The 144,179-nt window shown below is 38.0% G+C and overlaps 2 protein-coding genes and 1 pseudogene across 9 annotated transcripts; 2 read left to right on the forward strand and 1 right to left on the reverse strand.

Annotated features, from left to right (window-relative positions):
- Nucleotides 1-49,846: 49,846 nt before the first annotated feature.
- Nucleotides 49,847-50,427, forward strand: LOC113185083 (MICOS complex subunit MIC26 pseudogene; annotated as a pseudogene).
- Nucleotides 50,428-65,244: 14,817 nt separating this feature from the next.
- On the forward strand, nt 65,245-73,302 carry Hnrnpa3 (heterogeneous nuclear ribonucleoprotein A3). Of its 2 annotated transcripts, none has more exons than XM_077802914.1 (11): nt 65,245-65,382; nt 67,177-67,299; nt 67,390-67,536; nt 67,620-67,830; nt 68,149-68,238; nt 68,322-68,417; nt 68,511-68,591; nt 69,074-69,214; nt 69,973-70,095; nt 70,185-70,252; nt 73,022-73,302. In XM_077802914.1, exons 1-10 carry the CDS (start codon nt 65,311-65,313, stop codon nt 70,235-70,237), a joined length of 1,137 nt encoding a protein of 378 aa, XP_077659040.1. In that variant the 5' UTR covers nt 65,245-65,310; the 3' UTR covers nt 70,238-70,252; nt 73,022-73,302. The 2 variants fall into 2 exon arrangements, with proteins under 2 accessions (XP_077659040.1, XP_077659038.1); XM_077802912.1 differs by lacking the exon at nt 73,022-73,302 and adding an exon at nt 70,345-71,950.
- A 342-nt stretch (nt 73,303-73,644) lies between these two features.
- Nucleotides 73,645-109,528, reverse strand: Nfe2l2 (NFE2 like bZIP transcription factor 2). Of its 7 annotated transcripts, none has more exons than XM_026392044.2 (5): nt 108,446-109,528; nt 81,601-81,867; nt 80,838-80,927; nt 80,434-80,622; nt 73,645-79,932 (listed from the first exon to the last, which is right to left on the reverse strand). In XM_026392044.2, the coding sequence occupies exons 1-5, from the start codon at nt 108,488-108,490 to the stop codon at nt 78,709-78,711; spliced, it is 1,815 nt and encodes a 604-aa protein (XP_026247829.2). In that variant the 5' UTR covers nt 108,491-109,528; the 3' UTR covers nt 73,645-78,708. The 7 variants fall into 7 exon arrangements, with proteins under 7 accessions (XP_026247829.2, XP_077659027.1, XP_026247831.2 ...); XM_077802901.1 differs by lacking the exon at nt 108,446-109,528 and adding an exon at nt 107,837-107,954; XM_026392046.2 differs by lacking the exon at nt 108,446-109,528 and adding an exon at nt 107,284-107,386.
- Between the last annotated feature and the right edge of the window lie 34,651 nt (nt 109,529-144,179).

The raw sequence follows: 144,179 nt of genomic DNA on the forward strand, positions 1-144,179 counted from the left end.
TATGCCAAAATGTTATTTAACAGATAACTAGAAATAGAGGAAATGTCTCTTTAACAGATTCTTTTAAGAATACATCTACAAGAAGCATCCAGCATTCAAACAGTCATAAAAGCAAGAAGCAGTTGAACAGTGGCACCCAGAGGTGAAAAGTATATTACTTCTAGAGATTTATATTGTTAACTAATTTGTTTTTCAGCTATCCTTTCTGTCACTTCCAGATTTTTCTCTGGTAACATACCAGAAATCATTCTGTCTTAGTTGTGTATTTAAATACTATATTTTAATCAGTAAAAATAAATATTTTATTTTAGAAAAAGCACTTTATTTCTGTATTAAACTGCATGTCAATTCCTCTCCTCCAAAACAATAAACAGACAAAATACCTTCCAAAATTGGAATATTATTAGGAAAATAATAATATCAATATTATTAGGAAAACACATTTTTAAGAAATGATTCTGTGACTACTACACAAATTGCATACACGCCAAATTATGGGTTGTTGTTTGGTTTTGGGGGGGTTTTGGGTGGAGTTTTTTTCTGTTTAAGTCGAACTATAGCATATCCCTGAACCAAAATTGATAATACTGTGGAGGGAAAAAAAAATCTTTGTTTAAGTTTAACCCACAGAAAGTTAATGAAGCACTCCTTCCCCCACTCCAGGGGAAGAGGAAAAATTAAATATAATTCTGATTAATTCTGAAATAAAGTTGACTAATTTTTTGAGTCTAAAAAATAAGTTCCATATTGAATTCTCCCATTTGTACCATAGCTGGGGTTAGAAATAGGAATAAGAATGTTGAATAAGTGAGAGAAAAGGAAATAATATTTTTAATGCCATAGGAAGTTTAAAAATAACAATCTACTTTGATTTTTAATTAAAGAAGCTCCATACCCTTGAACCTGCAGGCAAGCAGTAGCATCAAGCATTTGGCTGGCTCTGAGTTCCTCAGCTACCCTGTAGAAAAACGCCTCCTCCTGGATCTAATCACCTTCAGGGAGCCACAAATAAACCCTTAGTCTCTGGGCCAGTGTAGGTCAGGTTTTTAAGAGGCTCAAAGAACAGGGTCTTATTTTTTCCCTAAGCTGAAATGCACACATGTACTTAGTAGAGAGGGTTTCCCAGGCAGCTTATGGCCAATCTATCCAGGATTTTCCATTACCTTTTGAGAGGTGTTCTCTTCAAGATCCTCGCTGCTTCTTCTTTTTAATCACCTAAGAAGCCACCTTAATGTGCCAAGCTTCAGAATAAGGCTCATCCTTTCTTATCTGCATCTTCAGCCTAATCATGAGAAATGGGCTTCCATAAACTTGCAAAAGGGAGGAAAATGCTGCCAAGTCATGAGATCTGTCCCTTTTTAGAAGAATAGTAATAAAGTATTAAATAATAGTACAAAGCCTTTAGCATTTCGTATAAAGGAAATTGTCCAGTGGTATTCAAAACAAAAACAAAATACCTTTATTTTCTGCTCTTTGAAATCTGTATCCGAATATATCCTTCATTTTGCATATCAAGCCCTCCCTGTTCAATTGTCTGTCAAAAATGAGAGAATTATTCCTGCATGAAAGTCAATTATCAAAATAACCTTTCTCTTTTTAATACCTTCCTCTTGTCTCTTTTAACTTTCCGGTAAGTAGCAGTGTCCTTGCCTAAGTCAATATTTTAACACTAAGCAGTAGCTTCTAGAGGACTTGTCAGTGGCCAGACTGCTACTCGCAGGCGGCACGGTTGGAAGCAGGTAGGCCTGCTCCTCTTAGTGTCAAACAGCAAAACTGCACGTTTTCTCATACTAAAACCACACCATCATTGTCCATATTTGAGGGTTCCATTACAGTAACAGTTTAAAGGAACCCCAAGCTTACAGCATTTGGGGACAGACGTTAGGGAAGGTACCTCCTACGTATCACACTGAGCTCTCCAGCCGCTCAGAAAATCCACAACTGTTCAAGACCCGCGCTCGTCGAAGGCCATAAGCCGCAGTAGACGTGGGCGCCACCTAGTGGATCCTGTTGACCCCGGGGGGTGCCTTCAGGACATCTGGGGTTTAGGTAAGATTCTGCAAGATTCTGCACACAATCCCCACAACTGATGTGTAAAAAACGATTTTCTTCATGTTGCGGTGGGGATGAGGCTTGTCTAAAAGATAAATTAGTAAATTAAAAAATAAAGAAGAAAATGACAGAACAAGCAAATGAGTAAAATAACTCTCACAAAAATTTCAAGATTGACACACACCTGCAATCCCAGTCGGTAGGGAGGCTGAAGCAGGAGGATCCTGATTTGGAGGGAAGCATGTGCAACCCCACCACCACCACCACCACCCCCTCCAAAAAAAATCCCAAGACTGTTTTTTTTAAAATATACATTTTAAGTATTTGCACTGTCAAAGTACTATATTATTTTTATCTTTATTAAGAAAAAGCTGACATGGTGGTACACACCTGTAATCCCACTAGCTGAGGAGGCTGAGGCAGGAAGATCACAAGTTCAAAGCCAGCCTCAGGAAGCGCAAGATGCTAAGCAACTCAGTGAGACCCTGTCTCTAAATAAAATATAAAAAAGGGCTGGGGATATGGAACAATGGAAGAGTGCCCCTAAGTTCAACCTTTGGTACCAAAAAATGAAAAGAAAATATATGGAAAGTTCAATTTGCTAAAATATTACTATTTTTCTATAATCTGACAAATTGAATATTGTATAGTTATGCCTTAATAGCTTATGATTCAGCAATCCAAATGGAATTGGATTCTTATTTTTTCTATCATCTTATAAATACATGAGTCTTAAAGATGCTGCTTATAAAATACTTCATCAATTATTTCTCCCTTCCTCACCCCAACAATTCCCATTCCTATCATGCCCCAGAAAAAGTTCTTACTCATTTCCAGCTCTATTCTTTGCACACATATATTTTCTGGAAGAAAGAACTTCAATTTTCTTCTCGACAAAGTTTTTTCTATCACTCAATTTAAGATCAAATTCAAAATACAACTCCTGGAAAGTTGTATCTCTGATCTGCAATCATTTCCTAACTTTATGTTTCCAAACATATTTAAGTTGCCACTTGTTTATGATTTCCTAATGGCCTCATCTCCACAAGTAGTACTTGTGTCTGATCCAAAGCCTCTACGTCAGGGAAAAAAAAAAACCTAAGATGTTGAATAAATAGCAGTGATATAAGTAAATGACTGTTTCTGTCAAGATCTGTTAATAAATTCTCCCATTATCCTGTCCTTTTAGTGAGGTAAATATATCAGTAATAATGAACATTTATTGAGCTTTATTAAAGCAGGGTCAATGTTAATCATTTATTGGGTGCTCACAACAGTCCTGTGAAACAAGGACAGTTGTGATACTGTCCTTATTTTGTAGTTAAAGAAAGCTGAACATGAAAGGTTAAGAAAATCATCAGCGATTCAGAGGCAGAGTCAAATATGAAGCCGATCTTTCTGACTCCAGAGCCTATATTCTGAATCACTGTATTACACTGTGTCTATTTTATATGTTGCAATTAAATATATAATACACTATATAATCTCATTATTGGTGGTATTATATTTCAATAATTCACTTTATAAAAATTAGTTGTAATTTTATCCCCTGGAAAAAATCAGTTATTTTAAATAGTTACTAAAATTATTCAAGTTGTTAATATTTTTGACCATGTTTGTTCTTCAAAGAATGAGCTTACTATAATCAAAAGATTTGTACAGAGGAAGGAAAAGAAATTACTTTACTGATCAAAGGACTGATGTAGGAAAATATGCAAGCTGACTGCATTTAGCTAAGATTGCAACAATGAAGTGGAAGAGCCAGGGGAAATGGGAGATCTGGTAATAACTGTTTCTTTGTTTTTTCAGTTCACCTGACCTCTTTAAACATTTTAATTTAGAAATGCTCCTCATACTCCTCAGGCTTGGCCTCATGAGTAAGCAAAGCAGCAACCCCACAGGAACCACCTGTGGGTTTCAATTCAAGGGGACTGCAAAGGACTCCCAGCCCCCTAAAAACATTTAAAGATATTTAAAATTGCATCCCTAGAGCTCCTTGAATCAAAAAAGGGACTTTTCAAAAACAGGGACAACATTGACATAATTGCTCAACCCTGGAAATAACCCGTAAATCCCTAAGCAATAAAATAGATAAGTAACATGATAAATTCATACAATGAAATACTATTTGCATTGAAAACGAATATACTAATGAGACACTCAATGTGCATAAATCTTGAGCTGGGGCTATAGCTCAGCAATAGAGTCTTTGCTTATAATGCATGAAGCCCTGGATAAAATCCTGGCCAAAAAAAGTAAAGAAAAAAAAAAAAACTCAACATAGATAAATCTCAAAATACAATCTGAGCAAAAGAAGCAAAACACAGAATACACAAAAATTCCTCTTACATATAGTGCTAAAAGTGGCAAAACTAATATCTTGTTTAGAAGTATATAACTCAGGAGTGAAATTGATTACATTATGTTATGTGCATATACAAATGTGGCATAATAGGTCCCACTGTTATGGATAATTCTAATGCACCAGTGAAGAAGAAGATGAAGAAGATGGAGGAGGAGGAGGAGGAGGAAGAGGAGGAGGAGGAGGAGGAGGAAACTTAGATGGGAAAACTACAGAGAAATGCAAAGAAATGATGCCACAAAAGTTGGTTGCCTCTGAGAGGCAGGACATCAAGGCAGGGAAGGAGATGGGTCACTTCTGGAAGTCTGGCCATGCTTCTTCCAATCCATCCCTCAGGCTGTGTTCACTTTCTGTTCTTATGTCATATTTCATAGTAAAAATGCAAAATAAGCACATCCAATGATTATTTCAAAAATGTATCAGGAAAAAATATATAATAGGCTTGTACCTGATTATGTTTGAGTGAGGATAAATTTTTGAGCTCCATGATTGCAGCCATAGAAGGAGAGGAAAAAAGAGTAAGCATGAAGACTCACTTCAAAAAGAGGATAGTGGCCAGATGGCCAGCTCTGGATCTGAACTAAAGTCTTGTTCCCTGCCAGCAGAGGGCCTCGGGCTGGTGTGTAACCTCTCTAATCTTCTGCTCTCCACCTATAAAACAAAAACCACAGTAGGTCGTACATCCCAGGACCATTTTGAGACTTATAGCACATACTGGTTTTCATTATTATCCAGTAAGGGTTGTTTTTTGGCCTGAGATTGGAAATGGAGGAGGAAATCACTACCAAGAGCAGAAAAAGAGAAAACTTCAGAGATTGTATTTAATGGATTTCCTTTCCATTTTTCCCTGGGTCGATGCTCAACCCCACTAGCTTCTTCCTGAACCACTCACCTGAGACTTCTCTACCAAGAGTCACCAGGGACCTTCTGGAACCTCTTTTCTCTACCTCTTTTGACACTGTTGATGGCTTCATCCTTAGAACTTTTCTCCCTTATTTTCTTTGATACCCTGAGTTGACCCTTCTTACCAAAACCTCACCACTGCCTGCAGTCAGGTTCTGGCCACTTCCCTCCACTCCTGCAACAGCTCCCTAATTGGTCTTCTCTGGGATGGCCTCTCTTCCATCCTGTCCCCCACAATGTAGCCACAGTCGCATCATTCCCAGATTGTTCACATGAACCTCTATTCTCTTTGGTGCTAGATGATCTGGTAGTAGTTTCTATAGCTACACCAACCCACCTGCATTCCATCTGGACCTTCTTGCCTTTCAACCATCTCCCCTCTTCATCTGGAAGATCCCACTCCTCGCCATATCACCTGCCTCCCTTGTAAAATGTTAAAACTCAGGACCAGTCCTCTTCTACCCACCACCCACCACCCAACCCTTTCTAATAACATACCTTTCTTTGTAATGGGTATCATCCTTAAACACCTGCACTAATTGTCCAAACTCCTTACAGATAGGCACCTTTCTTACAATTGTATACTACCAATCAAAACAGGACCAAGAAAAACCCAGTTAAGTGAATTAATGAACAAAGCAAATCATCAATGCATACTCCACAGTTTTACAAGACTGCCATTGCTATCTTCTCTACTGTATATAAATCCCTCACTCCTTCTATTGAAAGGAAAAGAATCATGTATCACATCCTTGTCTCTTAAACCCCGTCTTCTAACATTTTTTGGTTTTGTCATGATTATTGTATTTTCCCCATATTTAACAAATCAAAAACTGTAGAGGTAAATTAAATCTCTCTGACCTCATTCATATATGTTATGTGTAATTGGACAGCCATGGGTTCAAATTCTAACTACCACATACTAGCCTGATTAAATTATTCAACCCCAAGTTTTCTCACTTGTAAAATGAGAGTAAAAATACCTAACCCATGGCTTTCTTGTGAGGCTAAATCTACTAATATACATTAAGCACCTAGCAGATTTCCTAGCACAAATAAGTGTGCAACAAATACTATTGTTATTAATGCACAATTGGGACAGTTACTTTGCACTATATTGTTAATTATTCATTACAGTGCTCTGTCCTTTTCAAAACTGGGAGTCACCTTGGATTTAAAGTAAGGCCTGAATAACTCTATTTTTCCCCAAATTCTAAGGTATTTATTTGCATTATGTGGAAATATAGAGAGAAATAGATAGTGATCTAACTACCTTATTTCTGAACTGAAAAATTCTGAACAAGAGTAGATTAATTGAAAGTAGAGATTTAACTTAGTAACTGCTAGCAGTCTCACAGTGCAATCTACGTCTGTTATTAAAAGCATGTTAGTTATGTATGTTGTTTATTGGCAAAACATGCTTTAATACATAACATGAAAAATTTGACTTCACTAACTTAACTTTTGCTCTTCCTATTTCTTGAGCTTAATACTTCAACATAAATCTTGTTAAATTTAAAATGGTGGTTTTGAATAATGCAATGAGAAAAGTAGAAATGAAAGAAAACAGACTATATTAGCTGGAACTATATGAGGATATTCATATGGCCCTTGTAAATATGAGAACAGATCATTGGAATTTATATTATACATACAGATTACATTTCAATTTTTTAAAAAATTCACCATATTCTTCACAAATCTAAAAAAGAAGGGTCTGTTTATCTATAAAACTCACTTTCCCTCTTGCACTTGCTTCCCCAAAAAAAAGAAAAAAAAAAAACACTAGCTACTTTATTCAAAAAAGAGACTCTCATGACAATAGAATTATTATGACAAGCATTTTCCATACTTTATTCTTCATGCCCAGAATGACATTGGTAAGATAAGACATTCTAAAAGTCAGTAGCACTTATTTTGAAGTTTAAACTATCATGTTAAAAAAAAAGTCATTTCCTTAAACAGGAAATGTATTAATAATGACACAAAAGACAGTACAAGTCACTATAGAGTACAATATTTCCTTTCGAAAAGAAAATAATATCCTATCCTCAAAAGGTAGTATTCTTTAGCATGGTGGCTTTTTTATTTTTTTTTAATACAGGAGGTAAGAAAATCTTGGTACCTTTTGTCTAATATTCACATATATTTTACTTAATACAGATCACTTGAAAAATTAATATATTTCACTCAAGATTTAAGTTGAGACTATATGAAACTGTAAATCGCACCAGATAAGTTGTCTTTGATTTATATATACATTATTTATTTATTTTCACACCAGCTTTTGCAAAACTATCATATTTTTGCAATTGATTGATTCTGCAAAGCACTGTACTCCAGAAAGCTCTGCAGAGAATGACTTATGAAAATAATACATTTTTTCAGACTCTTAAAGATTTTAGATTTATTTATAAAACAGAGATCTACCATAGAAACATGTTTGTATTTTATTTTATTTGCAATGACTTTGGATTGGATGGTATTGTGGAGGCTGAGAAAATTTAAGAAAGGTAATTGTGCATGGATTCCAAGTTCTGAAAGGTTACCAACAGTATATTTTCATTTCCTATTAAAAATACAGAACCTGCTTCAATTCACTGCCTAACTCATCTCATGACTTTTCCATTTTTTACCTAAATAAAATATCCTCATTTGATAACAATGCAAAACTTTTACCTAAAAAGTTGAGGTATGTGTGTTTAAGTTCCTTTGTGCATTAGCCAGCTATTAGGTAAATAAATCAAAGCCATTATCGAATCCATCCTAAAGTACAATAAACTACATTTTGTTTGTCCACCTCATAAAATATATCAAAACACATGGAAATTAACAAGAGTTTTAGTCAAATATTCTAAACTCTTTTTCTAAAATAAATAGATTTCCTGAAGCAAATAATTGCTACTATGAATGACTGCCTGAATAGATTGATTTAATTCACTGTCATTGGTACACTTATAAGTGCATGGTTACATGAAGGTTTTGAACCCAATGGAAGCCCCTTATTTTCCAGGATCAGGATATAAAGAAGTCTCTAAAAAAAATGGCTCTTTACTTGCTAAAACTAACTTTCTAAGATGAGACTCCAAAGTCTCTAAAATGGTTGCTTTGCTATTTATTGAATCAGCATTCTCAGGATCTGAAATGTAGACTATTCCCTTAAAGATAATTTTTCACTAAAAATTGGTTTGAGAAGCACTTTAGAAATACTTATTCAAGTCTCATTTTTATGAGCAAAGAGGATTAGTTAGGGCTTGGTATCAGAAAGTGCAATGATGGAATTTTAATTTTTCATAAAGCTGGAGGTTGCTTAAATACATTAACATGAAAACGCACATCCTTTTATGTGAATTATCTGAAATTAACCAAAAGCTGAACATGGAAACAGCAAATCAATGATCTAGCAAATTTAGGCTCATGTGAGTCAGTGTGGGGACAATTACTCCACTAAGTTGATTTAACAAACATCCCAAAACTGACCCAGAGCTCAGCCTGGGTCTAAGGAAGACTCATCCTTCCACTATTTCTTGAACTGTTTTGTGGGCACAAGGGCATGTCACTTTGGTGTGATGGGGAGGTGTGGTAGGGACATAAGGAATGTAGAACTTCCTCATCCATTCAAAAGCAAACAGAAATTTTTTTTCTGTTCCCAAATATCTTCTTTACTAATAAGTGAATTTCATCATTCTATTAAAATAAATAAAAGAGCAAGTCTACATGTTCTAAAGGGACGGAAGCCATAACTGTCCCACAGTTCTACGCCAGCCTAGCACAAAGGCTGATCAATAAATATCTGTTGAATGAACACATTTCCTGACATTTTTATGCAGCGTGAGATTTTAAAATGTTGTTTGTTTTTTGTTTCTATCAAATCTCTTTCCAGTCCCTATATGTAAGAACTCAAATTAATGAAAAGCTAGGAAAGGGAGAACTTCGGGGTAAAGTGCACTTGTTCTTATGGAATAATGAAAATGACAGTAAATTTCTGATTTGTAACTATTTTTTTTTGGCCGGCCTGGCTACAGTCCAATAAATGAAGAGGAGAGAAATCTCTCCTAATACATGAATTTGGTTGCTGAATAATGGAGTACATTCTTTATTATCAAAATTTTGTTACCCAAAATTCAGTGGGTGGTAGTGTGTCCTTGTCTTTATAAGTTCCTGTAAATCCTAATTCTAACCTTATTTAGTTGAGCATTTGGAGTGGGAGTGGTGGATTAACTGACAAAAAATAATTCTAGCACATAGACTTTCACTGGCCCTATTACTGGAATTGAACATTCACACAATAAAAAAGGACAAATAACTGATGCTGGAGACATAATTTTAATCTTCATAAAAATTCTTACATAAATAAAGCTTCCCCCCACCCAGGAGACTGTGAGTCTATGTTAATTTGCATAGTTTGTAACCTAAAGTCTGAATAAGGCATTTTGGAACAAGTCAAATGGAGAACTGTGTACTACAGTATTACACCAACCATTAGATTACCTTTTAAAGAGGGGAAAAAAATATATGACAGGATTGTTTCATTGCAACATTTCAGAGAAAAGGCAATATAATTATGTTAAATTCAGGAAGGAAAATTGTTTAGTTGCATCTTTGTTAACAATTTGGAAGCATCCATTGTATTACTTCTGTAATGTTATTGAGCTAGTTTTATTAAGGCAAATTTATAGCAATGTTAGAAATTAATACCACTCTTATTTCCTCCACTGCCTGACTTTATTGAATGCCATGGGGCATATTAATCAGTAAAGCCAAGTAGTGCATGAAATAAAAGTATAAATTAACCTGTAACATGAATGTAAAAGGGGCTTAATAAAATAGAAATAAATAATACTTTAATGATAATCAACCTGCCCTGTCTGAGCCCAGCAAAAATTGTGATAATGCCAAACACAGAGTCTAAAGAGCACTATATATTTATATAAAGTTAGATGGGAGCATGCATTGACATGGAAGTCAAAGATGACAATTATGGCCACATAAGCCAGAAATGATGAGTTGCTTTAGTATCATAGCACTACTGGTTCATAGATAAACACAAGTACTGCTTTCAAAGAATTTTAACACTGAGCAGCTAACTGTTCTACTTTTTTGTCGAATAGTTTTTTTAAAAAATTATTGTCTTATTGGACTTCCTTCTCATCCCCAATATATTTTAAAAGCATAGTATAAGGCTTTTAAATGTATTGTAAACTCTATTTTCTTCAAATATTTTTAAAGTATCATAGTTTCCTAAAATTTTTTAAATCTCTCTTCTGTCTGAGATTAATTAGGACCCGCTTTTGTTTTTCTCATATCATTTCACCTTTTCTCTTTCTCTCTGGATCAAGCAGAATACTCTGTTAATATATCATGTCTGTAAATTGCAAATATCTTTACACAAAGGAAGACGTCACTGAACAATACTTATATACAACTGGATGCCACTCTATTTCCCCTCCAAAATGTGTTTTTCATATAACTGAATCAACTCTGAGTATATGAGTATAAAACTATGAGTATAAAACTGAATCAACTATGATATCAAGTGTAAGACCCCTACAAAATGAAATTCAATGCTTCTTCCAAATAAGTAGTAGAACTGGGAATGTAGCTCAGTGGTGGAGCACCTGCCTAGTATCTGTGAGGCCCTGCATTCAATCTCCAATACTGTAAAATAAATAAATAAAACAAGTAGCCACATAATGATAATCTCAGCTTCTCACAGAAACGCTGCAACAGCCACAAGCTTTTGACCTTATCTATAAATCTATTTTTACATATGTAATCAAAAGGAGATCATAGCTGGGGAGGGGATTATAATACCTTTATTTTAAGCATTTGTTAACCTTACCAGGCTAATGGAAGAACAAAACAAAATAATGTGTTAGCATTTAGAATAACAAAATAGGGCTGGGGATGTGGCTCAAGCGCTAGCACACTCACCTGGCATGCATGTGGCCCGGGTTCGGTCCTCAGCACCACATACAAACAGAGATGTTGTGTCCAACGAAAACTAAAAAATAAATACTAAAATTCTCTCTCTCTCCCTCTCTCTTTAAAAAAAAAATAGAATAACAAAATACATTCCCCAAATATAAAATGTTATTATTGACAGTCATGGAAAGAAAATAACCACACATAGCTCTATTCAGATTAGTTCTACTGGATTGTAGCATTGACTATAGTAATCAAGGGAGATGATATAAAAATACTTTACATCATACTCTAAAATTATGTGAACAGTGACTTTTAAATTATAACTTTTTATTTGGCTTTCTAATGCTGATGCTAAATCAATTTGATTAAATCTTCAAGGATCCTGTACCATGTCACCAAAACTATGTCCCTGGAGTAAAATTCCAATTATGCCTCTCTCTAAAACTCTCCCTAGTTCCCGTTGTTGTAACCAGAATAAAGTCCTAAATGTTCAGCGGCACATCAGATAGAGACAGTTCCTCTGCAAGCACCTAGTGCCTGTATCCTTGTGCAACTGGAGCCCTTTCCAATGTTGTTCTTTGCTTATAATCTCCTTTCTGCCTGAAGCATCTGCCCCTCTCAACACTACACACCCCACCCCAGCACTATCCCCATAAAGTTATTTTCAATCTTCAAGGCTTCCTCAAATATTTATCTCCCCAAAAGTTTCTGATTACATGAGGTTACATTTTTTTCTCAACATGAAAAGAACCAGAAATGTTGATCCACAAAATTGTTGATTCATCATAGAATTCTAAGGGTTACACTGTTCCGGGGTAAAAGAGAGAGAGATAATTACTCTTAATTTTTTGATTGTGTGTTTTGCACCAACATTTGATATTCTTGTCAGTGTAAAGTTGATGCTTAAACTCTTCCTAACATAGTCATGAATCACATTGTGAGATGACATTGCAGGCAAATTCTCCAATTTGGGCATGTGATTATCACTCTGGGGCAAAATAAGATGTGCCACAATATGTAAAATGTATGCCCATGGACATTATAAATGGTTTGGTGAGTGAAAAGTAATTCATATATTCTGAATTGTTTTACCATAGTAAAAAACTAGTAACCAGTGAACTTCCATCAAACATCAGAAAATAATAAAGGCTTCTCCATTTTGTTGACTTTAGAGTTAAAAACTAAATAGTGTGTGTCATATCAGAACACAGAGATTGCTGGAAGACCTGTCCTCACTATCACAATCTAAAAAATATATCAGTGTATTTTAATTTCTCTTTTATTTCAGTTGCAGGTGGATTTATAGCTAGAAGTGCCAGGAAATAAAATCAGCTGATTTCATTTTTCGAGAAATAACAAAATCTGAAACAAGATTTTTTTTTCCCTGGATTAAAAGACTGGGAAGAAAACTCTTACTGGCAAATCCTTGCCTATCAGTTACTCTTAGTGGTATTCCTGTAACTTCACATAATTAAAGAATAAAAATGGACCCTCTAATGACTTAAAATTGCAATAATCTAGCACATAGTGATTATGTTCTAAACATCTATGTTATACATGTACACAGATTGTAAACATCTATGTTACAAATGTAAAACAACAGCAACTATAATAATTATTATAATAGCAATCCAGCCAGAGAAATAGCAGACCGTAAAACAGTATGGGCTCCCCCTGCTGTTTCTACTGCTAAACTTAACTAACATTTCCGGTTGCCAGGGCTTGGTGCCCTGATTTTAAGGCTGATTCATAAACAAAGGGTAAACAAAACAAAATTAAAATACCATCGTCAATAAATCAACGGGTCAAGGGGAAAAGAGGGAACGAGAATGCCTACTCAGTTTTGCAGTCGGGGAGCATGAACGTGAGCTTGAAGGTGAGGACCGCCCTGCTGCACCCACCTACGCGCATGCGTTGGCAGGGAGCGGTCCGGCTGCCCTGCAGCTGCTTAGGGTTTAAGAAGTTTTGCAGGTCGGGCTAGCTGCAGAACTTTGTCAAGTCTGAAAATCGTCCGATGCCCTTTGGCAAATTAGGCACGATGCCACCATCTCTAATCTCTGAAAGTGCGACTAGGCCAGCCTGAGCACAACAGGGCACACTAAGGGGATTATTTTGGAGAAATGGTAATGACATTGAACAGGAGGCTAACTTAACATCTTGTCCAAGTGAAATCCCAAGCCCCCTTCGTGATGGCTGCATGGAGTTCCGTAGGCTAATGAGGGGAACCATCTGTAGTACTTTGCTGGCAGCTGTGTCCCCTCATCCTGTGCCAACGTCTCTTAATGGGAAGGTCTTCAGAGGGTTTCAGTATCACTGTGGGGGAAGACTGCGTAATTTCACAACCATGTAATGTAGAAGCCAAACAAATATTTAATTATTCCTATATATGCACCTTAGTATGCCTTGTCTTGTCAAATGTCAATGTTAGAATGAATGTGAGTGTATGTATTTATTTGTAAGTTTGTCTTTACGTTGTCACATTCGGGGACATCTACCCCCAAGAGTAAAAACTACAGCCTATGTTTGTTTCTTTTGTTTAAAAAAAAAAAAAATTAGACTACCTCGAATGAAAGAAAAATTTGCATTGAATGAGCTTCATTTACTGCTATCACTATTTCAAAGTCACAAAATAATCTCTAAAGAAAAAAATATGAATATGCTCAGATTTTTCTTCCTTCAGATGTGTGCATTTGAAATGTTGAGTTAATTTCTGATTTTATAATTTCAAAAAGTAAGAAGAAATTAAACTCAAATGTTAAATCTTAAAATCTTTATGAGTAAATTTCAAATTAAGACAAAATGACATTTTGAAGCATTTATTTGGCAGCATATGGGAAATTATATAAGGATTACAGCTGACATCAAAATTTTTTAAGGCAACCATTAAACAGTTTTAAAGATAGACCTAATGACAAACTCAACATTCAAAGTAAGTATTCACATTATACAAAGCTGTTTTAAAAGAGCATAGATTATTTTATTTTGCTGTAATTCTTAAAATTTTATGACAATTCAATCTATCATTCACTTTCATTTCACTTAATCCACTGTCATTGATAGAGCCTTATTAAAATAAATTATCTTTTAACAAAAACATTAAAAATAGTACTCTTTTTCAGGTTCTTATTTGAAATTTATTTCATTATATAAGTGCAGCTTCTATGTAAAGATTTAAAAGACACAGAAAAGAGCAGGTTAAATCTTGAAGATTTTAAGATTTTTTTAACTGGAGCCATATTAAACACCAAAAGTTACCAGTTGCTTATTAAAACCAAAGGACAATGGCAACATTTTGACCTGGTTGGTAATAAGGCTGGGTGAATTTTTTATATTAAATATGCAATGTTTAGCAAAGGTTTAAAATATAGTTTATGAATTTCACACAGCAACACCATGGCCAGCTATTTTACCACCTGATGTCTCAGGTAAATATTTTAAATATTATTTGTCCAATAGCACAGTAACATAAATTGGACTGTAAAGTAAGACTGGCAATTTTTCTTTCCTGAAACCTCCTCTTAAATTAGATATAGTTTCCAAAAATATCATAACAAGAAGTTTCAGTTTGGATGATCCTTGTTCTCTGTAACTGACACAGATATGGAAATATGTATGACATTTTAAAAGAAAAGTTCTTTACCACCTTCAGGTGTTTTCATAATAAATTCCACTTAGAATATTAGTACTAGTAATTGATTTTAGCAATAAGTAATAGAGTTATAAACAGCTCCTGCTATTTAATGAAAGAAATGTCTCTGCTTCAGGTTTTATTTATTAGCATTTGAAGTCCCTCCATAACCTTAGTAAGAGCCGTTATGGCTTAATTAAATGAGAGAAATGGCCTGCCAAAGATTCTTTGTTCTTAAAATAAATACTGTATATTTTTATTTTTTCCTGCAAACCATCATAACCTATTTCTATTTGAAATAGATTGGGCTCCAAGACTAAATTTGCTTCATATATCCCAAATAAAGTCTCTTTTGCCTGGATTTTTTTATATTTTTTCACAGTGTACCAGCTACAAAGAACATCTTAAGATGTTTCTACTTTATTAACCATTTGAGTTATTCATCTTAGAGTTGTTCCAGTGAGGAGGTAGTCCATGCACATTAAAAATCTTTGCTACTTAAGCATGAACACAAATTTGCACTTACAGCATGCCTCAGTGCTGTTTGTGGTGAAGTTCCATAGTTATACATGTCCTATTCATATATGCAAATATATCTACAGGTTAAAAACAAAAAGCTAAAAATTCACTGGCATAAATTGATCTCCATCAACATGACAGGAATATTTCAAATACATGATCTCAAATCCTTCAGAGAAACGACTGCATTTGTCTGGCCTTCCCTCTTTCTGCCCCCGCATACCGTTTTTTCTCTACTTTCATCTATAATCCCGTGTGTTCCTCTCTGGGCACACTGCAATGATTCCCCCATTCTGTTGATGGGAGAAAAAAATAAGGAGGATAAAAGGTAAAAGGAGGAGGCCCACTGACGCCTTCTCAGATTTGAGCCCAACAATGCAGCTCCCCTATGCTACCACTAGCTGGCGCCAGAACTCTAAAGATACAACGATATATTGCGTCATCGCTTGCTAATTAACAAAACTGTTTTCAAACTGATCACAGTTTTCCAAGAAAACACGAAATGATTTTAACTATGAACATGTAGCAGCAGCAGCAACAGCAAAAAGGCTGCCATTCCAATGAAAATAACCCCATTTACGCCTCCAAGCTTTTGTCTTCAAAGAAAAAAAAATAAAAGGAAATACATCCTTAAAAATGCATTGGGGTTTTTAATTTATTTTTTATCTTATCCAAATAATAAACCAAGGGGAAGTCATTTTTTCCTCCACAAACTATTCACTATACATATAAAACTGTAAAAAATTTTCTGGTTATATAATGCTCTGTTAACCTAAATAAAGCGCCTTTTTTATTATCCCTTTAGTCTAAGACAGAAATGTCCGACACACCAGGGTCACGCAGAGAAAGACTTTACTGCGTGAACTCCTAATTCACTCTCTAAGCTCCTTCCTCCTAACCAGTTTCACATGTATTCCAAGAGCCCAGCTTTGGTTTTCTCATCCTGCCCTCCCCTCTTCTTGTACAAGCAGAACACTTCCCTTCCAGACTCTTCCATGGCTGCAGAGAAGGAGCTAGTCAGCCATCGAAATGCAATGTTCATGATAGGGAAAGTCAGTTCCGGAACCGGGACCAAGGTTTAGGAAATAGTGGGTCTGATTCACAACGTTATCCCTGGACGAATAAGATGTTCTGAGTTTAGGAAAGATAGAACAAAATCTCATGAGAAAAATTCAAAGTGTATGCTGCCAAGGAAAATTTTTTATTTGTGAAAATGTCATTAGAAAAGGGACAGATACTGATTATTTTGACAAAAAGCAATGAATTCAGACAAAACTACAGTGAAGTACCATAATTTCAAAAAGAATTTGTAGTTTGACTTTTCTGGTTGAAATCTCTTTTATGAACCCTTTTAAATGACAACTGGGTGGCTTTGATGTAGTAAAGAACATTCAGAAAGTGAAAATGAAGTTTGAAGAAAGTGTCAAAATTCTGCATAGGAACACAATGCGGAAGCTCAATATGTCTGCCACATAGTGAAAGGTCGGAGCTAATCCTTTGCTATCAGTCGTAATTTTGCTGGGCCTTTTCAGGAGACATAATGACAGGGGAACTACATTAACCACAATTTGGAATGGTATTCATGCTAACTGCAGTTATCTTTTGTTACTTACTGGCCTTGACCTCTAGACGGACTGCATTAGGTGCTACTGAAACCAGCAGGTCCCTCTCCAAAGCCTAGTGCAGGCCTGAGTCATATGCAGTTTAATTCATATTCCACTCAACATAGCCCATTTTATTTCCAGTGGAAATTGCTCATTTAATTGCACTGTAAGTTTTATGGGGTATGCCCCAGGCTGCGTTCTTTATGCTAGGCATTTCAGTATTTATGGGCAGAGCTATACCCAAAACTTCAAACATAAAGTAAAACCAGCAAAATATGCTCTCCTCTGGTTCCATAAATACTTTTCACCAGTATCATTATTTTTTCCAATGAAATTAAATGAGTGTGTTAAACCTGTAGCATAGGCTATTGCTTGGTATCTTCAGAACTGCTTTTGTCCTTCATATTCAAGTCTGAATCAGCTTCTCTTTCCTGTTATTCTTAGAATGAGATTGCAGAAGGGCAAGCACAGTCCATGCTGTATATGCTCTGGCTCTCCAGTAACAATAAAGACTTTCTTGGTCAATAATCTATACGGTTTTTATCCATGAGACTAACCCTGTAAAAGGTTTTGAAGGTTTTGTTTTTTAATAAATGGTGCCTGCTTCTAGGTCACACCTACCTCCCATAAAAAAACACTCTGATTACAGAGCTAATGCATGTGTTGCAGAAGGTACCTGGTTTAAAGAAATAAATATGTTAGCCTTCTATTGCTGATGGTTTCTGTGTTTGGGGACAAGAGCAGACAGACATGATTTTACCTATTGCAAATCAGAATACATTCCTATAATACTCAAATGCCAAATAAAGTTCTACCTAGTTTTACTAAATCTATGACTGTTTTCTTTTTTATCTTCCATTGCTATCCTGCTATATAAACTATATGAAAGCATATTCCTAGGGAATTTCAGAGTTTCAACAAATGGTTCTTGATAAAGGACATGAATGGGTTTTTAGGCAATTTCATTGGAGAAGTAGGAACAGAAGCCTCATCATGGGGGTTTCAGAAAAGGAGAACGAGGGGGAAATAAAGACACTAGGTATGGAACAGCACATCTTTCTATGTATTTGGAAGATGCTATCAGGTCAAATGAGTACGTTTATTGAACTGAGCAAGGTAAGGCCATATTTAGAGCCACTAAGAAAAATGACAGATCTCAAGGACGAAAGTTTGAATGTGGGAGCAAAACTAAAGTTGTTTTTTCAAGAGAATAGGGAACATATCCAAGACTTAGAAGGAAGTAGAGGTAATAACATAAATTATAGGAAAGGGAATTCTTAGAGATTTATCTCCAATGTACTAGATCCCAGAAATTCAAAGATGAATGTAAAGGGGAAGGGGCTGGGAATATTTAAGAAAAATGTGGTTTCTTCCTTCCACAAAAGCACCTGGTAGAAGTGAGCCTGCAAATCCTGCAGAGGATAAGGCATATACACCCAGAAACAGCCTTCCTCATAAGTCTTGGTTTGAACCTACTTACCACAGCATTGATGTGACCATTCTTACAGTAATGGGATTCAGTGCAGGTGCAAGTGGCTAGAAAACAAAGTAACAGTGGCTTACACAAGATAGAAATTGTACTAGGTATTAGGACCATACACTTAATTGGTTCCCTCCCTTTGGAATACATAATTTGATTATACCCCTTCTAAAGTTAGGTCATGTGCCTTGCATGCATCAGCAAAGTAAGACGTGTCATTTTTGTATACTTTCTGGACCCATCTAACAGGGAATGTACAATTCACTACATTCCCTTTGCCTGTCTCAGCTATGGTGGAAGTTTGGTTAATTTGAAATGCTGTTAGCCTGGGTCTCTGAGTCCCCACAATGAGGAAAGTTCCCTGCTGACCAGCATTGGAAGTGTGATGTGACCAAGAAATAAACTTTTGTTATGTTAGGACACAGATTAAATTTCTTTCTCACATGAAAGTCTGGGTAGAGAGACCAGGACAGATCCATGGCGTTAGAAATCCAAGCTCCTCTGTCTTGGCCATTTAGCCATGCATGGCCACATGCTTCTGATCCGTAATTATAGCACTGATGCCCAAACTGGAGTGGATGTAGAAGCAGAGGGCTTGGTGTCTCTTAAGGAAGGCTCCCAGATGCTGTCTCCCTTCCACCTGGACACCTGTGACCAGAACTTAGGCTCATGGTTACACCTGGAATTGAAAGGGAGAAAGAGCTAATGAAGACTAGGCAAGGCCAGCCAAAAGTTTGGGGCTGTTTCACAACCTCAGAGGAGAAAAAGAAAAGGGGACCACCACTCTTATCTTTCAAGGACTGCTCCCACAAACATGGTAGGGATAGGACAGCACTTCCCCACCCCATTTTTCATAAAACTACAGAGGTACTTAGCATATTGACCAATATGGATAAGAAGAGATTGAGGTCAATTAACACATTTTGTTGTTAGGGAGGGACTCTTTTTCTTCCCCAATATCTCCATGACAATGTTACTGAACTAGGCCCACTTTGCCTATCATGTAATATGCCAATCACTGAAATGATTTTTTTTTTTTTTGGTACCAAGGATTGAACCCAGGGGTGCTTAACCACTGAGCCATGTCCCCAGCCCTTTTTTATGTTTTATTTAGAGACAGGGTCTCATTGAGTTGCTAAGTACCTCACTAATCTGCTGAGGCTGGCTTTGAACTCAATCCTCCTGCCTCAGCCTCCCCAGTTGCTGGGATTACAAGCGTGTGTCACTGCACCCAGCCCAATCACTGAAATGAAAAGACAGAATTTATTCACAAAGCAGTCAAGCCTATTAGAGATAGGAGAGCTGGTCTCAAATCCACATCCCCCAGGATAGAGACCAAGGGTATTTATCGAATAAAGAAGTAGGATGGTCTGAGGCCTTGGAAAGGTGAATGGAGATAAGGAAACTGAAGTAATCTGTGGTCTGTGCATGCAGAATCAGATTTCAAGGATTTTCATAGGACATGTGTTCAGAAAATGGAGGTATTTTCATGCCTTCAGGATGGAGTTTGGGCCCTCTGACATTCAAAAGGTCACCCTTGGACAGGCCCCAGTGAAGGGTCAGTGGTTTCAACTGGTGTAAGCTTCCTCCAAGTTCCTTGAAAACAACTTGGACAATCATTACCTTCATGACCCCTATGTCAAAGGTGTTATCTGTAGCAAAGCCAATGGGAAAGTATTGCTTAACTACGTGACCTCTAACATTGGTGAGAAAAACAAGTAACTAAAAGCAGGTGAAGCTAGAGAGTTTATCCAAGTTTTGCCTTGGTTTCAGTAAAAGATTATGAGACAACAGTCCTCAGTATAACCTTCAACATGATTTGAAATGGTACTCTGTATTCATTCCATGTACTTGTTTGTCTGGCTTCTTTTAAAGGAATGCCACAAAAGGACTGGGGCTGTAGCTCAAGAGCACAGTGTTTGTCTAGCATGTATGAGACCCTGGGATTGATTCCCAGCATGGAAATAAATAAATAAATAGACCACAAAAAATCGAATTTATATTATTTGCTACATCTCAATATAAGAGATAGGGATATAATATAAGAAATATAAGATATAGTGATAGAAAGATTGGCCTAATCTAGGGATTACATTCCAGTGAGTTTGGCTGTATACTCATTGTTTCTTGCAAAGACCAGAATTACAAATAGATCAATGTGATCAATTCCAACAGACCACACTTGATCTAGTACCCAGGACAGTCTTGAAGAGATGGGCTGAAACTGGTCACAGAACTCTTGTTTCTCTGCAGAAATTAATCTGTTCTTTTCATAGTTTACTTGGTTCAAAGCAGAGTGAAAAGCCCATCTAAATTCATTTTTGGTCACCATTCTTTATGTTTTGTGTGTGTGTGTGTGTGTGTGTGTGTGCGCGTGTGTGTGCGCGTGATTGCATAAAATGCCTTTAAGCTTTATTAGTGAGCACTATATTCAGACCAGGAAAGGAATAGAGTTTGACCCACAGAATACTGATAATTCAAGATGTAGAGAGAAGGAAGGCAATTTTTGAACCAAAATTAACCATCAAAATGAAAATCAAAGGGCTGGGGATGTGGCTCAAGCGGTAGCGCGCTCGCCTGGCATGCGTGCGGCCCGGGTTCAATCTTCAGCACCACATACAGACAAAGATGTTGTGTCCGCCAAATACTAAAAAAAAATAAACATTAAAATTCTCTCTCTCTCTCCCTCTCTCTCACTCTTTCTTTAAAAAAAAAAAAATGAAAATCAAAAAAGAGGATTCAAGAGAGGCAATGATATAGTAAGCCTCTGTCCTTTCACTCTTTTTTTTAACCTCTTCTTTTCCTGCTTCCTCCCTTTATTTAAATAGTTAGAAACTTGTTGTCCATTGCTGAGGTTGAAGCCTGCCTGGGCAGGTGTGTGGAACTGGTGGGGCAGGCTTTCGCAGAGCCCTGAGGGCCCCTGGCAATGGATTCAACTGGGTCTGCTATTTAAATTCAAACACATCCAGACAAGTCTGGAAAATTAGTAGAAAGTAGAACTGGAATATGTGTGACATGCGGAAAAGCCTCTCTACAGAGAAAACTTGCTCTCAAAAAAGGAGAGCCTTAGTTGCAGGAGTTAGAGACTGATTTAGTCTCTCCCCTCAAAATAATTCTTATGATGACTTTTTGGTCCTGGGAAATTGGGACCCAGTGTCAGAATCTGTGTACCTAATGAGATCATCACTGTTAGAGGCTCAGATAGGATTTGTTATCAGGTCAAAAAACAAGCCTGCAGTGTGCCTTTGTACACATTAAAGACTCCCTCCCTCCCTTCTGCTTTAACCCTTCTGAAGAAAGTAACCCAAGTAACATGATGCAATCTATTATTATTATTATTATTATTATTATTATTATTATTATTATTTTGTTCCCACACTGCCAAAAAAAATTGTCTGCCATGCCCAGGAGAATTTTGTTTTGTTTTTCTTTATTTCAATGTTAGGATTAAACATAGGGCCTCACACATGCTAGGCAAACACTCTACTACTGAGATGCAGCCCCAACCTACAAACCTAAAGATTTTCTAAATCTTTAGATTAGATATCCACTGATTTGTGAATTGCTAATAAAAGACAATTGCATCTTTATACTGAATTTGTTGTAACTTTGTCTTTTGACAGAAATAATTAGATTTAGATCAGGTCACTAGGGTGGGGCCTTGATACAATCAGTGCCCTTATGGAAGAGGCACAAGAGTTTTCTTCCTCTCACTCCCCATTACATTCAGGAAACAGTGAGAAGGTAGTTGAATGACTGCACAACAGGAAGACAGCCCTCACCACAGACCCAAATTGGCTGGCCCCAAGCCTAAAAAGGAGCAGAGAAGGGAACAGGGTGGAAACCTAAGAAGAGTGATCTAATGTTTAAACTGTTAATGCTGTATGACCAGATACTCGACTATATAGTTCTCCAAGTGTGATTATAAGGAGGTAAAAGGGCAAGCAATTAAATAAAAATATTGGGGGACAAAAATGCGGGATAAATCAATACATTATTCCAATACCATAACCCCAAAAAAAATGTTAACAAGAATTTAAATATTAACACTGCTTTCTGTTCCATAAAACATAGAGGAGTGGCATTTTTCTGGAACACATCCATTTCTGTGATGACTTAAGAGATTAATTCAATAAGCTAAATTTACTAAACTTCAAGCTGGCAACCAAGAATTTTTCCTTCTTTTGATATATCTAAAACATTTTAAAAGTACTTTAAACTGGCATTCAGTAGAGATGTGTTAGAAAGCTAATGGTATGTAATATTATAGTTTTAGTAAATAGATTGTTTCTAAAAACAAAGAGTGATATTAAGTGAGTTATTCTTAAATTATAATATTCACTATGTATTCTACTTGGAAAGGAAATATCTTATTGAAGCATTATTTTCACACTTCTTTGTAGTCATAAAGCCTTTCTCACAAATATTTCCTTTAAATACAAGGAAAGCAGATCTGCTCCAGAGGTGTGCTGGTAAATGCTTAGCAAGGAGCTCTCTGAAAGGAGTAGAGTTTGAGGTTTGCTGTTTCCCCAGCGTAAATGTTCCCACCATGGTCACCCTCACTGCAGTGTTGGGAAAAGAAGTGCACCATCTGATTTTGCAAGCTGCAGGCCTCTGAAACCACTTAGCCCAGACCCAGAACCCTTTCCTTCTTGCTCATATCCCTAGAGATATCGTTTGAAAATTTACAAGTATGATATCCTTGTACAGGGACACTCTTTGATGGTTATCTCTAAAATTGATAAATTGTTGTTTATCTAGAAATCCTATTTTCATAGGCTTATCTTAGGATTCAATGAGAAATTTTATAAAATATACAGGAGGAATTTAGTAACCAGCAGTAGACAATTTCTCCCACTCATTGAAATAAACTTTAATCTTCATCCCATAATCCCTAATATATATATTTCAGATATATTTTCTCCTCAAATTTAGTGTTATATGGAACTTTAAAGAGGTGTGCAAATTAATTCTTAAAAATTTACTCATAAAATTATAAATGAGACATTACCTTATTCCTTTCCCTACTTTTTTCTCTCTCCTTTTAAACTCTCTCAATCTCTCTTTTCCTCCCTCCCTCCCTTTCCTTCATTGTCTCCCTCCAAAAGTTACTATAAATTTGAAGATCACAAATTTAGCTTGATGAGGAATGTGTACAGAAGCTAAGGAATTGCAAGCCTTACCATCCCCAACATAGAATGGAAAGATGTGGGGCTTGTGATTTGAAGGAGTCTAGGGATAAGGTCAAAGCAAATTCCCTCCCTCTTGTGTTTCTGAGAAGACCCAGGAAGTCTAAGTGTCTGCTATAGGACAGCCAAATGCCAGTTAGAGCATTGCTGCCCACCAAAAACAAGGCAGGCTCTTATGGTAATGATCTTCAGAAAGATGAAGGACTGATGAGGCATCCAAGCTTTTGTCACTTCTTGGCACTTCTTGGCCTCAAGCTTTTGTAACTTTTTGGCCTCTTTTTATGTGTTTGTTTTCTTGTTAGTAAATAACCACTCCATTTCTTTCTTCCTTTCATGGCTCTCTGTAGCCACACACATATATCTAGATATAGATATAGATACAGATACAGATACACAAACGCAACACACACACATACATATATATACACACACTGTAGGTTATGTTTTCAGGGAACAATAAATAATAATTTTCTTACATATGCTAGGAATCAACAACAAAATATTTGCAGGTCTTTCCATGAGCAAATCAAAAGAAAAGAGTTGAGACCAGAGCCCCAGTTGGCTGTCTTTCCTAGAACTCCACCCAACTGAGACCTGCGCCAGTTACGACACACATGTATAGAGCACTGACTGTGTGCCAGGCACCATGGTCTAGAAATTAGTTCTTACATCCAAGAGCCCCAATTTACCCTCAATTTATTAAAATTTTTTGTTTGCTTTTGTGTGGCAGAGGGCTGGGTGGTCCATTTGTTACTGAACCAAGCATATTTTGCCCACTGTACAGTATAACCAATCACTGAAATGACCTGTTTCCCAAAAGAGAGTGATTTTATTCACAAGGCTGCCAAGTGTGTAGAGTGGAGGGAGCTAGCCTCAAATCCACCTCCCAAGGATAGAGTCTAGTGGCACTAACTGGATCAAGAAGAAGGGTGGTCTGAGGCCTGAGAAAAGTGATTACAGGTAAGGAAAATTGTTATTTGTTCTGTGAGTGCATAACTAGACTTCAAGTTTCTACATAAGACACATGTTCAGAAAATGGCAGTATTAGCTTCCTCTGAAGGTAGAGTTTGGGCCCTCTGACATTCAAAAGGTCACCCACTGGACACTTGCACAGGCCCCAGTGAAGGGTCAGTTGGTTTCAACTGGTTTGAGCTACCTTCAAGTTCCTAAAAAACAACTTGAGCAATCATTACCTTCATGACCCTATATCAGAAGTGTTATCTGTAGCAAAGCCAATTGTATTGCTTTGCTACGTGACCTCTAAAATTGGTGATAAAAGCCAGTGAAACTAGAGGTTTTATTTGTGTTTTTCCTTATTTCCATTCCAGGCAATATTGAAATACCTCTCATTCCTCACAAGGACTAATCTGAGACTCTCCTGCCTGGGAGAGGAAGGGGAAAACTACTCCTAGAAGGGCAGGCAGGGAATAGAGGAAGCAGAATGTGTCCTCTGGGTCAGGTGAGGCTTGCTGAGAACTCAGGGAGAGGGAATTGTGAAGGTCCAAAAAGACACTGAAGAGAAACCATAAGAGAGGATCTAAAATAGGATAGGCGAGAAAGGAGGAGTAAGGATAGGAAAAGACAGGAAGAAGTTCCAGCAGCTGGAGATCAGGATATGCTGGGGGGCGGAAAAGCTGTGTCAATACTGGAAGATAAATCTGGTGAACTAGAGCGAAGTCAGGGGAAAGCCTAGCTCTCCAGGAATTGTGTGGGAGACAATTCATCCTAAACCTAGGAATAGAAGGATGATGGAATAAGCAGGAAAGACAGGCTCAGGGAAGGAGCTAGAAGAGTTAACGTGCATGTTGTGTGCAAGACACTATCCTAAGTACTTTGTATGTTATCTCATTTAACCCTCAGCAATAGCTCCATGCAGTGGCTGATATTATTACAGTAGGAACACTGAGAAACAGAATGGTTGATTTATTTCTGTGAAGCTTGTGAGTAACATAGTCTGGATTCCAAAGCCAGGTAATATAATCTCAGAGGTCTTATCACCATGCTGTTGCATAACCCAAAGAACAGACAAAACTGGGATGAACAAGTTAATGTTTTCCAATGAGTAGCATAAGGTTGGAGTCTTACAAGTAGAATGTAAGTAGAATGTGTCCTGAAATATCACTGTAAAGATATTTGTTCACATGACATATTTTGAGCACATTATACAACAGACACCTAATTTCATTTGGCAAATATTTACTGATCACCTCCCAAATTGCAGGAACTGGGCTAGCTAATAGGAATTCCTGCTCTCGGGGAGTTTATAATCAAGTGGAAACTCAGTGGTCATGGATTATTACTAAAGCAGATGAAGAAAAACCCACAGGTTTAAAGACATACATATTAAAACTTTAAAGTTAAAAAATGTTAAACACTATCAATTACTGATTGTCCATGATATACCAAAAATTTCAAATGCCCCTACAATTGTGATAGTGAGGACAGATCTTCCAGCAATCCCTGTGTTCTAATATGACGTATATTACTTAGTTTTTAACTCTAAAGTCAACAAAATGGAGACTTTATTGTTTTCTACCTATTTTTGAATGAAGAAATTTAGTTATCAAAAAGTAAATAGATTATCCACTGTCACTGAGAAAAAAGTGGCAGAGATTTAAATCTATTTCCCTATGATATGCAAATCCAGGGTTCTGTGTTGAAATACAAGTCCTGTGAAAAGAATGAGTGTCAGTGATAGTTAACTAAAGCTCCATGGGCCTTCTAAATTGTAAGTATAATTTTTACAGCATGAATATGTGACTTTTCACAGATAAACCCACATGTATTGAACAAAGGCTGGATTTGGGAGCAGGGAAATACTGGATTCCCTGGTAGTTCTAAAGATGAGGTTTTAAAAGAAATGTGTTTAGCTTAATGATAAAAATATTTTGCCTTTAAATAGCTCTTTTTTTTTTTTTTAACTCAGGGCCTATACATGCTCTACTACTGAACTCTACCCCCAAAATAGCTCCTTCTCTGAGGAATTTTTTTAAAAGTGAAGATCTTCCCAGAGCAGCCTTAACCCATTATGTCCCATTGTCCTATATGCAGCACACTTATAAAAACCTATAAAATTTTATAGAATGCCTATAAAATTGTTCAATTTAAGTTTTTATAGATGCTCTATAATATAGAATGATGGCACATGATGAGTTAGGGTGTGTTAGAGGATCTTTAGCTAATTCTTCACCTAGTGTTGAGGGGTCTGGCATAAAGTCCACTTGGTAAAACCTTTGACCAACTGTGCATCTCTGTTTATTTTTTATGTATTTGGTTGTTTTTTGGTTTTTTTGTTTTTTGGGTTTTTTTTTTTTTTTTTTGTATCAGGGATTGAACTGAGAGGTGCTTAACCACTGAGCCACAAACTCAGCCCTTTTTATTTTTTTTTATTTTGAGACAAGTTCTCACCAAGTTACTTTGGACCTCACTAAGTTGCTGAGGCTGGCTTTGAAACTTCGATCCTGGTGAACTTGCCTCAGCCTCCCAAGCAGCCAGGATTACAGACATGTGCCATCACGCCTGACCTGTATCTCTGTTTAAAAGCTCACAACTGGAAAATTGATCCAAATAGACTCTTTTCTCAAGAGCTGATTTAAAAACCTGGATCACTTCAAGTTGAGAATTTCCTATTTCCATACCTGTTTTGGAAGAAATATGAAGTGATCCATGGTGTTTCTGAAGAAACAATCCTCAAAATGGATTGGTTCTCTCTCTCTCTCTCTCCCTCTCTCTCTCTCTCTCTCTCTCTCTCTCTCTCTCTCTCTCTCTCTCACACACACACACACACACACACACACACACACACACTGTGATCCAGTGACCATGTGTAAATATGCCCCAAGAATAATGAAAAGTAACAAATTCAGAACAAATTCAAACAAGAAAAGAGGAACTGAAATTCTATAATCAGCTCTTATAAGAATCCCCCATGATGACCTTATCTGAAATCCTCCAAGTGCCACTTTGTAATAAGGCTTTGGGCTGGGGATACAGCTCAGTTGGTAGAGTGCTTGCCTCACATGCACAAGGCCCTGGGTTCAATCCCCAGCACCACCAAAAAACAACAACAAAAAAAAAAATCTGTAATAAGACTTTATTTCTTCAATCACCAAAACATTCCCTAAGAAATTATAGCCTATAGGCTTAAAAAAGAAAGTTTAAGTTTCACAATCTGGCTCCAACACAGCTACCTGCAGCAAGATTCAAATGCAGGATTTCTCAACTTGGGCTGCTTTTTGAAATCACCTAGAGAGCTTTCAAAAACATTGATGTCAGGGTTCCATCCCCAAAGGTTCTGGTCTAAGTGGTCTGGGGTGCAGCCTGGACATTAGCACATTTAAAATCTACCTAGCTGTTCCAATGTATAGTCAAGGCTGAAAAGCATCATTAATGCTAGATACAAATGATGTGATTGCTTTTCTCTATTAAAAAAAAAAAAGGTAAGTTAGTTGTAACTGGACAGGCCCATCTCAGAATCCTTGACCACCTTGGTTAAGGGAGTGGACTGTCCCATTAATCCCATTAGAGGGCACCCTTCAGGCCATTTCTTCCAAACCAGCTGAGGCAAGAAGATACCTAGCCAGTGCACTTCTCTTGCCCTGCAGAGCCAAACCTGGAACTCATTGGAGGGCCATCCTCCTGGAAGGAAAGTCAAGCTTGCTCTGAAGTCTCCTGCACTCTAGTAAGAAAGGAGAGGCAGACTGCCTGAGGGTCTAAGAAAAGAAATTTGCCATAATAGCTTTCTGTTCCAAGGCTTGCTCCTTTCAAACATAGTTGTCACCTTACCCATACACTTTTGTATTGCATTCTAAAAACATTCCACACATTTTTCATCAAGAAAGGTTAATACCTTTTATTTTATTTTGGTCAATACATGTTAAGATGTTGGGGCTGGGGATGTGGCTCAAGCGGTAGCGCGCTCGCCTGGCAAGCGTGCGACCCGGGTTTGATCCTCAGCACCACATACAAAGACGTTGTGTCTGCCAAAAAATAAATAAATAAATATTTTTTTAAAAAAAAATACATGTTAAGATGTTTATACATTGTTCTAAGGATGAATGCAAAAACACATGGGATAATCTTCCATAAGTAATGTCCTCTTTATTTATGTACCTTCACCAGGAGCACTATACCTGTGGTGTTTCTCTGCACACTGATTTTATTACTGTCATACTGATTAACATATGGAAAATGAATTTGGTGTCAAGGAGACACAAATGAAAGGAGAGGAATATAAGACATGTATATTTTGAAAGCAAAAAAGTCAACAGGTTATATAATATCATAAATATTTATAGCATTGATCAATTTTAAAGGCTTCTAGTTATTTGACTTACACTGTTTGGTTATTGCCTATATAGTCATTATTGTAATTATCCCAAGATCATAAAAGTTTTTTAAGAGTGTTGGTATATTAATATGATCTGCTGTTTGAAAAATCATTTCCATTTATGACTCAAAATAGAACATAAAAGAACTCTACACCACCAATGCAGTACTGTGCAATTCAGGAAAGGGAAGTCAGTGAGATCATAAGATCCACAAAACAGGGCCCAAGTCTGTTTTACTCACAATTGTATGCCCAGAACTTAACACTGGTGACTAACACATAGTAAATAACCAATGAATAAACATTTGTTTAATGAGAACACATGGAAGGAGAATAAAAAGCAGGAAGGAGGGAGACTATATTATAGAAAGTGAATGGAAGAGTATGTTAAGATGTTTATACATTGTTCTAAGGATGAATGCAAAAACACATGGGAAAATCTTCCATAAGTAATGTCCTCTTTATTTATGTACCTTCACCAGGAGCACAGATTCTAGCATGGAAACTTTTTTAGTGTTTTCTGCCAAATTTCTCACCTTTGCTACAAATAAGGTATCTGCATAGAAACAAAATTATTTTAAAATGATGATTATTAAGACTATGCAATACTATGTATATTGTCAGTACTCTTAGTTGCAAGTGACAGAAACTCCACTCCTTTTTTTTAAGCAAATCAAGAAATTGGCTTTTGCTCACAAAACTATGTATGCAAAGTTCCAGTTCTGAGCTGGTTCTAGTATAGCTGCATTCAGATGTGCATACAGGGTCCTCAGACATACTTTCTCCTCCCACTCTCTTTCTCTTTTTCTCTCTCCTCCTCCTCCTCCTCCTCCTCCTCCTCCTCCTCCTTCTTCTTCTTCTTCTTCTTCCTCTCTCTCTCTCTCTCTCTCTCTCTCTCTCTCTCTCTATATATATATATATATATATATATATATATATATATATGAGGTGGGGGGGGTAACTGGAGATTGAACCCAGGGGCTTTTTTACCCCTAAGATACATTTCCAGTCCTTTTTATTTTTTTTTATTTTGAAACAGGGTGACAGGGTCACTAAGTTGCCCAGACTGACCTCAAACTTATGATCCTCCTGCTTCAGCCTCCCTAGAAGCTGGAATTTCAGGTATGTACCACCATGCCTAGCTCCCCTCCCTTTCTTACTTAGCTTTATTCTTAGGCAGATTTTTTTGCATTTCTGCATGTTTAGCCCCATGCTGTTCAGAGACCTCTTAGTGTCTCAAACATACATATTAATCTCTTAAAACTGGTTAGTCATTTAGGTCAAGAGTCTGTTCTTGACCAATCTCTATTTCCAGAGAACTGAGACACTGGGATTGCCCATCCATAATCACTTAGAGTAAAGGAAAGACAATTTTCAAAGTATAGGCTATGAAACAAACAAAACTAACAGACCTTGTATGGATTCAGGTTGACCTGACTGCAGCCAGCCAGAGTCTTGGCCATCATGATTGCCCGGAGTAACCCTGTTCAGTTCTCCCTGCATATGTTCCCAACAAACTATAAATAAACAAAATCATTAGAGTTTTGTTCAATAAACATTAAATAAACAAACCATGTGGACCTTTGTGGCCAGACCCTATGCCTAATTTTTTTTTATATTAGCTTAAGATAAACTAGTACAACCAGTTTAGATAAAATCATTTTTGTCATAACCACTTTGTAAGTTTTAGCCTTTCTGAACTAAATCTCAGTGGTCTACTTAGTCTTGCTGTCACCCAGGGCCATGTTTCTATTAGTAAGTTCCCCAGCAAATTAGGAATCCTGGGTCCTCTGGCCTCTTCCATTTCATAGCAACTGGGGCAGGTTTTCATTCACTAGAACCAGCTCAGTCCTGAACAACTGAAAAGTCTGCCAGGACACCAAGAAGTTGAGCAAGGGGAAGGAAGCAAATCCTGGGTTAGCCAGCTAACCTGGGAAAGAGGTGGGACTTATATTAAATAATTAGTGCCCACCACATGAGTCCAAGGATGCCCCCAAATCACCTCTTGGTTTGGAGCAGCTATGTGCTGAATGCTGCTTATCCCACTGTGGTAAGAAGAGAGGCATCTTGCCAAGAAAGTGGCATAGACATAGCTGTGGGCAGTTCAACTAGCCATCAGTGCACAGCTGACAGCAGATGGGAAGATAAAGAAGTTAGAAGAAGAGTTATAACTTGAAAGAGATGTTCCATCTCTCAACCTCTCAGCCTCTGACCTGGCAGAGGAAGTGAAAGACCAGGAAACGCTTACAGACCCTTGCTTGCTATTTTGTGCAGCTGAGAGTGAAAGAACTAAAAGAAGGAACAAGTGTGAGCTATCATCTCAAGATCAGATTGGGAGGCAAAGAATTCGATTCACCAGGAGGACAGGAATGAGGAAGAACCTGGTACTGAAATGAGAGAGGATGGGGATCCCCTGCCGATGAGCCTAGTTTTATTGCTCAACCATTAATGCAATATAAGACAAAAGTTCAGCATATGCAGATGCAAGAGGGGGACCCTCCCATTCAAGATGCAAAAGGGGAACCCTACCATGCACAAACTTTGACTGTTTGGGATTATACTGCTGTAGAATTGGTAGTTTGTTGCAAAAAGTTTTAAATAACTATCCCACAAGGGTCCGACTGCCTGGGTAGCAAGAATCTGGGACACAGATGGGATGGCATTTCTCTGGCAGGAATAAAGATGAGAAAATGAGTAATATTACTATTCATCTGGCCTTTGGGCAGTGTCTACTTAATGGCCCCCAAACCCAAGTAAATAATTCCCTTATATATTGGATAATCTTGGGCCTGAGAAGAGTTTGGCCAAATGAAAGGATCTGCCAAAATAGGTACCTCCATGGAAAAGTATAGGAAAAAAAAAAACACAGGGAATTCTGCAAGATTGAGCATGCAATAGGCCATTTACACTCAGGTGTTCCAAGGACTTGATAAAACCATTTTTAAGTTGGAATGAGAAATAAACTATTACAAAAGCCCCTTGAGAATGGATCAGCCCTTTTCTCTCCTTCCTTAGCCCAGTCATCAGATGTTTATGATGTGGGCAAAGCTATTACCAACTGGGGAGAGCCTGATGTGGTCAAGAAAGTGTGTCCCTTGTCACAAAACCTGACAAGAAAAAAGGATAAATAAAAACAGGAGAGAAGAAAACAGGGGTCTGAGTGAGATTAACAAGAAAGCAGATATGACACAACTTGCTTTGCACTGGCACCGCTGGAGAAAAGCTAGATAAACAATGCTGTGCAATTTTGGTAGCTTCAGGGGAGGAACTTAAGTCCCAACAATTTCTAAACTTTCCTCTGTTCTCCCCCTATAGGGGAAGAAGTGGAATTTCTCCACTCCTGCATGGCCAGTTATGCAGGATGGATTTCCTTTCCTCCTTGAGATGAGGAGTGGGGCCAAGGTCACCCCAGAATGAGAAGTATAGGGGGAACCAGAGGACTCACATGAAACTCACTATTCACTGGTCCTCCAAGAAAGAGGAGAGGATTATCACCTTGGTAGATATGGGTCTGAGTCTACACTAATCCACAGCAACCCAAAATATTTTCTGGGGGTCCTGCACAGTTATTGATAGGTATGGAGGTGAAACCATCAGGGTAAAACAGTTACTGTTATATCTAGGAATTGGGAGAGTGCCCCTTGCCACTCCTTATTTGGTACTAATTTCCACAATTCCTGAAAACATTTTAGGAATTAATATTTTTATATATTTATTTTTTAGTTGTAGATGAACACAATATCTTTATTTTATTTTATGTGGTGCTGAGAATCAAACCCAGGGCCTCACACATGCTAGGCAAGTGCTCTACCGCTGAGCCACAACTCCAGCCCCTTGATATTTTATTAGAAGAGGCAGTACAGACCTCTGTGGAAGAAATTTTTACTTACCTGGTAAGTGTGAGGATGGAAAGCACTGCAGGAGTCTGCTAGACTTTCCACCACTAGATGGGTGATAAATAGCAGGTAGTACAAGCTCCAGGTGGAGGTGCTGGAATTGGTGCAACCATAAAAGCACTAGAGCAGATTAGGATATTTTGATTTTCCCATAGAGCCTTCAGTAACCAGTCTGGCTGGTCAATAACCAGATACAACTTGGAGAATGCAGACTCTCAGAACAAGTTTGTCTTCACTTAGGATAGAAGGCCGTAGATAATCCCCACCAATATCATCTGGCTCTGTTATAGCAATGATATCATGCTAACTGGTGAAAATCATACTTTCTTACAGAACACAGTAAAGTGACTGTGCATTCATCTGTGCATGAGGAGATGGGGATGTCAACCCCAGCAAAATTCATGGCCTTGGACCATCCATGAGGTTCGTAGGTTTTGATGGGGTTCAGTAAGACCTTTTTGATTCTGCACTCAGTGCAAGACATATGTGCCCAGATATCCATCCCCATACAGCAAAGAATTTGATAGCCTATGTGCAGGCTCTGGGCACCTCCTTTCTAGGCATGTGATGCAGTTAGATTTCACCAGTACAGCACATGGCATGAGTTGGGCTCTCTGGCAAAAACAAGGACAAAAGGTACTTCTAGGTTTTTGGTCAAGGCACTGGAAGGGAGCAGAAACTAGATACACCCCTTTAGAACAAAAGTTTCTAGCAGCATACAATGTCCTGCTCCAGGTGGAATCACTGACCAAGAGTTTACTCATCACAGTGCAAATCGGCCAAACTATGAGGGATTGGTGAACGGCCTATTTCATTGACTTCAATTACTGTAGCACAGACCCCTACTCTAAGTAACTGACATGCTTATTTACAATAATGCAACGTCCTTTTCAATAACTTATTGACTCCCAAGCTGTGGATGGTGCTAGGCCCAGTTACCTATGAAACAGTGTCACCACGTTCTGTGTTTACCCCAGCGCCTCTCTCTCAGGGCAAGATTGGTGGTCCTAAATCTGAAAATGTTTAGTATCCAAATTTGCCCAGCAGGGGGAGCTCGAGTGTCTGGACAGCTGCTGCAGTACAATCCACCACAGATACAATCTGGTTTAAGGCGGAAAACCAAAGCTGCCTCCACCACTATCTCGTTTGAGGCAGAAAACCAGAGTGGCTGGAGGGCAGAATGACAGCGGTGTGGCTAGTAGGAGTTCAAGGCTGCTGGTTGTTTGTATTGACAATTGAGCAGCCTTCTGAGGATTTACTTTGTATTTGGCACAACGGCAAGAGAGATAATGGTCTGCTAGCATTACACAAGCCTTTCCTAGCAAGAAAGAGCTAATGAAACTCCCACCATGAAAGATCCTAAGAGGGGCTGGGGATGTGGCTCAAGCGGTAGCGCGCTCGCCTGGCATGCGTGCAGCCCGGGTTCGGTCCTCAGCACCACATACAAAACAAAGATGTTGTGTCCGCCGAAAACTAGAAAATAAATATTAAAAATTTAAAAAAAAAAAAAGATCCTAAGGAGTTAAGTGTGATGTATGGGTACCCATGCCAGATTAACACTGACCTGCACATTCACCCATTCCATAGTACACTCTTCTAGGATTGAGTCTAAGTACATATTTTATCATAGCATTCATCTGCCATGTAACCACCAGGTAGCAAGATTGGTGAGGAGAAAGCACCACTTATTATAGCAAAAGATGTGAGCCCTAAAGGCTCCACTGGGAGCTCAAGTGGCTCGTTCCCTCCCAATGGATTGGTTGTTCCTCACTACAATGTGAGAAATGAATGGAAAAATAAATGTTTAGTTGGGACTAAAATGTTTAATCCAGCCCTCCTAAATTGGCCCCTGTTGATCCTGCTGGACGCTGTACCAGTGGCCATGACTTAGGACCTGAGTGGGCTAAAGGAAACACCTCTAGGTGTTACAGGTAGCTTCTTGGTCTGGCATATCATAGCACCATTGGTTTTAGAATCACTCATGGATCCTGTCCTGTGTGATATGCTCCATGGCATCAGCCCCCAACTACTGTCATGTTGTCTAACAGGGATGATGCCACCAGTGTTGTTTAGCTGGATGATACAAATTTCCTTTATAAATCCCAACTTAAAAAAATAAATAAATAAAATAAAATTTTAAAAAATCCCAACTAAACATTTATTTTTCCATCCGTAGCTGCAGGATTTTTATTGTTCTTGTTTGCTATTTTTCCTAGAACCCATGCTGTTATCAAGACAAAATGTTATATGTACAACTCAGATGTCATATGTCTATGTCGCATATGAAAACCCAAATTAATGCTTTATCTGATCCTGTCTCTCCTATAGTGAACATAGTAGGCCATTGGTTAAACTTCTGGGTCTCCCGGTAACAAAGATTTTTATTATTTGCATAATTGTTCTGTCTTTTCCCATGCATGGGGCCTCTACTGCAGCTAAAGACTTTCTTACAGGTCCCACAAATGGTCTCACAGCTTGCCATGCTACAAAGTGCTAAAACCCTTCACAGGCTCAGGTCTTAGGGTAGTAGGGAGAGAGGTCCCTGAGATTTTTAAGAGCTGGTTAGCAGGAGTGAAATGTATGGATTCAGCTTGACGTGGCTGAAGCATCTTCAGTCATAACCACCATGACTGCCCCTAAGTAACCCTGGTCAGTTTTCCCTGTCTAGTTTCCCGGTAAACTATAAATAAACAAGACCATACTGTGGTATGTGGAGCTTTAGGACCTGACCCTGCGAATGACTGTTTCATATTAGCTCGAGATAAACCAGGTACAGTCCTACTTGGATGAAATAATTTTTTTCCTAACCACTTCACATTTATTTTCTTTCTATTTTTCTTTTTTCTTTGTTGCAGTGCTGGGGATCCAACATAGGATCTTGTGCACTCTAAGCAAGTGTACTGCCACTGAGCTATATCCCCAGCCTCTGTCCTGAATAGCTATATATGAAGTCAATGCAAAGGACTTAAAATATAATACTACATTATTTTCAAATATGCAAAATTACTTATTTGCTAGGATGACAGTATGCTTAAAAAAAGAAAAGTAAAAGGTGTACATTAAAAAAAATAGGGGTGTGGGTATAGCTTGGTGGTAGAACACTTGCTTATGCATGCAAAGTCTTGGTTTGATCATTTTATGTCCAAGACTGAAAAAAAAAAAGAACTGAATAAAATTACTCTGAAATATTAATAATGATTATGTTTGGGTGCTGAAATTCTTAATAATGTTTTTTCTTTTCTCTTGTTCACAATTTTCTTTATTGATCATGCATCATTTTTATTATGAAAAAATTAATAACATGGGACTGGAGATGTGGCTCAAGCGGTAGCTCGCTCGCCTGGCATGCGTGAGGCCCGGGTTCGATCCTCAGCACCACATACAAACAAAGATGTTGTGTCCGCCGATAACTAAAAAATAAATATTAAAATTCTCTCTCTCTCTCTCTCTCTCCCCCCCCTCACTCTCTCTTTAAAAAAAATTAATAACATGTAAAAAGAGGACATGTTTTGCATTATAGGTATCTGTGTAAATGTTTGATTTCACTTTCCAAATTGTGAAAGTAAAAACCAAAGTCTTTCACAACTTTCTTTCACAGCACCTGGTACACAGGATCTTGTACCTACCAGATGCTGAGAAAACATTTGTTAAATGAATGTCAAAACCTAGCTCCTTTACCATATGCTATCTTGTCTGAAATTCCTATACTTGATCTTTGAACTTCTTTGGATCAGGGCAACAAAGGCTCCTGATAAACCAACAATATGTTTTCTAAGAAATGTAATATTAATTGAGACGTTATTTTATCAAAATAGCAAGTCTGCCTTCTTATAAAATGCAGCCAAAATGGGACAAGGGGAAAAAAACCAAATTTTTCTGAGGGGACAGAATAGAAGTTAGTGATTGTCAAGAATAAAGAAAGTTAGTCTCCCAGTGGAGTGTCTCTTAGTTTGGGGACTACAGAAAGGAAGCCTTGGGGAGAGGTTTTGTTCAAACTGAGTTTGCCCCTGCTCTTCTGATATATGCTCCACCTACGGCGTGTTGAGGAGGCAATGGGGAACACACATAGGAGAGTCTACTTGTCAGATGTTGCATCTGAGTGAAGTACCATGGTAGACAACCTAGGGAAAAACATGGTATTTTATTGCCCTAAAGAATTTTATCTATTTTTGTATATATTGGTAATAGTTTTGTATCTATTTGATAATAGTTTTGTATCTATTCACAAACTCACTTTGGCATTCCTGATCTTTGTACAGGAATGTGTGTAAGTATTTATATGTGTATGTATATATACACACACACACTAGTCAATACAATCCTGATTTTTTTTTTTTTTTGGAGGGGGGCTGGTTACTGGGGATTGAACTCAGGGGCACTCAACCACTGAGCCACATCCACAGCCCTATTTTGTATTTTATTTAGAGACAGGGTCTCACTGAGTTGCTTAGAGCCTCTCTATTGCTGAGGTGGCAATCTTCCTGCCTCAGCCTCCTGAGCCGCTGGGATTACAAGTGTGGGCCACTGTACCCAGCTTGAACTGATCTTAATACCTTACTGAGTTCCTCATTACTGAGTTAGTAAATCTTTTACACATCTTCATTTTATGAAAAATTTTATTGCCTAAAAATTATGTCTTAACTTTTTCAAAATTATGTTAGTACCATAGATGTTTCTAGGAACATTTTTATTCATCAGAGAATTCCAAAATTAAAGTCTCAACTTTCCAAACAATATCATTCCACTTTCAAAATAATATCGGTTTTGTAATAAATCTAATTTTCCTAAATTAAAATAGGAAAAATGGACCAATAGATAACTTCCAAGGAGGTTTTGAAAAGAAGACATTGTCAATTGCTTTAAAAATCAGATCTTTAAATAAAAAGAAATTAAAAACAGACAGATCAGAAGAGCATGAAGAGAACAAAATTTAAAAATGATCAATGCCAAAGATCTATGATTTTAATACCAATCATGGGCAAAGGTCAACAGTTGCAATTAGTTATATAGATGATTTGTGAGCACTCACAAAAAAAAAAAAAGATTGATCATTAGCTTAGAGTTATTAGTGAGGCAAGAATTACTGTGGAGCCTGATCCATATAACCACCTTTTTAACATAGAGTAGGAATTCAATAAATACTTGTTTGGTTGACCCATATGCAAAAATGTTCTTTTATCCCCCAAATCATTTACATTGCTCCCTTAAAAGTTTATAGTCAAGGGCTGCGATTGTAGCTCAGTTGCAGAGCACTCACCTCGCATGTGGAAGGTACTGGGTCCAATCCTCAGCACCATATAAAAATAAAGTAAAGGTATTGTGTCCATCTACAACTAAAAGTAAATAAAGTAAATATATATATATATATATATATATATATATATATACACATATATATATATATATAAATTTTTAGTCAAGCATCCCAGTATCCTGTCTCTTAAAAAAAAAAAAAAAGATGCATCAAGTAGAATAAAATGTAATTTGATCCATACTGTATTTTGTTTCCTGAATATTTTATAATTAAAGTGTACAGTGACTTAAAAGTCAGTGGAATAAAGCAGATCTTAATTGGTACTATTATTTACACCACAAACAATGAGCATTTCAGAACCTATTCTAGATAAAATTCTAGGTAATATTTGTCTTTGCTGCCCCTTTTTTTGCCTTCAGCACTCCCTTGTGCCAAAGATCTCTTCCTGGGGCTTCTCCTGATGTGCAAGAATCTCCCTATCCAGGTTTGTCATTTCCACTTGATTTCCAATACTGTCATCTATAATCTTCCACCTTTGTCTTACTTACCATATTGTTTCCCTAGGTACAGAAATGTTGGGGTCTCTGCCTCTCTCCTACTTTCCCTTTTTGCTTGCACCCAACCCAGCCACCAAAGGAAAATAAATGTCAGCGATTGTTCTGAGCCCAAGTTAGGCCAAGTTTACTGTTGAGCAGAATCACTGTGTTGGTTAAAGTTCATAATCTTCCTTCAGTTTCCCATGGCACTACTCAGTCTAGATTAATCAGGAACCTAATTCAGGTTCCCAACCATCTCTCTCTATGGTCTTTCATGTAGCAAATCAGATGATAAGATCTCAAAGCAAGTTTGAGAACAGAATTGTCCACAAACCCAAAGAATCTAACCCCAGTTTTTATTGAACCCTTATTATGGTTTAGATATTAGGTGTCCCCCAAAAGCTCATGTGTGAGACAATGCAAGAACGTTCAGAGGTGAAATGATTGGGTTATGAGAGCCTTAACCCAATCAATGAATTAATCCCCTGATGGAGATTAACTATGTGGTAAGTGTGTAGGGTGTGGCTGAATGAGAGGGGATTGGGGGAGTGCCTTTGGGGTATATATTTTGTATATAGTGAGTCTCTCTCTGCTTCCTGATCATGTCCTGAGCCACTTCCGTCCACCACATTCCTCCACCATGATGTTCTGCCTCACCTAAAGCCCCACGGAATGGAGCCAGCTGTCTATGGACTGAGACCTCCAATAAACTGAGACCCTAAATAAACTATTCCTCCTCTAAAACTGTTCTTATCCATCTTTTAGGCAAAAGAGAGGAAAGAAAAAAAAAGCTGACTAAAATAACCCTTTTCACCAACAGTCTCAGGAGAAGACTTTTAAAGCTAAACAAATGCAAAAGTGGGGGTGGGGAACTGTCTTTATTTTTGGAGTGACCCCTTTAAGTAGCTTGTGGGAAACTGATAAAAACTTAAAACAGAAGGGAGCATGCTCATTTTATATCAAAGGCTACATCTCCATTGTTTGCCAATTGTTTTCTTTTTTTGTTATTATTTTTTAAATAAAGACTAATTTAAAAAACTATCAAAGGAAATTAATCTAAAAACTCAAATTTTATATTTTACTTAGTAATAACAAGTCAAATATTCACAAAAAACTTTCCTGCAAAGATACTTGGTTAGTGCTGGAAATTTGTCTGGGAATGGAGTGAAGAGGAAGCCATGATACATATATAGATACATAACAATAATCTACTGATATGTCTTTCTTTAACCTGTAAGCTGATAGACTGATGAACTGAAGGAAAATAAGAAGCACAAACAAATATTCTGTTACTGAAACAAAGTACAAGTAGGACGGGAAGGGCCGGAAGTGGTCTCCTTCAAGGACCTCCACTGATAATCACTAATTCATCAATACCCTACAAGGCCAGTTCTTTCATGAAAATGCTTTTATTGTTTTATAACTGCTGTGAAGATTTTTAAAAGATAAAAGGGATAAGATATGTAAATGTGGAGTTTTAAGTTAGACTTTGCCCATGTTTAACAATTAGACTTTAGTCAAATTACTCAACTGACAAAGAGGAGATTAATTTTGACTGATTTGGGAGGAAATGATAACAAACAGTTATGAAGCACTGTGTCACTAAATATCAGCACGGTCACGATTTAGTAGTTTTATTTTTGCTTTTATAATTAAATGTAAATGAAAGTTTACATTTCTTCTTTTGCTTTTTGAAAGACAATTTTTATTATTTTTATGAACAGAAAACTGAAGAGTGTATATTAACCAAGTTGAGTGGGTGAGATCTTTAGCCTCTTCTGGGAGCATTTAATTTCTTTTCTTTTTCTTTCTTCTTTTTTTGATACTGGGCCTTGAACGTTCTAAGCATGTACTCTATCACTGAGCTATATTCTCAGCTCTAGAAACATTAAATTTCTTACTTCTGAAAACATGACAGTGCTTTCTCAGCATGGTGATGCAAGCCAAGGCCTCCTGAGTCTTCCTAAGGTTGCCCACAAGAGACTGTGTGGACAAGCCCATTTAAAGGAAGGACACCTCTGAAAACATCAACATATGGTTCAGATCAAAAAGATTGTGACATTTTGGGCTAGGGTTGTAGCTCAGTGGTGGAGCACTTGCCTAGCATGTGTGAAACACTGGGTTCAATCCTCAGCACCACATTAAATAAACCAACAAACAAATAAATAAAAGATATTATGTACATCTACAACTAAAACAAAATTAAAAAAAAAAAAGATTGTGACCTTTTATCTCAACATAAACCATTTAAACATAGGCAGAATGAGCAGAATATCCTTCCAATGCCTTAAACTCAAACCAGTGCCTCAAAACATTCTAGCTCCTCATCCTCCTTGCCCCTCTTATTTCTGCACTCTTGTGAGTTAATGGTGTCATCATTCACTCAATTGCAGAAACCTCAACTTCTACCTCTATTCAGTCAGTTGCTGACTCCTGTAAACTCTCTCTTGAAACCTCTGTTTCTTATTTTCCTACATCCAACAACTTGGATATACAACCTATAATATCTGGATATATAAACTTATAATATTTTTTCAGTCTTTAGAAATTTTTCTTAATTTCTATTTTCCTTCCCTTCATACATTACTTTTAAATTTCATGATTTTATAGAATTCAATTATTTAAATTCAAGCAGAACTTTTTACACTGGATAGTGAGTTCTCAATAAACCATACTTGAATAAAACTAAACTCTTTAATTTTACTCCTAGATCAACAAAAATGTACAGGTTAGATATATGAATGTTAAATAAGGACCCAGATTATCTTTTGCCTGTGTGCTTAATTCACTTATTCCTAGGATATTTCAATTCAATATTACTCTAAAGTGAATTATCTCAGTTTTTTACTCTTGTGTAAATTATAGCATGACTTTCAATTTAATATGTGTCTATTTATTCACTCCTAGATTTTCATCTAGATTATCAAGAAGTCTTCTTTCCAGCACAAATGTTTACTTGTGTGTGTTTGTGTGTGTGTGTGTGGTGCTGGGGATTGAACCTAGAGATCCTCAACTACTGAATCATACCCCCAGCTCCTTTTATTCTATTTTGAGATAGGTCTAGCTAAACTGCTAAGGCTGGCCTCAAAATCGCAAGCCTCAAGATTTGTTGGAATTACAGGTGTGTACCACAACATCCAGCTCAAGGTGAAACTTATATCCAAGCATTATATTCAAAACCATATTGAAACAATTATTTATTATGCATTCCATTTGAAGATACTGGTATAAAAATAGGTCTTGATTAGTTACCTCTAAGACCTGATATACCCTCCAGACTTTATATTTTCTTGTTCATCTCAATGGGCTTTTTAGTCTAGTTTACTAAAAAACACAGTCCAAGGGAGATTGAGTGCTCTTGCTTTATATGGTAGGTGTAAACCCAGAACAGGGAGAATGAGAAAGAAAAAAAAAAAAAAAGAAGGAGTGGCAGAAAGGATAGGAAGCAATGCACAGGTAAGCCACAGGAGAAATCGCTATAGGGGCAACTAGTCAATGAGGAAGGAGGAAAGAGGGTGATTGACTTGCCACATTCCCTCTGACTCCAATTTCTACTAGTCAAAGTACAGCTCCAGTGTAGTTAACACCCCAGTCTTTTGCATTGCATCATCCAGATACTTTGGCAATCATTTGAGAAACTGGATACTGTGCTCTTTGGTATCGTGTTTCATCAAAGTCCCAAGGTGATAAGAGGAGCTAGGAACTCCAAGTGGGTGACTGGCACAGAAGCAGCAAAGAGGAACCAACATACCGAGCCAGGGCTGAAGAGCAGAGGAAATCTGAGGATGTATATAAGTCATCTCCATTATATATAAGTGCCTACCATAAGGTTCAGAAGACAGGATAAACATCTATCCCCCACTGTCTCTGGATTCTTTCTCAGAATTCTCAAAGGCAGCATGATATATTTGCTATAGCAATCAAATGAGGAGGCCTCCCCACTATTCGCCAGCTTTCGTTCTAGGATCATTTAACAAGAATCTTTATTCACCTAAATGGAATTGCATTATAGTATATCTGAGATAAAGAGGATGGGGATATAGCTCAGTTGGTAGAGTGCTTGCCTTGCATGCACAAGACATGCACAAGTCCCTGGGTTCAATCCCCAGCACCTAAAAAAAAAAAAAAAAAAAAAAAAAAAAAAAGGAATCCCTTCTGGCTGGCTATGCCTTATAGGGATGAGCAATGAAAACTAGCTTCTCTCTATCCCATGTAATCCATGATATATAAATAACCCAAGGCTTAAATAAATAACATATTCTGTGGCAATTACATACACTTATCAGATGATTAAATGTGCAGCTTCCACAAGTGGAATATTGGCAAATATCTCCTTAAAAGAACCATGACAACAATTCATTTCAGTTTCTCTGTTCAATGACAACTTTCACTGTAGGTCCCTTTGAGAATGGAATAAGCCAATTCTAATCTCATCCAGGGAAACAGGTAACATTTGCCAGACATGAAAGCATGAGTGAATTGGGGACCTGACTAAAGGCTGCCCCCAACCTTCTCTTTCCACCTTCTGCTCAGAGGGGCCTCTGGAATATTTGTGTGGACGCTCCAGCCCATTTACTTAAGGGATATACTACCAGGAGTGATACACTTTAGGGAGGACAGATATAGAGAAGGGATATGACAGGCTCTGATGTGTTTTCCAGGCTATTTGGGCAAAGCATTCAGGGATCACAGAAAACCAGAGTCCCATCTATAAGAAGAGTTGTCCTAAGAAAATCACAAAATTGTATATCTTGTTGTAAGTAGTTGAGAGCAATGGACTCAGCTCTGTTCCTTTTCATGAGTTTCTAGGAGTTATTTATTACTGCTTATCACCTGTAGAGGACATATGGGCATTTGGGAATAAATGGTTACATAGATTTCTTTTTTTCTTTTTTTTTGAGAGAGAGAGAGAATTTTTAATATTTTTTTTTTTAGTTTTCAGCGTACACAACATCTTTGTTTGTATGTGGTGCTGAGGATCGAACCCGGGCCGCATGCATGTCAGGCGAGCGCGCTACCACTTGAGCCACATCCCCAGCCCCGTTACATAGATTTCTTATGAGAGATCAAAGTCTTTGTTATATAGCATTTTGTTTTATTATTCTATTATGTAGCCAAGGAATTGATTATTGACATTCAATAGCTTAGATTGCAAAGCTTATTTTGAGCAAAGAAATGTCAAAGAGGAATGGGGTAAATATGTTGAGAATTATATGAGGCTAGATTACTAGGTGATAATTATAGCTTCACTTTATTTATTATTATTAGTAGTAGTAGCAGTAGTACCAAGGATTGAACCCAGGGGCAGGCACTTAACAACTGAGCCACATCCCCAGTCCTTTTTATTTTTTATTTGGGAAAGGGTCTTGCTAAGTTGCTTAGGGCCTCCCTAAATTGCTGGAGCTGTCCTTAAACTTCTGGTCCTCCTGCCTTAGCCTCCAAAGTCACTGGGATTATAGGTGTGTGCTACCACACCCAGCTATAGTTGTACTTTAAATTATGTATTGTGAAATACTTGCTTTGTTTTTCTGGTGGTGGTGGTGGAGGGGGTTGTCAGAAAGAGAAGATGTGAAAATTTAGCCAATCACCCAACTTAATTTCTCAGGGAAAGCCCTTAAAAATATTTCATTCTCCTGCCATAAAAATATATTATTTTGATTACAATCTATGTCATGTTGCTTTTTAATCTGAGAGATTTATTGTCTCTTGTGAGAAAGTAACCAGTGATATATTTTATACTCCTCAACTCACACATCTAATTAGATGAGCAAAACACAATTAACATCTAAATTTCACACTATTTTGGAAAGGAAAAAAAAAAATCTTTGCTGAAAGCCAGTCCTGCATTTTAAGAAACAAATTGCCGATAGTAGGAAGAACCAAATGGGGAAAGGTCTGAAACACAACTATAAACCTGTAAGGATTGTAAGGTCACCTGAGGAGAAAATGGCCCCTGTATAAGTGCCCGGCAATGCCCTGCCTCTGAAACTATAGCAACCCCATATGGAGAATTTCGTTATGAAACTGCTAATAAAAGAAAGAATTCAATATTACACCTTAAATTTTTTATGGCATTTTACTCAAAGGGCACTGGGCTAGTTATTGCCTTCATTTCAGAAAACTGTTGCCTTCATCTGCAGAGGCCCAGGGATGCCCTAAGCTGCTGCTATGGCGATTCAGGGTGGCAAGGCAGAGAAGAAAGACCTGGGCAAGTTGCTTACAGAGTGAGATTTTATCTCACACTATCTCTGTTTCTAGTGTTCTCTTCTTGTCTTTTATTAGCCATATTATCATAAGCAAATTACTTAGCTTCTCACACTCGGTGTCCTGGTCTCTTAGGTGGAGATACTAGACCTATCTATGGTAAATAAAAGGATTAACTGAAATACTGTATATAAACAACCAGTAGGCTCCTAATTTAAGTGTCTACCTTTTAAATATAAGTGGAAATGGGAAGCTACATCCTTCCTACCTTGTTGCTTTTTTTGCCTAGAAATTCAAACTCACAGGACAGGAAACAACCAAGAGTCTAATGTTGGAATTGACAGAGAGCCAGGAAGTGATGATGGCTGCTCTAATCTTCCCTGAGAATTACTTGCCTCCAGCAAAACAGGTTCTCAAGGGAATGAGCAGGAAATTTTGTTTTCAGTTTTAGATATCTATTTTTTTTTTTTTGTACCAGGGAATGAACTCAGGGTCACTCCATCACTGAGCCACATCCCCAGCCCTATTTTGTATTTTATTTAGAGACGGGGTCTCACTGAGTTGTTTACTTCCTTGTTTTTGCTGAGGCTGGCTTTTTTTTTTTTTAATATTTACTTTTTAGGTGTAGTTGGACACAATGTCTTTATTTTACTTTATGTGGTGCTGAGGATCAAACCCAGTGCTTCACGAATGCCAGGCAGCCGCTCTACCTCTAAGCCACAACCCCAGCCCGAGGCTGGCTTTTAACTTATGATCCTCTGTTCTCATTCTTGCCAGCTGCTGGGATTGCACCACCACACCCAGTTTAAACACCTTTTTTTAGAAACACTCTTTGCTCCACACATTAAAAAATACTTTAGAAGCCAGAGTTGTAACTCAGTGGTAGAGCTCTTGCCTAGCACTTGTGAGGCACTGGGTTCAATCCTCAGCACCACATAAAAATAAATGAAGTAAAGACATTGTGTCCATATACAACTAACGAGAGAGAGAGAGAGAGAGAGAGAGAGAGAGAGAGAGAGAGAGAGAGAGAGAACTGCTTTAATGACACCATGGGTCTTACACATGTAAAAAAAGTATTGGCTAGAATGTGATGTTCTTGGCAACTAAAAATAGAATGGTTTCTCTCCTTTACAGCACTATGCTGAAAAGCTTTTTTCAGTTCTCAAAGGTGTGTGGTCACTAAAATATGAACACTGAAGTGTTAGACACAAAACATTAGTTTGAGGATTTTATTTATTTATTTATTTATTTATTTATTTATTTTTAAAGAGAGAGTGAGAGGAGAGAGAGAGAGAGAGAGAGAGACAGAGACAGAGAGAATTTTTAATATTTATTTTTTAGTTCTCGGCAGACACAACATCTTTGTTGGTATGTGGTACTGAGGATCGAACCCGGGCCACACGCATGCCAGGCGAGCGCACTACCGCTTGAGCCACATCCCCAGCCCAGTTTGAGGATTTTAGAACACATATTCCTAATAACTGAGATATTTCCTTATTCAAGAGAGCACTGGAACTATTTAATGAATATATTATAAAAATAAAAAAATTATCAAATAAAATAGAGAAAGTACAAAACTAAGACTTTCTATGAAAGGAAAATCTCAGCATCAATGATATATTTAATGTCTATGTATAAGTATAGATGCTCTACTGAACCATGACTGTAGGAGTGTCATCTACAAGATGGTTTTGCTTGCTATGTCAGAAACCATAAACATGGTCACATTTACTTATTTTATATCTGTGAATATTATGATTCAGGTAGTGAAAATATTTCCTGCACAAATATTCAGGTAATTGCTGGGCACAGTGGCGCATGCCTGTAATCCCAGTGGCTAGGGAGGCTGAGGCAGGAAAATTGCAGGTTCAAAGCCAGCCTCAGCAAAACCAAGGCACAAAGCAATTCAGTGAGACCCTGTCTCTAAATAAAATACAAAATAGGGCTGGAATGTGGCTCAGTGGTCAAGTGCCCCTGAGTTCAATCCCCAGTGCCAAAAAAAAAAAAAAAAAAAATCAGGTAATAATTATAGTGTAAATGAATAAAGATTAATTGATGAAGATGAATTTCATTTCTTAGTTAGTCCCAGATTTTTCTTTTACTTCCTTTCTTTTTCTCTCTTTTTTTGTTTTTGTTTTTGTTTTTGCAACTTTGGTACTATGTTATATCAATAATTCAATGAATAAAATGTGGTATAAATTGTTACAGAGCTGGGGCCTTCTGAGAAACTGAAGCAACACAAAGACTCTCCTTCAAATCCAGATTCTTGCAACCAACTCAGAAAGATTTCAGACATGTCACTCAGAGTAACAGGAATGAGTTTATTGAAGGGTCAGCAAAGGGGAAAGGGGACATTCTTGAGGGAGAAAGTGGGTCCTTTCAGTGAAGAGAGGGACAATGTGCCTCTCCTGCACTCCAGATTTATTTGAAATCTCAGTTGACTAATAGCAAGATGGCATCAGACTTTCATTGTCATGGCAATTCTAGGTCACATTGGCCCATGCTGACCAGTTCTAATTGTATTTTTTTTTCTTTTTTGTACTAGGGATTGAACCCAGGGACACTTAAACAATGAGCTATATTCCCAGCCATAATTATATATATATATATATTTTAGAGAGAGGGTTTCACTGAATTATTGAGGGCCTCACTAAATTGCTGAAGCTGGCTTTGAACTCGTGATCCTCTGCCTCAGCTTTCAGAGCCACTGGGATTACAGGTGTGCACCACGGCTCCCAGCTCTAACTGGATTCTTAACCATACATTTTTACAGATTTTATGGTTACAGGAACTATCCTTATCTCCCAGACTTTCAGAATCAAGCCACAAAAGTCTCCGGGATTCCTCCCATCAACATTATCTCAAGCCTGCATTTCTACTGCAATTAACAGGTAGTTTGCTGAGCAGTGTGACCTATCCTGTTCACTTAGGCCATGCAGGGCTGCAGGCAAATTGCTTCTTGGAAAAGAAAGCATGTGGGAATCAGCACAATGGGCCCATTCATAGAATTATTCTCTTAACTTTGTTGTTCCCACCCATACTCATCTGTATGCCCCCTAAAATAAATTAATGAGGGAGTTGAGTTACATACTTTCTAAGGTTTCTTTCAGATCTAATATTTTATTTTTAAAGAGAGAGGTGAGAGAGAGAGAGAGAGAGAGAGAGAGAGAGAGAGAGAGAGAGAGAATTTTTTAATATTTATTTTTTAGTTCTCGGCGGACACAACATCTTTGTTTGTATGTGGTGCTGAGGATCGAACCCTGGCCACACGCATGCCAGGCAAGCGCACTACCGCTTGAGCCACATCCCCAGCCCTGAGATCTAATATTCTTAATTCAACTATAATTCAATTTCATATATAAAGGAGAAAAACACCATCATAGCAACAATGAATTAATTGAAACATTGATGGTATAGAATCCTTTCCAGTAATCCAAGAAGGTAATTCTTCTTGAATGGGTTTGAATTTACATAAAACTTCATTATTGTAAAAGGAGTTATAGTAACTCAAATTAACTGAGATTCCTAGAGAAAGTTAACAACACACTCAAGGTTGCAGGTTAATCTAATAAAGATTCGTAAAAATTGTCAAATATCAAGAAAGAAAACACTTTAAATAACCATACTGCATTTTATATATCCCTTCTGTTAAAGTGAGCTATTTGGTAAATGGTGTTCTTTAGAACTGTGTGAATTTACAAAACCAGTGATAGGAAGTGAAGTTGAGCTTCATCCCCAGTGAACTGGAAGAACTTTAATCACTTTATGACTTACTTGCCTTATCTGTGGTTCTATGTACTCTTTCATAGAAGGATGGAATTGAGGTAAATAGCCTAGAAAGCTCTAAAATACTCATATGATTCTTAATGAGTGTTTGGTTCTTTTGAAAAATTCTAAATATTTTCCTAAGTTTCGTAGTACACCTAATAAACAGTGTTGAAGATACTATCGTAGAATTTGAATTAAACAGAATTCATAGTTGACATTATAAGCTTGAAGTAAACAACAGCATATATTAGCATACTCTGAATAAAATACAAGTTGTAAACAAGACAAAAATGTATTATCATTCTAAATTCAACATGGTTAATCCTGCCAAGTGGAGATTGTTTGCCTGTATCTTTAAAAAAACAAGAGGAAAAAAAGAGAGAAAAAGACAGTGCTATTTACTTTGTCTCTAAAACCCCTTTGGGGTTTTGTTTGTTTAGTATTTATTTCTTCTTAGTTTTCAGTGACACAACATCTTTGTTTGTATGTGGTGATCAAACCCGGGCCACACACATGCCAGGTGAGCGCGCTACCGCTTGAGCCACATCCCCAGCTCTGTTTGTCTGTCTGTTTAGATACTGGGGTCTAAACCCAAGGGTGCTTCACTACATCCCCAGCCCTTTTAAACTTTTTCTTTTGATATATGGTCTTGCTAAATTTCCCAGGCTGGCCTTGATTTTGAGATCCTCATGCCTCAGCATCCCAAATAGCTGGGATCACAGTGTGCACCATACACAAGGCTGCCACAATCCTTTTTTTTTTTTTTTGTCTCTCTTATTATGTCAGATTTCTTACCAGTGATTCTATTTTGTTTTCTTATGTATACTTCCAATAACAATCTGAATTGCACTTTATGTTTTAGTTTGGTTTGGTTTGGTGTTTTGCCATGCTGGGAATCCAATCCAAAGCCTCAAGTGAGTTTTGAGATTGTCATAATTGCTACAAGAGACTAAAAACACAGATCAACAGAATAACATTGTTTGGATGTAATATTACTCGACTCACTCTGCCAGAGCCACCGGCAGAGACTTGTTCAAAAAGTTGAACAATAGATCGCAAAGAAGAAAAAAAAAATTTGCCCTGCAGCTCTGGACATAGTCTGAAAGCACAGGCTCAGGTAATTCCGAGGTCCTTGGGGCCAGCCAGCCTGAGCCTGCTCACCTTCAGAGTCTATGCAGCACCAAAAAGGACGCACCTCACAAAAATGCCATGAAAGTTGATGAGCTTTCATTCTATACAGCTCTGAAGAGTCCATGTATTTACATTATATGGAGGAGCCAAGGACTCAACTCAAGAAAGCATCTCACAGCTTCAACATCATTGTAAGCCATATAAAGTTGGTGTCAGGAAACATACTCCCAAACTAAGCCCAAATGTTAAGTTTGATTCAATGGGGGCTAGACAGCTATGAATATCTCCAAAATGTACCCCCTGGATTCTTTCCAAGACTTGGTGTTATTGGTTTTGCTGGCCTTGTTGGACTCCTTTTCAGTAGAGGTTCAAAAATAAAGAAGCTTATGTATGCACCTGGTTTCATGGGATTAGCTGCCTCTATCTATTACCCACAACAAGCCATTGCATTTGCCCAGGTCACTGGGGAGAAATTATGACTGGGGTTGATGAGGCTACATAGTCATAAAAGATTTGCAGAAGGAGAACTTTCAGAAGCTCTCACTTTTGCTTTATAAGCCAGGAAATGTGAAGAATTCACCTGGAAATAAGTAGAAAACTGCATATTCTGCCCATTTTAATCAGTTGCAGGTAAACAATGGAAACTCCAGATAGTACATCAGAATTTCTACAGAAAAATGGCAGAGAAGTCAGTATTGAATATAGTAAACTGGACTTTTCTTCAGGAAAATCTCTAGTAGGCCTTTTCATTATCTTAAGTGATATCATTTTACAAGTGGACTAAGCTAAAATCTTTTCATCTAAAGATATTGTAAAAGCCTTAGAACTCCTCGTTCTCATGTCACTATTTATATACATAATTAAAATCCAAATTCAAAAAAATAATAATATTACTTCACTCAGCCTCTTCCCCATTTGCATCTATCATTTCTGTAGATTTAGGATATTCCATTGCATGAACTGAAAACACAGCTAAAACTAGGCATATTTATTCATCCATGATCTTTTGGAAGAACTATAGGTTATCACCATTTACATCATGCTACATCCACATGGACAAAGAATCATTAAATTCCTATTTTCTGAGCCTAAGTAGACTCCACATGGTTCCATTTTCTCCATTTCATTCTGAATTAATAATAATAATAAAGCATGCCTAAATTTTTTTGAGATTTTACTGTGTCATGTTGTAAGTAACTTATTCCTTATAATGATCTTTTAAAAACTTAAAAAAAAAACAAGTACCAAATAAATAAATAACCCAAAATAGAACCAGTCAGTTGAAATCTGACAAATTAAGAGATACAATATACAGATCTGTAATCAAAAGCTCAGTCTTCATCCTTGACACCAATCCAATAACGAAGACAAGATCTTGAGAAAAAAGAAAAATAAAGTTTATTGCTTTGCTAGAAAAGGAGAAACACAGTCCCAAAGGCTGTGATTCTGCCCATCAGCAGAAATAGTTTTTTTTTTATAGAGGTGATTCAGAGAAAATGAGATTAGGGAGGAGAGATCAGGAAGAAGAAGTTTAGGGAAAAGAAACTCAGGGAGAAGTTTAGGGAAAGAAGATTGAGAAAAAGAAAAAAAATGTAAGTTTCAAAGCCACAAGGAATATAGTCAAAGCATCAAGTGAACTCCTGTTACAGATCTATAGGGACAAAGCAAATAGAATTATATATATAATTGTATGCATACACACACACACATACATAGATAGATATGTTGTTGTTGATGTAAGGCCCAGGCTAACAATGTCCATTTGGTAGGACAAGCCATGTTGAGCTTTACAATGTCTGGCCTTGCTTATAAATTTAGTCCAATGGCACAAGAAAGAAACTAATATTATTATCTTCTCTCAACTATTAGGAAGGGGTAGTGCAGGTTCAAAGTGCACTGTCTAGATGCTAAATCCTTACTGTTAACTACTCATTATATTATTATGTGGTGCCTGTACCTGTGTAACATAAATTGAAGGCCAGAGCAAAGCAGTCCTCTCTAAAACTGAGGACACAGTATCGGTAACAGAGCTTAAACAAGATAGAGTTTGTACATCCCAAAGTACACCCCCTTCAACTTGCTGCTCCTCACTAGAGGCAGATCCCTCAGAAGGACACAGGTCCAAGGCCCATATTAGAAGGTGTTGTTAAAGCCTTTCTTGACTCCCCTTAACCTTACATCTAACACTTTCAGGTCACATGATGACAAGAGATAACCATCAAGTTCCTTCCCTCTTAGGACTCATCTTATGAAGGAATAAGTCATTTTGCTCTTCCTCTTAAAGTCTCATTCTCTAAACTATCTATTTTTTTCCTGTGGCAAAAAGTGCCAGTTATTCTTCAATATCTGTATAGTCCCTTCTTCCATAATGATAGAGGTCCCATTTGCTGTCTCCCTGAAGTTAGTTATGGGCATGTGATCAAGTTTTTCCCAATGGCATATAAACACACTGATAGAGTTCAGCACACACTATCCCAAGTGATGTCATTCCTTTGGTATTTGAGAAAACTGCAGAAATGACAATACTCTCACCTTCTTTTCTAAAGCAGGCATAAGGTCCTCCTCATTTGAGAAGTACCCTTCCTATACTTGGAGGAAGGAAACATCAGCATCTCTGAAGAATCTGAACAAATGGGCCTTGCTAAATTCCCCACACTTTATTACCATTAGCTCATGTTCCTCTTGTCCAATCACACTTCTCCAGGAATATATAATTTTTCATCAAACATAAATTACATGAGTATACTTGTTTCTTTGGATGTTTATTTCCTTATGAGGTCTTATGTATTATGTAAAACTTAAGTTTGTATGCTTTTCTCTTTAATCTATCTTTTGTCTTAGGTGCATTGGCCATGAATCTAGCCATGGGTGAATAAAGAAATCTTTTTTTTTTTAGAATTTTAATATTTATTTATTTATTTTTTTTAGTTTTCGGCTGATACAACATCTTTGTATGTGGTGCTGAGGATCGAACCCGGTTCAGACGCATGCCAGGCGAGCGCGCTACCGCTTGAGCCACATCCCCAGCCCATAAAGAAATCTTTCCCCCTTACTATTTGCTTTATTTACTACATTTGTTTATTTATTTACTACATGTATTTATTTATTTACTACATTGCTTGCCCAGTTCACAGAAGTGTTCTTAAAGGAGGTGATATACTCTTCTCCCACATTCTCCCTTCTGCTGGCTGGAATGTAGATTTAATCTCTGGTATGAAGCACAGCAGACAGCAAGATAGAAATAGGAATGGCATGTCATTCCTAGAGTTGTACTGACAACTTCATGCACCAAAAAGATTTCTGGAGTATGAGAGGGAAACAAACTTCTACCTTGTTAAAGCTCTATTATCTGGAATAATTGTGTTACTGGTAGTCATACTGACCCTAACTACTCCCGCCTTTCATCTATTGACCAGCAGGACTTGTGGCTTTTCTAACATAGAAAGAAGAGCCTCCTCTTTATACCAGAGGACCTTATGGCCCCTCCTAATTGGGCCCATGATAAAATAGAAAATGAATTTGGAAAAATTCTTCCTTAGGTTAAAAACTCTGCTTACAAGGATACTCATGCATAATACGACTTTGCTCTCAGAAGCTGATAGCACATAGCCTTTTTTCTTTTATACTTTCAATCTAAAAACCAAATTTCCCACTTTTGCTAACATATCAACACCTCTATCAATGAGAGTAGATTGTGTTCTGTGAAAAGCAAAGGAGAATGTCACATAAATGTTTTCAAACCTTACTTTTTTTTTAAGAGAGAGAGAATTTTAATACTTTATTTTTTAAGTTATCAGCAGACACAACATCTTTATATGTGGTGCTGAGGATTGAATCTGGGCCGCATACATGCCAGGCCAACGTGCTACCGCTTGAGCCACATCCCCAGCCCCCAAACCTTACTTCTTTACAGCCATCTGAAGGATAAGAGCTGGGTCTCATTCCTTTGCATCCCTTAAGCTATTTCCCGGGCTGGGGATGTGGCTTGGGCTGGGGATATGGCTCAATAGGTAGCGTGCTTGCCTGGCATGCGTGCGGCCTGGGTTTGATCCTCAGCACCACATACAAAGATGTTGTGTCCGCAGATGACTAAAAAATAAATATTAAAAAAAAATTCTCTCTCTCTCTCTCTCTTAAAAAAAAAAAAAGCTATTTCCCATTCATTTAGCCACCTAAGTTCATTTTTTTTAAATGACAAATTCATAAAAATCAAAAGTAGATGAAAGGGCTAGGGACAAAGGCTCAGTTGGTAGAGTGCTTGCCTTGAATGCACAAGGCCCTGGGTTCAATTCCCAGCACCACACACATACACACAAAAAAAGTAGATTAGAGGGGCTGGGTTGGCGGCTCAGTGGTAGAGCACTTGCTTAGCATGCATGAGGCACTGAGTTCAATCCTCAGCACCACATAAAAATAAAATAAAGGTATTGTGTCCACCTACAACTGAAAAATATATCAAAAACATGACTTTTTAAAAAAATATATCAAAAACGTGACTTTTTTTTTAAAAAAAAAAGGAGATTAGAGGCTACCAGTGCTGGGAGGAAGAGAGATGGGGCAATACTGTTTATTGGGTACAGAGGTTTTGTTCATGCTGATAGAAAAAAATTTTAGTAACAGATAGCAGTGATTATTACATAATATTATTGTTGTAGGGACAAACGAGGCAAGGCACTGAAGATAGCAGGAAACAGTTTTATTTGGCTGCAGCCAGGCTCAGAGGGTACAGCCTTTGCTGTAATCAATCAATCTCCCTGAACCCCGAGTTCAGGGAGTTTCAGAGTTTTATACCCAGCATGTAAGGGGAGGGCTCAGAAGTTCACAGTGTGCAGAAATTCACATAAAAGCAGCTTTTTCTTTAACTGTTCTGGGCATGTTAACTCTTCAAGGACAACACCTGAGAAGGGGAGAGCCTCTTCTCTTCTTAGTATCTACCAGCTGTTACCATGGAGCCCATTTGTAACTTATCTTAAAAATGTAAACATCTCTGTGAAGCCCAGCTCAAGGCCAGAGGCCTTGTTTGTACATTTCTTCAAAGTACTATACTGGATTCGTTTGTGAAAAATTAGTAAGGGGGTGTCCAGCATCTGGAGTGCTGGTATCTTCTCAGCCAGTGGCCAAGTAAACAGGGTGACACGAAAATAGGAAGTTTATCTACAATGGACTCTTTTGCTGACAGTCCTAAAATCAGCCATGGTGAAGAGGGCTTTTCTGTGGAGAAAGGGGGTGCCACTTCATTATGAATGTAACTAATGACATTGAACTGTACATTTAGAAATGCTTAAAATTATATATTGTTTTATATATTATATTTTTTCACAAAATAATTTTTAAATAACAGAAAAAAGTCTAATAGTAGAATAGAGGGAATAATGCTTATCCTACAGCCTTTTAATAATCTATACCTATTTATTTTTATGTTATTTTCTAATTTCTTTTGTTATAAGAAAACAATTTATTTCACAGAGCAATTAAAAATAGTCAAGCATGTATTTTACCACATAATTTGTTTATCAATATCAAATACAATTTTCATAATTTGTTTCTATTTGTTTTCTTGATAAATTCTTCATTTTTTCCTCCCACAATGTTGCATGCCACATGGTTGAAGCAAGGATGTATTTTTAAATACCACAGCCAAAGAACTGGAGCACTCATTGACAGCTACCATGGTACTATGCTACATGTCAAATGTGTTCTTAGCAATTTTCTTCAGTCATCTTCTATGACAAGTTTTTGAAAAGCATTTATTCCAACGAACTTCATTCATCTTCAAAACCCACTGGATGTTGCACCTTGAAGAACCCAGCAATCGGGGCTGGGGATGTGGCTCAAGCGGTAGCGTGCTCGCCTGGCATGTGTGCAGCCCAGGTTTGATCCTCAGCACCACATACAAACAAAGATGTTGTGTCCGCCGAAAACTAAAAAATAAATATTAAAAAATAAATAAATAAAATAATAAAAAGAAACCAGCAATGGGCCCACAAGCCCTACCACCACCCAGCCACCATGGCAAAAGGACACCTATCATTCTCCACGGCTGTGCGGAAAAATTATTTTCTAATTCTTATATAAGCTTTTAAGATTAGAAGATGTTTCTAATATATGTTGCAATAGAAACCAGCATATTTTGTTTGTTCAACTGAATAATTAAAAACAAAACCACTTTATTGGGTACATGGCATCTTCCATCTATATTTAATGATGTGAGGGCAAGAAGTAAGGTTTTTGTAGCTCATATTAAAAGTGTTTTTATAGTGAGAACTGTTTTTTGTTTGTTGGTTTGCCAGGAACTGAACCTATGCCTCATGCGTACTAGGCAAATGCTATACAATTGGACTACAACTCCAGCCTGACGCTGTTACGTGAATAGGGCTCTGAAATAAAAAGAAACTTCAAATGGGGAAAGATTCCATGTATCCAACGGAAGACCTGAGCCACATATAAACCTGTTAAGCCTAAATCCCTGATTCGTTTACAAGGTATTTGCCTTCTCATATTGTATATAACATTATATAGAGCCTAGGGTTAGCTGTGTCCCTTCATACTTTTGTCTACAGGAAAGGCTGAATTAAAAAAAAAAAGAAACCCCAAAACTCCTTGTTTAGGGAAAATTAAGTACTAAAAAGAAAGTTATTGATGGGAGGTAAAGTAATACCATATCCAGGAAATTAATTAAGGCAATGATAGCAATAGGACCAGATGAATCAGCAGAAAGGAAAATACAAAAAAAAAAAAAAAAAAAGATCAGGAAATAAAGAAAAAATATTGTGAAATCTAAGTAGGGATCTAAGTAAATAGAATGAAAAGGGATTGAAAAGTTATTGAAAAGACTGGCAATCTTAAATATCTTTTCCATTCTTTAAGCCTTCACAGTGTGCTATTTAAACAAACACATTTTGAATATTACCATACAATAGTCACAGCAATATGAAAGCATTTGTCCTTGCTTCTACATGAAAGGGGATTTCATAACTGCCACTCAGTGTAACTTAATTTCTACCTTCCAATCATTCACAGCTATAGAGCTGTTAGTTTGCAGCAGGGCCAGAAATCTGTCTATAGCAGAATAGGAAGTAGCTATGATGGGGTGATTTGTTGAAAACTTCTGTCCAAAATCAAATTACTCTACTGACTTGTCTTGACCCAAATTCCTACCATTTTAAACTGTTTGCTTTGAGTTAACGTGTTATTGTCACAATAAATTTTCCTTAGGTAGATGTCCCTGTGCTTAGATAACCCACAGTTCTGGGATGCATTTGTCAATGGGAAATCAGAAGAACTTGAGTGAACAAAACATAGGACAACTTTTCTTGTGTAGAGGGGGGGGGTATGCTCTTGAGGGGTATGTTCCCTCCTGCATCTCAGTCAGAAGTCTCATGTCATTATTGTCTATCTCTGTGTTTGTGTGTGTGTGTATGTGTATATACACCCCTTCCCCCCACACACATTTTGCTCATTTAATATCCCATGTTACTACTAGTGACTCTTTCCCTTTCATTAATTATATTTGGGTCATAGTTACCCTCACTCTTTTTACAGAGATACATAGACAGTTCTTAATCACAAACAAGTAAAATATTTAGTAATTTTGGTCCACTGCCAATACATTCTGAAGAACAACTAGAGTTTTGGTGCATCTGAGGCTCAAATGTAAAGGAAAAGAAGACTCCTCAGTCATCAGGGACCTAGACAATCTTCTTGGCAATCATAGTCTACCTATACAAACCCCTTTTTTATCTCCAAATCTCTTTCACTTATTGCCTAAAATCCCAGCATATAGTTTGTTTTGATTGATATTCAAATGTACCTGAGAATTCAAAGGGACATAGAAGTCAAATTTGGGACAATCTAAATATCAAAAGGAATATTGACTGCAATTAATTATAAAATACTGAATAAATAAAAATTCATAAATCTACAGTGGTTCAAAGAGAGAGAGAAGTTAATTTGCCATCATTAAGGTAACTGTTGCACTACTTATTACTATTAAAATTGATAAAGTATCCTGCCTTTTAGGGATTGTAGTTCATTCACAATTCATGAGGAAAAGTTTTTTTTGGTTTGTTTTTGGTTTTTTGTGTGTGGTGCTAGGGAATTGAACCTAGGGCCTTAGTGCATGGGAGGCAAGCACTCTACTAATTGAGCTATATCATAAGCCCAAGAAAAAGTTTTTTGACTTTTGATTTTTACAGACAAGTGTAGATTGTTAAATGTAGAAGATTGATAATTAGAAAAGTCACAGGGTGGGCATGTAGCTCAGCAGTAGAGCACTTGCCTAGCATGTGTGAGGCCCTGGGTTCAATCCCCAGCACTGTCCAAGAAAATTCACTATTCTACTAACCACAGTTAAATAATAGTTCACTCAAGGATGAACAGATAAAGGGAAAGATTGTTCCAGGGTCAAAATGACAGAAATCCATCTAAGGGAAATTCATGGAAGTAATTTATAAAGAACCTAATATAAAAATCAGCTTGCCAGGTGTGGTGGTGCATGCCTGTAATCCCAGCTGCTTGGGAGGCTGAGGCAGGAAGAAAGCAAGTTCAAAACCAGCCTCAGCAAAAGCGAGGTGCTAAGCAACTCAGTGAGTGCCCCTGTATCTAAATAAAATACAAAATAAGGCTGGGTATGTGGCTTAGTACTCAAGTGCCCCTGAGTTCAATCCCCAGAAATACCTCCCACCCCCGGCAAAAAAAGATTTTAGCCTTGTTATGCTCAAATTCGGGACCCCCCCAAAGACCACCAGAGACCCAAGATCTATGTAAGCAGCAAAGAGGTGTTTATTTCGAGCTAGCTCGGTCCTCCGCGCGCTCACACACACACACACAGCAACTGGTGACGCTGAGAGGCCCCGAACCCAGGGTTTGCAGCATTTTTATACATGCTTTGGAGAGGGCAGGGACTTCACATACATCATAGCATCCCTTAGGAAATCATCAGACACCGCGGGAAAATCAAATAACAACTCTAAAACATGATTAGCACATTCACTGGCGGGAACAAGTTGGGTAGGGGTGATTGGTCAGTACAAAAGGGGTATTCATTTGAACTGATTGGTTTAAGCCAAGAGGGGTGTACATGCTGAACTTCATGGTTTCCCAACACCATAAACTACTCGGAGGGTCATCTGGCATCCCAGGTATTTCTCTGTCTCATGCTGATTGGTGGCTGCTAGGGGGTTGCTATGGATCCCCACCTAGCCTGACTGAGTCAGGGACACCTGGCGCAGCAGATCTCTCCTGTTATTTGTAGATAAACAGTTTAGCAGGGTGGGAATATGCTTAGGAGTGCTCTGTGGGTCTTTCCAAGGACAAAGGCCATGTCCCTTCCTTGGACAGGTTTTGCTCTGAGATAGAGGCTGGTTTTTCAGCCTCATTAGACTTCAAAACTGGGATGAGGGGCTGGGGATGTGGCTCAAGCGGTAGCGCGCTCGCCTGGCATGCGTGCGGCCTGGGTTCGATCCTCAGCACCACATACAAAGATGTTGTGTCCGCCGAAAACTAAAAAATAAATAAAAAATTCTCTCTCTCTTTAAAAAAAAAAAAAAAAACTGGGATGAGTCTGAAAGAAAGTATAGCCATTATGGGTGTCTCATGAATAATACTAGCATGAAATTACCTCCTCATCCTCTCAATCATCAGCCTGTGTGTGTGTGTGTGTGTGTGTGTGTGTGTGTGTGTTAGATGGAAGCAATGCTCTATCGCATCATCTCCACACACTAATCACTACTTCATTCTCCTGGAAGGAATGGACACATTCCAGGAGGGTTTTCAGGTGTGGATATCACTATATACCTTCTCTCCCAGGGTAAATAGCCACCCCTGAGAGAACAATCCATGCATTTCACAATGTCTATTTTCATTATTACAAAATCTTAGGAAAACAGGGGAAAGAAAATCAAAGAGGGAAGGATCCAGAAGGAAGCAGACAGCACAGAAGGGGAGAATAATTTTTCTTAATAAAGGGAGGAAAACATCATAAAGGAGGAGTAATACTAATCCCTGAATTAGAAAGGATTAACGTTGAAAATAGGGAAATTTATGCCGCAGTCTGGCTGGGCACAAATAACCCGAGTCGCCAGGAGGCACTTGTAGATTCAAACAGGAACTACTTTATTGCCCGAACTCTCACCAGCACTCCACATCCTCTCCCCGGGAACTCTCTCTGCTCTCAACCTGACTCCGCAAGAACTCAACAGGGAATTCCTGGAGAACTCAAAAGTAGCGGGCACCCAAGGCAGCAGGAGCAGCCCTATTGCCGGACAGCAGGGATCCATATACAACTGAATACACAGCCTGCCCCAATCCAGCATCATCCAGTCACAGCAACTATATACAGCTTAACTTAATTATCATCATCCCAATGGCTCCCTGGCATCACCTCTCAACCACTCCCTCCAGCAAAATGCCAGGCGCCACCCCTACTGGCTGTGGCTCTCAACAAATTTATTTGACAATTAGATAATCATTTGTGACCTTGAAGAAAGAATTTCTGCAGCCTAGGGCAGAAACTAGATTATGAATACTTAAGAAATGAGTCTCTGATGAAGAAGTAGAGGTAAATCACCAAATGGTAAATGAATAAATTGCTCAAGAGACTAAGAGTCTGCTTTAGACAGGGCACTACAAAGGAAACTGCTGCTGGCTCCATGGGCTTGTGACCTTTGTAGACACACAGGGCCCTGACTTCAGGAAGGGTCCTGGTTTAGCTTAATCCTCTGATATCAGTCTTGAAATTCTTAATTTTGAACAGGGGTCTTGAATTTTCCTTTCGCACTATGCTTTACAAATTATGCAGTAGGTTCTCTAGGGCTCTGTAGGGGAACTGAAATTTTTCATTTAGCATTCATTCATTTTAAATGAGCTTCACAACATAATAATTGCCTATTATATAGCCAGGAACTGTAGACGTCTCTGGAAACAGGATTTTTTTTTTTTTAAAGTAGTAAGCAAGACAGAGGCATGACAGAAAGTCTTTTAAGGAAAGGTTGTGACCAACCCTCAAGAATATTAAAATGACATATTTTAATTCAGTGCCTTAGTCATAGGACCTTTATGACCTTTGTCAATTTACTCAACTTTCCTAAGCTCTAGTTTTCTTAGCTAAATAATAATAGGTCCTACTTGTTAAAGTTGTTAGGGGAATTAAATGAAATCAGGAACATAAGATGGTCAGCACAGTACAGGGCACATGGTAGTATTCAAAATGTGAGTGACTATCATGAATTTCCAGCACCTACCATCACTTAGGGTGGAGAAAGAAGGTAATTTTAGATGTAGATTTTTTCACTTTTGTAAAAATGAAACAAATGTGTTTCATACATACTTAACACATTGATTAGGCTGAAAATGTACTTCAGTTTTTGACAGAGGTCAAATCTTTGTAATAGGATGTAAGGGGGAGAGATCTTTATTTTGTGTGTTTTGTTTTTTTACTTTACATACTCCTTTTCAAAAACCAAGATTTTAGAAAATAAAGCAGTTGGCATATCTTGAATATAGAGGCAAAAAACAAAGTTTATGATTTATTACAATTCTTCCTTTCTAAGAATTACTTTCTTCCAGTCCAAAATAATTTCATTCAATTACCATTCTTTGTTCTGACTCTGCCATATCTTGGAAAAATCAACTCCTTCCTTTCTCCGCATAACAGATTCATCATTCATAAAATGAGTCACACAAGCCAGACAATGTTTCTCAACCAGCAGACCTTGGCATGCTTATGTCCTGAATGGATATGAGAAATTGACCCTTCCTGCAATGGGGCAGTCAAAGGAGGTCAGAAGCAACCAGGGCCCCTGGGGTCAGTACCTCTAGTCATGAACTGCCTTATTTAGGACTCCCCAGGGCATTTTATGCAGGGTGGTCTGGGGTGTGTGCCAAGTAAGCAATAGCCACCATGGTCAATAATCAGCACTTGCAGTTCTGATTGTCTGTGAGCAGTGTATGCCATGTGGGCAATTATATGCAGAGTATCCTACTGCCTATCATGGACCAGAAACTCTTATCCATGTATGAGTTTATAATCTAGTTGCCAAAGGTATATAACACACACAGCCCAGAGGGTAGTCTGTCAGGGCGTGAGAGAGGAGCTTGAGCAGAGAAAAGTTTCTGGTGGGTTCAGCTCTAGGTAATGCCTTTAATATTTGTCTTAACATACCATGGTCATTTCTATACCTTTGCAGGCAGTGTCCTTTTAATGGCATTCAAGCTAGCTGTTTTCTATGCATACATTTCTGCAAGCTAATGTTTCAATGTAGAAATCTTGATATAAAAATGTATTATTGGGTTTGAAATCCATTTGATTATCACATGAAATTACATTTGTCAATAAAAGAAGAGTTGCTACATCCTTTAAATATAATTATAATTGTAAATTTTGAATGGTTGTATAAAATGGTTTTAAATATTTTATTACGTACTTATGTGATCAGAGTCCCTCAATGATAATGACTATTCAGAATATGAGAAGTTCAGCATAAAAGTCTGGATCAAAAACTGCATAAAGCCATTTCAGCCATAAAACCTAATATCAAAATGTATTAACAGGAACAAGTTCAAATCCATCATTAAAAAACACGGAAATCCTTATTTTAAGGTATTATGCCAATTCCATATTTAATATCTCCCCTAATACTATGTATTTCATTTTTTATCAAAATTATAAACTTTAAAGAAAATGTTATAAATTTAACCATCATTTAGGTGGCTCCAAATCTCTTTCAGTTTACCCTAGTGTGCTGTAAAAAAATGATCATTTTCTGTGTCATATGAAAGAAGTTGAGAGGCCTTGATCTAGATTATAAGGCCCTCTGCCACCCATCCCACCCCAGGAACCTCATTCCCTGCTTTTGCTTACTCTGTCTCTCTCATTTAAACACAGCTAGGGATACAAGGGTACATAGCAGCCAAGGTTCAAGTTTGTATATTACAGCATCAAGAACTGGACCATGGATGGTTGTATGCCACATGATCTTAGAGCTAGAGGGCAAGCTTAAAGCATAAAAAATAGACAGTGCCTAAAAATCACCTACAGTTAATAATAATAATAAATCTGGCAGGGTGTGGTGGCGCAAGCCTGTAATCCCAGCAGTTAGGGAGGCTGAGGCAAGAGCCAAAAATTCAGAGCCAGCCTCAGCAAAAGTAAGGCGCTAAGCAACTCACTGAGACTCGTCTCTAAATAAAATACAAAATAGGGCTGGGGATGTTTTTCAGTGGTCGACTGCCCCTGAGTTCAATCCACTCCCCAAAAAGAATAGTAAATCAGGATGATTCCAAAGGGAAAAATTCACATTTATTAAAGGACAAACACCTGAATAAATGGACTAACATACACTATTCCCAGATGGAATGATTTAGTAATCCTGTTTCTCAAGTTAACACACAACATACAAGTTATTGATTAGAAATAACTTAGAATATACAGACACCCATGCCCTACAGCAAAGCCAGGTAAATATTCTCCTTTATCACCCTTGTAATGTCTCATAGAATTGCTCAGTGTGGATAACATCTTCCATCATTTTATAATATTTTTTTTTGTATTTTTTTTGTAGGTACTGGGGATTGAACCCAGAGGCACTCTACCGCTGAGTTACATCCCCAGCCCCTTTTTATTTCAAGAATGGTCTTGCCAAGTTGCCCAGGCTGGCCTGGAACTTGTGATCCTCCTACTTCAGCTTTCCAACTAGCTTTCCACTGTGCCATTTCTTATGGTCTTTTAACAGTGCATTTTTCTACATACCTGGAATTGATCAGGCTATCAAGATTATTTCATAGTAACGAAATTCACAAAATCTTGGAATTAACCAGACACTATAAATTTTTACAATGCATCAAGGCTGTTGTTGGCTACTGAAGTACCTGAGTACTTGTACTTAAACAAGTTTGCTTGTAATTCTGAAATCAGAGCAACAGGAGGAGGCCATTTGGGGTGTTATTTCATCCAAGTTACATTTAGGTCTGCTGACTGGTTTTTGCCCCACAACATAAACTTTGTTTCCCAAATACAAGGCATGTTCTCCTTTGGCAATGCTAAATATCAGTAAATTCTTCACTTTTCATGTATCTTTTCCACACTCCAAGCTGACCACTCCCCATTTAACACAAATTTTCTTTTCAAACAATTCACAATATAACTGATTAGACTTCTAATCTTTCAAGGGAGAGACAGATCAATTCTAAAGGAGTTGTTCATGTGGATTGCTGAATTAAAATATAAAGCATGTCCTAGCAGGGAAGGGAGGTTTGTCAATTGTAATTTTGTTTAAATATTATTATATTTAATTTATGGCTGTCATGGATGTTGGGAGATCACCCAATCCTATCCTTATTTTCAGTCAAAAAACTAAAGCTAAGATCAGGAGCTGGGGTTATGGCTCAGCAGTAGAGCGGAGGTCCCCTAGCATGTGTGAGGCCCTGGGTTTGATTCTCAGCACCACATAAAAATAAATAAATAAAGTTTTGTGTTCAAATACAACTAAAAAATAAGTATTAAAAAAAGGAAAACTAAAGCTAAGATCAAATGATTTAAAAATCCCTTGGCTAGGCAGAAAAAGGATTAGATCTCTGGTTTTCTCTCTAATTCATCTCATTCATTACACTGAATAACAGAACTGGTAACGTGACTACATGAAAGTAAAAAAATTACTCGCCAAGAGGTAGCACGTCTGGTGAATGTGCCCCTTTAGAAATTTTTAAGCCATTCACAAGCCCCTAAATTCTGTCCCTTAAAACACATGCTTCAGTTCTTTCCTGGATAACTAGAAAAACATTAAAAAATAGGCCTGACAATTCTTGAGATCAGTGAGCACCTAATGAACTGACCTCCATTAGTCCTGACTCAGGTCGTTAAGGATAAAAATTCAGTAAATCAGCCGCATTTTGAGGCCCGTCCAAGGTGCCCCATGATTCATGCATGTCAGTGTCGCATGGATTTTCAGTACAGGCCCTCTCATGTGGGCGTCGCCAGTCATATACATTGGTCCCTAGCATTTGGAAGCTGGAAAGATGATTCGAGGGGTCGAGCCTTTCTTGAAACCTTAAAATTGTAGGATAGAAACAAGTGGTTTTAGTTCAGGCACAGGACTGGAATGAATTCGGAAATGGAGACCGAGAAGCCTGCATGGGGGAGGGGAAAGAGGCGCAAGAAGAAAGGAAAGGCCTTTCTCTCCGGTGACGCGCGGTCACGAGGCATTCTCCCGACGTGGGCGCTCGCCATTGGCCCAGCCCGAGCTGACGTGCCGGCAATCGCCAGGGCGCGAACGGCGGCAAGGGCTGTGCTGCATTGGAAGTTAGCAAGGCGCGCGCGCTCCCGCGTTCCGCCGAGCCTCCGCCCCCCGCCCTCCTCCCGCCAACCCTCTGCTCCAGTCCCCCTTCTCTCCCGCTTGGCCCCGCCCCTTTCTTACGCCGCCCCTCCCCCACCAAGCCGGCGGCGCGCGGAAAGGGCGTCACGTGACGGCTGGCCCCGCCTCTTCCTCTCGGTCCCATATTGAACTCGAGTTGGAAGAGGCGAGTCCGGTCTCAAAATGGAGGTAAAACCGCCGCCCGGTCGCCCCCAGCCCGACTCCGGCCGTCGCCGCCGCCGCCGGGGGGAGGAGGTATTAGGGGGAGAGTGGGGGGTTGACGGGTAGTGGCCGGCATGGGGGGGGCCTGGCTCGATGGGAGCGGGGAGGCCGGGTGGACCAGGTTGGCCGTCCCGCGCTCTGCGTTGAGACGAGCGGTGGGAGGGGGAGGGGAGCGGGCCTGGGAGCCTCCTCGGGGCCCCTCGCCTGCCTCGCCCTCACTTGGCCGCACAAGTGGAGGTCCTCGGAGGCGAGGCGTGGCTGGGGGGACCTCGGTCGGGCGACCGGTCCGCCGGCTGCGCGGCCTCGGATTCGAGGCCGAGAGCGGCATGGCGGGCCTCAGCAGGAGCGGTTGGGAGGAGGCGGTGGGGGGAGGGGACGAGCCCGCACATCCGGGCGAGCGAGCAGGCGGGCGGCGGCCACATTGACATTGATCCGCTGCCGCGTTACGAAATGGCGCATTGGCCCGCAATGGCCGCCGCCTCGCTGCGCCGCTGAGAAGGAGCGCGGGATTGGAGGAGCAGTCAGGAGGCGGCCCGGTAGAAATGCCGCAGATGGCTTCGAGGTTCGGGGCGCAGTGCTTTCGCTGAAGTTCTGCCGGCAATTTTCTAGGCTTTTACAGGTCCTCTTCGGCGACGAGAGTTTATTAATTCTCTGGCCTGTTCTTCGCAGTATCAAATTGGAGATAACGAGATATCTGAAAAGTTCGCTGCTTTAAAATTCTTTTCAATCTGCTAATTTTGCTAAACAAAGTATAACTACTTAAATCGCCATGTGGATGCAGTACTTTGGAGGATTTGAGAGTAGATGTTAAATAGGAATTTACATTTTTTGATACCGTTTTTCTCTTTGGGTTGATTCTAGTTGTAGTTTTTCTGAGTTTTTGTTTTAGAGGACTGCAAGTGCAGTTAAGTTCATGTGTTTTCGGTTATTTGAGTTTTGATTTTTTTTTGTGGACTTAATATGTTATCAAATCAAATGTATTAAAGACTTGAGAAAATTGTCAGTAAATTAGTGCATTAGGCTATTAGTCACTTAACATTTTTTTTTTTTAGCATGTGACAACCTCTTCACTTTAAAATACCTTGTCTTCTAGAAAACATTAGGATGTGATTGTGAGTGCATGCGTTAAATGACATTTCGTGTAATTCCTTAAGTCTTTAAAACAAAGTCGGGCCACATCTTAATTTTTTTTTTTAACTCTCAGTATGTTTTGTGCTCCAGTTTATATACTTACCGTAACAGTTTGTTGTCACACTAAAGATGTTTTTTTTTTTTTTTTTAAATCATTTATTGTTGTGATGATGCAAATGCATAGTTTTTGCACTGTATAACAAACTGGTTGCAGAAAGATACGTGGTGGGTTTTTTTTCTAAGGTTTTGGGAGGTGCCTGTTTTAATACCGATTTTCATGAAACAGATGACTTTCTCTAAATTGCCGTTTGCAACTTTCAAAGTTGTATTACACAGTTTTGTGGTTAAAAATTAAATGCTGACTGAATATTTGAAATGGCATGGATTGGACAGTTTCTCCAACACTTCAGGTTTACAGAAAATGACTTCTCATTGGCAACTTCTAAATAACCTAACAGTTGTAGCTTAAAGTTAAGGAATTTTGGGTTCTGGATGTGTCGTCTTGGACTTCATGACTTAATTTAGTTGAAGTGATTTTGTATTTGAAAGGCTGATTTCCTTGCTATCATTTTAGTCAGACTTTTTAACTGAACCAAATATTACAGGTGTTTGTTTTTACTACTTTGTAGATTAAAGATTTGAACTTTTAAAAAATTAGCTTTTTGCAAGAAATAATTAAAATATTGACTTTCTCAGGGCCACGATCCAAAGGAACCAGAGCAATTGAGGAAGCTGTTTATTGGTGGTCTGAGCTTTGAAACTACAGATGATAGTTTAAGAGAACATTTTGAGAAATGGGGCACACTCACAGATTGTGTGGTAAGTTACTAGGGAAACAAAGGTTTAGGAAAGGGAGGGTAGAGGGCCTGTGAAGGTATATTTCAGTGTTTTCAAATTTTTATTTTGTAGGTAATGAGAGACCCCCAAACAAAACGTTCCAGGGGCTTTGGTTTTGTGACTTACTCTTGTGTTGAAGAGGTGGATGCAGCAATGTGTGCTCGGCCACACAAGGTTGATGGGCGAGTAGTGGAACCAAAGAGAGCTGTTTCTAGAGAGGTATTTTAATAATAACATGTTTTGTAATATGTGAAGTTGTGAAAGTTTGGTTTTTTTGACTAAACCTATTATTTTATTTGTAGGATTCTGTAAAGCCTGGTGCCCATCTAACAGTGAAGAAAATTTTTGTTGGTGGTATTAAAGAAGATACAGAAGAATATAATTTGAGAGATTATTTTGAAAAGTATGGCAAGATTGAAACCATAGAAGTTATGGAAGACAGGCAGAGTGGAAAAAAGAGAGGATTTGCTTTTGTAACTTTTGATGATCATGATACAGTTGACAAAATTGTTGGTAAGTAACAATTTATTGGAATTTGAGGAAACGAATGGTTTCTTCTGTGAACTAACTTTGCTAAATTGCTGTAATCTTGTGTTGAATAGCCTATGAGATGTACAGTTCACTTTTCATGAAGCACCTACACCTACATGCTTGTGTAACAAGCATGATAATCAAGAACTATTTTTACATCCCAGAATGCTCCCTCATCCCCACTCAGTCAACTACCTTCTTGGCAATGTTTTAATGAATTACAAAATGACACAGGATATCGTTTACATATGATTGCCAAACATAAAATAACTTTTTTTGTTTGTTTGATTAAAAAATTAGTTCAGAAATACCACACTATTAATGGGCATAATTGTGAAGTGAAAAAGGCCCTTTCTAAACAAGAGATGCAGTCTGCTGGATCACAGAGAGGTAAGTAGGATCATATATACATACTCAGTAAATGTGAGGGGTTTTTGTTAGGTTCTTAAAGAACTTCTTTGCCTGTGTTGAAGGTCGTGGAGGTGGATCTGGCAACTTTATGGGTCGTGGAGGAAACTTTGGAGGTGGTGGAGGTAACTTTGGCCGTGGTGGAAACTTTGGTGGAAGAGGTAAGGGTATACTTACTAACATTAATTACATGTGTATCTGAAATTTAATAGAAATTAAATACATAATTTAAGTCAAATCTTACATTTCCTCAGGAGGCTATGGTGGTGGAGGTGGTGGCAGCAGAGGTAGTTACGGAGGAGGTGATGGTGGATATAATGGATTTGGAGGTGATGGTAAGTTTTTATTTGTCTTTTAATGTCTAATATCTTGATTTTGTTTCTCTACCTTCTTTAAAATGTATTTAAAATGTTATACTGTGTAATTTTAGTCATGACTTAAATGGATTGATTATTAAATTGTATTTTTAGACTAGTGCCATAGAAAAACATTTTTTCTTGGACATTAAACATTATGTTCCTTTTGGCCAGTAAGATGTATTGTACATGACAGTTGAGATAGAATTTTAGTGAAACTTTTCCCTGAAATTTTTTTAAGTGAAATTTAAAAAAATGAAAACGCCTTCAAGAAGTAACTAAGTATTCATCTTAATTCTTACTAGCCCAGATTGTTGCTGCACTATTAACCAGGTATTGCCAGGTTTTAGTGTTTATTCATTGGTTTGTTGGCCAGTGACTTAACTGTAATGTAAAACCTGAATTCAATACCTTGACCATCAATTGTGATTATTTTGTGTGGCCTTATTTTATCTTTTTAGGTGGCAACTATGGTGGTGGTCCTGGTTATAGTAGTAGAGGAGGTTATGGTGGTGGTGGACCAGGATATGGAAACCAAGGTGGTGGATATGGTGGTGGAGGAGGATATGATGGTTACAATGAAGGAGGAAATTTTGGTGGTGGTAAGTTAACTTTTATGTAAATACTCATGTCAGTTACATAGTTTCATTACAGATGTTTCAAAAAAGTGATAAACACATTTGATTAACTGTAATATTGGAAAATAATCAATAGGTAGATAGTTTCCTTAACTTTGCTGGCTATTAGTATATTGGTAAAATGTATTCCATCCCATTTAACTCTCAGGCACTTTTGAATTGGTCAAATGGGATCTGCAAATTGAATACTCCCAGACTCAAGATGCCGTTTTGGGTATAGTTTAGCAAAAGTACTTTGAATCGTGATATGTTATAAATGTATAATGTAATAAGTTTGAATCATCATTCCATGGTACTATATAACTTTGTTAGAAATGCAGTGTTTTGGAATTTACTAGTGAAAGTGAGTTCTGATAGAAGGTATTTGTGTCATTTTAAAAGTTGTATACTTTATCAGAATCACAGTGAGTTTTGAACAATGAAATTTTTGATGGTGTTGAATATATGAATGAGAGAATATGTATAGAATCTAAGTAGATGTTCCTGTAATAGTCTGACATTTGGCAGTTTATTTAGAAACATGCCCTGCTATCTAGATCTGAGGGTTTGCTAGGAGACTAGTAGAGATAGTCTGGTAGCTCTATAAAATCTCTTTGGATGTAAGAGTTGGATGTGAGTTGCAGAGAGGGCTACCATGATTGTCAAGATAAGTTACATAAATTAAAATGGGAAAATAATTATTGTATAGGTAAGCCACCAATAAAAATCTTTTGTGATTTCAGGTAACTATGGTGGTGGTGGGAACTATAATGACTTTGGAAATTACAGTGGACAACAGCAATCAAATTATGGACCCATGAAGGGGGGCAGTTTTGGTGGAAGAAGCTCTGGCAGTCCCTATGGTGGTAAATATACTTTATATAAAAAGTCTTTTCAGAACTATTTTAATTTAAAATTTTACATATATTTGAAAACTCTACATGTGTATTTTCAGGTGGTTATGGATCTGGTGGTGGAAGTGGTGGATATGGTAGCAGAAGGTTTTAAAAACAGCAGAAAAGGGTAGGTATCTTTAAGTTTTTATCATGATGATAAAGAATATGTGGAACTGTTCACTGAGTGTAATAATTTTTTTATCCTGTATTATTCAACAGGCTACAGTTCTTAGCAGGAGAGAGAGCGAGGAGTTGTCAGGAAAGCTGCAGGTTACTTTGAGACAGTCGTCCCAAATGCATTAGAGGAACTGTAAAAATCTGCCACAGAAGGAGCGATGATCCATAGTCAGAAAAGTTACTGCAGCTTAAACAGGAAACCCTTCTTGTTCAGGACTGTCATAGCCACAGTTTGCAAAAAGTGCAGCTATTGATTAATGCAATGTAGTGTCAATTAGATGTACATTCCTGAGGTCTTTTATCTGTTGTAGCTTTGTCTTTTTCTTTTTCTTTTCATTACATCAGGTATATTGCCCTGTAAATTGTGGTAGTGGTACCAGGAATAAAAAATTAAGGAATTTTTAACTTTTCAATATTTGTGTAGTTCAGTTTTTCTACATTTTAGTACAGAAACTTTAACAAAATGCAGTTTTGAAGGTGTTTCCTTGTGAGTTAACAGTAAAGAAGATCATTGTTAATTACTATTTTGTATGAATTTTGCTAAAGTTAACTGTAAAGAAACACCTGCTGACTTGCAGTTTAAGGGGAATCTATTCTCCCCATTTCCAAACCATGATATGAATGGGCGCTGACATGTGGAGAGAATAGATATTTGTATGTTTGAAATGTGTGTTTTAGATAAATAGGATTGGGTATTTAAATTAGCGTATTTGTGAATTTAATAGCACTAAGATTATCTTCAAATGAAATATCTCAAAATTCCTATTTGGTTTTTGTGCATTTTCTTTCACAATGTAATCATGATTTTAGTGTGTTAGATTTGCCGAGTCCTAGCTGTGTTTAGAACATCTCCGTTCTACATTTACCTTGGTCACATTTAAACTGCTGCCATAGTTTTTGGGTGTAAAGGATGCCTGCTGCCCTCTATTTAAATTCTGAAAAAGGGTAGTGGATGTTCTCCCCCTCCCAGCTTAAAAAAACATTGTTAACTTTTTTAAGATAAGGTCCACTAAGCCTGCTACATTGGAGCAAATAAGTGGGTATCTGTTTTGTTTTCTTTTTAAAGCACATGAGGCCCATATATCTTGATTTATTTTCCTTGGTTTAATTTTCCCCCCCTTGATAAAGCTTTCATAGCAAGAGAATAAAAATCATGCTACTGAACCCTCAACTGGCTGGCATGCTTTCCTGATTTTGCCCTATACATTTTGCTGAATAAAACCAAGGGTAGTTTAGGTATAATTGTTGAAAATAACTCAATGCAGCAGAAATGTAGCACAGTTGCTTAGTACAAGCTTCTCACTTCCCAAAGACCTGAATTCCAAATTTGGATAGCCAGAGTTTTTTCTTAAATTCCCAAAGAACACGTTGTTATTCTTTATGTATATTTCAACCTAAATTATGTTGGTGTGAGTTATCAATTTGTTTGGAAGACCATGATTGAGAAGAGTTATAGATGATAACAAGGTCATATATACAAAAACCAATGTTTACTGTTTTGCGCCAGCTAGTGCTTAAAATTTCATTCAAGCCCTAAGTATGTGCCCTGCTGTTGTTCTTCTTTGGTAGTTGAACATTGAATTCAAGATTTTTACTTGGTTTTAAAAGTACTAAGCAAAACAAGCAATAAAAAGGGGAATGGGGCGTGCTAGTGTTTGAATATGCTCTCTTGTTGCTCTAATTCTGTGCCTCTGTGCATTATTAATATTTGGATGCATGCAATGCCAGCATGGAAATCGGTCTTCACAGATACTGCAGTTTTCCAGAAAACACTCACAAACCAATAAATGTAACAGACAACATTCCATTTGTTAATGGGCATATGTGAATAAGCAGTGTAGAAAATAGGCTAATATTAGAAAATGGTTAAGTCCTTAACTTCAAGTGTGGTTATATAAATGGACACTGTCAATGTTCATAACTTAAACCTTGGGTACCTGGTCAAACTAATGCTTGGGAAACATTTTATTAAAATTGAGCTAAATTGTCTCAAGTTTTTTTATTCACATAATAAAGGTTGAAAGAATGGGGGAGATTAACATTTTCTGTTTTTATGTTTGTGAAAAATTGTTTGACACAACCTTGACAGTATCCTTTAATGGCATATGAGGTTAATTGTACTGTTAATGAACTTTGTATGTTCTGGAACTAGTTCGATAGTGAATACATTTTCAGTAAGTCAATGTTTGCAACCTATAAGCAGGTGAAATCTGTGTATGTGACCTGTTTATAAGTTGTATTAGCTTAGTTTTTGTGAACAGTGTGGAAAAGTAAGCCATGAGGAGAGCGATTTAACCAGCTTTAAAGGACCTAAGATGTGCTTTTTAAGCACAGTGTGGATCAAAGGAAACTGACTAAGACAGGACTTCAGCAGCCTTTTGAGTATGGACAAGTCAGCATAAATAAAGAATGACAAGGCAGCAGCAAGAGCTTCAACTACTGAGAAGTGAAGGCATAAGATACTATGATGATAGTAAGCAACTTTCCAAAAGCTAGTTAAATCTGCTTATTACAACTGAAATATCGAAGAAAGTAGCAGGAAGGAGCTCTTCGCCTTTTGGAACATCAATGAGAGATAGTTGCCACAGTCACTAGGTCTAGCATTTAGACCTGCAAGGAAGGGCAATAAGGATTAGGTAAGGCTTGAATTTGAATTTTTTCACTAATTAAAGAGTAATTTTTTGTAAAGCAAGGTAAGAGTAATCTTTTTGATTTGCAGGTTGAATGAGAACCCTACTTGCCTAAATGAGGAATGTCTTTCCTACCATCTTAAATACGAAGGTTTCTGGCTGGGTAAGGTTTGTAGCTCACAGTAAAAATTGATGACACCATTTATTTCCCTACAAATCTATATTACATATTTTGAGATTTCATCCCCTTTCTAGTAGGTACATTGGCAAAATTACAAAGCTGAAAACTTGGTACCACGTTCAACATGTGTTAAACCTAGGACAATTTTTAAAATTCTGAAATGGCCACAAGTGTTCATCTTCATGCAGATGTGGCCCCTTCATGTATACAATTCATTAATATCTTTAGGTTCAAGTCAGTTTTTGGTAAGGGAAAATACTTCTGTGGAAACAGTTTTTGTAACATACATGACTGATGCGTTAAGTTGTCAATCCTCACGCCAGGAAAAATACCTTCAAATGAATTTACAGCATTACCAGGTGGTATGGTTTTCTTCATTCAGGTGGCCTCATGTATAAGTTCTCTTGCATATAAATTCAGGGAATTATTTGAACAAATAGGATAAGCTTGGTTTTGTTCATTCTCGTTACTCTTAGCTAGACGCAGTGGAGGCCTAATTAAACAAATGAAATTACCTCTTTTCCCAAAGAATTATTTGGTTACTATTCAGATCAGTTGCTGATTGTACATAAGGGCTATTTTTTGCTGCCACAATAGGGCTTGTTAAAACTTGAGGTTTAATTTACTTTTTAATAGAATATCAGGGGGACAGTTGCTCAAAACACTAGTTTCTAAGATGTGAGTTGATTTCCTTCATGAATGGGAGTAGTGAGTTTACCATAAGGTTGAAGAAAAAAGGTTGGCTCTTATCGAAATTAGGACAGAATAATTCATAGAATTGAGTTAAAGGTAACAGCCTCTTAATGGTAAAATTCCTTCACAACATGGTTTAGTAGAACAAATTTAATAAGATAGGAAACATTTTAAAAGCATTCTTTCCAGTTCATTTATGAAATAAAAGGACTTTTTAAAAAATGTAGTTCCACTGTCATTTCTGAAATTCCATATTGTCTGTCTCTCCCTCTCTCTTTTTTTTTGGTGTTGCTGGGGTTGGAACCCAGGGCCTTTTTTTCTGCATGATAGGTAAGAGCTTTACCACTGAGCTACACCCCAGCCTCTCCATGTTGTCTTTAACTTGTAACACCAATAAACAAAGTAAGGAAATTGTTAAGTAAATGGGAAATGGTTGAGGCAAACTTCACACTGATATTAAACTTGCAGATTATTCCTTTCTTAAAAGCTGAGGTTACTTAAACTTGTCCTATGGGAAAAGATATTTGGTAAAATCCATTTGTTCAGGGACTAAATAGAAATAAATTTGGTTTTAAGAGTTCTGGTAAAAGTCACAATTAGGAATATTTTTAATTAATGACAATATCTCTTGCAGTTCTAGTAACTGATGTCACAAAGTGGTGAATAAGCATGCTAATGTGCAGGGGTAATGTAAGGATTGTTAGCTTATCACAATTACTTTTGAAGCTTCAATGTTTTCTGATTTTTAAGACTTCAGAGGTGGTCTGTAATGGATTCAACTGTTTAATTTGTAGTATAATGAAATGTTTACAGAAAGAAATTTTTCATTAAAATATTTTTAGAAATGTGTGTGTTTCGTCACTTCATGATGTTCATGTAACTTAAATGCTATAGGTGAATGTTATAACTTTAGTAATAAAACAGTAAACATGAAATGAGCCTTTTATATAAAGTTGTTTTAAAAAATGTGGGTTTTTTGTTGTTTGTGTGTGTGTGTGTGGTGCTGGGGATTGATCATAGGGCCTTGTGCATGCAACAAGGTAAGCACTGTACCAACTGAGCCATATCCCCAGCCCCTAAGATGTGTATTTTTATTAAATGGAATATAACTGGGAAGTAGATATATAAGAAAGTATTCTTAAAACGATAAAAATGTATTGCCACAATTCTTGCTGTTTCACTTAGGTCACAGAGTGAGATACTTAAGTTGATGTGAGAAATCTGAACCTGGGGGGAGAACAAAGGATTAATTAAGGAAGTAAATCAGTGAACAAACAAACTGGGAGAAAAGGGGGTTGGGTGCAGCAGAAATATTCCCAGATGTTAAAGTGTCTTTCTTGAAGTTGGTAAGTTGAATATATCTGGTGAGGGCAAGTTGGGGAAAGAACCTTCCTTAAAATTGGTGTTGAACTACACTGCTGCAGTTTTAACCTGAGTTAAAGTGAAATGGATGTGGTTATGTATGGCTTGATAGTATGGGATAGGGTTTTCATAATTTTTTTAGTAGCATTGCAAATTTGGTTTTCTGGCTTTAACAGCTGTTGATATTTTCTCAGTACATTTTTAAGTAAAATACCTTGTAAATAAAAGTCCGATGAGGATTTGTGGCCATTAGTAGCAGAATTATAACACATTTTGCTTGTGTTCACAATGGTTTCCTAGCATGTGCAATGGTTTAATATTCTCTGTAGTTAAGTAATTTAAAAAACTGTGTACCTTATTTCATGTTAATACTTGAGTCCCTAAATAACATTCAACAATGCATGTATTTTCTCAGTAAGATTAAATTTTATTAACTGCAAAATATTCAGGAGATAACATTTGGATCTTCTATCACTGTTATTTTCTGAAGACTGGTGTTTTGCAAAAACCGATTATAGCCATTACATTCATTTTAATTGTTAAAGGACTTGTCAAAAAATTTTGTCAAATGTTAACTGGCTACCTGAAGGTTACAGCACAGGTAGTTTTTTTTTAATTTGGTAATTTCAATCTTTAATGCGTTGCATTTGTATAACCTTATATCCTTCAAATGTAAATGTTTGATGGGCTGCATATTTGAAGTTAATCTGTCATTTAGTAGGTGTTGAAAGTGGGTTTTTGGTCTTGTTTTTTACATAAAGTTTTGCTTATCAGATTTTTAGATAGTATCATGAGCTTAGGGAAATTATTTGGGTGTTCATATACTGCTGTGCTTTTTTTAATGTAAAAGGAATATAACACCGATCCTGAAATATGACATGAAAATGATCTTAAAGAGCTTAACTAGTGTCTATCTTTTGGTTTGTAAGAATGTTGTGGTTTTGTCAATTCTAAGTGTTTTCTGTCCAGATGTGGTGTTGTACACTTGGAGTCTCAGCAACAGAGGCTGAGGCAGGAGCATGTAAGTTCAAAGCCAGTCTTGGCCACTTGGCTTGACCCTGCCTTAACTATATATCTGTACTGAGCATGCCTGAAATTTTCATGGGTGACTAGGTATGCCAGTGTCTTAAGACATTTTTTTTCATGTGAGATTGAAAATTAGGTTTTTTTTTTCCCTCCTCAGTTCTTCAGTAGTACTAATTCATATCAACAAACTGATCTGACAGTATCTTCAAATAGGAAGAATTCCTATGTTCCAAGACCTGATTGCAAAAATAGGGGCATAGGAGATAAATTTGAACACACTCCCACCTAGCACATCAGTGGAACAGGCTTCAGAAATCTCAGAATGAAAAGGGCATTTACATGAAGTTAAGCAACTAGTATGTCTAGAACAATGATTGGCATTAATGCCTCAGAAGGTATACATTCTCAAACTACAGAATGGAACTTAGGAATAGTTCAAGTAAGTTTTAGGATTTGTTCTAGAAATTTTAAATGAGTTGCAATCGAATTAGTACTTAAATAATTTTGGTGCTATAATATGGTTATATTGTATGAGCTGGGAAAGTATTTTGGAACTCAGTGGATGCAGCTAAATGGAAGAAGACAGTACCAACTGACTACAGGCGCTCCAAATGGGTCTGCTGCTAACATTCTTGCCATGAACCCCCACTTCATTTCATGTAAGAATGAATACTGTTTTGAGGTTGGAAAGGTCTCCTAGGCGTCCTCAGTCACCACTGCTCTCACCACCAGAGGAAATTGACAGCACAATATTCAGGATACAGTATTTGAATCCCAGATCTATTGTTCCTTGAAGTCATTTTCAATCCTGATCTTAAGTCATCTGAATCAGAAAAGTATTCACAACACCAGCTATAATATGCTTAATGTGAGCTAAAACTGATAAAACAAGCTTGAGTGCTGAAGAAAGTTGGTTGGAGGTCATTACAGGAACTAATAGCAACTCGGATTATCTGGTTCCAGAGGTGGTGGAACACTATCTTGCTCCTGGTGGATTAATAGAACTCACACTCATTTGGGTACTGGGGATTCAACACGGGTACCCAACCGCTGAGTGACAACCCCAGCCCTACATTTGGTTTAGAGAGGGATCTCACCTGAGTTGCTTAATGCCTCTGGCTGACTTTGAACTTGCAATCATAGGTGTGCACCACCACATGTGACTGGATTAATAGAACTTTTAAATGAGTAATTGATATTTAATGCTCGATTTGAGTCTCCTGAGTCAAAAATACTTAACATTACATACAGTTGCTGAATGGTAGCCATGAATGATTTGAAAATGCATTTTTAAAAGGACTTGGTAAGGCCTCCATGTCTAATATTCAAAGGTGTCCAAATGGGAGCCAGTTCCCATTTACCTGTGTTCTAGTTTACTCCATTCCTGGGCAATACCATTTATAATAAAGTCCTTTCCTCTCTAGTTTTTTTGAGATGCAGAATCTAGTACTTAGTTGCTCTTAAGAGGATGTTGGCACAATCAGTGCTTGAATATATTCCTGCTTATTGTGGCCAATAAGCTTTTAGGCTGAAGTGAGGGCTTACAAGGCTTGTGTTCCATCCCTCATCCTCTCTGGCCACAACGCGTTCTCCCAAGTTCTTGACCTTTAGACTTAACTCCATGTTTTCCATCTTTTATCAAAAATTCTTGCTTTTCCACACCTTCAAATGTTGCAACCTCAAGGTAGTTTTAGGTTGCAACACAAATGCTGACATTCCCAAGATTTTTTACCAGGTTGGCCTTGAATTTGTGATCCTCCTGTCTCAGGCTATCACTGGACAGCAGGACCTTTATGTTACCTTTATTTTCTAACATAATAAATTATGTTTGCTATCCTTACTGTACTAGAATGCAAATTCTAGGAGTACAGGAATTTTGACTTTCCCTTGTTTGAGATACAGCTGCTGTTGAACTGCCACTATCTTGATAACCCTAGTACCACATTTTTTTAAAGTCATAAAAAAACATGAAAAAACAGAACATCCAAGTGTATCAGATGATTGTCTTATGGAAAATGTGAATAAACTAAAATTATTTAACAGTCGTAATATTCCTTTATTAGTATCAGCTCTTAAAAGTTGCTTTTTGCCAGAGCTAAACAATTGAATATAAAAAAATGCATTTTTTCGTTCATACAGTATTTGTAAAAAAAAAAAAAAAAGTACATAGTGGTTAGTTTTGCAACGATTTACTTTTATCCAGATGTCATATCGCCATATAAATCTATGAATGTAACAAATGAGATAAGAACAGTATAAATAAGTTTTGTAGTATTTACACTTATGCAGAATCTAGCCCAAATGGTGTCCTAAGAAATTATAGTTAAAAGTGAAATCGCTGATTCAATGTACTGATATTTTAATGCTTTTAAATTTCATATTCTATACTAGCTTTGGCTATAATTTTGCATAGAATTATAAAGTATATTTCTGCATTTCACATCACAGTAGGAGCTTTTAGTATTACAAAAAAAAAAAAAAAACTAGCTCAGAAAATGTCAAATTCTCCCAAACCTAGTTTTTCTTAACATCTGGCTTCTTACTTTTGGGAACAAGGAATACATTGCCATCTCTTGTTTGTTGCAGAGAGTATTCACTAGGAGAATAAGGTTTCCCATCTTCATCCCGTAACATGCTAAAGACTTCAAGATACAAAGTGCTGAGTTGTTTTTTCAGTAGATGGAGGCTTTTGTCATTTTCTCCTTTTTCTTTAAGTAATTTTTCTTTTTCATCTTTTAAATGACCTAAATCCTGCTCCAGTTCTACTATATTTTCCAGTTTTCTTTTTCTGCAATTTTGAGCAGCCACTTTATTTTTACCCCTCCTACGTATATCTCGAATTAATGCAAGTTGGGCTTCATTGAATTGTTCTTTGGACATCATTTCATTGAAGTCATCAACAGGAAGGTTAATGATTTTTTCCACAGGGAATGGGATATGGAGAGCTTTTGCCCTAAGCTCATCTCTGGTGAGATGAGCCTCCAAGCGACTTGAATGTTTGTCTTTTGTGAATGGGGTTTTTCTATGACCAGGACTTAAAGGCATTTCTTTCTTTGGTGTGTTTTCACTGTAGGCATCATGCACGGGTGCACTGTGCACTTCAGATGGTGACAGAGGTTGCACTGTATCCCCAGAATGTATTGGCTGTGTTTTGGGAGCATTCTGTTTAACACTTCCAGGGGCACTATCTAACTCTTCCATTTCAGAATCACTGAAGCCAGGTGGTGGGTCTCCATAGATGGAAGACTCCACTGAATGTTCTGGTGATGCCATGCTAGGACTTGTGTTCAGTGAAATGCCAGAGTCAGAATCATTGAATTCTGCTGTGCTTTCAGGATGATTTTGGTTGAAAGCTTTACAGAGTGATAGGTCAGAACCATCAATGGGCCCATACAGAAGTTCAGAGAGAGAGTGACTGACAGTAGCAGAGGAGGGCATGCTATTGCTGGTACTAGGTTCTGCTATGAAAGCAGAATAAAATTCATCACCAAAATCTGTGTTTAATGTGGCATCTGAATTTAATGAATTCATTGTCAACTGATTGGGATCTTCTGTGGAGAGGATGCTGCTGAAGGAATCCTCAAAAGCATTCAGAAAATGTGGACTGCAGTTCCCTACTTCTTTCTCCAGTGAGGGGATGGATGGGTAGAAATAATTGTTGTCGATTTCTGTCAGCTTGGCTTCTGGGCTTGGAACGGTGGTAGTCTCAACCAGCTTATCATTTTCAATATTAAGACACTGCATGGAAAAGAAGTTTACACTATATGAACCAGTATTAAGTTTTTTTCCAGTTTGACCCCAGGGCCTTGCACATGCTATGTAAGCATGCTATCACTGAGCTACATTCCAGCCCCTTTTAAAATCTGTTTTGAGACTGGATCTCACCAAGTTGACCAAGTTGGCCTCAAACTTGTGATTCTCCAGACTCAGCTTCCTGAAATCACTGGAATTAAAGGCTTGCACCACCATGCCCAGATTACCTCAACTTCCGTTCTATAATCCAGAGATTAATGTCCATTTTCAATAGATGTATACACCTAAGCGTATGTATTATTTTCAAGAGTTAGATCTGATCTATAACAGCCCATTAACAAAGTGCATGTTAAGTGAATCTGGGAAGTTCTTATGACTAACTGAAAAGCATTTTCAAATCCTTCCTATGAATAGATGGCATATAAATAATAATCAGAATGACTAATTTAATGGTACATCTTCAGTACTGCATTGTACCTTAGTTACCTGTAATTCTGGAATGGAAAATAGCTCCTGCCAAACTTGCTCAATATCCTGTTGGATGTTGTTTACATCAGCCATGGCTCCATCAAGAGAAGTTTCAGGTGACTGGGCCTGAGGAGGAGCATTGAAGACTGGGCTCTCGATGTGGCTGGGAATATCAGGAACAAGTGACTGAAATGTAGCTGAAGAAACCTAAAATTGACAAAGCATTTATTTATCTACATGAGTATGTCACCAACAGTGGAAAAGCAGTCTCCAAGGCACTATCATACAAATAGAATGAGCTGAGCTGCAGTTCTGTACTTCTATTTACCAACTTCTGACCCCAATTTTATTATTTCTTTTAAATGAATACACATTGAAAGGACTTATTTATGGAGTTTTGCTGTTAACCAAATGTTTTATACCTCATTGTCATCTACAAATGGGAATGTCTCTGCCAAAAGCTGCATACAGTCATCGAAGTACAGAGCATCTGGTTTGGGAATGTGGGCAACCTGGATTAAAAAGGGAAAGGCATAAAGGAAGAAAAAAATTGTTAAATGTTCCATTGTCAAGCTAAATATTCATGATTAATGTTCATAAAATGTTTACAGTCTAGTTAATTGCTTAGTTCAGAAATCAGTTTGATACACAGACTCAAACCAGACTACCTGGATTCAAATCTTAACTCCCTCATTTTTGTTTTGTTTTGTTTTTGGTAGTGGTGATAGGGATTGAACCCAGGGCCTCCCAAATGCTAGACAGGCACCCTACCACTGATTACACCCTTAGCCTTCCCCTAATTTTTTAAGTGATCTAGGCAAATGTTTAACCTTTTTTGAGCTTCAGATAAAAATGTGAATATTCTTCACTTATATAGAACATTATTTGCCCTAATACCGTAAGCAATGACTATGGCTAGTTTTAGTACTGCCAGTACTTCCATTGTTATTTGACCCTAGGGGGATGTTTCTTTATGTATAAAGTTCTTTCATGTGATTTATGTCCTACTAATCTTACAACAGGTTAAGTATTGAATTTATCAGAAGGCTGTGGTTTGAAAGTTAATGTGACATGTCACAAAAACATAAAGGCAGAGCTGGAACTCAAATCCAAATATTTTCATTCCTTGGTCATGTTTCTTCCCTTAAACCCTGCCATATACTTTCCCCCAAACTTTTTCTGTACCTGGGAGTAGTTTGCAGATCCACTGGTTTCTGATTGGGTGTGCTGGGCTGGCTGAATTGGGAGAAATTCACCTGTCTCTTCATCTAGTTGTAACTGAGCAAAAAAGGCCTTCTCTTGCTCCTTTTGGAGTTGTTCTTGTCTTTCCTTTTCAAGTTTTTTCTGTTTTTCCAGCTCATACTCCTTCTGTCGCTGACTGAAGTCAAATACTTCTCGACTTACCCCAAGATCTATATCTTGCCTCCAAAGGATGTCAATCAAATCCATGTCCTATGTTTAAAGCAGAAAAGGAGAGATCATGGTTAAGATGGTCCACATAGGTTAATTCACAGTATGCCATGGTTGATGGTGGGGGAGATTACAAAAGTGAGAACACAAGATCCAGTGTTCTAGGAAAGCAGTTACTTTTGACTCAATGAACCTATTCACTAAAACAACCAACCTATGCCATCTAATGACAGGTTGAATCACTGGTAAGGTGTAGAGAGGACTAAAGGGGAAAGGGTTACCTTTTGCCTACAGAAAAGTTGGGAAAGGGGTATTGACTGCCTGCTAGCCTCCTTCCTGAGAAATTCTAAATACTATGTGTGGTGGGGGTGGTGGCTAGGGAGTGAACCCTGGATCTTGTACATACTAATAAACATGTTCTACCACTCAGCCCCTAATTAACTTTTTAAGAAACAAAGCAAAAAAAAATACTGCTCTACAAGAAAGATTGATGGTACCTTTTTTCTCCCACATTTTTGTTATTGGTATATTATAGTTGTACACACTAGTGGGTTTTGTTGTTACAATGAATAAGTTTTAAGATTGGGAACAATCTTACAAATGGGATAGTTATTTTGAATTAGTAACACACTTTTTCCTAATGAAAAATGTATCAAAAGCAGTTTTTCTGATTTATAACTTTAGTTTGGGGAAAATGTCCAAACAGAAAATTTATAGCAGCTTCATTTAATGAATTACCTATATCAAAGTGAAATTGAGAATGGAAAAGCGAAGCCCTGAGCAATAGGAACTGGGGCCCTAAAGGCCTCAGTTCTGCTTAGGGCTGGCTGTGTCAGCTTGCCTGCCCAGTAGAGGTCTAGAGCTCTGCTTGAAAGGACAAAAATATAACATGGCTGCTTCCTCAGTGAACACTTGAGACTATTTTTACCCCACACAGCAGGATCAGGTCACCTGACCTGGAGACAGCACAGTGGCGATCACACCAAGAATTGATTTACCCCCCTATTATTTCTTTTGCCCACTTCACCCTTCTACCAGATGTCTACAAGTTTCAATTGGTTTTAGTTATGATTAATATTATTTTATCATGCATTAAAGTATAAAATGTACAAATGTTGTTATATATGTTGATAGCAATGGGCTCTACTACTTGGACTCCAGGTCAATAGATACTAATGAAGCTGGGGACCTATCTAATGGGAGCCTGGAATAACATTAGGGCTGTCTAAATGGACAAAATGAACAATTTAACTTTTCCCAAAACTATGTATAGTATCTTTGAAGCAGTGAAGCTGCTTGATCCTTCCTCAGGGCAGGTCTGAAATTGATTACTAAACATGTGCAACATGTAAGTAAAAATGATGGAGGCATCTTAATATGAAGCAAATTGGATGATGATGTGTTGGTGAATGTTATTTTTGGTGACTCTGGTGTTGGGTAGTGGGGACCCCATGTACATTTATATATACCTTTTCCACAAACAGTTCTGCCACTCAATTCCTGCTATGACTACCTTTCAGTGCACTCCAAATTTATTCAGTATGCTTTTATTTTTAATTTCCCATACACATTCAGAAAAGGACAACTTGATGGATGCTTATCAACAGGAAAAATACAACAGCATCATTTGGGTCAGCTTTAGAACATCCTGTTGCGGGCAATGATCTGAAACAGTGGTAGATCCTGGGAGGCTGAGCAGCTCTCATAGTCCTAGCTTTCCATCTCCACTATGAAGGCAACCAAAAGGTTTTCAAAGAACAAACATTATGTTCATTAGGGTAGGGATTATAATGGCACCCACACAGATGTCATCAAAGTGTTCTAAGAGGTTTTCCTCTGTGTTTTTAACTTTGTAGTTATGCTATGAGAGGTCTCTAGAGGAAGAAAAAAAAATTAAAGCTTAATTTTAAAGCAATTACTTTTGGTTTCCTAAAAACAGATGTTCTAACCCAGTTTAGAATGCAGCAACAGTGATTTTCTCCTCCCATCCTTAATACGTCATGCTGTTACTCTAATTTTCACATGTTTCAGAAGGAAAATGCTTGTAGATTTGCTATTGCATGAAACATTGAAAGTTTTACATTGAATAAGAACAGGAGTTTATTAGCCCACACTGCTACTGGGAAGACCCACAGGCTCAGTGCTGTGCTCTGTGCTGACCAAACAGGCAGTGAGCATTTCCTGTGAGAAGCCGTGTGACCAGGCACATGATTAACTGCACAAACGACCCATCTCTGCAAAACTTGCACATCGTCTAAAAAGAAATAATTGTCAGGGTGGAGCCCGTAACAAATGAGGACTGAGGAAGAACTAAAATTGCTCTTCTGCACAGAAGCCTACGATTGAAGAAGTACAAGTTCCTGACCTCCTAACAAGGCCCAGAGGAGGATAGCCACAGTGTTATTTCCTTAAAACTGATGAAAAAGCTTCCCAAGGGCCACAGAAGTGCTGGCTATAAGCCTTCATGTGGCATATGGAGCAAATCCTGTTTGCCACTTAAAGAGTCTGAATTTTTGTTGTTCTTTTGTGAATTTGAGTGTGTTGTAAATTATGTTTCAAGTGTGGCTTACATAAAAGAAGACAATAAGAAACACAATTGTTGGACAATTTATGGTAAATCACCATCTGGCCTAATGGAAATATTAATGTTTAAAATGTATTCATCATCATTTGCCATCTGTATAATCTTTCACAGGTTTTATGGGAAATTATTTTGTACTAGGATAAACAAATAAGAAAGGCCTTGAATACAGAATCCACATAAAATGTTTTCTGCAAGCCAATTTTAGTACTTTGAACAAATCAGCATTTATCATGTTCAGGTCATCCAAAATATCAGAAAAGATAAGGCACAAATAACATGATCACCATCCTTAAATAAAACTATTCAATAAACTGAAACTCTGGAATGGTATTTGAAAACTAAAATGGTATGTTTTACACATGTGTAAATGAAGCTCACATCCTATTTCCTTTGGAGAATTGACCTGAAAGTGGTGGCACTCTTTTCTTCTAAAAATAAATGCATGTGATCTGTAATCTCAGCTACTCAGGAGGGTGAGGCAGGAGGGTTGTGAGTCCAGTCTCAGCAACTTAGTGAGACCCTGTCTCAAATAACTAAAAGGGCTGGTGATGTTGCTCAGTGGTTAAGCACCACTATGTTCAATCTCTAGTACCAAAACAAACAAAAAAAAAAATGAATTTCACTAATAAAGTGCTAAAAAAAAGTACATATTATGTAGTAAACACAATGAAAACAGATCCTTACTGCTAACTTTAAAAGCAGAATTTAGATAGCATCTTCAGTTACTCTTTGTTTTTTCTTTTACACACTTCATTTTTTTATATTATGCCCAGGTGAATATTCACCTAAAAGTTAAATCTGACTTAGTATTTTCTTCCCATAGACACTGCCCAAATTATTTTTTAAAAAAAACTAGACAGAACATGGATCATACTCTATTGTATGAATGAATTACACAAAAACAGTTGAGGGCCCCAGTGGCTGGGGGGCCGGCTGAGACAAGAGGATCATGAGTTCAAAGCCTGCCTCAGCAAAAGCACTAAGCAACTGAGTGAGACCCTGTCTCTAAATAAAACACAAAATAGGGCTCAGTGGGTTAGTGCCCCTTAGTTCAATCCCTGGTACCTGCCCCACCCCACCCAAAGAAAAGAAAATTTAGGGCAAGCCTGAATTTTGAGGAATTCATTAAACAACAAAAAAGATCCTAATTTACAAGGTTCTACTTTACAGTCCTAATGCTTATTAAAATGATACCAAGCAGAAGTGGTTTTAAAATGCTTCTTTTGAAGACTATTATATTTCACAAATATTTATGTACCTATATACTTTTCTAGGGCTTCTGTCCTTCATGGCATTACAAGATACACAGTGCAGTGCTAATTGTTTTCTTAGTGAGAATTCTAGATCATCCAAAATATCAAAAAAGATAAAGTACAGATGGCAGGTCATTCTTTGTAGTTTGTCCACATTCAAGTACTTTTGAGTTTTTACAAGACTGATTTGCTAATTCTTGCTTGTGTTGCTACAATAATTGTAGATAATTAAAATTATAAAATGATTATAAATATAGATTAAGAGAATGTTGGAGACAAAAAGCCATCTAAGCTATGTAGAAATGTTGCTCTGTTTATTTCTAATTATAGCACAATTATAAAAAATACTGATCTAGCAACCAGTTGTAATACATCAGCAGAATTCTTAATAGGTCTTAAGAGTTACCACTAAACCAAATTTTCCTTGTAAAGAAATCTTACTCAGGAATTCTTCCTCAGTCTTCAACAGCTAGCTAGGGATATTTTACCCACATAAAAATTCCCGAATTCACACCAAGAGATAGATTATTCAATAAGTTAAAAGGCAAGGTCACTGTGTGTCATTCCCTGGATTGTAGAGCCATTACTATCCTTCTCCTCTTGTGTCTTTCAACTAGAGTGGTCCAGTTTCCTCAGAGTGGCAGGTTACTATACAGGGACATTTTCATGTGCCTGCTTCCTGTTCACAAACAAGTTTCTCAGCAATGACTCAATCTAAGAAATATGATCCAAGCAGCTTACTGGAACTCTCACCCATTACCCTTGTCTATAAACTCTAAAGCATGATGCAAAGATAAAGCAAAACTGAAAAGTGGTTTTTCTCAAGAGGAACATAGGTAGTTTAGTCAAAAAGAAATCAGAAGAGTTAATTTCCAAAATAGTAGGTGACCCCATCTGCTAAAAAATCTGCACAGCTCCAGCTTTTCTGTGAGAGGTTTCACAGCTGAGTTCCAACAGGGCTGGTTTTGGTTATTTGTGTTTTTTTTTTTTTTTTTTAAAGAGAGAGGGAGAGAGAGAGAGAATTTTTAATATTTATTTTTTAGTTCTCGGTGGACACAACATCTTTGTTTGTATGTGGTGCTGAGGATCGAACCCGGGCTGCACGCATGCCAGGCGAGCGCGCTACCGCTTGAGCCACATCCCCAGCCCCTGGTTTTGGTTATTTGTATTGGAGCAAGATCCTGCTGCTAGGCTTCTTAGGGGTTATACAAAGATTGTCACTTCTTTGCCAAGAGAATGGCTTGAACTGACAAAGAACTTTGAGGATATTTTGAGTGAGCTATACTGAGCATTCAGTTTTGGAAGTCTCTCCTCCATGTATGAAAGGCACACTTGGATAGATGTTCCACTACTATCTGAATGATCCTATAGGAAAACACACATGTATACCCCATGTTACCAACAACCTTGGAGAACATTACATCCAATGCCCTAACCTACTTCATCTAACCTACATGGAAATTAATTGGACATGGACCACCCAGGCAGCTCTAATGGAGGTCAAGCAGCTGTGTTGCTTGTCTCCTGGGTCCTCCTACAGGGGTGTCTCCATAAAGAAAAACTCAAACCAAAGGGGCTCTTTACAGAAACTTCCACCATTTCTAAATTTCCCAAAGTCACCCTTACCCTATTTTGAGGTCCTGCGTTTGTAAAACAATAACAACAACAAAACCCCCACCCTTCAGGGTCTATCCTTTTCATATTTAACTACTTAATATTAGCTAAAAAGTAATAAACAGGACAGTTACTCAGGATTGGGGGCCAAGCACTCAATGTCATGCCAGTCAGAGACCTTGTTTGATGTGGCAGTGATTAGGGACACTGATGGGAGTGATGAATTTTATTGATACATATATATATTTTTACCATATTATATGTTAATAATTATAGGCTAACACTTTCATTTTAAAGATGTCATTAAAACACTTTACTTTTTTAATGTAAACTTTCAGAGTATAAAATATTTCTTAAAACAGTAATCAATGGTTAAAACCTCAGTTTTCTACAATGGTGGTAGTTACAAAAGGTGATGGTCAAGATCAACAAGATTACTGCACCTACCTTAATCCATCTACCCACCTCTCTTACACACTTACAGGCCACCTCTAAGGTGCCAGGAACCATGCTAGGTGCCAGGGATAAAAGGTAAATAAGAGACAGTCTCTGACCTTATTATGAGACAACAGGATAAAATGCACGGGCAGCCCAGGTAGCAGAGAGGAAGTACCACTCACCCTGCACAGAAAGGCCTCACAGAGATGACAGCTGCCATAAAGTACACCAGTCCTGACTACATGAACATTCCTACCCATTTGAAAGGAAAGGAGGCTACAGAGGTGATGAGAACACATAAAAATAAACACATCTCCACACTGTTTCTGTGTTCTTGTTTCCCTTGGTGGTGGTAATGTTTTCCCCCACTGACACCCCCACCCGAGGCTCAGATTCTCCAGCGCAAGGGAAATTCTCAGACTCAGAGACTTCCTCCATGCACTTGAACTTTTCTGTCAGTATGACTCATCTCAGCCGGCATGGGGCATGGGAATTACTGTTTATGCCACACAGTCAAGGAATGCTTCTGGAAGGGACCATAGGAATCATCCAAATAGCCCCTCTCATTTTGTGAACAGGGAAACAGGTTTAGAGGGTGAAATAACTTACACACAGTCCAACCTCAAAGGATTTTTTCTCACACTATCCTTTTTCTGATTCTCTAATTTTACAACTCCTACCAAATTATTTGTCAGAGAGAAAAAGATACACCTTTGCTTCACTTTTGCTTTTAAATGCACTTCATGGTTTACAGGAGTGTTAGTGTGAGGGAATGAGATCAATATCGTATAATCTTCATTTCTACATGAGCATGTTGAGGCTCTGGGGTTGGAGCTACTTGCCCCAAACACGTGTTCAGCAAGCAGCCACAGCTAGGACTCCAACCCCAAACTTCAGATTCAGAGTCTGAGGGAGTTCTTCCCATACTCGGGCTCCAAGGCATTCACACCCTAGCAGAACAAGGTCTGGAAACTCTAGTTTTAGCCCCATACCTCCATCCCCCAGGCAGGAAATTAAGATGTAGAAGTCAGCCCTCTGAACCCCTGGACCTGACTGACCCAGGAGTCTTAGATCAGACCAACTCACAGGAAGTTCAGCACTGAAACAATCTTCTGTAAAGCCAATATTTACCCTATACTATTTATATTATCAACAGTTTTATTACAATACTCTGATTAGACTAAATTCCTTTTGGGCATGACAATATATTTGAAAAGGAAAAATACATGTATAGGTATAACATTTAAAAAGAAGAAAGATCAAAAAAGTAATCTCCAAGTTACCCTCCTCAAAAGCAACCACTTGTATTTTGTGTTTCCTTGGGGAAACATGCCATTATATGTCCACATAGACATATAAAACAGCCTACAATCACAAGGTTCCATTTACCCCGCCCTCCTATTTAATATATTCCAGAGATCGTTCAGGTCATAGAGTTATCCCATTACTTATAATGGTCAGCATTTTGTCATATAATGTACCATAATAACAAATGACTCAATAGTGTAACAATCAGTCCTCCCATTCAACTTTTGTTTCTTTTGGGGGAGGGCAGGGCATGGTATTGGACATTGAACCCAGGGTACATGCTAGGCAAGTGCTCTACCACTGAACCACATCCTTAGTCCTTTTAATTTTATTGTGAGACAGGGTCCCTGTAAGTTGTCCAGGCTGGCCTGAAACCTGCCATCCACCTCCCTCAGCCTCCAGAGTTCCTAGGATTACAGATATCACAGGTATGTGCCATTGTGCTCAGCTTTTAATCTTTTTGTTATTACAGATAATGCCACAATGAATATCCTTGTACATAAATGACTTCATATGTGTTTGAGGATATCTGTGAGATAAATACAAGTGGAAATGCTAGGTCAAATAGTACATGCATTTTAAATTATGACAGAAGTATCTATCAAATACCAAACAGCTCTATACAAAGGTTGTGCCTTTTACACTCCTACTGGTAATGTGGAGTGCCCATTTCCCTACCTTTTCCAATTCAAGTGCCCTTCACATCTTACATCATACTGGCCTGTGGTACCCACTCAATAAATACATATTTGGGCAGGGTACAACTCTGTGGTAGAGCACATGCTTAGCATGCACAAGGCCTTAGGTTCAATCCCCAGCATTAAAATAAAAAATAAAAAAAATTAATGTACAGGTCTCCTGTGTTCCATAATCATTTCAAAACTGGACCATTCCCAGTATCTTTTAACAACAAAATGGAGGCCAAAGACAAGAATAAACTTCCCCTGCAGAAATGTAGGCTTGCAAACAGCACTTCTTTAACCACCAATCTATGCCTAGCCATAGTCCAGCCAGCTAACCTTGGTTTGTGCTTTCTGAGCTGGCAGCTTACTTACAAAAGTAAGAAACAAAGCCTATGACATACAGAGATAAGGCAGGTGGGACAAAGTCCCAACAGGTAGAACACTCAAGCACAACAGTCCAATCAGCAACCTCAGTCTTTCTAATATACAAGATAAACTTAAGAAAAAAAAGAAGGCATTCTTTCTAGGGATATGTCTCAGAAACAGGTGTCTGTTGGCCATTAAATTACATTTAGAACACATAACTGATTATAAAAAGAGCCAACAGTGATTTTGGAGACTACAGTCCAGGTTTATAAAAATAGCCAGTTAAGTAGGCAACCAGCTAGAGGTCTCACCTGCCTGAACAGACCCCAGGAGGGTTCATCTAGCTATCTAACATAAGCAAGATTTCAATCTAGACTTTTTAAATTATAATTTCTAGTACTTAAAAACTCATTTAACTATTAGGAATTATTCTAAAATCATACTTTTTTATTTTTTAATAGTTCTTTTTACTTATATATAAAATTAGTTTACATTCTGACAAAATTACAAAAGCATGGAATATAAGTTACTCTAATTCAATCCCCAGTACTTTCCCTTGTCTACCTCTCCTCCCCTCTAATCCACTGATCTTTCTGAAAACAGACCTTAAAAATATTGTGTGGAGGGGCTGGGGATGTGGCTCAAGCGGTAGCGCGCTTGCCTGGCATGCATGCAGCCCGGGTTCGATCCTCAGCACCACATACCAACAAAGATGCTGTGTCGGCCGAGAACTAAAAAATAAATATTAAAAATTCTCATTCTTTCTCTCTCTCTCTCTCTCTCTCTCTCTCTCTCTCTCTCTCTCTCTCTCCTCTCTCACTCTTTAAAAAAAAAATATTGTGTGGAATTTAACCTTAAGAGCCAAATTAATGGCCCATGAAACCCTGTTATCAGAAAACCACCCAATGTCTGATGTCTGACCTGCACTCTTCCAAACAAAACTATTCTTCCCCCATCCACAAGCTGTGAATACAGTTTGGTTTTCAAAGACTGTGGCTCTGCTTAACACAACAGGACTAAGAGACTCCCAAGTCCTAAACCCTGCAAGTCATCTCCACTGCCAAGCTGGCAGCTTTCCCTACCAAGAGCAAAGGTGGCCCCAAATGCGTGTAGCCCCTTGAGAACCACCAGATAGGATCACATCCAAGGGCTCCCCAAGACTTGCTGTGAATCAAGCAACGGTTCTCAGCTTCTGTGAGAAAGACAGCCTGACATCTGCAGTGATTTAAGGTCACAAAACACTTTCACTTGTATCATTATATCATTTAATCTTCACACTACCATGTGTGAGGAAGCCAAGATAAGGAAGGTAAAGTGTCAAAGGTTTCCTGGCTCATCAGCTGCCATTTGCAGCAGTCACAGATCCTCTCCAAACTGAGGAACATACCCATGTAAATCATTTCACCGTTCAGTGAATCCTAACACCTCCCTTTCCTCCCTGTGCCCCCCAAAATAATTAAATTCCAGTCTGCTCTAAAGTTTGTTCATTGTAGCTGTGGATGGACTATTCATTAAAACCAGTTTTGAAAACAATATCATAAAAACAGGCCCACCCTTTCAAATGATCTCAGATAGCCCTAAATAAAAAATAAACACATGAGCTGGGTACAGTGGTGCAACCTGTAAACACCTGTAATCCTAGCAGCTCAGGAGGCTGAGGCAGGAGGATCGTGAGTTTAAAGTCAGCCTCAGCAACAGCGAAGCGCTAAGCAATCACTGAGACTCTGTCTCTAATAAAATATGAAAAAGGGCTAGGGATGTGGCTCAGTGGTTAAATGACCCCAAGTTCAATCCCTGGTATCCCCAAATAAATAAGTAAATAAACAAACACATGAATTAGAAATCTCAGTCTCTTTCCTTTAGGACAAAAGCCATGAGTCTAACTAAAAATCTATGACTTGGAAAAAGTTAAAGTATGAAAACAAGTTGTATGGAGTTTTCTCAAGTAAATGTTCAGACAAATGTGGGAATATTGAATTTATTTGCCATTCCTCATAAAAATGCCATTATACTATCCTTCAACTGCCCCCGAAAATATACATCAAACACCTAACTCATCATACTGTCTATCCACTGTGAGATGTGGGATACCACCCAATGAATTTCTTACCACCTATGATTTCTTATTTTTTGGTACTAGAAATTGAATGCAGAGGCGCTTTACCACTAAGCCACATCCCAGCCCTTTTTAAATTTTTTTTTAATTTTTAATTTTTTGTTTTTTAAATTTTGAGGCAGGGTCTCACCTAAGTTGCTTACGACCTTGCTAAGTTGCTGAGGCTGGCCTTGAACTGGTGATCTTCCTGTCTCAGTCTCCTGAGTTGCTGGGATTACAGTGGTACACCACTGCACCCAGCTCATCTAAGATAAATTTTATTCTAATTAGTTATATATGACAGTAGAATGCACTTTGATACATCAGATATAGGTGGAGTATAATTTCTCATTCTTCTGCTTGTACATGATGTAGAATCCCACCGGTCATAGAGTTATATATGTACATGGGGTAATAATGTCTGATTCATTTTACTATCCTTCCTTCCCATGTAGCCCCTCTCCTCCCTTCACTCCACTCTACCTAAAATAACTTCATTCTTCCATTGGTCCACCCACACCCTAACTGTGAATTAGCATCTGCATATCAGAGAAAACATTCAGCCCTTAGTTTCTGGGGATTGGATTATTTCTCTTGGCATGATATTCTCCAGCTCCAGGACAATTTTCTTTTTAAAGGAACTTTCTTCAGCTTGGACCTAGTAGTAGTTTAAATTATTTGCAGTACTAGGATTCCAGTGTCAAGTAAATCCAGGATTCAAAACAATAAGCTATCAAGAAAACCTACCTGAGACTAGGTCATATCATTTTATAAATAAACTTTGGCCTAGGTTTCCTCATCTCCAAAAGGTTGGGGCTAGATTCATTCAGTGATCCTTAAAGTGTTGCCTTCTAAATGCTTCTGATTCTATGATGCCCAAAATATAAATCTAAAAACTAACTTTGAATTTGTTTTTTAAAAAAGGGCTAACTTGGGACTGGGGATGTGGTTCATGCGGTAGCGAGCTCGCCTGGCGTGCGTGCGGCCCGGGTTCGATCCTCAGCACCACATACAAAGATGTTGTGTCTGCCGAAAACTAAAAAATAAATATTAAAAAATAAAGGGCTAACTTCAGCTACTTGTAAGATGTTCTAAAGCAGCACTAATAGAAATATAATGCAAACCACACACCTAATTTCACTCTTAATAGCCTAGCTAAAAAAAAAAATTGAATTTAATTTTAATAACATATTTAACCCAATATATTCAAAAATTTATTTTAACATATAACCAAAATTATAAAAATTATTGAGATACTATAAGTGACACACTCAACACATATAACAACAAATCTTACCTAATGTGACAGCATGAAATATAGTCCCACCAAAACAATAAAGGCATATTTAATAGAAAAAAAAAATTATAGTAGCTAGATGTAGTGATACAAATTTTGTTACCCCAGCTCCTGGGGAGGCTGAGGCAGGAGATCACAAGTTTAAGGTTAGCCTGGGCATTAGAGAGACCCTGTTTCAAAATAAAGAATAAAAATTGCTGGGGATGCTCAGTGGTAGAGTACTCCTGCTCCTGGGCTCAATTCCCAGTACTGAAATAAGTAAATAAATAAATAAAATAGTAATTTAAATTTTAGCAAGGCTCATAGCAGCACACCTGTAACCTCAGCAGCTCAGTGGCTCAGGAAGCTAAGGCAGGAGGATCACAAGTTCAAAGACAGCCTCAGGATCTCAACTTAGTGAGATCTAGTCTCAAAATATAAACAAATAAATAAATAAATAAGGGGTGGGGATGTGACTCAATGGTAAAACTCCACTGGGTTCAATCCCTGGTACCAAAAATTCAGTTCTTCAGTGGCACTGTCCACATAGCACTCCAAAGCAACACATGGCTAGTTGTGACTACATTGTTGGACAGTGCAATTCTGCAACACCCTACAAAGTGAGCCCTCCACACTCTATGAGTGAATTCTACTGAACCAAACTCTTTTGCTTGGCAAATTACTTCCTAAGGATACAATGAATATCCTAGAAACATTAGCCCTTCCAAACTACACTGGGTAGTATTTACACTGCTAACAATTTGAAAAAAGCTACCTCTCTGACTTTAAAAGCTGGTATGAGGCTGGCTCATAATGATTAAGGAGAGTGTTTTTATGTTATTCAGCAATGTTAGATCCAAATATCACACAATTAACAAGATTACAACAAAGGTTAGAGTCAGAGATGTAACTCAGTGATAGAGCCTCTGCCTGTGGGTTTGATCCCTAGAACCAGAATGGAATGGAAAGGAAAAGGAAGGAAAGATTACTACAAAGGTCATCTGAAGATGGATAGAAATAGAGCCTCAGGTACTTAGTATTTATTTCTGCTAGATATGTAAATTAACTTGAGTTTCAACTACTTTAAGATGTATACATTTGAAAATGCACAATACCTTATACTGTTATTGCTCATCACCAGAAGCAAAGTGTACCTCTTAAAAAGATTATCATTGATATATATACACACACACATATATATTATTCTATTAAAATTAATGTAGAAATCTTTTCCTTAATGGTAATCTTTTCAATTAACTCACTAATTATGTAGGGGACTTATCTACTAAGGCTTCACGTTGAGATCTGAGAATAAAGGATCACAGTGTCAAAATTCTGGGTCCAGATAATAATGGTAATGACCACCCATTTATCACATACTTTGTATGTGCTCAACACTATTCCAAAACCCTTGTATATGCACACCAGTCCACCCAGGTGTGCAGCATTTCCATCACTGACATTCCAAAGAAAGGAAAGGGGTGTGGGGCTTGTGCCTGAAGACCTCCGTCTTAGTGACAGTGACATCCAATGAAGGCACTGTTATATTACAGAACCAGAGTTCTGATCCACTCCAGTAACACAGGCTTTGCTTTTCCTTCAGAATAGCTTAGGTCTCTAAGAAGGCTGCCAGAGAGATGAGTGCCACATGGGGCCTCTGCTGCTAACCAGCTGTACAAGGTGCCTATGGCTACCACCTAACCTCACTGTAGTCCCCACAGTGGAAGCCAAGACAATATCAGTCCTCACAGAATAGTTTTTCATTTGAAAAAGTATATGAATGCCTCTTAAAAACATAAAGGACAACCATAGGGTAAGGTAGTAATGCTATTAATAAATCCATCTCCCATTGCATCTCCCAAATGACCCTGAGAAATATCTACTTTTAAAGTTTCTGGGTCTAGCCACTACATAAAAAATAGAAGATGAGATCTTAATTTGTTTATGTACCAGAATTTGCAATGGTGACAAAGGGCTGTAAATGTAAAAACCTTCCAGCTATGTCATCTCCTCAAGGGTCTTAGGTTTTCTCTTGCCCTTCACTGCTCTGCCTGTTTTTTAAGGTTAATGCTGTTCTGAGGTAGTTATCACAAAATATTTTAAAGCCTTTAAAGAATGAATGGATGAATGGGTGGGGGAAGATAAGAAGACAGATTTGGATTTAGCCTCCTGCGAATGAACTGCCAGTTCCCAAACTCCTGTTCATATAACTTCAGTCCACATAAATTGCCTACGGACACTGGGTTTCTAGGCCCAGAACCCCAGAGAAAGAAATTTTGCCGTAAGTAAGGAATGGGTTTGGGAAAGGGTTCTATGAGATGGTTTAACAATCCTCACAAAGACAGGGAATCCAGTGTATGGGCTTATAGTGACCCTGGAAGAGCCTGGGCTGTGGGTAGGGCCTCTGCTCAGCTGGGGTATGTGTAAGGCCTGGCCAGGAGTTGGTTTTCTGTTTCAGGAGGCCCAGTCTCCAGATATAGACCCCCTCATCAGGCCAGGATGTGTGTAGGGAAGACCACAGGAGAATGAGAAGCATATAACAAAGAGCAAAACAGGGCATGGATGTTTATGCCATTGTACAGCTAGAATTTGAGAAGGGATATTTTTCAAGTGGGCTGTGGAAAGCTCAAAAATCCCTGAAAAAGAAGGAATATAAGAGTAAGAATAATCACAGCTACCATTTGCTGAATACTAGCACCAGTACCTTGTGCTAGATCCCATGCCAAGTTTTTATCTTTCTTAATTTGAAGAACACTGTGCATAGATATCCATAATCGAAAGGTGCTGACACTAAACACAACCCACAGTAATATCTACATAACCTCCCCAGGCCTCAGTTCTTCACCCAGAAAACAGGAAGATGCTCCTTACCTGCACAGGACTGCACAGGAAAAAAATGGTTAAAGTACTTAGCATGCGGCTCCCATGGTCACCACTGGCAGACTCCACATCTGCTTGCTTGAGGCTCACAGACAGAACCCACAGGAGAAAGGACACTTGTCTATTTTTTTTCTTTCCTTGGGTGAACAGTGATAATTATTGGGACTGGAAACCAAGAAAAGACTGTTATAGTGGACTGAAGATAGTAATTTGATCTTAGAGAAGGGCAAAAAGAGTCCCTGTGCACTATCTTGGGGAAGAAAAGAATCTTCTGAAAGCAGAACAGCAACTTCAAGCTGGCTTTTTCTCTTCTTCCATCAATGGAATGAATACATTGGCAGATAAGTTCCTGCTCAAATATAGCAACAGTGGAACATGCAAGGCTGAGCATAAGTGATTTTATGGTGGGACCAAAAGGAGAAAATACATTTCACTCCTTTAAAAGATCCCTTTTAATGGCCAGCAGAGGTGAAACTTATTTACAATGGCAGATTCTCAATACACATGCTGATGTCAAGCCCTCTAAGCCATAAGAATACTCACTCCTACATAGCAGGACCCCCCCCCCCCCCGCCACATTCATTTTCCTACTCACCATAAACTTTCCAAACCCTCTGATGGCTTCCAGACACCTTGTATAAATTTGAAACACTGCACATGCTCCCCAAAGGCCTTCCAGATACCCCTGAGCCATCCTTTTCAGCCTACCTTCTGGCTCATGCCTCTCCTATTCCTGGGGCTTCACTTAAATCTCTAAGTCTGAGCCAAAAGATAGCTATTGGCTTAAAAATAAAGTCTAGTGAGGGCTGGGGCTGTAGCTCAGTAGTAGAGTGCCCGCCTCACATGTGTAAGGCACTGGGTTCCATCCTCGGCACCACATAAAAATATAAGAAAAATAAATAAATAATCACCATTTAAAAAAATAAAATCTAGTGAAAATGTGACCTCCTCTAGGATGTCCTCTGTAAGTCAGGTGGAGGTGACATTTTCTCATATAGCACTGTCATGGCCCTGTCATATATCATATACTAGCTTGTATTTATTAAGTACCAACCTCCTAGTGGGCAGTTAGCAGACTCTCATGCTTATTAAGGAACTATTAAGTAAACAGGCAAGGTACTAGATGTCAGAGTTACCAAAAAGAGTAAAATACGGTCTCTACCCTAAAAGAATTCATACCCTAGGCTGAGGAGATAGAGACATTAACTAATTTATACTATTTATGAAATAAAAAATACCCTATAATTCATGTGTGCAAAGAGTCAAAGGGATAGATTAATTAGGCAATCTGAAAAACAAATACACTTCCTTGATTGAAGAGTATCTGCTGTTATCCTAGGAGGTTAAAATGATTTAATGCCATGTGTTGTGATGCACACTTGTAAAATCGGTGACTTAGGAGGCTGAGGAAGGAGGACTGCAAATTTGAAGCCGGCCTCTACAACCCGGTGAGACTGTCTCAAAGAAGGACTGGGGTTGTAGCTCAGTGGCAAAGTACTCTTGGGTTCAATCCATAGTACTGTTTTTCTTTTTTTTTTTTTTTTTAAATCCAACAATTTCATGCCCTAAAAGTTTCCTAAAATGTACAGACATTTAATAAATATTTGTGGAATGAATCAGTGTACATTATTTTGGTTCTGAATTCAGTATTTTCATATATACCTAAGGTGTCTCCAGTTAAAGACTTCAAATTACTTAAGAACTGAAGGTACCATGTTTTATATAATTTATGACCTAACTATTAGTTGTAGAAAAATTATTTAACCTCACTCCCAGTGAGAGTACTTCAAAATTAGCCTGTAGGTACTCTACTCAAGTATTAGATCTTAAGAATTATTATCTCATACCCCTTCCACATACCCCTTTCAAGGTAACAATAAAATCGATGTTTTAAGAGAACAAATGTGTCTTAAAATGTCCATTAAAAGAATTATGCAGGGGCTGGGAGTTGGAGCTGAGTAGTAGAGTGCCTGCCTTGCAAGTGGGAGGCACTGGGTTCCATCCTCAGCACCACATAAAAATAAATAAAGATATTGTGTCCATCTACAATTTAAAAATATATTAAAAAAGAATTATGTAATCTAGGTAATATAATAAATCAATATAATTGCTGATTATGCATATATTCCTAGAAGATACTAGGTATTTTCCTTAGGCTAGTGGTCAGAAAAAGACAAGTAGGGAAACTCATTTTGCTCCTATATACTACTTTTTTCCTAAAGCATCAAGCTATTACCATGTCATCTCAGCCTACTCAGCTATTATACAGCTTCCCTTATTTTCTTACCTCCATACTCAGACTTCTTCAAAAAGTATCCAGTGAAAAGGTTGTTAAGACCCAGAGAAAATTCGGGCACAGTGGTACACGCCTGTAATCCCAATGTCTCGGGAAGTTGAGACAGAAGAATCATGAGTTCAAAGCCAGCCTCAGCAATGGTGAGGTACTAAGCAACTCAGTGAGACATGTCTAATAAAATAGGGCTGGAGATGTGGCTCAGTGGTCAAGTGCCCCAGAATTCAATCCTCAGTACAGTACCAAAACAAACAAACAAACAAACAAAAAACAAAAACAAAAACAGAGAAATATAGCTTTTTTGGGGGGGAGGGGGCGGTACTGGGGATTGAAACCAGGAGCGCTTAACCACTGAGCCAAATCCCCAGTCCTTATTTTATATTTTTAGAGACGGGGTCTAGCTAAGTTGCTGAAGTTGGCTTTGAATTTGCAATCTCCCTGCCTCAGCCTCCCAAACTACTGGGATCAAAGGCTCGTGACACTGCACCTGGCTATGATTTTTAACTTCATCTCCTTGAAAATTAAAATAGTTGTGTTTAATGTATCTTTTCAGGACTAATTCCTTATAGTTGTAGACCTGAGTTATCAGTGTCACAATGACCATATCAACTGATATTATTTTCCGTGTGGTATGGAGGGATCTGGGCAAGTCACTACCTGTATAAAAAAAAGGTAAGCAGTCCCTCTGGTGTCTAGAATTTTCTCTACTATCTATGATCTCTCTTCTATGATCTCCCCTCCCTGACAATGCAGTGAAACCCAGGCTTCAAAGGGTCTCTAGAAGTAAATACACCATGGGATTCTGCTAGGACAGAAACCACCACCTAGGAGTATCTTGAAATACCTGGAGGCTGGATGGGATGCTTTCTGGTAGTGACAATGATGCTAAGTATCCTGTAATGTGGGACAGCCCTCCACTTCAACCCATAGCCCCCACTTTGGTAAACACAAACAGAGTGCTATCTTACTAATCTTTAAAAAGGAGCCCCTTTTCTTTAGCATCTAATAAACTGTCATAGTCTTTAGACAAGAACTTGAGGAGGAGCAGTAAAACAGGCAAGGCAGAGTAAAGATTATGGACATTCAAAATTCCTGTTCTACCATCCCCAGTGGTAGCCTTGAACAAATGACTTAACCTCTTTGAATAGGTTTTGTCATCCATAAAATGGAGAAATCTCCATAAACTTATTGTCAAGATCAAGTAAGAGAACATGTCTAGGGCCTAATATACTATTAACAGGTTGTCAGTAAATGTTCATTTTTCTTTCCCATGAATTGCCAATTCTGCTGTATAGTCAGCCCTCCATATCCCTAGAATCTACATCTATGGACTCAAGCAGCCCAAATTGAATTTAAAAAACAAAAACCAACCAAACAAACAAACAAAAAAAACTGCCTCTGTACTGAATACTTACTCTTCTTTTTCCTTGTTATTATTCCCTAAATATAGAACAACAACTACTTACATAATATTTGCATTTGTTAGTATTAAGAATAATCTAGAGATGATTTAAAGTACAAAGGACTATGTAAATAGATTTTGTGCAAATATATGGTATCTTATACAACAGACTTGATTTCAGTGTCTGCAAGGGGGTCCTGGAACCAATGAGACAATGTCTGATAGCTTTTAACATGGAAAGCAGTTCTCTTCACAACACAGGCAGTGAGTTGGTAACATGAACCAAAATAAAATCATAATTGTTTCCTTAATCTCTATTATATTTTGTAGCACATACAATCACTGAGCTATAATTTATAGCACAATTATACCATTATTAAGTGAACTTTGGAAACCTGAGGGACATAAAAGCCACGGGCAGCTGGATACCAGAGTCCTCTCTGGAGATCAGACTTTACTTGTCAGGGTCAATGAGAAGAGATATTAGGTTGCCCCACTTTCCTTAGGATGCCTCACCCCACCTGTGCAAGGGGCGGGGCAGTCCCTAGATCACAACTGGGAAGCCACTACCTGAGAATTCCCCAAACATAGAGCCTGGTAAAGAAGTTTCTAGAGAGTACGAAACTCTTGTCTGAAGAATGATGACCCTGGAACCACAGGCCATTCTCAATCTGGGAATCAGCAAGAGAACAACATCATATGAATTGTCAGTGGGGTCTACCCAGCAGCAGAAACTAACTCATCCCATTCCAGTCCTTTGAGATTGTATATCTTGTTATGTTTCATTGAGGACTACCAAGAACAAAAATACTTTCTTCCAAACTTGGTAATTTTTTCTATCACAAGTAAAATATAATAATGTTTATTCTTCATGATTTTCATTACCAGGATTTTAATGGTCAAAAAGGGCGGGAGGGGGACTAGGTTAAAAAAAAAAAAATCCATAGTTCTTCAACACTCTCTAGTCATGGCAGCAAAGGTCCCTGGCTACAAAACAAACCAACAAAGAGTACAGCTCTTTGAAAACTCTTGAGAGCCCAAAGTAGCAGTCATACCCCTGTGCCTGTCCTACACAAAGGAAGCAACAAAGCACTGTATTCATTTCCCCTTCTGTTCTAAGCTCTTAGGCAAGTAATGGGTTGGATTCTGCATCCACGAGTAATAGTTTAATTCTATGCTTAAGCAGAGCAGAGAAAGAACTGTCAGATCTGAAACAAAGGACAATTCCATACACCTTTATCAGTGGGCCAGCCACCTTGTACACACAGTCAATACAGACCTCAAATTCAGGTCATTTCTCTCAGAGACATTGGAGGCACTAACCCACCTCTACTGCCAGTTATATTCCTGACAAGAAAGGAAAAGGCATTTAATGGGAAAAATTATTCAAGAAAATATAAGTCTGCACTGCATAAGAATAAATGTTAACAATGAAATCTTTCTGTCCTGAGGACCTTTAAACACCTACTACATAAATCATTTGATACAAAAGTCACAAGAACAAATAAAAGAATAACATAGTTTTGAAATATTAAAGAAACAAAAAGGTCATATTAAAAGAATTTCAACCTACTTCCAGTAGAATTTTTAAAAGCTCAGCAGCTTTCTGAGGTGACCACACACACCCCACCAAAGGGTGATGGAGAAGATGACAGTTGGGCCTCAAAAGCTCTATCTGGCAACCTGGTGGTGGTGGTGGGGTTTACAAAGACAGTATACAGGGCAGGGGCTAAGTCAGCTTCAGAAGGTAACACACAACACCCAAGCAAAACTACTGTGCTGTACCAAGCCTCCAATACATACAATATGCACACAATTTGGAGGTTAACCCCCAATTCCAAATATGTAAGCTCAAAAACCATACAGGTAAGTGATAGTTACTGTGATGAGGCTATAAAGCTGGACTTTGTTTGGCAGATAAAACTCCAAAAACTGGAGTTGCTAAAAGTTGCCTAGGAGATTTACAGGTTTTGTCTGCAATAGAGGACGACAATAAGGAAGCCCAGGAATGCAGAGCCCTAGGGTAGGCAGTGCCCTGGCCTGGCCTCCAGACAACACCCAATCCCAGTCTCTGAGTATTCCATCCAATCTTTTCTATATGCTATCCCCAAGTAATCTACCCACAGGCCACATTCCCAAGAAAATAAGGAAAAATTCTACTGACTCACTTGGGGGAAAACCTTTTTATAATAAGATTATCACTGAAATCTTCCCAAGGAATTTAAAGAGCTCAAGTTATATGTACTGAATTTCAAACATTCACCAAGCACCTTGAAATACAGCTCCCAGATTTAGGCAGCAATCATAAAGTTGTGAAGGCCAGTGACCAACTATAAAAATACTTATTTTCGTGATTTAAGTAAGGCATCAGCTTTGCTAAGTTACTATATAGATATTTTCAATGGGTACCAAGTCCTAAGCTAGGTCCTCTAAAGCACTGGCTTTAGAACCTGACTGCACCTTGGAATCCCATGGAAAACTTTAAAACAGCAATGCCCAAGTTAACCCCCAGGGAATCCAACAATGTGGTACACAGTCTGGGCATCAGTACTTGAATACTAATGGTAAATCTAATATGGCAAAGCTTAAGAACCACTATTACAGGAAGCAAAAAGAAATACAAAAAAGTGGAAATCACTAAAACGTCCATCACCTAAAATGAGTAGATAACTAAAATATGGTTTATCCATACAATGAAATCTTCAACAATAAAAAGAAAGACTCACTGGTATATGTTACAACATGGCTGAACCTTGGAAACATTATGCTAAGTGAAGGAAGCCATACACAAAGGGCAGATATCACCAATGTTGTAAGTTTCCATTCATATGAAACATCTAGACTAGGCAATCCATAGAGAAAAAAATAATAATAAGTGAGTGGTTACCGGGGGCTAAGGGACTTTGGAGAAAATGGGAAGTGAATGCTGATGAGTATAGGGTTTTCTTTTGATGATAAAAATTATAGTGATGATTCCATAACTTTATGAATATACTAAACCACTGAATTAGCTTAAGTAGGTGAATCATAAGGCATGTGAATGATCCCTCACTTAAATTGTGTGTCCACCTCTCAAGGAGATTAAAATCCAGCTGTAGAGAAATAGAAAATCCTAGATACACAGGTAAGACAAGTATCAAGAAAGATTTTCAAAGGCCATTAAAAAGAACTGCCCAAATAATACGGAAAAAAAGAGCTACACTCATGAGGCATCAAAGTCAAAGCAATCTGATGTTTTTCTTTTTCTACCCAATCATTTTTCTTTTATTCAAAGAGGTCAGATCTTTTTAGTGTACTAGGGATATTACAGGCCCAAAGTTTCACCAAACTTACGAAAAAGGAATGACCACTCAGCATTGCCAAGGAATTTTTTTTTTTTTTTTTACAAATTCTTCAGAATGCAAACTGTTGATGGACTATAAAAACATTCAAGAGTCAACAATCCACAGGTACTTTGAAAGACTTACTTGGTGATCCAAATCTGACTTATATCCTGGATATGTCTTCCACCATTACAATAGTCCCAGGCAAACTCACATGCTAAAGTACACAAAAATTTCCAAATATGAAGCTTTGTAACACCTAGGTATTATGGTATACATGCTGTGAAAACAATGAACTGAAAGGGCTTCCTACCCTCAAGAGTTCTTAAAATTAATACAAATAGCTAAAAGGTGTTTATTGTGGCAGGGGCTCACTCAAACAGCAAAATCCAATTTTAGACAAAGCGGGATTTTGTTTAACAGTCTTATTTTGTTTTGTAGGGGTGTTATGTAAGAATATTATTTGTATTTTCCAACACTGTTTGGAAATATAAATATTATATACTGGAATATATTTTTGCTTTTATATCCAGAAAACATACCATTATCAACTGAAGAAGGCTTGGCCTATATCTCAGTCTTTTAAATAAATATTTGCTGATACTTATTTAAAAGTAAGTAGCAAAAAAATTTCAGTAATTTCTAGAAATCAGATCATCAAAACATAAACTATAGCCAGGTATAGTGGTGCACACTTGCAATCTCGGTGATCCAGGAGGCTGAGGCAGGAATACCACAAGTTTGAGGCCAGCCTGCAAAACTTAGTGAGACCTGTTTCAAAACTGTAAGGGCTGAGAATGTAGTTCAGTGGTTAAGTGCCTCTGGTTTAGTCCCCAGTATCAAAAAATAAACACACACACACACACACACACACACACACACACCACACACACACAACCTCTATTCCTCACTTTATAGTAAACCTGAAATACAGATGCATTTTTACAGTCATAGACAAAGACAAGCTAATTACTGAATCTAATAAACCTGCTTCCTCTACCCTGATGTCCAACACATTTCAATCAACTTTCAGAAGTGGCTGGGCCAGGTAAACACCCTGGGGACTCACCCCCATCAACTTTTAGACAAATAAATCATCCATGGATCATAAGTTCTGAAGCATGCTTGATTCAGGCAAATCAAGTCATAATTCTGAAAACACTTTGCTTAACAATAAGGACTAGGAAATAAAGTGTTTAATTTTAAAATGTACTGTTCTCAAAGCTCTAAGTAAACTTCAACTAAACAGACTTGAGCCCTTATGCTTGCTTCAATTCAGAAGTGCCAAAACAGGGAATTAGTGTTTGAGCCAGCAGGTTTCTGCTAGCTGTTTTCAACTCAAATTCCTACCCCCTGCCCCAATTCTACCCACTTTCCTTAAACCTGATTTAACTCTGTCAATCACACTTTTCACCATCCTCACTACCAAACTTTAAAAAAATTTTTTTATATATCGACGAACCTTTTATTTTATTCATTTATTTATATGCGGTGCTGAGAATTGAACCCAGTGCCTCACACATGTCAGGCATATGCTCTGCCACTGAGCCACAACCCCAGCCCCCCCCAAACTTATTTTTGATCACTATTTCAAAACAAAAGAGCCAATGGAATAGGAGAATATACCAACCAACAAAGGCAAAGGCTGAGATTAAGAAAAAAGGAAAACAGTCACTGAAAAACGTAAGGCAGAATCTCAAACACTGTTGAAACTGCCTTATAAAACCATTAGTATATTAAAACAGTCCTGCCTCTCTAATGAAATTTACCTAGGTTTGTTTCTGAAAAAGACCACAGGCTGCAATTTCACTGATGGCTTATACTCACACTCACTGAAATTAACAAGATCCACCTCGCTCCATGGTAAGTGGGAAAGATGCAAATATGAATCTTTCATTCCAGGCTCTTCTGCTAGTTTTTCTTAATCTATCAATTTGTTAAAGGGTGGGCTTTTCCTCCTGCTTCAAGGTTAACTCCTCTTTGTTCGAATTGAAAGTGGGGATTCTGAGCTCTGTGTCAGACTACATAGATTTGAATCCTCTCTGGGCCACTCAACAGTTGGGTCACTTTAGAATACTGGACCTTTCTCTGTGCCTCTTTCCTAACCTGGAAACTGGAGATAACAGTATTTCCCATGAAGTCACTGTGAAATTATTTATGAGTCAATTATCATATTGCCTAGCACACAGAGGTGTCCAATAACTTAATCTGTTATCATCTTAGTGCCAAATTCTTCCTAAACACGGAAAGGTTAACCTGGCTTAAAGAAAAAGTGAAAAAGAAATATATATATATATATAAAACTCCCTATAATTGTTTTCAGTCAGAACGAAGGATATGCTAAAAAAAAAAAAAAAGCATATGTTCTGTAGTCACAGACTCCTTTCTCATGCAGCTTTGTTAAGTGTAAGTCATCTTGAATAAAAATAAATATTAAGAAAAATGATGCATTTGGCTTACAATGCTTCCATAGCCCTAAAAAAAGACTGGGAGTTCTCCTGTTGCTGTTGGTTTCCCAGCAATGTTTTTTTTTTTTTTTTTTTTGGGGGGGGGTACTGAAGATTAGAACCCAGGGCCTTGTGCATGCAAGGCAAGCACTCTACCAACTGATCTATATCCCCAGCCCTCCCAGCAATATTTTTAAGGACCCAAGTTAATAAGTGATATTTTTAAATGGCCCTTATTATGTTTAATGCAGAGAGACTGATGTGAGTTGTGCAGTTATCCTCCTACCTGTGGGCTTCCACATGTCCCAAGAGATTTTCCACATATCTAAAGTCAGACTGTTCTTTGCTTAACATTCATTCAAGAGATGAGAAGCTTGTCCTGTTTTTATGCTTGACTTTTAAAAATAATCTTATCAGTCTAACCCAAGATCAACTTCATCCCTCATCTACAAAAGTGCTTTATCTTTCCAAGACACTCTTGAAAAATAACTGATGGTTCTCTCTACTTAATGAAGATATAGAATCAGTCTGGCTCTTCTTACTATTTTGTTTCTCAACACATCCTTTGCAGAGTGAAAACCTGTAATACCATTAATACCTAATACCCACTTCACACCTGGATAGTTTCTTTGACCTTTTGTTCAAATCTTTGACTCTTCAAACCTTTCTTACTGCAATGATTTTAATATGAATCACAATTATAAACATGAAACTGATTCTCAATTTTACTTCATTTTTTCATTGTTTTCAAATATGCAAAATGATGTGTTTGATAAAAATAACCAATTTTCCATCTTTGCAAACAACTGAAAAATTTGTACTTATGAGAAAGGAGTACATATTTTATGCACTTCTGTATATGGAATGCAATACTACACAGTAAAGAAAAAATATTAAAAACCAAAGTTCATTTACATCATCTATCTTTTCCTCAAACATTCCTACTGATTACTAACGAACAACAAAAAATCATAAAGTACAATATACTTCTTCCTAATAACCAGAACCAGGAGAATACGATCGCAACCATTTCTGGGAGGAAAAGTTTCAAGACAAATAATTTTAAAAGGAAAAAAATGTACAATTAATATGCTGTCAGTAACCTAAAAGCTTACATTACCTCTTCGGGATCAGTCTCAAACTCTACATTTAAGAGCATAAACATATTTACTGTCCTATAAATTTTTCCCCCTACAAACTCAATTATCCCCACCATTGACAAAAGAACAATCTGATTTCTTTTAAAAGTTCCTACAAAGTATGAACAGAAACTTTTTTAAACTTTTATAATAATGTACAAAACAATATCAAAATATTATGAAACACCAGTATCCCATCCTCTGCCCTTACAAAGAAAACGTAACAAGAAGAAACTGAGGAGGCAAATTCTCAAATAAAAAATATAAAGGATTCATGGGATAAATAGCTGAAAGGAATAAAAATTTAGTAACAGGCTAAAAGCAATAGAAATTCTAATCTACACTCACAACTCTTACCCTTGACAGCACAGAACAGAATATCCTGCCTTACACATTTTGAAATTGCAATTTTAAAACGCTAAATCCAAAGACAAAGCCACCCAGGGGAAAATAACAATTGCGCAACAGATCAACAGCTCCAACTTGTCCCTTGGCCTCAGCGCGGCGAGGTTTGCACGCTATAAAGCAGGAAAGGGCCAACTGAGGGCCGCCGTGACAGCCAACCGGCCACTGTCACTGAGGCCAAGGCCACGAATACTAGGATCCACACAGAGGCACCGCGCCCCGAACAAGAAATCCCGGTCACTGCCCACTCAAACCTCACAGTCCGCGGACCGGCCCTCACGTTCTGCTGCGGTGCAAGGGGCCAACCCTGGGTTCCCAGCCCAAACCTCTCCCCTGACCCAAAAGAGCGCGCAGAAACGCGCGCGGCACCCCTCCCGGCCGCCGGTCGCACGTCGAGGGATTCCAGCGCGCAGGGCACTTCGTGACTCCCCCCCACCTCCGGGGATTGGGTTTTCTAGATCAAAGCTTCCAACGCGTGATCCCGTGGATCCACTGGTTAGGTTACTTGGCAAAGTAGCGCCCACAGACGGCCCAGCGGGGTGAGTGCGAGGTGCCACAGCCAGTACCCGCCTAAGTGGTGGGGCCCGGGGATGGAGGGACGCGGCGGGAGAGGAGGGGCTCCAGGCCTAGGCCAGCAGGAGACCTCAGCTCCCCCGAGAGCGGCCCCGTGACTAGGCACATTTTTGCCGGCTCCGAGTCTGGGGAGCCGCGCAGCCCCGGAAAGGGCCGGGCCGCGCCGGCTCAGACTGCCAGCGTCCGCCCCCTCCTGCCCCGCAGCCTCTTGGGCCGCTCAAACTCGAGGACCAGGCCAGGGTTCGGGGTCCCAGCTTCGAGGGCCAGGGAGCGGACATAGACGCTTCCTCTCCCCACACACGCTGGCACAGCCCCCGAATCTCTCCCCACACTTCCACCCAGCCATCCTCAGGGGCCGCAGGTACGTTGACTGTCTGACCGCCCGGCGACGTCCCCACACCCTTCACTGCCTCAAGGGTCGCGCATCGGCTCGTGTCCGGCCGCTGCAGTCCAGGCTCTGGCTGTCCCTCCCAAGCCGTGGTTCCCTCGCGCCCCAGCCCCCGTCCCGACACCAACTTGGAGCCCCGGGGCTAGGGAGCACCTGCTGGGACGGCAGTCCTGGCGGCGGCAACTCCATGTCCATCATGCTGAGCTGGAGACTGCGTTGGGGCTCCTCGACGGCGACCCTGTCCCGGCTGCCAAAGCGCGGCGTGGACAGGGCAGCACTGGCGGCAGCGGCAGCTCCAGGGGCCCCCGGCACTCCCCGTTCGGCTACTCGTCCCGAGTTGCGGGCCAGCCCTCTGGCCTGCTCCGCCTCCCGCCCCCTGAGGGCGGGGCAAGATCCCGGGCCCTTCCTTCCCCGGCGGCGCGGCTGCCGAAAATCCCCCACCCCCGCCCCGGCTGACGCAAGAAGCTCGGTGTCCGGGGGCGCGAAGGGGCGGCGGGCTGGGGTCCTTCGGAGCGGCCTGAGGAGAGGTAGTGTTCGACCCCGGGTCCCCGCGCTCAATTTGTCCTTCCCCGCATAGAAGGGTGGCCCTCTTGCTGGAGAGATTAAGAGTTGTTTGACCAAGGTGGCTTGGGCTCTGGCTTGAAACAGTTTAAACAGTTGGAACAAACACGCCCGGAGCCCCTGTAAAGGCTCCGGTATCGGAGCTGCGCCTCGCTGATTTGGAGTTGCAGAACCTTGCCCGTTTTATCTCACCCCACCGCCCAAATGTGGCGCCAGCCCAGAGGCGGGGGCCGAGGATTTGGACCGCGGCGGTGCGTACCGCCAACTGCCCTCTGGCCCTCGGTCCCCTCCAGAGCTGGAGCCAGAGCCCTGCCCAGGGGAGGTGTGGGCCACGCTGCGAGCTCGTGCTCGCAGTCACCCTGAACGCCCTCGATTTATTCCCTTGCGCTCGCACTCTCGGAGCTCTGGTCGCCGAGGGCAAACGAAGGGTGTTTGGGTGGGTCAGGGTTGCCCACCAAGAGCTGAGCGGGAACGCGAAGACCTTTCTCTTCCCTCCAAAGCACGCACAAACCACAGATGGCGTTCTTCAACAGGACAACACGCCAAAATTTTAGAAATTTTCAAGTACTCGCGATATAGTTAAAAAAATATAAAGTTATAAAATGATTGAGGGGCTGGGGTTGTAGCTCAGTGGCAGAGTGCTTGCCTAGCATGGGTGAGGAACTGGGTGGAAGTTTTAACATCACATAAAATAAAGGCATGCTGTTCACCTATAACTACAATTTTTTTAAATGATTGATATAGTATAGACCTATTTTGTAAAAACCTGTGCCTAGGGATGAAGAATGGTAACTTATGTATAAATGGTTGTAAAATAATGAATTATTTTTCTTTCTCTTTGCTTTAAATGTGTTTTTCTACTGTGAATCTGTATTATGTCTTTACATTTAAAACATTTAAAAATTAATCATTGCCTACAGATAACAAAGTATTTGAAAACAAGAATAGTGTGAACTCCTACAAGTTTTAAAAGAGGCTAGATGGTTTGGGCTTTTTTCTCTTACGCATCAACACACGAACTCTGGAGCAAGCCTACTTTGCAGTTTCTAGCTTCTCGGAATTATTTAAAACCAGGGGAAGCAGATAGTACCAACAGTGGTTTTACTATTTCATTCAAAAACCTGACTGTAGCAGATCAACGCCCGCCCTGCACCCGCCCCGCCCCCTAGGCCCCCCCCCCCCAAAAAAAAAAACCCTGCAAGAGCTTACTTTCCCTTGGTTGCATAATTTGACACGCCCAGCAATTACATGTAGGTTTACATGTTCAAATATTCTTTTAGATAAGTGAAGTGTAATTACTTGTAATTGAAGCAGGCTTCTCCAACTTGAATTAAACCTCAGCTGTTGGGTTAAAAATCCTGCAAAATGATCCCCACACTGAAAACAAGTTTGGGAGAAATTATTTACAAAAACCTCATACGAAGATGGCAGACATCATAGTAAAATTTTGGGGTCAAAGGAAACAACAGTACATTGTTAACCATTCAGGTCACTTATTAAAACTACTACATCAGAGATGGTGGACAGCTAACCAGGAGGTAGGAGATGCTCAGTGGCTATCCTGAAGGCATTCATAAAGTCTTTGGTACTTCCTTGTTAATCAACATTTCCACTGAGTTTAGACTGAATGAAATAATGATTACCTTTACAAAACTACAATTTGCTGGGATTATATTATTTCAGGCACCTGTAGAGTACATATTTTCAAAGGGAGGAGAGGAATATGATAAGTTTGAACATGCCAAAGAAAAAAATAAAACACGAAAATCTGTTTGACATTGAATGGTGGTTCAGCTCTAGAAAAGGAAATCTGAGTCTCAGACCACCCATGCCAAGGAGGTTCCCAGTCTTTGAAAATATTGAAATATTGTCTCCTCAAAGAGGGCCAAGGAGAACCCCAGCCCTCCTTGCCCTGTAAACTTGCACTCTGTGCTATGGGGGCACAGATAACTACATGTTGAGAAGCACCAGGGGAGCAAGAAAAAAGAGGTTCTTTTTTTCTCTCTTTTTCTGGTGTCCATGAGAGCCAATATACTGCCAAGCTCTTAATTACAGAGTGTGCGCATACGTGTGTGTGTGTGTGTGTGTGTGTGTGTGTGTGTGTGTGTGTGTGTGTGTGGTGTTGGGATCCAACCCAGAACCTTTGCATGCTAAGCAAGCATTCTACCACTGAGCTACACCCCTAGTCCTACTATTTTTCCCCCAATTGGTATCACATTCTACTGATCCCTGTACATTTTCATTAATTCTTTACTGTCTTTGAAAAGACAGACAGCTCTCCACACATGCTTGAGAAGTGTCAGAACTGTGATACCTTGCCCCCAAATCTCACAAAAGGTAAGCATCAAGAAGGAAGCCTTCTGAGTGCACAAAGTTTGGATAATGGTGATGCAGTGACCCATTATTCCACCTGCTTCTCTTGCTCTCATCTGTCAAGTTCCGAGACCCAAGAAAGAACCAAGGCTGCTGCTTCTATCATTCCTCCTCAGTTATACCCCTTGTTGGAACCAAAAAATATTCATACTCTCTTGGAATTATAATTGAAATTTTACTTCATACAGCATATTGGGAATTAAATTTCCAAAAATGATACCCAAAAAAACGACCCCTCCCAATACTGAAGCACATGAGTAGTACCCCTATGTTGAATCAAGGATGGCCCTGGGGTTTGCTTTAAATTATTGGAGGCCAGGAGTGCCACTATGCCAGGTCCCAGCCTAAGCCTGAATAAAGCCTGGCAGCTTTCAATTTTATACTCTTGGAATTTAGTCATCATGTTAGAAATCTGACTACCTTTATGAAGGAGAAGCCACACAGGATGAAACTCCGAGTGGAGAGAGAGGCTATGTGAACGCAAGGACCAGATATTTGAATGTCTTGGACTTTCTTTTTTTCATATATATATATAGTAGTTGGACACCACACCTTTATTTTACTTATTTTTATGTGGTGCTGAGGATTGAACCCAACACCTTGCATGTGCTAGGTGAGCACTCTACTGCTGACCCACAACCCCACACACACTCCCCACCCACCCCCTGCATCTTGGACTTTCTAGCCCACCTAGTCGGGAAACAGAACTCCAGCCCTGCTAATGTCAGACTGCAACCACATATGAGAAACTGCAAGCAGTGGAAGACTGGCTGAGCCCAATCTACCCAAAGAACTGTGCAGGAGTATAATAAATTGTTTTGAGATGGCTTACTTCATAGCATTAGATAACAAAAGTAGGATGTCTCCAGCCTGCTTTATATTTGTTAAGCATTACTGTGAGCATGTTTAAAGATGATTTAATAACATCTCAGATGAGTAGAAAAGAATTGACTTCCCTGGCAATGAGGATGTTGTCTTTCCCATAATACATACTTTTTGCTACATACAAAGCAAATGACCTCATCACACCACACATCAGTTTTATACCATTAGATGGGTGATGGTGAGATATTCTCCTTATTAAAATACACTTAAAGAATACAGACATTCCATCAATTAAGTAGATTTTTTTATATAAATGCATATTAAGGTTCTGACCCTGATATGACTTCATTTACACCAGTTATATAACATTCTTGCTGACTATCTGCTGAGGGAATTTGAACTTCAGGAGAAAACTACCCATTGAATAAACTGAACTCCAGTATAGTAGAGTCCAAAGTAATTTATGTGTAAACTTTGCACACCTAACTATGCAAACTACAGCTATAAAGAGCTGCATATCTACAAAGCCAGTTTTAACTGGTGTAGTTTCCTGTTCATAATAGAAACAGTGCCCTTCAGGAACTGCAATGCAGTGAGTAAAGGAAAAAAGAAATGGAGGTTTAAAAGAGTTATTTTGAATTATGTGTGTTGATATAATATAAATATTTTTGCATAAGCAAATGCTGTCTGTACCCCCAAGTAGTAATAAAAAATATAAATATTTTTGCATAAGAAAAATGCTGTCTGTACCACAAGTAGTAATTGTTTATTAATCTAATTAGTTATAAATTGATAATTTTTTGCCTGTCTGTATTTTACTAAATAAACATGTATTATTTTAAACATCACCAGCAGCAGCAGCATCATGGAGATAAGGTGCAGGGGTGGGGAAGGAATACTTGTCTTTCCCCCCAAACCACTGGATCTATTTTATTTTCAAATTGAATTTCATTCACATGCTTTGCAGATCTTTCCATCTTGTATTTATTAGAGTGGAGCCTAGAGATTTCATCCACACCTTTAATTTTAGTTATGTTAAGGGTATGAAAATTCTTTCCTCTTCCAATTTACTGCCATTATATGCAAAGTTTCACTCAGAATAGGAGTTCCCAGACAAAGAAGAAATTTTATGAGTAGAAACTAAGAACTGCAGCTTCATAATTATATGCAAAGTTTTCCATATATAACACTGCCATTATAGGGAGAATAAACAAAACATAGAAAAATGCTTAGGTATAGAACTATGTCTGTAAGGTTGATTTGTGAATATTAGTGTTGGGAGTAGAATATTAAATATTTTTCACTTTCATCTTTGTATTTTTCTTAATTGTTTAAATCTTTTACAGAAAGTACTTTTAAATTAGTGGGAAAAGGGACTGGAGTGTGACTCAATTGTGAATCCACACACTTGTCTAGCATGTGTGAGGATCTACGTTCAATCCTCAGCACTCCCCCCTTCCTCGAACATAAAAGAATTAAGGGGAAGAAAAACTTCATTTAGAACAAACAAAAAGCAGAATGCAATGAGTGGGATCCTAATTAGAATAAGATATATCCCATGCTTGTATAAATATATCAAAATAGATTCTACTGTCATGTAGAAAGAACCAACTAAATTTAATTGATTCTAAAAAACAATAAAAATAAATAAATTCTAAAAAAAATTGCAATGAACAAAAGAGCAAAACAGGGCTGGGGTTGTGGCTCAGTGGTAGAGTGCTTGCCTTGCAGATGTGAGGCACTGGGTTTAACTCTCAGCACTGCATATAAATAAATGATTAAAATAAATGTCCATCAACAACTAAAAAAAGTTTAAAAAACAAAAAAGAGCAAAACATCCTCATAAACCAGCCTTGCAGACAAAGTTTATAACATGCTTGAAGGCTGAGAAGTGAAAAGAGAAATAAGATTCACCAAGATATTTATCATCTACAATTAATTTTTTTTATTTCCATGGACTTTTGATTTGCCCTTTGAATAATGTTAGAATCAAAAGGAAACTTAAGATTTCTGACCCAGATATGGCAAGTAATTTTTGTTTGGATTGATAACTTTGATCTATAGGTAGTAGCTGCCTATGAGGCTTTGCTGAGAAGTATTCAGAAGCAGTTTCCCAATTTGGTAGAAAATGTCAATGTTTGAATAACAATGTCTACCATGGGCACAGAGTTACAGGATTGTACAGGATTGGTGGCACTTATTGGGTATTTTTCCTCCCTATTCTAATCTAAGCTACTATTTCTTAATTTGAGGGAACTGAGGGGTCAAGTGGTTACCAATGGTAACAGAACTAGCTATTGCTGGAACCAGAAGTAGAATAATGTTTCCTGACTCCTAGTTTTACATTCTTCTCACACAACAAATTGAATTGGACTTTTGCAGATAAATCTGATATCGAGACATACCTAAAGTGTGAATTGGCACATTGGTTTTGAAAGAGATTAATAATCCAATTTATTAACAATAATTATTATTTTGTATATATTTCATATTCCCTGCAAATCAAAGTGATGTAATTTGGTCCAATATTATAAATCAGATAGTGACAAAACAATAAAATGGCTTGCTTAAAGCTCAAGAAAATTATTATGTGAAAATCACTGGATCCAAAGCCCAGGCTTAGTCCATTCCATGTCAGGTATCATTAGATAGTCTCTTGGCTTGTGCTGTATTTGCAGAGAGTACTTGTAGCAAAGCTCCCTAAAGATTACATTTTTCCACATTCTGTTTAATTAATTCCCTGTGGACAGAATGATAATGTATTTTTCACCAGAGAGAAAACTTGCAAACAAATACAAGAACAGGATTTCTGAATTTAAAAACTTCCAAATGATGGGCTGGAGATGTGGCTCAGCGGTAGCGCGCTCTCCTGGCATGCGTGCGGCCCAGGTTCGATCCTCAGCACCACATACCAACAAAGATGTTGTGTCCGCCGAGAACTAAAAAATAAATGTTAAAAATTCTCTCTCTCTCTCTCTCTCTCCTCTCTCACTCTCTCTTTAAAAAAAAAAAAACAAAAAAAACTTCCAAATGAATGCTGGGAGGGTCGTTTGCAACCTGAGCCCCTTCACTTAATGGCAGGGATTCTATTTTTATCTTTTAATGAAAAGGTCTAATAATAAGGCATACAATATACTGACAAGACTATAAGCTATTGCAACCCTTGCATTCTTCCAATAGATTAAATTCCTCTAGTTGTGTGCATCTAAAAAGCCTAACCTACAGGTTAATTTTAATGTCAGTTTAGAGTTATCCCTCACTTCAGGGCGGACTCAGGCAACTATTCATCACATTTTCTTTCTCCTGATGAAAGATAGAATATTTCAATTTCAGGAGTTCATAAACTTTAAAAATTTGTATTGAATAATATATTGATTTACTTGCCTTTTTTTCTGCTAACACTTATTATATGCTTACTCTGTATCCCAACCTTAATTTTCAGATTTTTACTTCTCTATGACATATTAGGTCTTTGAATAGCAACAACAACTGAAACAAATACAACAAATATTTATTGATTGCTGGGACTTGTGTGTTTCGGATCATGTGTTTTGCATAAGTTTGTTCATTTAATTGTTTCAGAAAACCAAAGGTCCAGGTACATTATTACCCCCACCTTAGAAATGAGAAAACTGAGGTCCAAATATACTAGATAATTTATCTATGGGCAAGCCAATGATAAGTAGCTGAACAGTCACTGACTTTAAAGTTCTTAAAAGTGTGCCATGTCTAAGGTATGTTTCCAAAAAAATACAAGGTTAATTAGAATATTTGGGCAGAAGTATTTAAAATAGTGCCTCCCCCCCAAATCCAGACATTTTATTATTCATTTAAAAAAAACAATAGTTGAATGCTTAGGGGCACTATGTTGGAGATTCAATGAAGACCAAGTTGAGTTAAATACACATTCTGTTTTCAAGGTCCTTACAGTCCAGTAATAAAACATCATAATGGACTATCTTAAGGAAGTAACAAAGATGAAGACAGTTGATCTATTCAGCATATTGGCAGAGGACTAGAGTTTTCTCTTTTTAAGCTTTTATGCAAAATTGACACAATTTTCTTTTTCTTTTATTACTTTTTCTTATATTTCTTTCTTTCTTTCTTTTTGGTGCTGGGGATTGAAACCAGTGCTTCACACTTACTAGGCAATTTTTTTTTTTTTTAAAGAGAGAAGTGTGAGAGAGGGAGAGAGAGAGAGAGAATTTTTTTTAATATTTATTTTTTAGTTTTCGGCAGACACAACATCTTTGTTTGTATGTGGTGCTGAGGATTGAACCCTGGCTGCAGGCATGCCAGGCAAGCGCGCTACCGCTTGAACCACATCCCCAGCCCCTAGGCAAATTTTCTTTAAGGAAACAGAAAAAAAATCCCAGATTTTTTGAGGTATAAGTGACATACAATAAATGACACATATTTAAAGTATAGAGTTTCATAAATTCACATACACACATTCATGAAGCCATCACCAAAATCAAGATAATGCATAAATTCATCATGCCGGAAGTTTGCTTTTGCCTCAATTTTAATTCCGCTTCTAGGAAGAAGAACCTTGCTTCCTATCACCAGACAACTATTGATCTACTTTCTGTAACTACGAATTGTTTGATATTCTAATCATGAATGGAATCTTATAATAAAGACTCTTTTATCGGGCTTCTTTCATTCAGCATAATAGAGATTTATCTACATTATTTTATATATATATCAATATTTCATTCCTCTTCATTAAATAGTATTATGTTGTGTGAATGAATCAGAACTTGTTTATTCGTGCACTTGTTGATGGACACTTAATTGTTGCCATTTTCTAGCTATTACAAGTAATGCTTTCAACATTCATGTACAGGTCTCTTTTGCGCTCTCTCTCTCTCTCTCTCTCTCTCTTCTTTCTCTCTCTGTGTTGGGGGGGGGTACTGGGGATTTAACCCAGGGATGCTGTATCCCCACTCCTTTTATATTTTTTTATTTTTTATTTTGAGTCAGGGTCTTATGGCTGGTCTCAAACTTGTGATCTTCCTGCATCAGCCTCTTGAGTAACTGGGATTACAGGCATGCACCACCCATGTACATATGAACAAACATTTCTTTTCTCTTTGAAGTAAATGGCTAGGTCATGTGATAAGCATATGTTTGACTTTATGAGAATTTGCCAGACCTTTTTCATAAGTTGGTTATAACATTTAACATTCCCATCAACAGTCTATTAGAGTTCAAGATCCTCCCCAACATTTCTAAAACAAACTGGCATAGTTGTTTCAATTATATATACATATATATACACACACACACATATATCTCCAATATTGTACAGATTCTAATTACATATATACATACATATACACATATACATACAGAATTGTGGCTCTAATTTGCATTTTCCTAATGACTAAGGATGCTGGTTATCTTTTTATGGCACCATGATTTTAATGTATAATGTAATATTTTCTATACATTGTCTGAGAGGAGAAGTTGTATCTCTACAATAAGCTTGACTGTTAACAACATTGCTATTAGATAATCAAAGAGGAATTATGGTAAGAAAATATCATTAGCTAATGGTAAGATGACAAAATATTCAGAAAATATAAAGTATGCAGCTTCATGAAAATTTGAGTTCTTAAAAACAGAAACTATAAAATACTAAGTTTTTATTTTCAACTGGTACCCCAGAATTTCCTCTGCAGCTGGGGAGTGTAATTCAGTGGTATAGCATGTGCTAGCATGTTCCGAGTCTTAGGTTCAATCCTTAGCAAGAAAAAAATAAAAAGAATTTCCTCTGCTACCATGCACTGATGGACCCATTCATGTTTCCCGGACTGCACTGAGAAGCAAAAGCCATTACCTGTTTCTTTTTCTTCCTCAATTGTTCTTCCTTTGAAATCCTAGTTGTTACTATAAACATTTTAAATTGAATTGCCCAAAATTATCTATAAATACCCTGATGAGTTCATTGCAGTAGGTGTTTTGTGACAATACTGATTCATAAGGTGGAAGAAATTTGGTTTTGGTTTTTGTTTTGTTTCACTAAAGACTTTTCCATAAAGTAACATTATAGAAATAGTTCTTGCTGAAGCTTAAATCCTATAGCCTCCTCGAGTTAAGTACTGCATTGGCAGCAGCAGTAAATATGTCTTTTCAATTGCTTATTCCAATTGGAAGGTCAGATAATACCAACACTTGATCTTATTATCAATTCATTTTTTTTAAAAATTATGTGTACTATGTGAAGTGTCTCTTGTGAAATGAGTTTATTGAGCACTGACTATATACAAAGCTCTACTTCCAGATACTTTATATATGTCATTACCAATCTTTACAATAACCATTTTATAGGTGATAAAGTCTAGTTCACTGACTCAGGAACTTGGCCAAAGTTACATAGCGCCATGATTCAGTAACTTAGCTAAGGTTCCATGGCAGAACGCATGTGAAATCCTGGCTTTAGCTCATTGCAGAAACCTTTGCTCTTTTCACTGGACAAAACTAGGCCACAAAATACCTCCCAATGGTTTGTGAATAATTAAACATTGTAGGAATCATGATCTACACTATAATTTTTGTCACTGACCTCACTTAAGTATATGACATAATTTGAAGGGTGAAGCATAATTTTATGCTACTGGGATATAATAAAGCTATATAAACTATGCTATAATTTTCACATTTAATTTAAGATATCCATATGTTTATTTTTCTTTACCTTTTCTGCAAATGGCATCTATGTATTTTTTGTGGTTGTAAATGGTTCTAAGCATAGTAAGGGGAGATCTACCAGAGACCAGAGAAAATGATATTAGAAAAGCTTGAGGCAAATGCTTTCTTTTTTCCACCTTGCTGCTTACCATTAACCCTCTACCATTGACTGAATCTGTAAATGCATAAAGGAGAAATTATAAGGGCCCCAAGAAACATGTGACCTATATATTATTGCTAGTAGTTCATGGGTGAATTTAAAGAATATTACTCTTGAGGAACATGATTCAAATTTTATGGTCTGATTCCATGGTCCAAGGTTTTCATAGTTAACTGCCAATCAGTACTAGATTGAATCATGGGACCTTACTCAAATTATTATTATTATTATTTTACTATAGATCACCTTCATAATTTAAAAAAGTTGTACCCTTCTTTAAGAGAGTTATGCATTCTTCATTCACTGAAGAGTGAATACCTTGCTTCCCAGAGGCTTAAATAGAAGAGAGTGTGTCATGAGGACAGCTACAATAATATGTCTGAAAGTAGAAAGGCAAGGTAACTTTTTAAAAAATAATTAATGTAAAAATACTGCAATATCTTTAAAGATAAAAGACTTGAAATGGATAGTCAAAAGACATACAGCAAAACAGTTCAAACAAAAGGTAAGCTTATAGGAAGGTTTGAAGATGAAAAACCAAAGAAATACAATGAGAAAAAACAGTAACTTCACCTATACATTGATCCTATTAAAGCAAGGAATAAAACTTAGTTACCATTGTTGTCTTGGTTTTCATGATTCTCAGAAAAACAGGTTGTGTTTGCAGAAATACATTGTTTACACTTAGTTTGATTATCTCCAAGAAATTTTCTGTGAAGTAATTGAGTTTTTTTTAATCAAATGACCATCACATACTCCTACCATATTAATACAAATTATAGTTTCTCTAGCCTACATTTTGACAAGTCCTGCTGTGTATTAGTGTATGGGGGTTGTAAGCCTTAGAGATGGGCAGATCTGGGTACAGTTATTTACTAGCTCCAAGTACATCACACAACCTAGGAAAGTTGTTTACCCTCACTCTTCCTAGTCCAAGGGTCATTGTGAGGCTAACTGGTATAATGTATTTAAAGTTACTTATGAAGATGAGGAGTAATTAGAGCCTTTGAATCAATTATCTGAAAATAAAAACTGTGAATAATGCTGATATAATAATGGGCAATCTACAAATACAAAATATTTAGTTTTTTTTTATAAATGCATATTTGACATAATGAAAAGAAATACTGGTCTGAACTTGAGACACCGAGAGATTCTTCAAGATAAAAATAAAGGAGTTGGCTTAGACTTCAGCTCCTTAAGAGCTAGAGACTGTATTCGTCTTCTCAGTCCTATTATTTTTAACTTTATCTATGCAGAGACACTCCATAAACAATAAAGTTTAATTAGTTGACAGAATGATTGCTTGAGTAAATGTGCTGATTTCTAAGGTTTCTTTTAACATCAACACTCTGCTATGAGATGATGGGTGATTGTTTTGTTGTGCTTCATTAAGACACATGTATGAAAATATCAAGTACTGGTTTAGCAAGAAACTTTGGTATTTATATTGAAATGGGGAGGCTGAATATTTCTTCTTGTATATCTTTTTGTTGATTAATATTTTTAACACTCATTTTCTACCTACTGAGGAATTTTCCAACTTGCAGGAACTTGACCAGAGGAAGATCTCTGTAATATAATTCATGGAATATAAGGCTCCATTTAAAAAATATTTTTAATAATGACAGTGGAAAACAAGGAATAATTCTTTATGTTTGTAACTAAGGAGCCTTGCTGGCTGAATTCTGCGGTACTACTGCCAATAATTAGCAGACAGCATAAACATTTTCATTTGTTGGAATGCTAATGTCTTAATTTCAAATCTACAAAATACTTAACCCATTAGAGCTAATGACCTCTACAATTCACTTTCAAACTGCTACATAATTCAGAATTATTTTCCTATTCCAACTTTACATAAAATTAAACCCATTCAATATAGACATATAGACAATGTAGACAGGATATGTTATATAAGCTTAGTGACTCACTCTAAGCATGAGGAAGATCATTTATCTCAGCTTCTTGTCTTTACGTGTATTTGTCAATGCCAGAACATGATTATAGGGACCCAGAAAACAGTACATCTCTGCCTAATAATTTTAATGTTAAAGTTCTTATCTGCTTTTCAATGATTAAATCCCTTAAGGTATATAGCAGACTATTGGCATTGATTTTCTTGAGTGGTAGATTTAGGGTTATGGGACATTACTTCCTACCTTATATATTAGTGTATTACTTGATTATTTAATATGACTTTTTATACATTTAATATTTTAATAATAATACTTACTGTTATGGTTTGGATATGTGGTATCCCTCAAAAGCTCATGTGTAAGACAATGCAAGAAACTTCAGAGGTGAAATGATTAGGTTATAAGAGGTATAACCTAATCAATGGCCTAATCCACTGATTATCTGAAAATAACTGTAGGCAAGAAACAATGTATCTGGAGGAGGTAGGTCATTGAGGCTGCCTTTGGGGTTTATACTTTGTCCCTGGTGAGTGAAGTGCCATCTCCACCACCCCCGCTCCCCTTTCTCTCTCCTTCTTGGTACCAGGTCCTGAGCTGTTTTCCTTTGCCATACTATCTGCCATGATGTTCTGCCTCACTGTGGTCCCTGAGCTAATGGAGTATACTGTCTATGGATTGAGACCACTGAAACTATGAGCATCAAATAAATTTTTCCTTCTATAAAATTGTTCTTGTCAGATTTTTTTTTGTTCACAGTGGTGAAAAAGCTAAAATACATATTATTCAAACATTTTAAAAATATAAAAGGTAAAAAAAATTAAGAAAGTGGAGATGCTATCTGGATTTTACCATTACAAATTGTATACATGTATCAAATTATCAAACTGTACCCATAAATATATATAATTACAATAATAATTAATAAATTAAAAAGTCTCTCTCTACACTATTTTCCATTCATAGGTCTCCTGTTTTCTTCCCCCAATTCACTATTACTGAGTTCTTGGAGTCATTTCAGACAAATAAATATAGAAAATACTAATATATATTCTATTTTTTCCTTTTACACATAAAAGGTACCACATAATATATATTTCTCTACACCTTGTATTTTTCATTAAAAATATCTTAGAGATTTTTCTATATCAATAAGGTACATAGTATATTCTCATTGTCTTCCTATGCAAATTTTTTTAAGGCCACATAATATTCTACTGCATGGATGAATCACTATTTATTTAACTCATTTCATATTAATAAACATTGGGTTGTTTCCACTCTTGCTATTGCAAGTAATTCTGCAATGAATAACCTTGTACCTAGGTCAGTTTTTAATTTTTAATTTTATTTTTAACAGATAATAATCACATATATTTATGGGTATAATGTGATATCACAATACATGTATACATTGTGGAATTATTTAATCCAGCTGCTTACCAGGGCATTGTATGTGTCAAGTACATTCATTCGATATATTAATTTAAAAAGGGTTTGTGGGTCAAAGATAGGTACACTTATCAGATTGACAGATCTTGCCAAATTGTCCTGTTAAAGTTTTACCCATTTATAAATTTATAAGATAAACTATCAAACTTTTAAATTTTGGAAAATATAAATGACCACCTTCATATTCATTGTCTATTTTTCTTTTTGGTTTTTGGGTTTTTAAATCTTACATATTTCTGGTAGTGCTTTGTATATAAAAGATATTAATATATGTGATATGAGTTGAAAGTACTTTTCCCAGTTTGTCATTTATCTTCTGATTTTTATTATGGTGAAGTTTCTTTTTTCTTTTTCTCTCTTTCTCCTTTGTTTTCTCCCCACAAGAAAAATTTTCGATTTTGAGTCACAATTATAAAAACTTTCCAGGTTATTAAGAAATTTTCTCATAGTTTTCTTCTACTAATTTTAGTTATTTAGTTTTTGTATTTAAAGGTATGATGTCTTCGTAATTTAGTATGCAGTATAAAGCATACATCCAGTTTTATTCCAGATGGCTACCCAGTTACACCTGTACCATGTCTTTAATAGTCCTCTGTTATACCTGGTAATTTACAATGTCACTTTTTTCAAATCCTGTATGCATCTGGGTCTACAATTTCATCTGTTTTGTTGATCTCTGTGGACATTTATGGGCCAGTTCTACATTGTTTTAATTACTGAGGCTTTTTTTTTTTTTTTTGTATTGGGGATTGAACCCAGGAATGCTTTACGATTGAGTCACATCTCAGCCATTTTTATATTTTATTTTGAGACACAGTCTTGCAAAGTTGCTGAGGGCCTCACTAAATTGCTGAGTCTAGCCTCAAATTTGTGATCTTCCTACCTAAGCCTCTGGAGTTGCTGGAATTATAGGCATGTCCCCTCTTGAGACTTTTTATTGTGTTATTAATATCTGATAGGACTAAGAAGTCCACTTTCTCCCACACAGACATATATATTTCTCTCCTTTTCAGACATTTCCTGGGTATTCTTCCTCTGACCTCAATATATATTTGAGAATTATCAAGTTTAAAAGGAAAATAAATTGATTTTTTAAAAAATTGGGATTGAGGGCTGGGATTGTGGCTCAGCGGTAGAGCACTCGCCTAGCACATGCGGGGCCCTGGGTTCGATCCTCATCACCACATGAAAATAAATAAAACATGAAAATAAATAAATTGTGTCTGACTACAACAAAAAAATATTAAAAAATTGAGATTGAGTAAAAATATTAAATCAACTTAAAGATGTGATTTTTAATAATTTGAAAATTTCAGACCTGGTATGTCTTTCTGCTCATTCAAAAATTATTTGAATTCTGGGGTGTTTGTTTTAAAGTTTTCTTTTCTTTCTTTCCTTTTTTTAAAATAAATGTCCTACCTCTTAAGTTTAGGTGGACACAATATCTTTATTTTACATTTATGTGGTGCTGAGGATTGAACCCAGTGCTTCATGTATGCTAGGCAAGCATTCTACCACTGAGCCACAACTCCAGCCCCAGTTTTAAAGTTTTCTACATACAGAGCTGGTACATATTTTGTTCAATTTATTTCTAAGTATTTTCCTTTTTTTTTTCTTGCTACATTAGATAAGGTCCTTCATCTTTTATCTTCCAGGAGGTTATTGTTTGTATATATGAGATTTATCAGTTTCTCTATATTAATTTTGTATCTTTTTATTTTACTGAATTGTCTTATTATGATAATTTTCCAGTTGAGTCTTGGGTTGAAAAAACATAGTCATATCATCTGTAAATAACAGAAGTATTTTTCTTCCTTTCCCACTTTGTACTTGAAGTCTTTTTCTTCTCCTTCTCCCTCCTCCTACTCTTCCTTCTTCTTCTCCTTCACATTGAACCCATGGATTTGTGCATGCTAAGTGTGGCTCTACCACTGAGCTCCACCCCCAGTTCCATTGAAGTTTTTATCGTGTCTTGTTATGATTTCTAGGACATTCAGTAAAATTTTACTAATAATAGTGACAGCACTCTTGTCTTATTTCCAACTTCAGTCTGTAGCATTTCTCCATCAAGCAGAACTCTGGCTAAGTGTGTTTTATCATGTTAAAGAAGTATTCATCTGTTCCTGTTTTACTGAGTGCTTGCTATCAGGTCGTTGAAATTATGAACATTTTAAATAAATACCCTCAACAATATTCTATTATTTTGACCTTTCTGTCCTCTGGCCCTTCAATCCCTTGTTCATGTCTCCAACAGCTGGTCCTAACCAGAAACCAGAGGGAAAGGGAGTTCCTAATAGTCAGCTTCCTAGAGCCCAGGGTAGGACAGGGAAGGGTAAAGGAGTAGATCTGGAGGCACAGACAGAATATATCCAGTATAGATGCCAGTAACAGAAAACAAGACAACCTCTCTCTTCATTAATTGAAAACAAAAAGATTGTTATGGGTGGCAAAAGTAATCTTCTTGAAGTTAATGGCATTACTTTTGTTTATTGGGGAAAAAATGAAAGAAAATTATATGATCTTGAACATTTTTGCATAGCAACTTGCTGGTATCAGCATTTTTCTGATCTGATGTCAGCAGGCCTAAATTGCGTTTCCTGAGCCTGAACTCCCTTTTAGGATTGAGCGTCTTGAACATAATTTCCCCTCTATTTATTACCTTATTTTAAAAACATTTTCACTCTTTCCTCAGACCTAAAAATTATGTTTTAGTGGGATGGATATCACCTGGCTCAATTTTCAGCCCAGGAACTAGACACTATATCTTCTGGGAAGGATCCAGCAGAACACACCCACTTCCCTGGCACTTTGGCCAGTCTCCAAGAGTGATCCTTTCAGTCCTGCCTCAGATGCCCCCTTGCATCAACACACCTGGTTTTGGGGGTAGTGATTTCACCTGATGTTACCACTTGATGCTTTCCCTGATAGGCTCATTCTTTTTCTGCCAGAAGTTTGGAAACTGTTCCAAACTCCATAGCAATCCTGGCTCTCTATTCGTAGATTACATTTTTGGGAGATATCATGGATTACAGAGAGGTTGGCAGACAAAATACAGAACCCTCAGTTACATTTTAATTTCAGATAAACAACAATATGGTGTTTCCATGTGCCATATAAGTCAAATAAGATAAACAAACGGTTGTTTATCTGAAACTTGAAGTTGACGGGTCCTCCTGTATTTTTCTTTGCTAAATTTGTCAATCCCTGTCATAAAGCACTTCCCAAAATAATCCTCTACTATGCTCCCTGCAGCTACCTCCCTTTCCCCCAACTCCAAAATTTCTCCCCCAGAATTAATTTCAGAAAAGTTTAAAGTTCTTTTTTTCTTTAGAGAGAGAGAGAATTTTTTTAATATTTATTTTTTAGTTTTTGGCAGACACAACATCTTTGTATGTGGTGCTGAGGATCGAACCCGGGTTGCACGCATGCCAGGTGAGCGCGCTACCGCTTGAGCCACATCCCCAGCCCGCAGAAAAGTTTTAAGATAGCCCAGGAGGGGTGTTAATTCTACTGGTCACAGCTGAGATTCACTTTCAACTGAATTTTAATTTTAACCCCCATTTGCAGAGATTAATTAATCAGATCAGTAAATTTGTTACTTTAGCACTAAGGACATTTCAGTGGTGGCTGAAAACAAGGGTGAATTACTGAAAAAATTAAATGTTGTAAGGTATGTGTAAGGGTGGGGTGGAGGTGGGGATGTTCAGGGTAGCTTAAAGGAATGCATGCAGGAAAAAGAATACTGAAAAAAATATTAACATTTCTGACAGTTTTGCCTGGCTGGAGTCTTGGTATTCTTTGGTGTAGAGCATGACTTGGAGCCTGGTCCCACAGTACAGAAAGCAGAAGAGGCTGTGGAGGGAACAACTGCTAAGCAACCGAGTACTGGAGGCAAAGTAGCCCAGGAGGAGAAGTAAAACCAAGAAATTTTTAAAAATTAGGTGCTTGACGTTTAAGGAAAAAAGTCCAGAGTTAGTCAAGGATGATTGCTTATTGCAGAATTAATATGACAAAACTTCTGAAAAAGGAAGTAAGGGTAGCACATGGTACCCTGCTGATATGTTTCCTTCCCAAGTACTTCTCCATTCCTAGCTTTTATGGTGCCATACATAGCAGAGACAGCAACAACGCTCTCCCTAAAGGCTTTATCTCCATGAAATGAATACACCAGACACAGCCTTATTTTCTGAGATTGACTCTATGTAACTAGCTCTCCCAAATTCTGTGGCCTGAGAGGATGAGAGTTTGGTTTGTCTTAAGTCAGATCCAATACAATGTTTCCACGTGCCATATAAGTCTATGCCTTAAGATTTAAGAACTTTCCTAGTTTGAACACTGAAATTCCCACACCCCAGAAAACCCCCCAGTCCCAGGCAAACTAGGATGGCCAGTCACCCTAAAATCAAAGTACCTAGGCTTTGGCACCTGAATATCAGTTTTCTAATCTATAAAATAAGATTGGCTGTATCTATTAGGATTGGCTTGACATAGTTTCTAAGGTTACTATCATATCTGTGAGTCTGTGATTTGTTCTCAGGCTCCTGACCTTGCCCACCTATAGCCTATCTCCTGGAGAAAATTCATTTGCTCCAAGTCCTGAGTCCAAGTCCATATAACCTGATAAACTTAATGGGAGAGAGAGGTTGATAGGGTTTACAGCTGCATTTCAACAATGGCTCAGGGAGGAAGGATGTGGCCATAGCCAAGTGGCTCTCCTGGTGAGAAGTTCTGCTGGGGATGGGGTATGTGGCTCTGTGCCACCCCAAGAGGAAGATAGTCTTAGGCAGGCAGGTTTGGGGGCAGCCAGACCAGGAAATTTGGTTTGGTTTGATGGGCTGGTTTCAGGAGCAGGGAAGGAAAAGGCCACAGGCAGGGCGGTCTTGTCTAACTTGAGCCAGCTTTCACACTCTGACCTGAATAAAGTCAGCAGTTGAAACCAGAGATTGCAGAAGAAAGGAAGTAGTCTATTGATAGCACTCTTTTTTTTTTTTTTTTTTTTTATACATTTGCTCCTAGCCTGTGTCTGTCATCTAAAAATACAAATAAGCAGCTATCATTCTGGTGAAGTTGAGAGTTCAACTCTGGAATCAACGCCTACTAACTTTATGACAGTGGGCAAGTAGTTGGTTAAATCATATGAATTTACTGATATTTGACCTTTTCAATCTGCAAAAATAGCAATTCTACATGGTTCAGCCTGATAACCAATTTTCTTCTCTTGGTTTCCTCCTGTATGAAATGTAGATAGATACCAATCTTGGGAGGACTAAATGAGAGAAGATATAGAAGGTGGTCAGACAGTCCCTGGCACACAGTCCCTGCTCACTCATTGGCTATATGGACACCACCATCATTACTAGTGAAGAAGCATATAGGATCTTTAGACTTCATCAACTGAACCTAGGAGGGCCTAACTCTACTAGAATAGAAGACATGGACAAACCAACAAAATCTGGTTACCTTAGTAAACTTCATCCCAGGTGAAGAAAGAATAGGTTCATACCACAGGTTTTTCAGGTAGTTTGAAGAACTGAAATTTCATCCCTTTCCCAGTCCAGACAATCAGTTGCAAAGCACAAGAAAGGTCTTTTATCCTGCGATCTTGCTCTACTGTTGGGCCCCATCTTCAGTATAACATCTGTTTATAGCAACTGCATCTTATTCAACTTAACTGTATGCACATACAATGCGTAAGCATTGTGAAGCTCACACAAATATGACAGGCTTGTCATTATCAGAGTACAAAAAAAGTTACAATGGATTTCTCTCAATAACTAACAGGAAGCAATAAAAAAGAGTGGAAACAAAAGACTTGCTGTAGTATTTTCATCTAAGTAAATAAAATTTATTAACTTAAGCAAAGGCTCTTGGGCTTTTTATAGCTCAAGGATTCTAGGAAATAACTCTCTTACATATAATGAGGAAGTGCATTTTTAGGTCTCTATATTTTTGTTCCCTATAACGTTCCTATGTTTAATCTTTTCCAGTTTATACCCTTGATGATAAAATAATCTGTTCAACAGGGGACACTATAGTCCTTAATCAAATGATGGCTAGGGGGATTCTGCTGACTCCAAGGCCAGTTCTTCCCACTGTGTGGATCCCAGATGTCATGTCAGAAATTTAAAAGAGAAAAGAGCTTTGAACTTGGCTTGGCTTAAACTCTCCCTCTCAAGCTAACCTCTTTCAAATGTGAGAAAGTTCAGTTCTCAACTTGCATTAACAAAAGGTGTTTACAACAGAATGCCTGGCTGTTCCTAATAATGGCTTTGCTTTTTGAATTAATTCCTCACTGATGACAAAGAATGAGCTTTTGAACTTCTGGGTATGGCTAGGCAGGGCATTTTTACTTGGCTTGGCTCTTTACATGGTAGAAAAGGCTTGGTTGGGCACCTGGCATTTGTGGCCAATAATTATATTACAATTGTTACTGTGCATTACCGAAACTTCTGTTTTGACTAAAAGCCAACTGTACTCTTTAAAACAAACATCTTTTGAAAGCCTAGTGTGCTTTTAAATGATCTTAAAAATCCATTTTATAAGGTTTGGTACAAACTAGATTTTTTTAAAGTTGGTTTTTGTTGTTTTTAAACAAGGTTTTGCTTTAAGGATGTATCTCTTTGCCTATAAATTGGTGTAAGTTCCTTCAGCTTTAATAAGCAGTGTGACCTCTCATCTGAGGCATTAATGCCTCCTTGTCTCTTGTCCCTTCATCAGTGTGGATGTCTTTCCACGCCAACATGCTTACCCCATTGACTTTCTCCAGAGCATGTGCTCACAACTGAGTAAGGGGAGGTGATAAACAGCTAAATAGCCAGAGAAACAAATCATTGTTTTCACATTTAGAGGACTAATTAGGGCTGGGATGTAGCTCAGTGGTAGAGCACTTTGTCTGTCATGTGCATGGTGGCCCTGGGTTCAATTTCTAGCACTGCAAAAAAAAAAAAAAAAAAGGAGGAGAAAGAAGAGTCAGTTGTCCATGAACAGACTTTCATGGTCGTAAGTCTTCAGGTCCAAATTCTTAACTGAAAACTTGATCACCAAGGTGGTAGGATCAAGCCATGAAGGATGGAGCCATAGGGGTTTAGGTCTGTGCACGGAGCTGGGCATTTAAAGACGCATCCAGCAGAAGAAGCCTAATCTGTTAGTTTCCAAATGGAATAACTCTCATCGGTGCTTCTCTTCATTGTTAGATTCAGAAAAATGACACAGATATTTGCCTCACAAGGAGGACCTGGTGAAGTTACATGTGATACACATGTGACTGAGAAATGGTTTTTTTCCTGGTATTCCCCTGCCCCTCCTCCCTGCCTCCATACCTTGGACAGCAGGCCCTTGTTGCATTGCCTCAAGGTGGGGGAATGATATATTAGGATAAAAAGCAAAACAAGAACAACACAACTTTTGTGCGTTGTATGTTATGTTAAAAAACCTCTCTGAGGTCTAGACAGGATTTGAAGTACAGCCAAAGTATTCTGGGGGAAAAAGGTGTGAGGAGAGTAGTGTTTTCCTGAAAGATTAGAAACACTTCCCTCTGCTAATGGGAGGAAAGATGGATGAAAAGCCAGAGGATAAAAGCATGAGTAGGTCCTTCCCTACTACCTCACTTTAAGGGGAGGTAGCAAGCCTAGGGAGAAAAATGGCTGTGTGCTGATGGCCTACAGAATTTCCCAACACCTGGAGTGGGCCCCAAGGTAGCAGGGAGCTATTGAACATTACTGTGAACTGAAAGGAGGCTCAGACTTAACACTGTCAGTAAAGAAGGACTAGAAAAAACCATAGACATCTTGGTTGGTGCCTCCTCCAAAATCAGACTTGAAAAACAAATAGATCTCCTAGTACCTTGGCACTACCTAACCACCCAAACCACCCTTTCCACTCCCACCCTAGACTTAGATACCTTCGTAAAGACAGACAAATACTGAAATGATGGAAGTCATGAATGACACCTCCCAATATAGAGTGCAGACTTGAAACATACATTAGGTTGATTGACAAAGGAATAAGTAAATATTTCTTGCATCTGGTTTGAACTTCTGGGGATGGCCTCATGGTATAGTGGAAAGATTACTAATTGAGAATGATAGAAGCAAATTTCTGTCACATAGAGGGTGACTTTGGACAAGTCATGAAACTACCCTGAGTCTCAAGATCCTCACCCATAAAATGTGGATAATAAAACCCCTCCTGACAACTCAGTTGTGTAGTGAGGAAAGGGATGTCACAGAGTACTGTTTGAGGCAGCAAGGCAGCCTACATAATAGTACCAAATGCCAAACATAATTAGAAGAAAAATACTAGTTAATTCCAACCTGTAGGAACTTGTAGTAAAGGCTGACCAGATATTTTTCAGTTTCATTTACTCTTCCTGGCATACAAAAAGGACATTTTCCAGCCTTTGTTGCAAAGTTAGGATAGAGCCAAATTATTGGACTCTGGCTGACAGGATATAGCAGAAGTAATAATGGGTGGTGCTTGCAGACTTAGCCACAGATCCTGCTGTGAGGTCTTATATATACACTCTATTCTTCCCCTGTGTCAGTGTTGAAGATGTTGGCCTTTTAAGATCAATGGGGCTTGAATTCCCAGGTCACCATTTGGAGGTGTCATCAGGGAAAGCTCCCAGTTTACACTAGATCATGATGCATGAGAAACTTTCATCATGTCAAGTCAATAATATTTTGGGGGCTTTGTGTTGATGTAGCCTATCTACCCTATCCTAACACCATACTATAATAAATAATAATTATAGAACATATTTCTGTAATAGAAGTTATACGTATTATGTATGTATGCATATACATATAGATGAGACGTCTCAAAGCATGAAGGAGTGGCTCAGTCAATATCTTTCCTTCCATATTACAAAGAACATAAAAGTTCTCCTCTTGGGCAAAGATGTCATAAGCACAAGTCATGATGACATTCAAGTCTGACTGACTTGCACAGCGGAAGCACATTCACCTAAAAAGCTGGAGGAATCTCTCACCTGGAGTTGATACCTGCGTGGGTACTCTGCACTACTTCATCTCAGCTGCTGAGCCCTTTTCTTGCCTGATCTAGTTGGCCACTTGTACTAGTCCCTCTTCATCTCAAACTCTCTGTGGGCCCCGGCATTCTAACAGGGAGAACTCAGGGGGGATGCTCTGGATCTAGGTAATAAGGAAAGTCTGTTCTGTAGGGAGCACACAGCTGTTACAAAACATCTCAAAGCAGTAGGTTTTGCCTGTTTGCTAATTGCTACACACATTCCCCAAATGGTTTCAGCATACATACACATTTGCTACTTAAACCACCAGAGCAGTTGGAACCATTGACTGTACCCAGAGACTGAAACCTCACTGCAACCCTGGAAGCTGCTCATGCAGACAGTAGTGGTACTTTCCCCAGAAACTACACTCTCTTTGTGCAGAGCTGGCTAGAGACACAGGCCTGGGGCTTCAAATTACCTTTACTACAAGCCTGGTCATCACCTCTCCCTGGATAAGGCTTTATTCTAACACAGCCAGTGGGTAGGATCCCTAGGGAGAACCAGGCACTTCGTTCCTCCATTAACAAAGACTCCCCTCTTTGGGACCAGTTAGCTGGCCTTTGACTCGTGGCAGAGAATCTTGCTCAATGGTCATGCAGACTTGGGCCACTGGTCACAGAGGATGAATGAAGAGCCACGAATACAACAGGAAATCTGACATCATAACTGAATGAAATCTCAAAACTCCCATCCTGCTGAACTCTGGTAAGTGTTGTTGTTACATAACCTTCAGATAAATGTCACTACTCTTCAGGAAAAGAAGGCATTAGTACACTTTCTATAAGTATTTTCATTATTGTGATGAAAATTGGTAACCTTAAGTACAAAGATACTTTAGCTGTATTTATTTGTTTGACAGTGCTGGGGCCTCATGCATGCTACTTCCACTGGACTGCATCCCCAGCCCTACTTTAGCTGTTTTTAACTGTTGCTTTCTAATATAAAGTTCATTTTTTTTTTACTCATGAAATTATTTTGTGCTGATTATAGTAAATTTTAAAGTACAAAAAGGTATATACAGTTTTTGCATAACACTAATCAGCTTTTGCCTTTTGATGTAGTTAACCATGTATGTCTTTCTCCCCTTCATATGTTCTTGATGAAAGAAATGATAGCAATATCTTTAGTTTTGTATAGCTCATAACACCCACCACAAACATTAAGTGTTTCTGAATGAATGTCATGACCTTCCATCCTCCAGGTCTGCTCAACAGAAATAACCACTAGTTCCAGCTTCTTGTATATATCTCTATGGATATATATAACAAATATGTTGTAGGTAACAAACAACTGTGTATGCAAGTGCCTATGTGATCCATTTATTTCTAAAAATATTAATATAGCATGCCATATATATTAGTTTGCAATAGTTTTTTCAAATACTTTTTTTTCTTGCAGATGGACACAATACCTTTATTTTATTGATTTTTATGTGGTGCTGAGAATTAAACCTAGTACCTCACACCTGCAAGGCAAGCACTCTACCACTGAACTACAACACCAGAGGGCAATAGTTCCCCCTGCACCCCCCATCCTGGGGTGCCAGGGATCTAACCCAGAACCTTATGCATGCTAGGCAAGCAAGTACTTTATCACTAAGCTACACACCTCCAGCCCTATTTTGCTATCTGAAAACACACACACACACACACACACACACACACAATTTTACAATTTTTTTTTTCTTTTTGCAGTTCTGGGGATCAAACCAAGGCCTCTATATCCTAGGCACTTTACCACTAAGCTAAATTTCCAGCTCCTGCAATCTGCTTTTTTCACTTAGGAATATATCTTGATGATATACATTAATACATATAGATATGATTGCTCTTTTTTGTGTGTCTCACCCCAGTGCAGTGATACAGTGTAAATCATTTAACCAGTTTCTATAAACAATTTGTGTGTGTGTGTGTGTGTGTGTGTGTGTGTGTAAAGACTCCTCTGGGCTGTGCCGGCATGGGACTTCTCTCCAACATCCTTCCCAAGAATTCATCCACTTCTGAATCAGAGATCCAGATCACAGGTGGTGGACTGCTCTCTGAGTGAGAACTTCCAAGACCAAGAACCCTGGCTGACAAGTTGGTACGCTTGATTCTTAAGAAGGAACTAAGAGGGCTGGGGTTGTAGCTCTGTGTTAGAGTGTTTGCCTCGCATGTGGAAGGCACTGGGTTTGATCCTCAGCAGCACATAAAAATAAAAAATAAAGGTATTGTGTCCATCTACAACTAATAAAATATATATATATATATAAAGAAGGAACTGAGAGTCTTCTGCAACAATTGACATTCTAGATAGCCAAACAGATGGGCTTATGTCTTTTCTCTGCTCCTGGTAGATTCACAGTTTGGTTTTTAATTTTTTTTAAAACTTTTTTAGTTGTAGATGGAAACAATACCTTTATTTTATTTTTTTATTTTTTATGTGGTACCAGAGGGCAGGGTGATTGAACCCAGTGCCTTACGCATGCTAGGCAAGCGCTCTACCACTAAGTCACAACCCCAGCCCATAGATTCACAGTTTTAACCCATTCTGCATACTTAAAATATTTTTTCTTCCTTTCCATTTTTTTTTGCAGTGGTAGGGATGGAACTCAGACCTCATTCATACTAGACAAGTGCTCTACCACTGAGCCTCACCCCAGCCAAGTCCCCAGCCTTTAAAATTGTTTTTTAACTTCAAGTTTGGGAGATTGAATTAATTATACTCCTTATTCCAAAGTACCGCCTCCTCTTTAGTCTCTTCAAGGCCCCTCTCTTATTTTATCTATTATCTATCTATCTATCTATCTATCTATCTATCTATCTATCTATCTAGTATTTGTCCCTCCTTCCAAATTACTTCCTCTTACCAGAAGCAACCATTCTTCTCTATTTAATTGAATAGGTATCTTTTTTTTTCAGGGTGGGGGGAGTACTGGGTTTTGAATCCAGGGGTGCTCTACCAATGAGCAATATCCATAACCCCTCCTTTTTTTAACCTGTACACAGATTTTTAAAAATTACTTGAATCTAATAGTAATTGGTCATAAAATGTGTAATTATCATTTTTTAAATTTTAAATTTATTCTAATTCGTTATACATGACAGCAGAATGCATTTCAATTCATAGTACACATATAGAGCACAATTTTTCATGTCTCTGGTTGTACACAAAGTAGAGTCACACCATCTCATTCCACCATCTTTCCAACCCCCATGCCCCTCACTTCCCCTCCCTCCCCTTTGCCCAATCAAAATTCCTTCATTCCTCCCATGCTTCTCCCCACTCCATCTCCATTATGGATCAGCATCCACATATCAGAGAAAACATTTAGCCTTTGGGTTTGGGGGATTGGCTTACTTCACCTAGCATGATATTCTCCAACTCCATCCATTTACCTGCAAATTCCATGATTTTATTCTCTTTTAATGCTGAATAATATTCCATTGTGTATCTATACCACAGTTTCTTTATCAACTCATCATTGAAGGGCATCTATATTGGTTCCACTATTTAGGTATTGTGAATTGTGCTGCTATAAACACTGATGTGTCTGCATCTCTGTAGTATACTGTTTTTAAGTCCTTTGGCATAAACTAAGGAATGGGATAGTTGGGTCAAATGGTGGTTCCATTCCAGGTTTTCCAAGGAATCTTCATACTGCTTTCCAGATTGGTTGCACCAATTTGCAGTCCCACCAGCAATGTATGAATGTGCCTTTTCCCCCACATCCTCACCAACACTTATTGTTGTTTGTATCCTTAATAGCTGCCATTCTTACTGGAGTGAGATGAAATCTTACAGTAATTTTGATTTGCATTTCTGTAATTGCTAGAGATGTTGAACATTTTTTCATACATTTGTCGATTGATTGTATATCATGTCTATTCAGTTCCTTGGCCCATTTGCTTTTTTTTTTTTTTTTGGTGTTTAGTTTTTTGAGATTTTTATGTATACTAGACATTAGTGCTCCATCTGATGTGCATGTGGTAAAAACTTGCCCCCATTCTATAGGCTCTCTCTTCACCTCACTGATTGTTTCTTTGTCTGAGAAGAAGCTTTTTAGTTTGAATCCATCCCATTTATTGATTCTTGATTTTATTTCTTGCACTATAGGAGTCTTATTAAGGAAGTCAGGGCTTAATCTGACATGATGAAGATTTGGGCCTACTTTTTCTTCTATTAGGCACAGGGTTTCTGGCTTAATTCCTAGGTCCTTGATCCACTTTGAGTTGAGTTTTGTGCTGGTGACAGATAGGGGTTTAATTTCATTTTGCTGCATATGGTTTCCAGTTTTCCCAGCACCATTTGTTGAAGAGACTATCTTTTATCCAATATATGTTTTTGATGCCTTTGTCTAGTATGAGATAACTCTATTTATGTGGGTTTGTCTCTGTGTCCTCTATTCTGTACGGTCTACAAGTCTGTTTTGGTGCCAGTATCATGCTGTTTTTGTTACTGTTGCTCTGTAGTAGAGTTTGAGGTCTGGTATAGTGATGCCACCTACTTCACTCTTCTTGCCAAGGATTGCTTTGGTATTTTGGGTCTCTTATTTTTCCAGATGAATTTCATGATTGCTTTTTCTATTTCTCTGAGGAATGTCATTGAGATTTTGATTGGAATTGTATTAAATCTGTATAGTGCTTTTGGTAGTATGGTCATTTTGACAGTATTAATTCTGTCTATCCAAGAACAAGGGAGATCTTTCTATCTTCTAAGGTCTTCTTTATTTTTTTTCTTTAGTGTTCTGTAATTTTCATTGTAGAGGTCTTTTTCACCTCTTTGAATCCCAAGTATTTTATTTTATTTTGAGGCTATTGTAATTTGGGTAGTTTTCCCAGTTTCTCTTTCAGAGGATTTGTTACTGATATACAAAAATGCCTTTGATTTATGGGTGTTGATTTTGTATCCTGCTACTTTGCTGAATTAATGTATTAGAAGTTTTCTGGTGAGATTTTTTTGGATCCTCTAGGTATAGAATCATGGCTTCAGCAAATAGTGATAGTTTGAGTTCTTCTTTTCCTATCCATATTCCTTTAATTTCTTTCGTCTGTCTAATTGTTCTGGCTAGAGTTTCAAGAACTATATTTAATAGAAGTAGTGAAAGAAGGCATTCCTGTCTTGTTCCAGTTTTTAGAGGAAATTCTTTCCATTTTTCTCCATTGAGAATGATGTTGGCTTTGGGCTTAGCATAGAAAACTTAGAATGTTGAGGTATGTTCCTGTTATCCCGAGTTTTTATAGTGTTTTGAACATGAAGAGGTGCTATATTTTGTCAAATGCCTTTTCTGCACCAATTGAGATGATCATATAATTTTTATCTTTAAGTCTATTGATGTGATGAATTACATTTATTGAAATCTGTATGTTGAACCAACCTTACATCCCTGGAATGAACCCCACTTGATCGTGGTGCAGACTATCTTTTTGATATGTTTTTGTATTTGATTTGTCGGAATTTTATTGAGAATTTTTGCATCTATGTTCATTTGAGATATTGGTCTAAAGTTTTCTTTCTTTGATGTGTCTGTGCCTGGTTTTGGAATCACAGTGATATTGCCTCATAGAATGAGTTTGGAAGTGTTTCCTCTTTTTCTATTTCATGAAATAATTTGAGGAGTATTGGTATTAGTTCTTCTTTGAAGGTCTTGTAGAGCTGTGTATTCATCTGGTCCTGGGCCTTTTCTTGGTTGGTAGGCTTCTGATGGAGTCTTCTATTTCATTGCTTGAAATTGATCTGTTTAACTTGTGTATATAATTCTGATTCAGTTTGGGAAAATCATAGGACTCTAGAAATTTGTCAATGCCTTTGATATTTTCTATTTATTGGAGTACAAATTTTCAAAATAATTTCTAATTATTTATATGTGATATTTCCTTTTTTATCACAGATGTTAGTAATTTGAGTTTTCTTTCTCTTTCTCTTTATGAGCATGGCTAAGGATTTATCAATTTTATTTATTTGTTCAAAGACTAATTTTTGGTTTTTATCAATTTTTTCAATTGTTTCTTTTGTTTCAATTTCATTGATTTCAGCTCTAATTTTAATAATTTCCTGTCTTCTACTGCTTTTGGTGTTGATTTGTTCTTATTTTTCTAGGGCTTTGAGATGTAATGTTAGGTCATTTATTTGTTGACTTTGTCTTCCTTTAAGGAATGAACTCCATTCAATGAACTTTCCTCTTAGTACTGCCTTCATGTGTCCCAGATATTTTTGATATGTCGTATCAGTGTTATCATTTACCTCTAAGAATTTTGTAATCTCCTCTTCGATGTCTTCTGCAACTCATTGTTCATTCAATAGCATATTATTTAGTCTCCAGGTGTTGGAGTAGCTTCTATTTTTTATTTTATCATTGATTTCTAATTTCATTCCATTATGACCTTTTAGATTACAGGGTAGTATCTCTACTTTTTTGTATTTGCCAGGAGTTGCTTTGTGGCATAGTATATGGTCTGTTTTAGAGAAGGACCATGTGCTGATGAAAATAAAGTGTATTCACTCATTGATAGATGAATATTTTATATATCTCTGTTGAGTTTAAGTTATTGATTGTATTATTGAGTTCTATAGTTTCTCTGTTTACCCTTTGTTTGGAAGATCTATCCAGTGGTGAGAGAGGTGTGTTAAAGTCACTGAAAATTACTGTGTTGTGGTCTATTTGCTCTTGAACTTGAGAAGCGTTTGTTTGATGAACGTAGATGCTTTGTTTGGGGCATACATATTTATAATTTTTATGTCTTGTTGATGTATGGGTTCCCTTAAGCAGTATGAAATGTCCTTCTTTATCTTTTTTGATTAACTTTAGCTTGAAGTCTACTTTATTTGATATGAGGATGGAAACCCCTGCTTATTTCCACAGTCCATGAGAGTGGTATGTTTTTTCCCAACCTTCCACCTTTAGTCTGTGGGTGTCTTTCCTATGAAACGAGTCTATTGGAGGCAGCATATTGTTGGTTCTTCTTTTTTTTTTTAATCTAATCTTCCAGTCTATGTCTTTTGATGGTGAGTTTAGGCCATTAACATTTAGGGTTATTATTGAGACATGATTTGTATTCCCAGTCATTTTTGTTTATTTTTGTTATTTAACTTGACTACATTTTTCCATTGATTGTTTTTTCCTTTAGTGTAATACCTCTCTTTGCTGATTTTAATTGTTGTTTTCATTTCCTCCTAGTGGAATATTTTGCCAAGGATGTTCTGTAGTGCAGGCTTTCTAGTTTTAAATTCTTTTAGCTTTTGTTTTGACCGTGGAAGGTTTTTATTTCATCATCAAATCTAAATATTAATTTTGGTAGAGAAGATTCTTGATTGGCATCAGTTTTCTTTTAGAGCTTGGTATATGTTGTTTCAAGATCTTCTAGCTTTCAGGGTCTGGTTTGAAAAATCTGTAGCGATCCTAACTGTTTCCCCCCTATGTATAATCTGATTCCTTTCTCTTGTGGCTTTTCAAATTCTCTACTTATTCTATATGCTAGGCATTTTCATTATAATATGCCTTGGTGTAGATCTGTTGTGATTTTATAAATTTGGTGTCCTGTAAGCCTGGTATATTTGATTTTCCAATTCATTCTTCATGTTTGGGAAATTTTCTGATATTATCTCATTGAATAGATTGTTCATTCCTTTTGTTTGTAACTCTATGCCTCCCTCTATCCCAATAATTCTTTTTTTTATTGGCTGTTCACAATATTACAAAGCTCTTGACATATCATATTTCATACGTTAGATTGAAGTGGGTTATGAACTCCCAATTTTACCCCAAATGCAGATTGCAGAATCACATCGGTTACACATCCACAATTTTACATAATGCCCTATTAGTAATTGTTGTATTCTGCTACCTTTCCTATCCCCTACTATCCCCCCTCCCCTTCCCTCACATCTTCTCTCTCTACCCCATCTACTGTAATTCATTTCTCTCCTTGTTTATTTTCCCATTCCCCTCACAACCTCTTATATGTAATTTTGTATAACAATGAGGGTCTCCCTTCATTTCCATGCAATTTCCCTTTTCTCTCCCTTTCCCTCCCATCTCATGTCTCTGTTTAAAGTTAATCTTTTCTTCCTGCTCTTCCTCCCTACTCTGTTCATAGTTGCTCTCATTATATCAAAGAAGACATTTGGTATTTGTTTTTTAGGGATTGGATAGCTTCACTAAGCATAATCTGCTCTAGTGCCATCCATTTCCCTGCAAATTCCATGATTTTGTCATTTTTTAGTGCTGCGTAATATTCCATGGTGTATAAATGCCACTTTTTTTTTTATCCATTCATCTATTGAAGGGCATCTGGGTTGGTTCCACAGTCTAGCTATTGTGAATTGTGCTGCTATGAAAATTGATGTGGCAGTATCCCTGTAGCATGCTCTTTTAAGGTCTTCAGGGAATAGTCTGAGAAGGGCAATCCAATAATTCTTAAATTTGGTCTTTTTATGTTATTCCATAATTCTTGAATGTTCTGCTCATGGTTTCTTACCATCTTCACTGTGGGGTCAACTTTATTTTCACGATTATAAATTTTGTCTTCATTGTCTGAGGTCCTGTCTTCCAAGTGATCTAATCTGTTGGTGGTGCTTTCTATTGAGTTTTTAATTTGGTTTATTATTTCTTTCATTTCAAAAATTTCTGTTTGGGTTTTTTTTCAGAACCTCTATCTCCTTATTGAAGTGTTCTTTTGCTTTCTGTATTTGCTTACGTAGCTCTTTATTGAAATGATATTTTGATGCCTGTGTTTGCTTTCTTATATCATCTTTTAATTCACAGAACATTTTAATTATGTACATCCTATACTCCTTTTATGTCGTTTCTTCTGTTGTGCTGGCCATGGATTCTAATAATGTAGTATTGTGCTTTGTTTGGGGCACTTTCCCTTGTTTTTTCATGTTGTTCATGTGTCTTTCCTTCTAGCACTGAGATCTGGGGTGTTACAGTTTTTACCCTATAGGGTTACAGTGTCTCTGCAGGGTTTCAATACCTCTTCTTTAATGGGGAGAACAATATTAACAGATCCCAATACAAACAATATACAGCCTTAAACCAAATAGTTGTAGATGTTTACGGTTTTTTCACAATATACAGTTCAATTATTATCTACAATATAAACAATAAGTTTGCAAAAGGATCTACAGTTTCTGCTGGTGGACAAAGAGAGAACAGGAGGTGGGGTGTAGGATGAGATGTAAAGAAAACAGAAGGTGAGGATATAGTTATTAGATCTTAGGAAGCATGAAAGAATAATCTAAAGAAGTTGCTAGTCACAGGAGGAAAGAGCGAAAGTGATTTGGGAGAGACAAGTAAGTGGGAAGACAATAGAGTACCAAAAAAACTCAAACATAAATGTTAAGAAAAATAAAAAATGTAAAAATAGGAGATAAAAAAATATACAGCACAACTGTAATATCCTCAGTAGCCTAATTCATGAAAAGTACTTGATTTCACAGATGTTGGAGATGTGAGGGTGGGAGAAGAGAGAGAAAAGAAAAAGAAAAGGGAGAAAAAATTTTTGAAGGAAGATGCAAAGATGCTTCCCTTCTCATCCAATATGTGTGGTTGTCTGCTGTTTGCTGGTAACTCTACCCTCAGATGGTGAAGGTTATTAGGGTAGAAGGTTTGGTCTTCAGGGTCAGAGCTCCTAGAGGTGTGGATAGCACTTGCCCTTCCCTGATGGGAGACTGTACCCCAAGGATCTCTTCTGGGGTCTGCTCATGTGATGTGGGTGTCTGGTCTTATCTCCTTAAATCGCCTGTAGACTTCACAATTCCTGGTCTCTAAACTATATCTCACTCACCCCTCTCTTTCTACTTCCCAATCAGGAAGCTTTCTCTCTGGAGGTCTTGTGGGCTCTGCTCTGGGGGCTGCGCACCCATAATGGAGAGCTGTTTTGGCAGTTCAGGACCAGGCTTTGCAAGCTATGGACTGGCCAGTAGCCACAAACACTGTGCCAGATTAGCAGCTGTGGGGGGAGAGTAGGGAGCTGGGGACTATAGGTACCTTGATATTGCTTCTAGGCCCCAGCCGGTGGGAGTTGGGAGTTGCCCCAACTAAAGATGGCAACAAAGGTGTCCCAAGATGGAGGTGGCTGCTTTCAGATATGGGGGGTTATGTCTGTTAGGGCCCGGGTGGTGGCATTGGGAGGCGTGTTCAGAGATGCAGCACTGTGACATGCAGTGTTGTGGCTTTTGGCTGTCTCCAGACCCTGTGTGTTGTCCCCAGGTGCAGGCTACTATGTGTAGGGGACTATGGCAGTGGTTGCAGTGTTCCAAGATGGAGGCAAAGCAGGGAGCCCCATGTTCGTAGATGGGGGTCCACATGGGAGTAGTGGCCAGAGGTCCTGCATGTGGGCAGCAGCCAGGTGTTCTGTGTAGGAGTGGCAGCTGGGATTTCTGCACGGGTGGGCAGCTAGGGGTCCTGGTGGGTGCTGATGCTGGTGGTCCTGCTTGGCACAGTGGCTGGGAATCCTGTGTGGGAGCAGCTGTCAGGAATCCTCTAATAACTCGCAGAGAAACAGTATTCCCACTATTTGAATCCCAGGTCACGGAGCCACACAGAATGCAGCCTCCCTCTAGTCTGCCATCTTCGATCTCCTATTCTCAGCCCTTTTAATTTTATTTGAGATAGGGTCTCACTAAGTTGCCAAGGTTTCCCTTGAATTTGTAATCCTCCTGCCTCAGAACCCAGAGTACCTGGGATTATAGGCATGTTCCACCATGCCTGGTAATATGTATCTTTCTGTGTGTGTGAGTTGTATAAGCTGGTTGTAACACAGGTTGTGTTATTATATTGTGTGTAGCTTCTTATTCACTCTTCTAAGGACAGCAAAGGTATGTATGTGTATTTCACTTACACCAGACTGCTGCTGCTATTGGCTGCCCTCAAATGCTCGAACCACTGTACTACAAAATATTAGACCATTCTGTTGGTGAGCATAGAGGCATAAAGTGAATCTGAGAGCCTGGAGATCATGTAGTCTTGGTTCAATTTCTAACTAACAGGTTTGAGTAAAATATTTATATATCTTAAGAGGCAGCATGATGAAAGGATAAGCTAGAAACTTGGAGGTTTAAGAGTTGGCTGGGAGTCAGGCTCCCCTAACTTCTATCAGCTTCCCAAACCCCAGGTCACCCCAAATAGTAACAAACCATGTAAACATGACAAGCTTTCCATAGCTCATAGCTTTAGGACAAGTACTTAGGCCTCTCACTTCTAATCAGTCCTCTACAGAGGACTGCATCCAACTACACTGACTGTTAGTGGAGTACCTATCTCACCAAGTCAATTCCCAAGATGGTCTCAAGTTAGAGACATAAATTAACTTATGAACTAATATAGTCATCCCAAACTCAGATACATCTGAGGTCAAAAGCAGTTTCCCTAGTGTTCAGAAATTCCTCTCTGAACTTCCTGCCACTTTCACCAGCCTCCATTCTTCCTCCTCTCCCTCTATTCTTTTCTATTATCAGGCCTGATATAGGTTGAATTGTGCTCCACCCCTGGAAAGAGATATGTTGAAGTCCTAGTCCTCAGGACCTTGGAATATGACCTTATTGTGAAATCATATTCACATGGATGTAATTAACTAAAATGAAGTCATACTGGAGTAGAATGGGCCAAACATGACTGTGTCCATATAAGAAGACCATGTGAAGACACAGAGACATAAGGAGAAAATTATGTGAAGAAGGAGATGGAGATTGGAGTGATAAATCAATGAGCCAAGGAACACTAATGATAGCCACCTATCACCAGAAGCTAGGAAAGGGTGAGGCAACAGATTTACCCTCAGAGACTTCAGGAGGAAACAACCCTACCAACACCTTGATTTTAGACATCTAGCTTCCAGAACTATGAGAATACAAATTTCTGTTCTTTTAAGCCACCCAATTTGTAGTACTATATGGCAGTCCGGGAAGTAAATACAAAACTACACAGTCCTTTCTGAGCCTAGACTCCATAGGGAGACTGATTAGTCCATTTTCTGTTACTATAAAGAAATACCTGAGACTGGGTGCTCATAAAGAGAAGAGGTTTATTTAGCTTATGTTTTGGAAGCTGAAAGTCCAAACAAAATGACACTGGTTCTGGCAGGGGCTCCCTTATTTGTATCACCTTATGGTTGTGGTTGTCACAATGGCAGGACCTCAAGCAAGAAGAAATCATACCATTAGAAAAAGGAGCCAGAGAGCAGGCTATGGCCCATAATGATCTCTTACTAAGCTCTACTTCTTAAAGGTTTACCACCTCAACACCCCCACCCCACACTGAGGACTAAGCTTCCAATACATGAACTCTTGGAGGATAAACCACATCCAAACCATAAATGAGTCATTGATCAAGGCTTTGACCAGTACTCCTGGTTCCAATGCCCCTGCCCTATACAGCCAGTCTTGCTAATCTCAATTCGGGATATAACATACGACCTAATTTCCGGCTGCAGACTGTGGCTTTCCAGATGATAGTGAAATTAGATGAATTGGTTATACTGCAATATCTCCAACTACAATTCACTGCTCTCTGAGCCTGAGCAATCTTCCATCACACTGAACTAAGTATCATAAAGATTCCTAACTAGTGGGGTGAGAAGGGCTTGCAGTTAAAAATAAAAGCTGGGCCTCATTGCTTTACTTCATTTAAAATTTGTTCTGAATTTCTAAAATCATTAGGGGGAGTTAGGGAATTCACATGTTTTGCAGAGGAGTGTAAAGGTAGGTCACATTTCCCTTCATGCATATCTCTTGTTAGAGATTAATACACAGGGAAAGGAGTTTGAATTCAGGCTTGCCTGACTACTTACCTCTCTTTTTAGCTTGTTTCATCCAGTCTCTTGTTGCCTTGCTCCACTAAAATTGTTCTTTGAATGATCATCAATGGCTGTTTAGATACCAAATCTAATAATT

The sequence above is a fragment of the Urocitellus parryii genome, chromosome 1, assembly GCF_045843805.1.
Source record: "Urocitellus parryii isolate mUroPar1 chromosome 1, mUroPar1.hap1, whole genome shotgun sequence".
Lineage (NCBI taxonomy): Eukaryota > Metazoa > Chordata > Mammalia > Rodentia > Sciuridae > Urocitellus > Urocitellus parryii.

Bases quoted from the DNA above. Each gene is read 5' to 3' on its own strand.
- Hnrnpa3 (XM_077802914.1), top strand. From the start codon at position 65,311: ATGGAGGTAAAACCGCCGCCCGGTCGCCCCCAGCCCGACTCCGGCCGT. The intron at 67,537-67,619 runs GTATTTTAATAA...TTTTATTTGTAG, and splicing joins AGAGAGCTGTTTCTAGAGAG to GATTCTGTAAAGCCTGGTGC. The intron at 67,831-68,148 runs GTAAGTAACAAT...TTAAAAAATTAG, and splicing joins TACAGTTGACAAAATTGTTG to TTCAGAAATACCACACTATT.
- Nfe2l2 (XM_026392044.2), bottom strand. From the start codon at position 108,490: ATGATGGACATGGAGTTGCCGCCGCCAGGACTGCCGTCCCAGCAG. The intron at 80,928-81,600 runs GTACAGAAAAAG...TTTTTAATCCAG, and splicing joins GATCTGCAAACTACTCCCAG to GTTGCCCACATTCCCAAACC. The intron at 79,933-80,433 runs GTAACTAAGGTA...TTTTCCATGCAG, and splicing joins TTTCCATTCCAGAATTACAG to TGTCTTAATATTGAAAATGA.